The sequence below is a fragment of the Trachurus trachurus genome, assembly GCF_905171665.1.
Source record: "Trachurus trachurus genome assembly, chromosome: 7".
Classification (NCBI taxonomy): domain Eukaryota; kingdom Metazoa; phylum Chordata; class Actinopteri; order Carangiformes; family Carangidae; genus Trachurus; species Trachurus trachurus.
In genome coordinates this window covers 23311212-23433107 of record NC_139901.1, presented here as the reverse complement: position 1 = coordinate 23433107, position 121896 = coordinate 23311212, and the positions used below count along the sequence as shown (strand labels likewise).

Here is a 121896-nt window from a genome sequence, read left to right as displayed (position 1 = left end):
AAGGAATCCTTTGCTGGTTTTGATGTCTGTCCCCATAGATTCAGTGTTTACTTTTCCATGGTTTCAATAACATTAAATGAAGCAACATGAAATATTACATTTTATTTTACATTTATGAGATGAGTTACAGTGGCTATTTGTAAGTTTTGCTACTGCTACATAGCCACTGCATTAACAGTTCACTTACCAGTGCAGAGGAATCATTGTACGATCAGCATCAAACTTCATTCTTTTATTCACAATGAGCTGCCTCCAACTGTGGAAAACAACAACACCAATATTAACTGTCATATATCGACCATAAAGCAATAATATAGACTCGTTAATATGTTCAAACATGGATTGGACATTGACTAAACACACTTAATCTGGCAGCTCGTCATCCTTGGTTTGAACCCTTGAAACAACATCATGCTTGCATCTTGTGACCACTATCACAGTTGCCTCCAAGCAGTCAAGTGTGTCTCTGAGACCAAATACACAGATGCATTCCCACATTATAGAAAACTTTGTGCAACATGGCTGTACGATAAGACCTCTGCAGCACATTTTTTAAATACCCCCTCCCCAACAATTTATCAGTTAGTCCATATAGTGTCAAATCAGAACAAACATTACACACAGAGCCTTGACGTCTGTGAAGGCACCTTCCTCTGGAGTAAGGAAGGAACATATAAATGTTTCCCAGATAAGAGTGTGAAACTATTGACACACTTTGTCATCATTTGTACAAACTGAAAAGAGGTCATGTCAGTTGTTCATTTCAACACTTCTTGTGCAAATATAACCTTTAGACCTTGTGTGACTGGTTTTTGACTTCAGAAAACATACAATCGTCTAATCGAGAGATAATATTAGGTGTGTTTTTAACCTTTGTTGCGATACAGCCATGACAGGACATTGATAGTGTTTTTTTTAACCTTCATTATTGCTATATTTACAGTGAAACAACACAAGCTCTGCAGAGAGATACCTGTCTTCACCGATGCTTTAAATTGTGTACCTTTGGAAAGCAGTGGGTTACAGGATAACTTTAAGTCGTTTGTCTTTCTAACACGCTGTGTATCCTGTGCTTTGTACAGTTCCCTTTGTGGCATGCCATTCTGCATCATTTTATTCTGTGCCGAGTTTTTTTGGAAGATCAAAGTTGGCTCATTCTCTGCAAAGTCCTTTCAGATACACTTGCGATGAAAGGCTCAATAAAAAAACCTGACATTTAAATGAAATAAAGTAGATTTTATTAAACTGTCCTTTGAGAAAGGTCGGCACTTAAGTAACAACTGCCAACTTTAAATTGTCAAATGTGATAAGTCATGATTATATCCGCGAGAGAATATATTTGTAGCGCATGCTTACAAATATCAAATGAGTGAATTTACATTTCACTTAATGTTTTCTGTATTATAAAAAAAAATACTGACATAAGCAATCTGCATGGCAGGAGATAAGAACATGATAGGTGCTGGTCACGCCTGTTGACTGGTAGTCACTGCAAAATCACAGGATATTAAGGATTTATCTGTTCTATTGTCTACGTGCTTGTTTTGTGGGGGGGTTTTATATATGAATATAGGACCAACACTGTGTCCTACAGGAAACAGCGATGCCCAAACTTTCCCATTCAGTTAGACACTGAAAATAAATGCATGATGGCAAGGCCTTAAAAAATAAGTGTACCTACGGTACCTCAGATTGCTGTGGGTGTGCTGTCACATTATTGGGAGATATATGGGGAACCTGAGGTTGAATTTTCTCTCACCATATCCATCTTGATAAATAATTTGTTTACCAGTGAGTAGCCTATCTTTGCAGACAGAGGGGCCTCCAGACTTTACCTTTCACCTCATCTTGCCTACATGCTTGCAAGCTGACTCAGTTCAAGATTAAGAAATAAAATACATACCTCACAGGAGGCTGGGGTGTTAAATGTGTGTGTGTGGAGATGTGTGTGATTATCAGTGTGGCGCTAATAAACACTCACCGCCAGTTTATCCTTTCACCTGCATGTCTTCAAATAAAGGGGAGGCGGAGTCATGCTGGTACACACGATCGGCCTCAACTTGTAGACCTGTCTGCTGCGAGGAGGACAGAGCAGGCAGCAAGGGAGGGGTAGCTGGCTGCCGACATAACCACAATAATACAGACCAGTGAAGTAGCCTTATAGACTTATCAAATCATACAGATATCAGTCCTCCTCAAGACAGCTTCTTCTTCTTCTTTCTTTTTCTTTTTCTTTTAAACCAAATGCTACATGTCCATTTGTGGCGTTAAGGGAGAAATCGCATGTTTTTTTTAATGGCGTTTGGGAAGTCTCCGCCGCGCGCTCGGGCTAGAAGAGGAGACGTTACGGCGCGAGGCAGCTAACGTTAGCTCGTGAACAAGGTCAGTTTGAATGTTGTGTTGTGTCGCTGTTTTAACACCGGTATCATCGGGAAAGCCATCCTCGTCACCTTCGTTACCTCGGCTCATTCACAGAAATGAGCACCGGGCTCGGACGGGAGGGGAAATCGAGCTACATTTGTCACCATCATCCTCACCAGCAGCAGCAGCAACGTACACTCCTGACGTTAGCCTGTTGTAGGTTAGCCCCACCGGTTTGGAGGCTCTCATCTCGGGCAGGCTCACTCACTCTGCTCGCTCTTTTTTTTTTTTACTCGACTCTGGTGGTTTGTGAAGCAATGGAGCTAATGGACACAAACGTTTTTTTTCTATTAAGTGGAGCCTGTTTGAGTGAGCTGCAGTATTGTTGTGAGAGAGCTGGGTATTTGTGCGGTGGTGGTTTCTCCCCCAGCAGCAGCAGCAGCAGCAGCTACTCGGTGTTTCCGCCTATAATAAAACAGGTGCACCTCTGCGCTAGCGATGGGCAGATGCAGGTTAGCACTCGACTCAACGCAGCCTCTTGCGGTCTTTGTAATCTAATTTGCTCAAGATTTGAAGGAATAATAATATCCCCAATGTGGACTGTTAAATGATTTATCAAGGTTGATTGAACGTCGTGGGTGGCGATATCATTTTACATTTTAGGCCTCGTCGTTTACCGAGTCCAGCAGCAGCAGCAGCAGAAACGGGCCCGGTAGCTAACCTTTTTTCTTTTTTTTTACTTAGCTAATGCTGCTAACTGGTTAGCAGACTAGCTACTAGCTGCTGTAACACAGTTGTTACAGTCAATCCAGAAACATTTGGTTGTGTTAACGATCTCAGTCTATTATTGAACCACACGTCCTAAACGAAATGTGTTGTCATTAACCACAGACTCTTAATCGATGATGATGGTGATGGTTTAGCCCAACTTGATATTAGCGTGATTTTCCTTCCTAACGTGTTGTTTAACGATGCAGTAGTTTCCAGTTTTGCTTTAACCCGAATCACATGTGTGACAACTAACATAACATTCATTAGCAGTAGAAACTGTCAGTTTACATGAAATACGATAATAACAGTAGCCATTTCTTTTAGATATAAATGTCACTTGTTGTGAAGCTTCACAGGATAATCATATAGGTTATTTTACACTTGATAATCACTATTGCTTCAGATTTTATACTATATTTATGAATGGACTTGAAAGAAAAAAAAACACACACACAAAATGATTTGTTGACTTCTACACTGGGTTTTAAACATACACAGTTTCCTTTAGTGTGAAATGAGCTTGCTCTCAGGTCATTGTGCCAGGTTAGACATTTCACTCAGCCAAGGCCAGATTTTGTGTTTTCTCTCCCCACATATTTCATTACTTTGTTGAACAGTGCAGAAGGCAACAACACAAGGGAAACATCCAATTGCGGAGCAAGCTTGTCTTGTGGATATGTTTGTTATTCAGCTCATGCACTATCTGGAGGCTGCTGGATGTGGTACGTCAATTCAATTGGCCCTGAGTGCCACTGTGCATCAGAGCTCTAATTATTTTTGATGGTTTTCAAGTTTTAACTACTGTTGAACTGCAGACGGCGTGGATACTGTGGTTGTTAATGGTTTTGTCCCCCTAGTAGTGCGGGCCTCGGTGTCAAACGGGCAGATATCACCCACACTCAGGCCTCTGTCGTTCCACTTTTTACTGTATGGAAAGCAAGGGCCCTGTCATAGAAACTGTGTGGTTTTAGTACTTGTTAAGAGTATACACAGTTGGAAAATGAACAAGTTGTGTTACACACAACTCCCTGGTATATAACATAAAGAACATTTTATATGAGCCTTGATTCAACAACACTGGGGCTTTTGAAACTTTATTTTAGCAAGAGTGTCATTTAGCTTGGCCCCAGTTCTGTCGTAAAGATATTATCATGATCGTAATAATGAGTTACAATTATTCCCTCTTTGAGCATTGTGAAATGCCATTAAGGCAACTTGTGCTTTTTTGAAGAATGGACTTTGAATTTGTGCTTTGTGTACCATTTTACAGGCAGAGTGTTTGTTTGAAATGAAGCACCTTTGAGTTTTTTAAGGTCAGTCCTCTCAACAACAAGCGACATGGCTTTGTTTTACTATTTTGTTGAGCCACATTTTGACTGTCAGCTTTTTCCTGAAGTGACATATCTTTGTTTCTGTTAAGGTTTACTCATCCCAAATGCCTCCAATTATACACTTTTCATTTTATTATGGTTTGTTGCTCATTTGAACGGCGTGTTGAAACACTGCAAATCAGCATATTAAAACGTTTCATATTTCTTAATGAGTTGTTGTTTGAATTGGATTCTGAATTACTCACACACTGTGAAATGAGAACGTGATAGAATCTAGGCCACATTGTGAAGAGCTTACTTTGATGCTCAGTTGTTGTTTTTCTTCCTGTGTATGTGTGTATGTGGTGGGGGTGGGGGGGGGGGGCAACAGCCTGAGGTGAGTTGTAATACTCATATCTTTAATTAAATTAAGCTTGTGGGCAAAATCTATTTTCATGTTAATGCCTGTGTTTTACATATAAACACATATGGATAGATGAATCCAGCAATATGGTTTGTCTTTTACACTTGGCAGGCTCATTGTCGGCCATCCAGGATTCACCCTTAAAGTTATTCTTTTATGACTATGTTGAAGAGACCGCTCAGTGTTTTTCATTTACCTAGGATCTCCAGAGTCAAGGCTGCATGGGGGAGAAGGTCACGGGATGTATATGTCCTATTGAAAAGTACCGAGGTGACTCAGTACTTGAAGTTCCCAGATAAAAATGCGTGTCCCAACTTGGTTAATGGGTTAGGTGGGGTATGACTCATGTAACCAGTTTGTCTCCGCTTCTCACAGTTGTTACACAGTGCTTCCTCTTGGTGATATATCTTATTTTTGCTCTTTATTTGACACATCCAGTATTTCAAACTACAGTACATGCAGGATGGTGGAGGGTGCAGGATTCCTCTGGATGAGAACTGATGTATGCCACAGCTCTCCCAGCTGGCAGTCTAGTCATAACAGTCCACTTCTGTGCCAGAAACGCCACATCAGATACCTGCAGTAGATGCTAATGATCCACATTTGCACCAAAACTAGAGCACAATAGATTGCACAACATATAGTTGGTGTGGTTGTGACTGGAATGGTTTAGCCTACATGTTTATTAGTCAGTAAGAGGAGACAATCCACTGACACAATAGATTTTCCCAGCAAACAAACTGTTGCTGCCTTCGTGTTATAGGTTTTTGTCCAGTGATGAATCATACATCTTTAAATGCAAAAGCAGTGGGTTGGCCTGTGTCAATAGCAGTGCCTGAGCTGTATGCTACTATAGTGCTGCTGGGTGCACTGCTTACAATAACACGATCAGATGAATATTTTGGTGGTAAAGGACAAGGAGATGGTGTAATCAGAAGAAGATAGAGAGGTTAGGCTATGTTTTAGTGGCCTTGAACCTTTAAACATATTCCCACATGATTTAAGCTTTATTGGACATAGTTGCCACTCATGATGTCTGAAGTCAAGGGCTGAAAAGCCTGTCAGAAAATGTATTCCCTTCATTCTCATCCTTTGCCACATTGATATAGGAACCCATAATGTGGTGTCACAGTTTAAGGTCGTGAAAACCCAGAGAGAAGGTGCAAGTTTATGGATCAATTTTATTTATTTACTTACTTATTTTTGCCTTGACACCAGTCTGAACTACTGGATAGAAGTCTGCACTGAATTTGCTGGATTTTACAGCCAGTTCAAAACCTTTCTGCACCATTCAGCAGAGAGAATACAGACACTCATGTGGTTAATAAGCCACTGTTAGAAGGTTTTAAAGGTTTCAAAAGCAGTGGAAGTAAAAGTCTAAGACGAACGTTTCCCCCGTTTCTCTGTGACTTGACGTCATTTCCCTTGGGAACTGATTCAAGCCAGATGTTTGAATGCTATGTGACAGAGCAGCACTGACAGGGTTTTTGCATCGCAATGATAATTTCCTCTAATGTGATTCAGGTTTAAACAAAATGAATAATCGATTGTCTGATTAGTCTTTAAAGAGAGTAAAAGAGAGAAGCAGTGCAGATGAGTCAGAGAGTTAAACTGCCTTTTATAACGTTCATTAAATTTTATACCTTATCACAAAACAGTGATGCTGAGCATCTGTTGCTGCCTATATTTGGGATAAATGCAAGTATATTTTGATTGTGTGTTGCATCCTCTGATATCCTATGGTCCCATTGCAGCGAAACCCTCTTTTACGGGCCATTTCTTTTGCATTAGTCATCCGAATATTGCGGGGTTACTTCCAATGTCATAAAACTTGTTATACAGGAAAAGGTTTTGTGTATAATGACTGACAATGTGATGTGGATTCTAGACCAGAGGTTTGGCCGATGATTTAGATGTGATGCGCAAAGACCTTCTGTGATAAGTATCCTTGTGGCAATATTTTTCATTGTAAGAGTTGACGTCACAACCTTGTGCCAGTTGGGCATTAGGATTCCAGGCAATTGGCTGACCCTCCTCTGCCAGTTTGTGAGTGCTACAGGATTGGGGTTGGCTGGGTCAGCACAATGGAGGCTCTAATTCCAACCCTCAGGGCACCTAATTAAAACTTACAACCAAGACAAACAACCTTTGACACTTGTACATCTCATGAGAATGGCTATTACTCAAAATACCACGACAGAGAGGTGAAGATAAGAAGGATATTGTGGGTGGGGGGGGTCATTCTCATCAAGCAATGTTTACACTTTGAGAATTTAGAAAAATTGTTAAAATCACATTCCTTTGTCGTTTACCATGACATACGTCGTTTACCATGACATACGTATATACGGCATTCATTTTGGATAATTCATTCATTCCAAATATTACACAACACTGTAATTGACTCATTAATTACTCTCTGCGTAATAGACACTGAGCAGTTCACCATGTAGTGAGCATTGGATTTAAATTTCACCCATTAATTGTCACTATTATATTAAAAAAATGTGGTAACTACTAAAGTATGATTTGTACTATCAATATAGCTTGCATACAAACTATTTTGGTGGTAACAATCACTGAGTAGAAGTTGTTATGAGCAGGAACCTTGCCTTGGAAGCAGTTTTACTACTGTGTTTGTACTGACGTTTTTCTTTTGTCACTCTTTTTATTTTTATTCTGTCTCATATAGCGGGCTGATATGGCTGTCTAACAGGCTGCCAAAGATCTCTTCATGGCTCACAGAGGACAACAAAGAAAAACCACTGCATCTGTGAGCGTCGCCAACAACTAGGGAATCTGACCCACAAGCATATCATCAGACTGACTTCAGTGCATGTGGCCTCCTCAGTTGTTCATAGACATCTGTTGGGCAGCCCAAAGGCCTATTGCTATGCACTATAAAAGGAGAGACATGAGCTGTGGGGATGCTGGGAGGAGCAGGCTTCTTTCGTGCAGGACTATCCCTCTGGTAATAGGGCTCCTGGTGACCATGGCCCAGGGCACTGTGCCAGAACAGCAAGAGACAGTGGTGGAGATGATATCTGTGGAATTGGAGGCTTCCATGCAGTCATCTGTACTCTCTGAGCTCCAGGCTGCTGCATCTTCGGTTGGCGAAGGGCCGCCTACGGCCATCCCAGATTCCTCTACAAAGAATGGGGGAGTACACACTGGCATTCCTGACTCCTCTGCAATCGTGGGCCAGGTGTTCCAGTTGAAGGTTCCCCCAGGACCCGCCAATGCAAGCTGTAATGTCCATGTAAGTGCGCTGTGCATTAGGATTTGACATTAACAAGAATGACTCAATTTTCTAACAACAAGCCCATTGCACATCCCCTGTTGGAAATATATTCTGCTTGTGAATCCCTCAGAATCTAAAATGAATGTGTTAGAATTTACATGTAAATGTTTTTAACATCAAATTAATGGGGTCAGATTCAGAATTAATCAGTCAATTAGACTGGTATTTGTGTTTTTGGAAATTTATGAATAACAAAGTGATAGGGGAGGACTTTGTTGTTGTATTGATGGACTGAAGGTCGTTTTTGTATTTTTCATTTGGGTGGTGCTTTTTATTCATTTTAGCAGTAGCTTTAGGGTTTACATAAAAAGAAGTCAAATACTGTATATTTCTGCTTAATCTTGATGCTAATGCTGATTAAAAAGCAACTGGCTGAGTCAAATTTTGTTGCATTACAAGATTTAAAACATATTTTTATACAGAACTGAATGATAATGACATTGGAATATAAAATACAGTATTGTAGTCTAAGATATACTAAAGGTATTGGTGAATTAGGCGAAAGAATGCGTAGAGAACAGTTCAAACAACATTCACTACCTGTTTTTCCTGCAGAGACCACGGTGGCCACATGTATCAAAATATTTTTTCTATCATTGTAGACATAGATAATGTGATATAATCTTTAGTCCTTCAGTTCTGATCACTGTATCACTACTAATTGAAGCTGACTGTGGTGCAATTTGATCCAGTCAAACTTATGAATAAGCTGAGATGATTATTATTGGCCCAAGTGCTGATGCAGAATGATATCCTGTCATACAGTAATAACTCAAAATGAAGAGTGATGACTCACATAGTTGTTGTTATGAATAGAAACACACTCTGCTTCCTTTTCATATTTGGCTAGATTTGATAATCTGAATGGAGCTGGGAGGGTGATTGTGAAGGGGGGGGGGGGGGGGGGGGGGGTAGTGAAAGCAGTTCAGCTTTTACTTTACACATCTGAAAGTTTTCTATCCATCTGTGTTTTTCTTCCACTTCCCTTTTCACTGACAGCTGGTTCAACATGAAATAGAGAATATCTCTTAGATACAGATTTGCTTGTTTTTCTTATCTCAGTACACAATGTGAGCTTCTTCAGACTGTAATTTTAGTCATCACTTGCCTTATCAACTTGAGTTTTTTTTTTTATCTTAGAAATATTTTTATAGAATAAAACAATAATTGTGATTTGGTTTCTCATCCTGCAGCTCACTGAGATGGGAAAGGAGACTTTACCCTCCTGGTTATATTGGGACAAAGAAAGCTGCACTCTAAGAGGTTTGGCGCTGGATCAGGATAAAGGTGTGTATCATATCTTGGTGTCTGGAGAGGAGTTAATTGAGAAGACCGGCAGCCAATTGTTCCCCAGTACGGTCTTCTCTATCGAAGTGTACCCAGAAGAAAGAGCAGACAGTGAGCCGGCCCTGCTCACTCTACAATCCGACATTAGTGGCCTCCAGCCTTTCACCTGTGGCTCTGAGGAGCCCGTGACTGTCCTCACTGTCATCTTGGATGCTGACTTGACAAAGATGGTTTCCGAACAAAGGGCCAACTTACTGGGCATTATGAGAAAATTCTCACATGTGCCCCTGGAGCAAATGAGGGTGGTCCCTGTTGTTAACAATCGCTTATTTGACATGTCTGCTTTCATGGCTGGACCAGGGAATGCTAAGAAGGTGGTAGAAAATGGGGCCCTGCTGTCATGGAAACTTGGATGTGCCCTTGACCAAGGTAACATTCCTGACATTAGCAGTGTCCAGTCCTCAGCAAAGGACGGGACCATGTCAGCCAGGCTGGGGTACCCAGTGGTCGGCTGGCACATCGTGAACAAAAAGCCCCACGGTGTGAAACGGGTCAGACGGCAGTTGAACAACACGCCTACCCCGGTGCCCTCCCTGCTGCCTCCAACAACCCACCCAGAGCCACCTATACGAGTTGTTCCCACCCCAACCTCGCCCTCTATTGCCCCAGCAACGGACAGCTCTGCCACCCCTGTCCGAGGCCCCTTGCCTCTTCCTGTGAAGCCCACAATGAGGGTCAGAGATCAGATAGCCCACACACCTGTTTTCGGGCCTCCCCAACCCACAAGAGTACTAGGAACGACAAGCACCATTCCCATCCAGCCGACCATGACCAGGCCTACAATTGTGGAAGCCACCGCTATGCCGACGCCACCAAGCACCACAAAAAGACCCAGAACCTCTGCCACCAAGAAACCCAAGAAACCCAAATCTTCCACCCCAGCTCCCCGGGAACCCAAGTCCACCACACCTAAACCACCCAGACGCACCACTCCTCAGTCTTTGCCTCCAGACTCAAATCAAACCCCCGTGATTAATAACCCCATCGATCAGGTGAACGCATGGGTCGGCACATACTTTGAGGTTAAGATTCCTCCTGATACATTCTACGACAAGGAGGACGGTACTACTGATAATCTACGTTTGACTTTGAAGAAGACCCCCAAAGAAGCAGTGAATGAAACATCTTGGATCCAGTTCAACAGTACGATCCAACTTTTGTACGGCCTTGCAGAGGAGCAACACGCAGGGAAACATGAGTACTTCATGTTGGCCACTGATAAGGGCGGGAAGAGCATCATGGATGCTTTTGAGGTGCAAGTCAACCGTTGGTCTAATAATGACAAACCATCGGTTGTGTTTGCTGCTCGTTTCCATGGTGACCCCAAATCTTTAAGCAATGATGTCCACAAGAAGATTCTTTTGACCAAAAAGTTGGCTTACGCTCTTGGTGATCGCAACAGCAGCACGGTGACGCTGAGGAGCATCACGAGAGGCTCCATTGTGGTTGAATGGACCAATAACAGTCTCCAACAAAATCCCTGTCCCAAGGACCAGATCACAGTTCTCAGCACCAGGATCTCGGACCCCCAAGGGACACCGAAACTAGCCTTCATCAAAGCTATGGAGCCAGAATTCAAACCCATTAACATCTCCATCCGGGGCACAAATAAATGCCAGAGCTACACCTTTATCCCACCAGGAGAGGTGCCGCCGCCTGTTTTGCCCACAGCCACGCCCTCACCGGGGACGGGTCGTAGGAGCAGCGACGACGTTTACCTACACACCGTTATCCCTGCCGTTGTGGTAGCCGCCCTGCTGCTCATAGCTGGAATCATTGCGATGGTCTGCTATCGCAAGAAACGCAAGGGGAAGATGACCATCGAGGAACAGGCCACATTCATCAAGAAAGGAGTCCCCATAATATTTGCAGACGAGTTGGATGATTCCAAGTCGCCTCCATCCTCCAGCATCCCTCTCATCCTTCAGGAGGAAAAGCCCCCACTCCCCCCTCCGGAGTACCCCAACATGGCTGGCCCTCACAGTACCCTGCTTAACCAGGATCTTCTGGAGGAGTATTCTGTTTATCAAGATGATGATCCCAATGCCCCTCCTTACCAGCCCCCACCACCATTTACTGTCCCCATAGAGGGCAAAGGCTCCCGCCCCAAGAACATGACCTCGTACAGGTCTCCACCCCCCTATGTGCCTCCCTAACGCACACTGGAGCTTTCAGTTTGGAAAGCAGGTGCAATGTAGGGATGCTTGTTGAAAACTACTACAGGAGTAATTTTTCATGTGTTCAATGAAATGGCTTTGACTTTGTAGACGCAAGGCAACCATAACCATATATTTGACCACAATGGATAAAGACACTGTATCGTACAATTCTACTACTGGCACAGGGCAAATGGATGGGGGACAGTTTGTAATTTCCAACACTTTTTTTGTTGTCCTTCAGATCTGCTTATGACTTCTTGCATATTCTTTTTTTTTTGTCTGTTTTTGCCAAGAAGAGTCAGTTTTATCTTCAATGATGTACTATTTCTATTGTATAGAAAATAATAAAGAAGCAGGAAAGACTGAAGCCCACAGGGCCTTTGAGCAGATGTCACCATGACAACAGACTTGAGGCTCTCCCTCACAATGTTAATCTTTATGAGTTCTATATCACTCTTATCTGTCCTTTGGCTAGGTTTACTAAGATTTTGCACCTGTTATTTCTAGAGGGGAATGAAATACAAAAAGCCAAACTGAAAGCATGAAACACTTTATTTACACAGGAATCAGTTTGTATCTTAGACTTTGATCTTTCTTTGTTCTCTTCTTTGCTTTGCTCCCTCTCGACAATAACATGCAAACCTTGCACTTATGCAAATTCTTGTTAAACCTTGCACTATGTGTCTTGCACAGAATTGAACACAGTAAGTGGTAGTCCAATAAGGAGAAAACAATTCTTTTTGTATCCTTGAACTCACCACATGACTGAGATTCCTCTGGTACTTGATCACAAAGGACATTACACTGATCACGCCTGTTGTAGATGTAGCCTAATTAAGTTACAAAACAGATAATGACTTTTTTTTTTTTTTTTTCTTAATGTGTGCCACTGAACCTGCCTGTGAGATGACTGGGTTTTGCTGTTGCCAAGGTAATGTCTGTGGTCACAAGGCAGACCTTGTGGGGTTGCTACAACAGTAACGAAGGGGCCAGAGGAATGCTGTGGTCCACTGCAAGGCGAGAATAATGTTGGCAACACGGTCAATGAGGTGGATCCACTGTCTTATATTCAGTTGGTTTTATTGGTGTGTGGGGTGGGTGGGCTTAGAGTACTGTATCATCACTGCTCTGCCTGTAGGTGTTGCACTGTTATGTCTTGTGCATCACCTGTTGTCAGTTCAGATGAGGCATGGGGACAAGGGGATGTACATAATTGTGTGCCTGTGAAATTAAACAACTCCATAATGTTAGTGTTTTATCAGTAAAGCTAGTCGGGGAGAGGGGGCGGGGGGCGGGGGTCAAGAGTGGGAAATAATTTTATTTTTTAATTGTATGTCTAGATTTATGATCACAATCATAAAAAAAAAAGACTTTATAGTTTGTGAGGGTACAAAAGAACATTTACTTGCCTATCACAAAAAAATACTGCATTATCTCAATATGATGGGGAACAAAGAAACCACAACAATATGTGAATTATGTACATTTCATATCTGATATCACCATAAGAAAAAATGGATAAAAATCTAATGTTTTTACTGAGTTTTTGATACAGTCTTAAACTTGTTTTATGAAAATATATTAATAAAATGTAATACTATTTGTAAAGCCTCAAAGATTGTGTCTCATTGAGAAAGTGTACCTGGATTAAAAATGACTTTTCAGCAGAGATGGGTTATGTTTTTAGGTTTATTAAAGGGTTAATAAACACAGCTTTTCATGGAAATGAGAGAGCAATGTACAGTAATCTCAAAATCTGCTATTATACCACACAGTCTCATTAACATGGTTAAAAGCAGCCATGGGCTTTTTATAAATTGAGGTATAAAGTGCAAATTATGAGATATTTAAAGGTATTTCTGAACTCAGATAAGTGAAAATTGCACTCCTGCTGCTCCCTAGATTTGTTTTCCTATTAGATATATAAATCTACAGTGCATTACATTGTGGCAAAGGACCTGTGGCATTTTTGTTGCTTTATAGTATTTTATAATCTTGACAGAATTTCTAGGAGCAGGCTCCATTGGCTCTAATGGTTGGCTGGTTTTGGCTATAACATGAGCTATACACACTGTGTTGTAATAAACCAAATACATAGCAGGCTGCCCTCGAGAGACAGTGTGATATTTTAAGAGAATTGCTCCCTTTCTGTGCCATTTAGGTGGGCAGTTTTTTATTTTCTTTTTCTTTTTTTTTTGGCTCTGTGCTGGAGAAATATCAATATCAGTGACTAATATGTGCTCTTAAATTCTTTCAGTATAGAACTTCTGTTATGATGGCTTATTTGGGAGAGGTCAGAAACTGTTTGGTTGGTTGATTCCTCAGACAGTTGCACTTCTTCAGAACAAACTGCAACACACAACCTGATTCGTTTTTTTTTTTTTTTTACACAGTCCTGGAAGGAATTGCCTTCACTGTTGTAAACTTGGTGAAAAGTTACCGCAGGAATTAATCAAGGTACTGGATGTTCTCCCTTGAGTACCTTGTACCAGACAGTGTGTGTTGGTGTTAAATTACGCTTTAACTGCACACAAACCCACTGGTGGTCAGTTGACTGAGGCTCCACTACATGACTAAGTGGAAATGGAGATCTGTGTTATTTTCTGCTCTAACACCTTTAATTTCAAACAGATAATTTGCGTGTCTGCAGTGGATTTAGCTTCATGTTGTGTGTAAGCTGTAGTGCTGTAGTGACTGAATCTGCAAAACATGGTCAGTGCTTTAACTCTGTTATCATCATTTGCCCTGTCTTACCAGTCTTAGGTAACATACCACATAATTGGCAATTATGAGGTGGGTTATGTTGCAAATTGAGTGTAATAATCATTTATCAATTAGCCAACAATCATCGAAGTGTGGGCGACTGACTCAATTATAAGAGATATTAGTGACACTGGATAGTGTGATTAAACACAGCTTAGTGAGTTTAATAGAGTACAAACAGGGATGTGGGCACTTCGCCTCTTGTTGCATAAATAACAGGCATGATTTAATTTTTTTATTGACATGGTTGCACGCTGTGTGCAGTGCAAACAACATCACAATAATGGCAAAACAATGGCTGCAAACTGGAAAAATTTGCAACATAAATTAATTCAAACACGTAAAACTAGAACTTGGTAGTTGTTTAAATAATTAGTTGATAAACTAACTATTAACCTTCTATTTTTGGGAACAATTTGGTAACTTTTCAAGCAATTGCAACAGGCAATTTTTTTTAATCCTAATTAAATGTTGGTGAATTGAATATCCTCAGGTTATTGGCTGTTGGTCAGATAACGCAGCCAATGATGAAGTTGTGGCAGGAACAGTTGTTTTTAGACATTTTATTCACCATACAATCAATTGATGAATTGATGAAATAACTGACCAATTAACTGATTAAGAAAATGTTAATTGCAGGACTAAAATTAAACACAGACGGAAGGTGTTAATAGTTCTCTGGCAAGCACTTTTAATCACTTTTCATTCAAACCAAATGCAATCATCATCTCCCAGGCGGTTGTCATTAAAAGGTTGCTGACCGTGCAAATCTCTATATAAACCTGTATTTCTTGGGGATTGTGAAAACACTGTGATGTAGTTGCCAATATTAACAGGAGGAGGAGTAATCACCTCTGACAGTCTAAACACTCAGCCTGTGATGTAGCAACAGCCCATTACAGACAAGAGGTGTGTCTTCTGATGTGGCCGTTCAGCCGACTGACAGCAGCTCCGTGCAGCTGAGATTGGAGCTTAGTACAGTAAAGTACTTTAATGCTATCAAGGACAGTTGTGACTACAAACTGTAAACAATTGTAAGCTCTAAAAAGGGAATTTCAAAATATTATAGGATGCACTGCATGTGAGCACCTTTAAATCTTATTTCCTTTAATATCTCACCACATGTGATGAAGGAAATAAAGAGGTAATTTTCTATCACAGTACTGTACAAGCTACTGTAGTCTTCTCAGAGTGCATCCTGTATGTAGGGACCTGCTTTCTATTAATACTCTCCCTGAAGGTTCATCAGAGTAGTTTGAATCTACAAATGGACTTGAGCTAATCGATAGAAACAGCCAGTGGGAGGTAATGAGGGTGTAGCCTATCAAAATGTGAATTTGTGGCTATTTTATGCCACTCTCTCTATCTCTATCTCTCTCTCTCCATCAACCCCCCCTTTGTACTCATTAAAAATGTATCTGGCATGAAAGTTAATGTATGTAATGAAAAATGTATAACCTCATGAAGACCTATGGGAAGAACTGACCTTTAAGTTGTTGATGTTTCTCATGCACTGCACTCGAAGCTGCTGTTGTGTTTGCTTGGCAGCTCTGTGCACAAAACCACAGCAAAACCACATCCGTTCCCTGACGTTCATTTAAGACTAGACTGAAAATGAACACACACGTTTTGCTTAATAATTGTTTTGAAATTGCCCCACAGATTTCTACACGTTCACATTTTGTATTTACGCAGCATCTGCTGTTTCTTTGTTGTTTCAAAAACTGGCAGAACACTAATCGAAACCGGTGTTTTCTAAGCATGTTTATCATTTCTGGGGTCGTAACAAATTCTAATTAGGCCTGTAGCCATGCCAGTCCAAGCTGTCACTGCAAACAGGAGGGTAATTATTTCCACAGCGCTGTATCATTGACTCAAACTTCTTTTCTTGATTTAAAAAGGAGAAATTAATCAGTCTCTGAATGTGCCCTGGTGCTTGAGGAGGCGGTAAGGTGATCCGCTACTTAGCATTGGAAATAGCAGAGAGGGTATGATGGTGGGCAGCACAACATTATATATATATATATACAACTCTGTAATAGGTCTTATTAGATAAAAAAAAAGCCCAAGGTACATGGCACTCTGTTTCCCATTAGGCTGAAAGCACAACAATATATATCCTACATAATGCAGGATAATTGAATAATTGCCAGGTAACCAAGTGTACATCCTCTATTCTGTGTTTTTATTATATGCAATTCATAAAAATGTGTTGCATGATGATAAATATACTATTAGAGCATAAAGAAGTGTTCTATAATACAATAGAGCTGCATTTTAACCTACATGTTATTAACTTTATCAAATCATCGAAAGTGAATAAAAGCAGCAGTCACACGCACTTTCATTTACGCTAAACCTGACATTAGCCATGCAGCACTCACACATGTGTACTCTTTGTATGTAAAAACAGGAGCAAATATACATATATTTGTTATTATGGCATTTCTTAGCAAAAATATGTTGGTACTTATTAAAACTCCACAGTATGCACAGTATAATATATTATATTTATATACTATATTCATTTAATTAAAAAAAAAAGAACACCTTGGGGCTTTTCACTTCTCAATTTAAGGAACTGACTACTTTCTGCTAAAAAAATTAGTTTTCCTGCTAATTGCTAAGTAGCAAGCTGGAAAGCAACTTTCAATCAGGAACTGATAATTTGATCCACATTTGATTATCACAATGTCTCATCAGAGAGAAGAGCTGCAATGGTGAGTAGCAACACATTAATATGAATCTATTGAAATTATTTCATTCTGGGTGGTTTTTTATCATTTAAATGTGCACAGGTGGTGTAGAACACGCTGTGATCTCCACAAATGATAGATCCCAGTCTTTTCTCCATCACCTGTGCTCTATGATTGAACACATGCAGTAGAAAATGGTTACACAACACTAAACACAAGTACGGGAGTCATGTGATATTACATGACCTGCTCATATTATTCCACAAAGCACCAAGGTAGTTTCTATTGTCGATTGTCCTCTAAATAAGCCGCTTAGCAGGTGTTTGCTTAAAAAAGAAAAAAAAAGAGAGAAGGTAAAGAAATCAGCTGTGATGAGATGGTGGAAACAATAACAGTAAGACATTTCAGTAAAGACCCAATTTCCCTCCAGTAAATAGCACCACCTTCCTTCTCCGTCTCCATAAAAAAAGAAAAGGTAGGCTACAGTAAGATGTTTTTCTGCTGTGACTTTACAGATCTCATGTGCATGCTTCTCCAAGATGTTGTGGACGTGACCTCTGATAATATCACTGCAGTAAATATGCTTTTAATTCTACTGTCTGTACTTGTTTGTGCTTTTTATCGTTGTCTGTGGAGCATTTTCTGCTTTGATTATGTGTCACTTATTTTCAAAAGTGTAAATGTCAATGTTGGTCATTTAATGATCATGGTTCAGTGAGTATCAAGGGAGTTAATGCCACTGGATGTATGTGTTTCTATTCAGCTGCAGCACTGATGATCATCCTGATGAAGTCCTCACCTCTCCTCTGACTGCAGCTTGTCTTCCCACCAACAATGACTACAGCGCCATCTTGTGAGGGAATGAAGTGAGCTCATGTGAATGCCTTTTCCAATATACACTGACATAACGTGCTTGTTTGCCTTGAGCACTGAATAGGAAGTGTACACTCACAAGTACATTTTGTTGTCTTGTCGGCGGTGGTTGAACAGAGCTTACATTTTGGGGACAGGGTGGAGAGAAAGTGCTGCTCTGAGGCACGTCGGGGAGAGCGGAGAGAGAACCAGAGATGACTGCAGCATCAGTAGATGGCAGTAGCATCACACCAGGCAAAGGTGCTGATTAATAACCTGTGCATGAGATCATCATGCCTTTTGTAGACAAAGAACAAGTAGCCTCAAGCTGCTGGTGAGCAAACTGCAGTTTTTATTTATTAGACTCTACAAGTAAAGGCAACACGAATCCTACTGTTTGATTTAAATTCACGACCTACATGAGAATCTGTGAAGAAATCTGTTATAGGCCGGGAGCCAGGTCCACCCCTCAGGATGTTTTTTGCTACCTTTTTTTCACTATTATTTCTTGTTATCCCATACATTGGGCCATCACAAGTTGATAACCTCCACCCCCAGCAAGGGGCCGTTTGGCCCCAGGGGCCAAAAAACCCCCTTTTGGGGAAAAGCTTCTGGCGAAATGATGTAATGGCATATATTAGGGTACAGCAACTGCATACATGGTCAGATAACTCTGAAATTTTGCATGGTGTATCCTGACACATAGGGGAAACTATCAGAATAATATTCTGGGGCTTACTGCCTTTCTATTTTCAAATATCACCCTCAGTTTATCCCAAAAGACAAAAAAATGTGTTTCCGCCTGACAAATTGTCATCAAATGTGATCATTTTCAAGCATTTTATTATACATATCACTGCCTTAGATGGATATGAAAAACTTCCCACATTTGTAAGGCTCAATTTAAGCCCAAGATGACCTTTCTATCTAGAAGATTACACCTGCTATGACCAAAGTCTTCCAGTGTCCTACCTCAAAATCAGAGAAAACGGAACTTTCAGCATTAGCATTCCAAATGGGATTAAGCATGATTTCTTGCACATAAACTGTATCTTAAACAAGATTGGAGACTTTAGTTATAGGCTACTACTATACTATCTTAAGTTAATTACATGAAAAGTGAATAATGTTACACCCCCAGGTGGACCAGGGTATCAGGGTACAATATAAAAATAAATGCTAACCGATTTACACACACCAACACACTTACCAACCAACACACTTGAACCAAACAACTAGTCTATGGGCCAGACCAGATTTTGGTACCACTCAGGGGGGCAAAATCTAGTAACATTTTTTGAAAAGGTACATGTCCATAGATGATATTTTGGTATGATAACCCATCCTAAGTGGCAGCTTTATGACAGTTATCAACTCATAAAGTTATCAACCCCCTGCAATAAATAGGCCTCTAAACGCAGGGGGCATATCTTGTTTTGTGCTCATTTTCAGATCTTTAGTCATGTTATGAGGGCATGTTTGGTAGCATTTTAAAGTGTATAATCCTAGCTTTCATTTAGACCTAGTTTTGAGCCTATCTAAAAAAAATATAAAGGTCACATGGTCAAAGGTCAATCTATCTCAACAACTATTTTTCCACTATTTTCGCCTAAACTGTAGTCTTTTTTATAGCACTGTGAAATGTAGGAACAGCACTGACACAAATAACAAAAACTGAAATACTCACAGGACTGTAACAATTCAGGAAATGTATAATCTTCCCATAATTTCCTACTATAAGGGATGATTGTGGGTCTTAAAGTGGAACACGGGCCCAAGCGAGAATTGTCAATAACTGCTTATTCCTCTGTATTTCTCAAAGAGTTTTTAAGTTTTCTATATATCTTTGCCCCAATTATCATCATAATCATGATTATAGTCCAGAGTTAAGGCAACTTCTTCATCCTCCTCCACCCTGATTTGTGCATGTTTGCATATTTCTGCATCTACTCCTCCCAATATTTTGCACGTTCTGGCAGAAACGCCCATATTTGCATATTCATTAAGGCAAACACGCTAAATGGATTGCACGTGCAATTTTGACCGTTTGAGTGATGCAATCCTCGGTGCATCCGATTAGTAGATCAGCTTCAGCATGTGTTTGCGCGTGTAATCAAGTTTGCACGCACAAACATGTTTTTATACACACAAACCTTTAGTAGATCCGGCCCATAGTCAGAAGTTAGTGCTTATACAGTAGCTCTGTACACTGAACATAGGAGTGGTTAAGAGCTTTTCACAGTGATTGACCACAAGTCATTGACCATTGGGGGGGCACACAGGGTGGCCAATCAGATTTTAGGGGGGGCAGGTGCCCCTCCATGCCACCATGGCAGACCCGCCCCTGGGTGAGGCAGGGGAAGTCTGGAAGCCTACAGGTCTTTGTATGTGGTTGAAGGGTCTGACGACGCTGAGTCCAGGCCAAATTTACCCCCAGGGGACAGTAAAGTATATAGTATCTATCTTACTATCTATCAACCAGGAGTTGTTGAAGGTCAACCAGTGTGGTTGTGTTGGTTACTGTAGCATGTACAGCAACTCCCAAGCTGATCCCACAAGAGTTCAATAGGCTCTTTGCACAACTCCACTACTTCCTGAACTTAATGCTGCTCCTTCATTTCCTGTCTTACATTATTGGATTCATCCAGGTGTGTCTGACCATTGTGACTCCTCAGACACACCTGGATTAATCAGTTTGTCCAATAATGTAAGACAGGAAATGAAGGAGCAGCATTAAGTTCAGGAAGTAGTGGAGTTGTGCAAAGAGCCCATTGGGTTGAGGTCTGGACGCCAATCAGGTACCAGTCATACACCTGTGACTGACACACACATGGCATCACTTGGAGCTCAGTACAAGAGTGAATACCCACAGGAGGATATTGCAGGGGATTTTGGCGTTTTTGGGGGGCGCTACCCACTCATCCTGACATCCCAACTCTTCTTAAAGAATTAACCTCAACCTGCGTGCTTGAATTGAATTGAATTGAAAACTTTATTGAACAACGTTCACTTCAGTTATCAACACCTCCCTCACCTCAGGCTTTGTCCCTCCTTCAATGAAGCTGTTGTCACCCCCATCCTGAAGAAACCTGGCCTCAGTCCCAACATCATGAACAATTTCAATTTCAAACCCATCTCAGCTAACAACCTATTTGAACCATTTCAATTTGGATTCCATAGACAATACAGGCAGCTCTTAAATCACCAATGACATCCTCCTCGCCTCAGACTCCGACCACCTCACCATCCTCATCCTTCTCGACCTCACTGCAGCCTTCGACACCATCAGTCACTCCATCCTCCTCTCCAATCTTTCCTCCACCCTAAACATCACTGGAACTGCACTCTCTTGAATTCCTCCCCAGGTGTCCCAAGGTGTCCCCCAGAGTTCAGGGCTTGGTCCCCTCCTCTTCATCCTGTACTTGCTAACATCACCCATCGTCAAGGTCTCCAGTTTCACTGTTGCGCCAATGACATCCAGCTTTACATTTCTACAAAATCCATCACTACTACCAGCCACACCACTCTCATCTCCTGCCTCAATAATATTAAATCATGGATGCAACACAACTTTCTGAAACTTAACTATGACAAATCAGATATTCTTCATTGATCCCAAATCTCTCACTAAATCTACGGCCAACTTCACCCTTTCCATTGTCAACATCAAAACCTTCACTGGCTTCCTGTTTCTTAACATACTGTATACAGTTTAAAATCCTTCTTCTCACATTGAAAGCACTCCATAACCTGACCTCCTCGACCCCCACTCTCCTAACAGTGATACTCTTTCGATGCCAACCTCCTGTACTACCCCCCATGACCAAGTGTAGCCAATGTCAATCTGGCCCTCTGCGTTGTGTTTCTCGGTACAGACTGCCCCAGGTGGGGTTCGCATCCTGGTCTCCTGCACGGCAGGCAACGATGCAAACCGTTTTACCGAGAGCTCAATGAGCACTTGGCAGTTGGGTCTGTGGGAGGAAGCCGGAGTACCCGGAGAGAACCCACGCATGCACGGGGAGAACATTCAAACTCCACACAGAAGGGCCGCAGCTGGCCGGCGGGTTCGAACCCAGAACCCTCTTGCTGTGAGGCGACAGTGCTAACCACTGCACTACCGTGCCGCTATATAACTAATTTATCAATTATTATTTAAAGAGCTAGGACACTCAAACCTACAAAGCTACATACTTTGGACTGATGATGATGATGATTAGGGTAAAGATGTAAAGAGAGTGCACGAAAATGTGCAAACTGCAAACATGCACAAATCAGAGGGTGGAGGAGGATGAAGAAGTTGCCTTAACTCTGGACTATAATCATGATTATGATGATAATTGGGGCAAAGATATATAGAAAACTTAAAAACTCTTTGAGAAATACAGAGGAATAAGCAGTTATTGACAATTCTCGCTTGGGCCCGTGTTCCACTTTAAGACCCACAATCATCCCTTATAGTAGGAAATTATGGGAAGATTATACATTTCCTGAATTGTTACAGTCCTGTGAGTATTTCAGTTTTTGTTATTTGTGTCAGTGCTGTTCCTACATTTCACAGTGCTATAAAAAAGACTACAGTTTAGGCGAAAATAGTGGAAAAATAGTTGTTGAGATAGATTGACCTTTGACCATGTGACCTTTATATTTTTTTTAGATAGGCTCAAAACTAGGTCTAAATGAAAGCTAGGATTATACACTTTAAAATGCTACCAAACATGCCCTCATAACATGACTAAAGATCTGAAAATGAGCACAAAACAAGATATGCCCCCTGCGTTTAGAGGCCTATTTATTGCAGGGGGTTGATAACTTTATGAGTTGATAACTGTCATAAAGCTGCCACTTAGGATGGGTTATCATACCAAAATATCATCTATGGACATGTACCTTTTCAAAAAATGTTACTAGATTTTGCCCCCCTGAGTGGTACCAAAATCTGGTCTGGCCCATAGACTAGTTGTTTGGTTCAAGTGTGTTGGTTGGTAAGTGTGTTGGTGTGTGTAAATCGGTTAGCATTTATTTTTATATTGTACCCTGATACCCTGGTCCACCTGGGGGTGTAACATTATTCACTTTTCATGTAATTAACTTAAGATAGTATAGTAGTAGCCTATAACTAAAGTCTCCAATCTTGTTTAAGATACAGTTTATGTGCAAGAAATCATGCTTAATCCCATTTGGAATGCTAATGCTGAAAGTTCCGTTTTCTCTGATTTTGAGGTAGGACACTGGAAGACTTTGGTCATAGCAGGTGTAATCTTCTAGATAGAAAGGTCATCTTGGGCTTAAATTGAGCCTTACAAATGTGGGAAGTTTTTCATATCCATCTAAGGCAGTGATATGTATAATAAAATGCTTGAAAATGATCACATTTGATGACAATTTGTCAGGCGGAAACACATTTTTTTGTCTTTTGGGATAAACTGAGGGTGATATTTGAAAATAGAAAGGCAGTAAGCCCCAGAATATTATTCTGATAGTTTCCCCTATGTGTCAGGATACACCATGCAAAATTTCAGAGTTATCTGACCATGTATGCAGTTGCTGTACCCTAATATATGCCATTACATCATTTCGCCAGAAGCTTTTCCCCAAAAGGGGGTTTTTTGGCCCCTGGGGCCAAACGGCCCCTTGCTGGGGGTGGAGGTTATCAACTTGTGATGGCCCAATGTATGGGATAACAAGAAATAATAGTGAAAAAAAGGTAGCAAAAAACATCCTGAGGGGTGGACCTGGCTCCCGGCCTATTATGTTTGCTGTTTGTTAAAAGGGTGCATCAGCAAAGAAGTGATCCTCCTTTAAGTCCTGTTGATAATAAATGTGTCGGCCTTTTCTTAAGTCACACTCATAATTAGAAAGTGAGATAAGTTGGAACAGCTGTGAGACTCCATAATTCAGTCACAGATTTAGAAAGTGTAGACTAATTGCATTTTCCCTCTTATCTCATAAATTGGATCCATTCCAGAGCTGGGATGGAAATCTTTGTCTTAACCCATTTGCGTGTATGCTGTGGATTTTCAGAGGCGTGACAGAACTAAGAGGTTTGGGGGTAGTGGGTGTGGGAGGGGAGGGGAGGGGTGTTCATACTGTAACCAACTGGAGGAGACATGACAGATGCTGTCTTGTACTGGCTGCTCTCACTGGCGTTAATGGTGTGAGCATCATTTGGATGCAGAGGCTTGCTGCAAGAGGCCGAGGGCCGCGGCAGAGGACACTTGTCATGTGAGAGGTTATTAGAAACGTTTACATGTCTTTGCATGTGAGAGTTGAGAGAAAACAGCAGATCTGAGGTCAGGCTGGAGCTCCCCTCCTGCTCTGTTATGTCATGTTGAACCAACCTCGGCCTGACTTGCAAAGATCACAGCTAAATCAACATGTAGTTTTTTTCCCCCTCTTCTTCTCCTTTTTGCTCTAAATTATACACAACGCAGCAGCAGTATCACTGTCACTTCATGCATCATACAGCACTCTGTGGTGTGCGTGGAAGCTCTTTTCCCTCTGTCATTACTTGCAGGTCAGACAACACACAACATCTCAAAATAAAACATGGATATTGCGCAGTATGTGGTTGCTGCTGCACACCATTTCTACCTTTTTCCAGGCATTGTGTGATCTGCCACTCTCATGTTACCACAGGATGTTTGTGCAGAGCTTTGGTCTCTGCGTCCTCCACGCTCCCTGCTGGCCTGATGGCCAGATGGGTCAGTGGCTGCGTAGCCGGGGCTTGGCGGGCCCCTTCTGTTCACCGTGAGGGTCCACTCATGGGATTGAAACCCCGGAGACCAGATTTATAGAAGCTGGATCACAAGGTAGAGAGGTTGCAAGCTGAGCTGAGACATTCACGCACATGTGCATTCAGTGCACACACACACAATCCTGTACACAGGTAGGAGCCCACGTTTTTTACATGCGTGGCAGAGAGAGGTTGACGTGCACTTCATATTAAAGTCCTGTTGTAGAGAGATCTGTCAGAGGGCACGACATTTTACTGATTAGAGTGGAATTAACAAAAGAAAATGTGATTTTATTTAATAAGCTGGAAACAGACCTGATCTTTTATCATTTCAGACAAGCTGTTCAGGAGGGTTACATTACTGAAGTGAGATTTTTCTTGTCATGTCATGTGGAAATTTAGTCAAGTCATCTTCAACTGTTATTGCAGTCCATTAACTCCATTGTGAAGATACATAATTGATGCAGCCTTTGGGTAGAATTTAATCAAATGGAGAGTACTCCACACTCCACCGCCAACTGAAAAATGAGGCACACAATATTCAGTGATGTAGTTTGCGAGGTAAGACTATAATTCACGCCTTTGAATTGATTTATAATCATTTGACTGTACACTTCCTGCACAATGCCCAAAGCAAAACTCGTAGCTTTTAAGCTTTTAAAGGTGGACTCGTGTGAAGGATTTATGAGCCTGAATTAGGATCAGCGAGTAAAAGCATAACCCCAGACACCTGTTCCTGCTAATCTACTTCCAGACAAGCAAACGGAGAAGTGTGGCGTACAATTTATTCTCTGTACCTTTTGGGTTTTTCAATTTCATTTCATCTTTGTTTGATGTGGATTTCTATCACTCTTCCCCAACTATTCATTTCCATTCCAGTATTTTTTTGCCTCTCCCAGGCATTTACTTTTCTTTGAAATAACTGTGATCTGTGTGGGCTGAGGAAATGCATTGTTTATTCCATGCTCCTTGAAATCAAGGGTTTAGCTCTCTAGTTAAATTTCACAGCCAGCCAGCACTTATCTCTGTCAACTCCTGTTTAAGCCACACATGATCCGCCCTGGTTTAAACGCAGCTGGCTTTTGTTTGTGCCGTGAACCTGAGCTGCGAGTCAATGTAAAAAAAAAAAAAAAGTGTTACTTTACTGTATACAAGCTTGGAAAAAGTGAGCTGCATCTCGCACGCAGCCAACGCATAACAAATACGCAACATATTCTGGAGATGAATGCCAGCACTCTGTTATTTCCTTTCTCAGTGAGTGCATTTTCCTGACAGGGGAAATTGGGGAAAAGCAGCAGATTAGCGCACCTACTCAGCTGCGAATCCTGAAGAGCATTCGTCTCACTCAGCCATCTTAATAACACAACAGTCAATTAAATCCATGAACTCAGATATGTAATTTTCAAATAATCATTAACTGGGAGTGGTGGAGTGGGGGTGGAATTAGAAATTTGGATATCGAGGAGATGGCACGAAGGGGGAGGGGAGGGCGGAGAGAAAGGGAGGGTGACAGCATGAGAGGTATAACAGTCATTACAGTAGAGGCAAGAGACGTACTAAATCCCCCAGCCAAAGATGAGTGAAGATAAAGGAGGTGACTGAGCTAATTGTGTACTGTCAGAATCCATATCTCTAACGACTGTCAAGTGAGCAAATTTCAAATGTATTCTCTCCTCCCACCCAACTCCCCCCAGGAGTAAAAGTGGTGAGAGAGAAGAGGAATAAATACCAGGAGACACTAATGTGATGAGAATGATGCCTGGTCTCTTCCGCTGATTAAAAATGCAATAACGCTGTGACGTGCACACACACACACAAACGTTCACATGCACACACACAGTGCAGCCTAAGCAGGGGCAAGGAGTAGCTCTGTGGAGCCACAGATAAGAAATGGCACCCAGTGACCCCCAAACCAATTTATTCACTCAGAAAAATAGTATCTGTATCTTGTTCTGGGATCACTCATAGAAAAACAAACAGAAACTCAACAGCAGAGCTTCTTCACTAAAGTCACGCGTGATCTTCCTCCAGGTGGTAATTAGTGCCGTTGAGAAGATGTGGATTTTATGATTCATGTCTCACCACTGGCTATCTTACTGTACTGCTAATTATAAAAAAAAATCCTGGCGTCTCTGTGTGCATGTAACAGTAACAGGGCTGATCTGAGGATGGAGAACAGAGGAGATGCAGAGGAAGTGGGAAAACATGCTGGCAAACACAAAGCATCATAAGGAGGTTTTGAGAACAAGACACGGCGGGGAGAGAAAAATAAGAAGAGCGAAGAGTGTCTTTATCCACCTTGCGTTATATCAGGCCTCGGTTGGTCACTGACGGGAAGCAGATAAGGTTTCACTCTGGCTGGAGTTGGATAATTGGACATTTATGGAGAGATAGGAGAGCCCAGGGCCCAGGAGCCATGAAACAGAGCTAATCTAGACTCAGCATCAGTAAATTGTCTGTGAAAGAGTGCATCAGGAGTTCTGACAAGATAAAGAAGGCTTTCCTCAAAGGCGGAGCTGGACCAAAGTGACATGAAAACTCAGATACAAAAAGAGCCCGAGCCTTTGATGCTGGGACTTCTACATGTCACACGCGGCGCACACTGAAAATGTACATTTCACAGAGCAGTGGTGTCACCTTGTCATCCAAATTGGGTCACGCAGGCTTGTAATTCTTACACGGCGAGGACAGTTTTGACAACTTTCTAACGAGACAGCTCTTAAGAGTCAGAACTTTTAGCAAGCGTGCCACCTTGTACATTTTTAAAAACTCTGTTGTTCAACTTCACATGTCCCCACGCGTAATAATCTGTGACTGACAGTCCTCCAGAGTTTGAAACATTTAGGTCCTGGTGGAGTGTGCCTTGCTCTCAGTCCACCATGATTAGTTTTCTCCCTTTGATGTTTTTTCCCCACTCGATTCTCACAGGAAACTGCTGCCTACAAAACAGGTGTATGCCGAGCAGGTGGGCTCCTCACACTGGAGCCTTGAGAGTTAGGAGCCAGAGTAAACCATATCTCACACTATTCTAGGCAGGTAAAACTCATCCCTGAACGAGCCATGCTTAGATTTTTAAAGATCTCTTTAAGTTTTTGTTCTTGCTTTATATATATAGGTATCTAGAGCCAGAAATCCACTGCTTGTTTAATGTTTCTTTTCTTTTTGCTGAGCTGCAAATCTAAACTCTGTTCAGCCCCTACTGATTACTTGCACACAGACACTGACACAGGCAATTAATTTGGTGGGGGAGAGGCTAGTCTTAATTGGACATAAGTGGGATTTTTCTTGGCTGTGTGCAACAGAAAATGACAGACTGTGCGTATGAGAAGTAAAGACCATCTGGTCCCACAGGAGCCGAGAGAGATGCCAGACAAATGGAAAGAGAAACAACACAAAACCTACGTGGCTGAGGGTGTCTCTCTCTCTCTCTCCCTCACACACACACAAACAGAAAAGAGGAATCAGCAGCTCTCGGTCATATATCACCTGCTCATGTACTAGCCTGGAGGGAGATGCTTCCTGGGTGCAGAAACAGAAGTCTTTCATGCGTGGCCTATTCATGTTTTTATATAATAATCAATATTGAAAATAGGAACATTATGCTTGCAGGCAGGCATGGAAAAATAAAGAACGGTTGGCTTGTACTGTAAAAGGCTCGGTCATCAGCAGGACAAATTGATCTGACATGTTTTATTAGTCATGTGGGGGATTGGTGCTGAGACTTTAGAAGGAGCAACGGCGGCGAGAGAAAGAGAAACAACAGATGTGACAGAGAGAGCAAAGGGGAGCGGAGGAGTCAGAGAGTGGACATCCTCTCCTTTCGCACCGTCTCATCTCTGCGTGACAGCTCTGCTCAGCGAGCCCGCTAATGTCACGGGGTGAGACAGTAGACCAGCACATGGCATTTCCCTCAGTTTACACAAATCCATAAACAACTCAGTGATTAATAGTCACTTATTTAGATGTCAGTTTAAACTGGCCCCACTCCCTCCCTCCTGCTGCGATACACAAACATGCCCACTCGTACTGTACACACAAACACACTCACACATGCAATGTGCACAGAAATAACTATGATATGCTGTCCGCTTTAATTGTATAAAAGATAACAAAATGGTTTTATTACATGTTCATTATATAGCAGATTGATATCACAACATACTTGCATGATTGCTCTGATATTTATGTTTCCCCACACCATAATTAGGCATAATGTAACCCAGTACGAAAATATGTTTAACAAACATGCTTGGAGGTACAAGGGGAGGGAGTGGGTGCAGGGGAGGGGGTGAAGGGGTGACGGGGTCAATTCAACAACAGATTAAAGCTGTTTTCTGTCATTTAACAAAGCTTTGCTCTAACAAAGAAAACAAACTGCAGGTGGATGCTGAAGCTCATTATCATTTTCAGAATTTATTTCTCTCTTTTTTTTTGTTTACATCAAAACATAACAGACATACATTGGCACATGCAAAGTGAACACTTTGTGGTGCTTTTCGTTACCATCCAAATCCAATTGAACAAAGACTGGATATCTATTTTTGTACTCCAAACATGAAAATACTCTCAAATATTTACAAAGAAAATATACTTACAATGCCCATCACTCTAACATAATAATCATCATCTGGGACTGATTTGAGTTGATTTTGGTTAAAACAAAAATACTGTATGTGGCAGAGCTTGCTGTTCAAGGTCATTAAATCAAACTTCAAGAGAAAAGAGGCACAGAAGAAAATCACTTAGAAACAATACAAAACAGAAATCAGATAATGGGAACCCCAAGAGAATATGGCTTTAATGATATTTCAAAAGAAAACATCTTGAAAAGCAGATCCGTAGTCCCCCTTTTTTTTCTTTTTTTTTTTTGCGGCTCTCTTCTTTCGCAGCGACCCCCCTTTTTTAGCAGGCAAGTTGTTCTCTGTCACAGAGACGGGGGGGGCCACGACGTCACAAGCTTTTTAAAACCTACAGTCTGGTTCTGGCGGTCCAACCACACTGGCCTACAGCTGTGCTAGTTTCTGTCAGGACGCATGTATCATGTCTGGATGAAGGTTGGATGCTATCCACACAATCCTGGAGTGCATAGGTACTGCAGGTGGTGCTGGGATGCCTGCACGCTCACTCTCTCTCTCTTTCTCTTTCTCTTTCTCTCTCTCACACGTCTCTCTCTGTCTGTCTCTCTCTGTTCTGCTATCGCTCGCTTCCGCTTTTCAACCACAGATAAAGGACAAACAGCATTCATTTTCAAGCAGATCAGATCCTGAGGTTGTTGTAACTCACATACGTTTTCTTGGTTGCTTGACCTGAGAAAAGAGTGGGGGGAAGAAAAAACAGAAAATATTAACTTTCAGAAACAAAGAAAAAAAAAACAGCACATCTCTATAAATGGGTAAGCAGAGGCATACAAATACTACACTGCTCTGGGAAAGTCGTCCTTCTGTGCCGCGCATCTTTATCATCAGCTGTGTGCAATCAGCAGCAACATTTTCTGAGCCAGTGTATCATTTCGACTCACAATGCCCCCATGTGAAGCCTTAGATTCTATTTTCAGATGAGAACTAGTGATAAAAAACACAAACACCACACAAGTGGGCACCGAACAAATGCTACAGCACGCAATGTGATCCCAGTCTGGATTACCATGGAAACGTATCTGAAATGTGGCTGAGTGCCTGGGTGCTGTGTGTGTGTGTGTGTGTTGTGTGCTCTCTCATACTGTGTCTGTGTCGTTATGAGAACCAATTTGAGTTCCAAACCTTCGGAGTGAGGGCGTTTTTTGTGAACCGAGGTCATTCTGGCTTGTCATGACTTTTTTTTTTTTTTTTAAACAGCTTTTTACCCAGGCGGCAGGCAGGAATCAAGTCTAAAGCCGAGGTTAGTCTTTGGATTAGGCTGATATCTGGCCAGGATGTGGTGACAAATAATAAAAAAAATGTCTATATAGTCAGAGGACTAATAGAAAAGTACGAGTGTGTATATCTGTATGTACTTTATACTGTCTGTATCCTGGAGAAGGTGAATATACATTTCCTTCATCACAGACTTTGCTATAAATTCCCATTCTGCTACTTTAATGTTGCTATGCCGACCAACTCCCATGGGCTATGCAATTAAAGTCGCACCATTTCTTTACAGCAGCATTTTGTAGTCTTGGCCAGCAAGTATGATGAATAAAACATTAGTAAATGTACAACAGAGTCTTGCTGGTAACCATAAACAGTCTTCAGAAAGAGAAATCGTTTTGGAGAAACCGCTGTGGGTGTATTTATGTCTGTGTTTGGATGTTTACTTCTCTGGGATTAGCACATCTACCTATTTACCTTTGCTATCATCTACATTTTTAATCCTTTAACTTTTCTTATTTTGCCCTGCTGTTTGTGAGGTTGTGTTTCTCTGCCACAGCATTCACCGTTAATGAAATGAACTCCTTCTGAAAGCGTGATTGCATCCACATGTGCCTGTTTTGGTTAATTTATATCGGGAAAAATTGAAGAGGACAGCAACACGTTTCACTGTCTCTAAATAACAGGGGAATATGCTGCTGTCTGAGAGGTGCAATCATGAAGATATTACACTGTATCAATACCAATGGAAATCTGCAGAGCTCTTAATGCTCTTAATCCTATAAATCACTCCGAGTCATCTCATACAGAGCTGATGGGCCCTGAAAGGGAGGTATTTGGCGCTCTGATGGTTACAGAAATTGACGGACAGTCTCCAGGGATGGTCGAGGCACAGTTCAGGTTTCGGGGCGGTCATGCACATAAATTTGCCATTAATAAATGTCACTTCCACTGTCGCTAAAAAAGAAGGGCAAGGAGAGGAGAGAGAGTGTGCGCGGGGAGGAGAGACGAGGCGAGAAGACATTCATGTAGGAGAGACAGAAGGTGAGAGACACACAGAACAGATGACACGGTGCACTTTGGGGAGGGCCTCCCAGAGACCGCGTGCCCTGCTTGGGGACTTTTGATGTGCTGCTGCGACAGATGTTAAGGTTTCACCCAATATGCAGAATATGTATATATGCCCGATGAGCCACATGTGTGACTGGCAAGGAATGCGTTCCCCGGTCCCCTGATACACTTGCATCATCCCTCTGACTTACATGTGCGTAACTCACACATGCAGTCACACACACAGATACACACACTGAAAAACAGCACGTACACACACACACAGAGTGATGATGAACTCTCGCAGTTGTACACATACACACGTACACAAGCTCATTCGGCTCATGACAGATGAGCGTGACAACTGTTGGGTGTTTGGAGAAATTCCCAGGAAAATCTGTCATCTCATAGGCAGGATTCAAAGAGGGTTTGAGGGGCTGGCACACCTGTGGGTGCCATGATCACTCTATGTGATTAGAGGCGTTGCGGGAGACGAAGCCTTCGGAGCCTCTGATGTGTGATTTGCATGAGCCGTCAATCATCTCCGTCTTCATCCTGACTCCATAGCAACACCGGGCTAAAATGAAGCTTTGTGGTTTTTTTGCTCTCTAAAACCATTTTTAGAGTCGCTGTTGCTCACCTAAAAACAAACAGTACACCACCTTGCCACGGAGGAATGTAGGCTTCCCCCACTCACGCACTAATACCCAGTATTATCTTTGCTAACAGGATCATGCTTACTGTTTCTGATGAAGGGTGGTATGAGTAACACAGCTACAGAGACAGATTATCTCCCTCCATTCCCGGCGACAAAGCCCTGTTTCTTCAAATCTCCTCGCAGAGCAAGTCTCCGTCTTCACTCCTGCTCTCTGCCGTGCACTTGGGCTAAAGGTCCAGGCATTTATCGGGAAACAAGATAACTGGGTCTATTCTATAGGACATTATAGATACTTTTTATCCAGCAGCTACCCAATTAAATTGCTGGAATGAGAGTTTCTGGTGATGAAAGGAAACGTGTGAAAGATATGGGAGAGAATAGAGAGACATCTCAACGGCTCTGGAGATATATATGTCTATATATAGAGAGAGATCTTAACTCCTGGGTCTTTGTGGTCTAAATCATGAACTAATCTCCATAAGCTTTATTAACTCATTGAAAAACTAACTGGACATGGTGACTGTGCCTGCCAAAAGTCACAAATACTTGATGCTACCTTTCATATATTACCATAGACTAAACTTATGTGCAACCAAAAGTATATAAATGGCGTTCACATGGTGTTTTTACAATGAAATACTAAATTACTAACTTATGTTGTACAGATGCATACTGTACAGTAGCTACATCACATTACTACATTATAGTGATAAGTTATAGACCATTTAAACTGATCTAATAAATAGTTTATAACACACTATAATGTAGCTATAAGCAGAAGTGTTTATGACTGCAGTGGTCAACAAGTTTACTTCCCATAAATGTACTTCAGTGTGTAATCAGACAATGAATGATAATATACAGTAAGAAACAAAGCAGTGTAGTTAGGATTAAATACTGTATAGAAGGAGCATTAAAAGGAAACTGTTAGGACTTTATTCTACATTAAAATATAAATTCATTTTGACTAGAAGTCGTCTTTTTAGCCTTGCGATCTCATATAAACTTAAATGAGCATGGTTGATCGTGCGTATGTATGGAGCGACTCTGAGGCTTTGTGATTGTCTCACTGGGACACTTACTCATGGGGTCAGCAGCAGGGTTCTCACACAGCTCAGTCTTCGCCTCTCCATTGGGCCGTTCATTGGGCTTCTGGGACAGACGTGATGACATTGTGGCAGCTGTGACCACAGCCTTGAAGCTACGCTTCCTCTTCTGTACGTTCATCTCAGGGTGGAAGATAATGATGTACACCTTGGGCATGTAGAGCATGCCCAGTGCTACCGAGGCACTAAGGTTCATGGAAATGGTCAGGGTGGTCGTCTGAATGTACAGCTGGAAGGAAAGCACAGGGAGATAAGTAATGGTTTTAATACAGACCAGAAAAGCAGAAAACATCACATACAGTAAGTGGTCAGGTCCTTTGTTTGTGGTATGAGTTTCGATTTGACTCATTTGATCTCCGTGAGGCAGATAAATAAGTCAGGAGGCGAATTTAAACCTTCATGAAGAAAAATGAGGGACAATACGGCTTTAATGGCTAAACATCTGTGGCCAATGACAGAACAGTCACACTGCTGAGCACAGTGATGAGGCAAAACCTAATAATAACCATTGCCTGATAACAAGATAGAGCATCCAGCAAAAAAGTTCATTGTTTGACATTTTTTTCATTCATTCCCAGAGTGAACAAAAATCTGACACCGGGACCTACATCATTAGGGGATGTATTTGTTTGATGAAGTGTAGCACAAAACTTCCTGAAAAGAAGTGACACTTTTATTCAACGATCAAATTGTTGTTTTGATGACCTAACATTATTATCAGATACAGAATGAGGGTGGTCTGCATATTTGTGTGTGTTTAGCTGTGGGGAAAGGAGCAGCCGTACGCATGGCAACATAATCCAGCAGCATTTATTAAAGCCTGACCTGCAGCTACTCACTTAAATCAAAGATGGTTCAAAGTAAACATTTTAATGACAATAGGAGAAGCATCACTGTGTCTATATCAGAATGTACTCACAAAGCTGTTTTTTCTACCAACTAATCATTCAGACCCTCGACTACATGAGTATAAAATGACTGTGCTGTCCTATTAGATGTTTTATCTCCCCACTCATTCGTTCAACAGACCAATCTACAACTTCTCAGCTCCATATTCCTCCACTATCAGTGCCTCTAACAAGGCCCATGTTAATGGAAAACACAATAACAGACTAAGTACGGACTTAGAACACTGTATCTGCGGCGTACGGCAGGTCTGCATTTGTTTTTGTGCCACTCTTCTTGCAGTGAAGTGCAGCCGATGAAAGACACTCACCGTGTTAAGTGGTGAGATCATTCATAAGGCTGCCATTCATGCGAGCCGTACACTGCCACTTTCTCTTTCCGTGACATTCTGTTTCTGACGTTACAAAACACCTCTGTCACATTGTCAAACTGTAATTGTGAACTTACGTAACCCGGATCCCTACTATGATTTAGGTTAACATAAATTTTATATGGTGACCTCATGAAAAGGTAGTCATTTCACTTAGAGGTAGTGAAGTCAGTAATTCAGCCGACAGGAAAGAGCCTCTTGTTTCATTTAAGGGTCTTGGAGGAGAAAGAATCATTTCAAGAGAGGGACATTATTGTTTCAAGAGCACATCACCCAAGCCTCCTCGCTAATCTACAGCACTTGAAAGCATCAGATGTCACTTACATGCTGCCTTCCAGTCAGCCACTGGTAATGTGGATGGGGGGAGAGGATACAACTGTAAACACATTAACCACCACAGGGTAGTATCTGCAGAGCAGCAAAATGCTCAGCGATTCACTGAGAGGGAGAAATGTCACCATTTGCATACAGTTTTTCTTGGCAAATAGCACGACTAATGCTAATTTCTTTCATACAAGACCGGACTCATTTACATGCCAGTCATGCTTTTGTCTTTCAATCTCCACCAATCATTCAGACGCCTGATATCATCAACATGTCAATACACTCAACTGCCTCTGTCTCCCTTCATCGCCTCCCGTTTTCTCTGTGGAGGAGCATCAGAGGCAGTCATCTGGCTGGTGTGCCATGCATTAATAACTGTATGAATATCACAATGCTCTCAGCGCACGCTGTCCTGTGTCACTTGAAGCTGTGTGTGTGTGTGTGTGTGTGTGTGTGTGTGTGTGTGTGTGTGTGTGTGTGTGTGTGTGAGAACAGAAATGTTGCTGTTGCCTTCGGAGCTGTGAATTTGCAGCATTTATGATCAGATATTGGAACGAGTGATCAAAGCATTGCGAGAAGTACACATGGCGTCAGATATATAATCACCGGAGAATCTCCGCCCTGTGCTGTGTTTTCCATGTTTGGTAGTTGGTAACCTGTCTGGTATCCATAGCAACACTACAGAGTTTGGTACGAGCAACTACACACGACTGGAATAAGCTTTTAATGAGATTCTGATACCTTAGATGCTGCGTTGCTGACCCTATCAGAACTGATTTATTGACCACGCAGGAGAGTAGGCACACAATGAGCATTAGGCACTTGCTCACACTCATCACATACACACACATGCATGCATGCACACGCAAAAAACATGTGTAGGTATGTGGGATTTCACTCCCACTAATGCAGCTATGCGAGCACACAAACACACACACACCAAATCCGTTTTCTTACTGTCTCTAATCACCGAGACAGGGCTTTTCTTTGTGCCTCTCTATGAGCTTGACCCAAATTCGTAGCCCCTCTCACCCACCACTCGAATGTTTAGCTTGTCACAGAACATTCATAATTAATTCCTGTTGCTTTAACATAAATAAATACATGAAGTCATTTTCACAACCGCTTGGCAACTCCCTATTTATAGCCGCAGTAATGATTTATTAACGTCCTCATCAGGAATCAAACGCTTGATTTTGAATTTTACATCTCATTGACAAGTCAAATGCCAACATCCAGCCACAACAAATGACATGTCTTCTGTTTAGACAAAAGGCTGTTGAGGGTAATTTTCATAATTATACCCACCAGGGATATACTTACTGCAAAGGCAATTTAGTTGGGTATGGTTGAGTACTATAAATGCACACAGCGATGAGGACTTGATTCAGTAAGTGACAATTAGGATGCTCTCTGCCCCATTAGAGAATGCCTTCAATAATGGATCCAGAGGATTTGCAGTCTCCTCTCAACTACCTGGATGTCTCTTGTTCTTTTGGGTGGCCTACTTTCTCGCCCGGCTCATGTCATGAATAACTCTGTCTGGCTTTGTGCTGCAAAGCCCTGTTCCGTACTGGAGACACTGCTTTCTGTGCGGACGGTCTTCCCTCCATTTTGACTCAGCACACAGGAGGTCCCCGCTTGTGGCCTAACAGATTAAGAGGCTATAAAAAGACACCACAGTGTTTTGTTTCCACCTGTCTTTGTTTCCTTAATTGCTCTAAATAGGGCCTATATTTATCAAACATCTTAGAGGGGGGGGGGGGGGGATTCACTGCAGTGCTGCTGACTGAACAGACCTTGGACAAAACTTAGGAGATCTCCAGAGGGATCCAGAGACTCTGTTTTGATGAAAATCTAGCAACTGTTGTGGCTGAGTTAGTGGTGGTGGTGCAGGGGAGAACACATGCTGTGTCTGCAGAAATCAGTGTCCTCACAATGTTAACGCTTTTTTTTGGAACATGGGAAATTGAGTTTTGCAAGAGTGTCAGAGCCAACAGTTTCCACAGTCATAAATTAAACTTTGATCACTAAATACAAACTGTGGTCCCAGTATGACTCGGGCAAGGTTATGAAGATAAACATGGATTTGAAAAAACACTACAATATTATTCTTTATGGCATTAACATGTGTTTCTCCTCATCTGGATACAGGCAGCATTTTAATGAGACATATGTATACAGTACAAACTAAATAGCATATTAATAAAGGTGACATTATCAATTATCGATTATTTACAATCTGTCCCAAAAACCCTGCTCTTCATGTCCAATACTATTATCTTAATTTAATGAAATATACAGTGAAGTACAAAAAAACAAGATAAAGTGTCATCATAAAGTATTGAGCTATAACTGACTGTGAAGGCCTTAGAGTTTCATTCACATCGCTGTCTCAGTCATAAGAGTCAGTGACCCCTTGTGCCCTATGGATGGAGACATTGTCATCCTGCTTCTTCCACTTCTCCAGACTTTTCCTTTAACTTGTCACCAATCCATTTCTTTCTTTCTTTCTTTTTCTTTCTTTCTTTCTTTCTTTCTTTCTTTCTTTCTTTCTTTCTTTCTTTCTTTCTTTCTTTCTTTCTTTCCTTATTGTTTAATCATTTATGTATATTTGTGAGTCATCATATTATATCTTTCTAAACTTAAAGGGACAACTAGGAGTTTGTTGTTTTATAAAAAAAGTCTCATATTAATGTGGATGAATCTCCGCTACCCACACTTGTTAATGGCTCCATTTTCGATAAATATATCGTTTTGTCTCTATCGTTATTTTGTTATTATAATTAATGGTGGAAATGCTGGGCGAGCCGACCAGCGTTTCCTTACACTGCCCGGCGGGTCATGAGAATAACGCCGCCGTATCGCCGTTAATGGTCGGAACTACAGTGGTATCTGATCGTCTTTGAGCCTCTGACTGTAATTCTTGATGAATGAAAACGCCGGTCCAAGAATTTCACCATGCCTGCGGAGGCTCATGGTAAATGTAGTATGAAAACACTATGCTTTCCAAAACTCCTCGTTGTCCCTTTAACCTAAAACCTACAAAGAGCTGTAGTTACTCTTCGGCACTCCAGTTTTTGCCCGTGTCTTCACTTTAGACAACAAGTGAAAACACGTCATTGCAACTTTCACTTTGCAGCTCTGAGTGGTGTAAAACAAGGATGTTACACTTTCCTCTCCGCTTGATAAATACACTCAGGCGGGTGGTCATAGTATCTTTTTCATCTTGAGGGATGTTCAGTTTGTTCACCATGTATTTTTTAAAATAAAAACCACCGCAGCCAGCGGTGCACTTGACCAGCTCTAGTCTTTTTGCCTGAAGACTGCCTCTGGTATTATAATCTGCTCAAGGTTTCAAGCACAACACAAATTATAGGCAGGAGACTTTCACATTATTATAAAAAAGCTTCAACATTTCTGCCAAGCGTCGGGTCTAACTCCTGTCAAGTGCAATTGTTTGCAGAGAGACAGGGGGATTAGAAGTTTCAATTTTCATTTTTCCTGTTGAAAGACGGAATGAGAACATTTTTGCAAAATATAGTAAGTCATTACTAATGATACTTGACAGCACAGACCATCCTCAGGAAGTTCAAGACACATCTCACAAGAGACTAAGTGGTTTCCAGACATGTATTGAGGTTCAGTATGTCAAATGTATTAATTTATCATGTGAGATTTTTAGTATGGTATATGACTTTCCATGACCTGAAGTTCTCCTTAAAGTGTGGCCGAATCTTTGTGGGTGTTTTACTAGAAAGTTTCTGAGCCTCAGGGGACGTGTTTCATTATACCATCAACCCACTCTTCTGAACTGCAGGAAACGTCTCGTTTTGCGGTGAAAGATGTTACAGAATAAGAGAATTCTCATGTTCACTGACAGCCTCGCTTTACATTTAGAGACTGTGAACACCATTTTACACATTTCTATGATGTCTTGTTGTTCAAAAGTCTGTTTGAAGTGACTCGCAGGCCTGGAGTATGTTTCAGAAGTCGGTCGATCTCACGGGCAGGTGAAATTTGGATGCTGGTGACTCTCACAGTCATTAACTTGAGAGTGCTGAGTAGTTGACTGAGCACATGCAGGTGCACGGGAGGCGGAGGGGGATGGGGTGGAGCGCTCTGTGATCTTTTGTAACTGTTTTCGCATGGCTTCCCTCAACATGAGTTTGGATGGGCAAAACAGAGAGGGAGGGGGGGTCACAGGTGTGGAAAATAAGGGCATCTAAATGGTGTTGAGTTAAAGAAATGCCACGCAATGCAGTGACAACTTCTGCTGCTATTCTATGTAACAAAACAACATTAAGTCAAAGGCAGCTGGTTTTTTATTTTATCATTTTGGCACCTGACATAATATCATCTCTGTTTTCGTGACTCTTTTGATATTGGACAACCTGCGGTGCGAGAAATGACTCAAATCCGTGTGGGTGTTCAGCCACATCTGCACGCAACAACACCACAGGGCAAGGTCCTTTAAGTGAGGATGAAGCATTACTATTTTATTATTTATTAGTATTTAGCCTACTGGTTTATTCATGTGCAGATCTAAACACAAACATGAACAGTATCAATCTTATCCCTCACCTAATGACATTATTTTCACCATTTTTTACAGTTGCTGTTGTTTTAGTAAAGTATTCATGAAGGACTCGCATGAGCCAGTGAATACAGTCTTAGGAGGAACAGATGTGAGGAAGGCGTGTTGTAAACTTGAGCATAAGTAAGCTGAAATGATGGATGACATCGCTTCACTTCACCTTAACAACATACTCTGCTGCTTTCGCAGAGGATGTTATCAGGACATGCAAAGGCACTTCTCACCAGCAGTGGCTGGGGAGTGATGCAGAGATGCACCAGCAAAGACCATTACATCAGGATGGTGTGGTGTGAGCTGGAGGTGAGCGTGTAAGGCTGGAGCCGGCGCGAAGAAAGAGTTAACTGCATAAAGGGGAAAGATAAACACATTACTGCCTCGCTAGTCGCCGCGAGTAACATAATGAACTCCTAATCGCTGCTGAGGGTGTAATTCATCTATGAAATCAGCAGCAAATTGAGATGAGGAAAATCACTTTCTGATCCATCTCATGCGGTAGCTTAGCAGGAAGGATATTGAACGGTGCTCCTCTCAAAAGGTTAGGAGTAACACTTTCCTGTCAGCATCGATATTCTGTCAGTGGAAAACTTCCCCGCCGCTCTGTCTTGCACACATGGCCTGCCAAGCAGCACGCGCGAGCTCATGAGTCCGGCAGATGAATGCATCTGTATTCCCCCCAGTGCTGGCCAGATAAGCAATGACTAGCACAGAAGGTCAAAGTGTCATATTCTCAATCAACTCCAGTAGCACCCAATGTCAAATGCTTTGTTGAGTGGAGCGCAGCTGTCAGGAGATGGAATGTGTTGTATCAAACTTCTATTTACCCCCCCATTTCTTCCCGCCTTCCTCCCCCCCCTCCTCCTCCTCCTCCTCAAGCCCCTCATCCTCCTCTCCCTTCACCTCCTCAACCCGTTTGTCTCTTTCTCTCTCTAGAGTGAGGATCTACTTTATGCCATACTATATGTTGAGCCTTAAGGCAGGAGAGCTAAGATAATGGCATCTGGAGGTGCGGGCACCCCCACCCGTATCACTCCTCAGGCATTTCAGGATTCTTGGTGCTTAACATCAACTCTTCCTCCGCCCCTTGATGTGCCTATTTCTGTCTGTAGTGGTCAGAGTGTGGGTTTCCATGCACATCAAAAATCATGTGAAGATGAAATCAAAAGAAAATGGAGCAATGTTTTATACAGTTTCTTAATGTGTGTGTGAGTGAGTTTGTCTGTGTGCGTGTTGGTCTGCTCCCTTTGTTGTGCTGGTTGTGTTTTCATTTTGTGTTTGCACAAATATGCATGTGTGCATGTTTGGACAAGATAAAAACAAGGCCGAAGGTATGGAAGTGAAATTTGTGAGAGGAAAGAGGGAGAGAGAAAGAGAGGGAGGGAGGGAGAGGAAGAAATGACTCACCTTCTCTGCCGACTGGGCTGTGCCAAAGAAGATTGGGATGAAGGCCAGCCAGACTATGCATGTGGTGTACATAGTGAAGCCAATGGGCTTGGCCTCATTGAAGTCTTCTGGTACGTCCCTTGTCTTGATGGCGTAGATGGTGCAGGTCACCATCAGCAGGATGCTGTAGCCCAGCGAGCAGATTATCTGCAGGTCTGTGATGTCACACTTCAGCACGCCGCGGGCGAGCATGGGGTTAATGGTTTTCTGCTCATCGTAATCGACGATGGTGTTGGGCGGGTCCACGGCGAACCACACCAGCACGCCCAGCAGCTGCATGCAGATGAGACTGGAGGTGATGGCGATCTGCGACGTGGGGCTGATGAAACGCGGGGCCGTGACCGTCTGCTTGCCCTGCTCGAAGATCCGATAGATGCGGTTGGTCTTGGTGAGCAGAGCGGCGTAGCTGATGCACATGCCCAGGCCCAGGAAGATCCTCCTGAAGGCGCACACGGCCACGTCAGGCTTGGCGATCATGAGGAAAGTGATGATGTAACACAGAAAGATGCCCGTTAGCAGCACGTAGCTCAGCTCCCGGCCCGATGCCCGCACGATGGGTGTGTCATTGTAGCGAACGAAGGTCGCCATGACGAAGATGGTGGCGATGATGCCAAGCATGGCCAGGAAGACGGGGATTATGGCCCAGGGGGAGTGCCACTCCAGTTTGACGATGGGGATGGGTTGGCAGGCGGTTCTGTTGGGGTTGGGTCTCATGTTGTAGGCGCACAGTCTGCAGGAAGTCTCGTCGTACTGGTGCTGGTAGCCATCGCACAGCTCACAGTGCCAGCAGCATGGCATGCCCTTTACCCTCTTCTTCCTTTCTCCAGTTTTGCAGGGCAGACTGCACACAGAGATCGGCACCTCCTGCTCCCCATCTGGCCACTGAAGCTCCTCCAGCTGGGAAAGAGATGACACACAGTGCAGGAAGAGAAGGTTAGCAACACACAGATAAGCCAAATATAAGACACCATGTGCATAGTGAGGAATCTCACCTGCAAAAACGTGCAATGCAATCTGAGCAAATACTGTATGAAGATGAAGAAAAGAAAAAGAAAAAAGAAATCCAGCATGGTCATAAAAAAAAACAAAAAAAGCGATTAGTCTAATACAAGTGCAGCATCTTTCTTGCCAATTTCTTAGAGGGATTGCCTTTTCTAATACTTGAAAGTAATTGAAATCACCATGGCAACAGAGCTTACCTTTGTTCGGTGAAATAAAAATAAAGCAATGTGAAATGCAAAAGACATTATGTTTTAATACAGGAGTCAGTGAGGTATGAAATATGTGATGAGAGGGAAGGAGAATGGGATTTGGGATTGCAAAATGTCTCTTTTAGACTTTGCAGAGCTATTTCTATTTATGATATTGTCATCAAAATGAAAAGTGCAGTAGCTATACAGTGAAAAACTATCTGGGAATCTAATCCAAAAAACCCTTGAGTGTTGTGGTGCATTGAGCTCAAGCTATAGTTTCAATACAACTTGGCTTTAATTTTTTTTTTTTTTTTAGTGCTCTTACATATTTTGTTAGGCTGCTAAAAAAGCTTTCATATGACTCTGAGCTGATCTTTTGATTAACTATGAAAGTGTACTGATCCGTGGCTTTAAAAGCACCGAGCACAAGATTAAAGATGCACCAACATGCTAAAGGCAGATTCTCAGAAATGTACAGCAGCAGATGATCAACAAAAAGCAACTAAACTGTTCAACAAACAAAAAAGCAATAAAATATGTACATATGTTAACATAACAAAATATTTTTGTAATTAAGATAATGAGCTAAAAGAAATCGCAACGAAATGGTATGAAATCTTAATGAACAGGAATTTTCTTTTTTCTAATTTATGTTGCGTGCATTACACCTTAATGACAGGTGAATTAATTACTTAAGAGGAAAAGTTCAAATCTCTTTCTTTCTGAGAGTTAGCTGAATAAATGGATAGCTTAGCTAACACTGAAGAGGAAATGGCGTGCCTGGCTCTATCCATAGGTAACAAAACACCTGCATCTCTAAAACTTTATTCTAATTATTATGTTCTGCACTTGATGAAATTGATTAAAACAATCCCAATACAAAAAAACATTAAAAAGGGAGAGATAATTAATATCAAATGAGACGTTTGTGTAAATCTGTCCGATTCTTTAACACTGCAGACAGTGCCATGGTTTTATCAATACACAGCACAGTTACTGTAGGTTGTGGCCTAGAGAGGCAGGATAACAGCTGAACCACAGTCTGCTGACATGTCTATGAGGAAAATTAAAAACAAAAAAAATCAATAAAAACAGGTGTCTTTAAAAACACACTAATAATCGATATAACTACAAATGGAAACATAGAATATAAACATGGTATCCATAAACAACAACCAAGATCTAAGGGATTTTAGAGGGCAAGCACAAATACCATTACACAGAAGTGTAGTGAGTCCAGCTAAGAATACAAATAGTATAGCCTCTTCCCAATGTGCCAATTGCCAATAATTGCACATATAGAGCTGCAGCTTTTCAGCAAAGACACACACACAAAGACACACAAAGACACACACACGCACACCTGCAGTTTGTTTGTGCTGTGTGTACCTGTATGACAAATGCGTTGTTTCTGTGGTGTCTCGGCAGATTATCATCTGCCATTTATCTGGGGGCATGAAGGTGCCATTTGTTATTTGGACAATGAATGGTGCTCTCTGGAAAACCTCCCGATTACACTCAGTGTGGAAACAGTAATGAGACCAACAGCTCTGTTTCCATGGAGACCAGAAGCAAGATTTTTGACACCTTGGACTCGTACGGTTGCTATAGTTTTCATTTGGGTTTTTGCTACAGTTGTTAATTTTACAGTTAATTTGAGCTTTTGTGAGCCAGAACAACATTACATTGAACTTTTTTCTTTCTTTCTCTCAATGATTAGGATGATTATTCCAGGGTGACCTTTAAATTAGATTCCTCTTTATGTGTCAGTGAAGAATGTAATACCTATTACATTGGGATATAATTGTACTGTAATAGCATTTTATTTGTAATCACACTTAAAACAGAATGAAACACAAATCCCCTGCAACGGACTTTGTTCCACCTGTGCTATCAAATCCATCCAGTTGTGTTTAATTCTTGTGATCCAGAGAGACATTATGCAAATGTAAACTCATCTTTATGTAAATGTCATGTTTTTTTGTTACATAGAAATACATAGAGGTTTTAGCTCAGGTTTCATCCTATCATTCAGTATGGGTAATTTCAAGTCAGGTGTGCCTTTACCACTAACATTAGACTGTTTTTTTTCTCCATGTGAATTAAAGTGATTTAAAGATTCCATGAAATGGAAAATGCCTCATCTATGGCGTTTTCCCATGAGTTCTTCTAGCTTTTTATGTGTCAGAAATGTTAAAGAAATTGCATCTGCACATGGTTTTACATTAAAAGGTTCTGTTTTCTTGTAAACTGGCAAGAGCTGTACACTTGATAGATCGTATACTCTGGGGTTTACCTTAAATTCCTGTAGATGAAATATGATCATGGACTTTGAGTCTCATCGTGTACAGTAAAAGCTGTGTGAAAGCTGCTGAGCACCAGGAGTAACATGGGAGGTGTCTATTTAGTTGTCAGTTCCTTACAACATCAACATCTTCAGCAGCTCTCTGCTGCCAAAGACTGAACATATACAGACTGACACTTGGGTTAAAAACATGTTCTTTCTCTTCCTCCCACTCTCCTGCACCGTCTGTCCTCCAACCTATGCAGCGGTAGAAGAGTGATCTCCAAGAGTGAACATCTCTGTTTCCTTTCGTTTTCTTCTGAGATCAAGTCGCTATTGATGTTTGAGTCCTGCCCAAAACATCCTTTTACAGGCAGAAACATATCAAACCTTGTAATAGCATCCAAAATGTGACAGACTAAAATTACCATCTTTCATCCCCCTTCACAGTCTGATTTTAAATTCTTCTGTTGGATTAATTGTGTGTGTTTTTTTCTCCTCTTAAAAGCAGCTGGTGGGACACTGATTACCTTTAAGCAAATCATGTTTCAAGTACAACAATAAAAACCTCTTTTATTAAATAAAGTCTAAGTGTTTTTCTGTATGAATAAAGAATATGTTAAACTATTAGATTACATTAGTAGGCAACACGTCAACTAAAATGAGTGGGTGAACAAGTTTCTACAGTGATTGTTTGAGGAACATATTCCAGCTGTAGAATTTTGGAAGATTTATCTGCAGTGTAAAGAGTAACACTTTCCTTTTTCTTGCTAAATTGCACAAACAGATTCATCTTCTGCACCTAAAATACATCAATTAGACTGAAAGTAAAACACGTCTGCACCTGAGCTCTCTCCATATTTGAGATGCAAATAATGTGTAACCCCCTTGTCACATAAGAGATTTCAATCTTGCTGAATGTGAAGATGCTTTTTGGATATTCAGCATACAAACAATATTTATAATTGGGTGTCTGTCGTCTGTGTGTGTGTGTGTGTTTTGAGTATCAAGCTGTCATACCCTGAGCTGGAGGTTCTCCACCCACTGTCCCACCATCTTATACTCTGGAGTGGAGGAATTGGTCATCTGAAACTGGAACAGGTCGTAGCGCCCTGGAGCATCGCCATTCTTGTTGAACACAACAGAGGTGCCGGCGCTGCCTGCACAGAGCGAGAGGGAGAAAAAGCAGCAGGAAGGACGGTGGAATAGAAAAGTGTTAAGACACTGGTGTGACAGGGTACAGCGCCTCTTCTAGTAGGAGAAAAACATGAACTTTTAACCCTTTGCCTCTAACTAGGTTGTGCCCTACAAGAAACACACAGAGGACCACAGTGTGTGTGTGTGTCTTGCTCCTCCAAACACCGTGACCTATATCGTGAACCTTCATGATAATTAGGAACGGGGAGGTGAGTTTCCCCACTGACCAATAAAGCCCTTCCTCACCTGCTTCCTATGCATCATCATGGCTGCGCGGGTGGCCACTGGAGGGACAGATTTTCACATTCAAAACACGGCTAGTCATGTGGGCTCTCAGCTGCACTCTAATATCGGGGAATTGACCGCTGTTTGAAATGAGCGCACACCTCCTCAGGTTAAAAGTAATGCCTTTTCTCTCTCACAGTGGACAACAACGGGAGATGTAAGGAGGATAAACAGGTCAGCCAAAGCATCATACGGTCCCCATCTGCTCTCGGTGTGCAGCAGCCCGTCTCAAGCCGAGCCCAGAAGATTTCACTAATTAGCTCAGAGAGGGCGGCAGACACCTGAAACATCGAGTGTGTGAAAATGAGTTTTTCAAATGCGCAATTGCACAAGCTCTCAAGCCTGTCAACGGCGTGGGCACGTCGTCACTTAATAATATCATGCTCATGAATGCGCAGAGTGTGTGTGCGAAGGTGGTGTGTTACTGCAGATGTCACTCAACATGAGATCGACCTCGCAGCAAGAGAATGCTGAATGGCGTTAATAGGAACAATGGTCGCACCTTGTTTTATACATGAGGTCTGCATTGTTGATGAGGTCATCTCCACCGCCCCACAATGCCGGCACCGAACGAACGGCTGCATTTTACAAGTCTATTCACCTTGGCACTGCACTCAGTAGTTCATGAGCACAAATGGATATACCATTTTTGAAATGGGACGGGGGGAGTCTGACGACACTTGGCATGGGAATTAAGTACTTTAATAGCTCTGGCTATAAAAAGGGTAGAGAAAGCACCGGGAGCATATGTCCCAAACACTTTTGGGAGCGTGTTGTCTTTTGTATCTAGCACAGAACTCATGGCTTTTCGATGGAAGGCCGCTGCACCTTTTCCTTAGTGTTCACCCAGAAGGGAATTTCATCTCCCTCCAGTTTTTCTTTTTCAAGGACATTTGTCATTGAACATTATACAAAAGTTTCAAGGCAAGGGACTCTTGTAAAACGAGAAAAGCAGAGGTAGCAACTTGTTTCAGGCCAGAGAATAACGACCATTTCAATAAAACACTGCGGACAAGCAGCCAAATTTCCCCTTTTTTGCCTTTGTGTGACACGATTGTGCATTACAAGTGTCCGTTAATAAGACTTAAAGTCTCCATTTCCATGTTGATGCAGAGCCACAAATCCCTCGTTATCTGTGGTTATGCAAAGTGACAGCGCACATATTCCACATTATGCTGAAATAGCACCACTGGAGCCGTTTGACCCATCTGTCTATTCATTTAAAAGTGGAACACTAATTCATCAGTATCCATGTGTCGACACAGAAAATTTAACTGGACGGGTCCTCAGTATGAATTTAACTGCACTTGTGAAGCTCATAGTGAAATCTCTGTCAATCTGAAAACCAAACTATAAAGTCGGTGGGTGGCCGTCATCGTCCTGTCACTTCTGTTTTCACCAGACAGACGCCAGACTCGTTGACACAGCGTATAAAGATGTTGACAACATATTGACTCCTGTGAGCAATAGCTGTGACAGGGTTACCATTCTTATTCCACGCCCCAGCAAAAATATACAGCTCGCACAAACACAAAGTCATTCAGTAAAGTGACATGACTGATTGGGCACTTGGCGCTCTTCAGCTTTAGAGCAAATAATTAAGTTGTGTTTGTGTGTGTGCCGATAAATACAGTAAATTCCTTCCTATTTTCTATTGCCTGTTATTTTCTAGGGAACAAAATGGTCTGCATGGACTTCTTAGTGAGAGCACTGTCTAAGATGAAAGATTTATGCATTTGCATGTGGCTCTAAACTAAGACATGACAAAAGTGCAGTGCTGCTGTGCTTTGCTGTGCTGTGCTGTGCTGAACAGTGTGGGTGGACTGGGGATCCACTGCTGTGTTTCTCTCGCATCATTATTCTCTCCTTTTTTTCCCCCTTCCTCTCACTCCTCAGCGCTGTGACTCCGGCGCAGTGGGGAGATCAACAAAAGGATGCTTGCACTCCTTCACTCTCAAACATACATTAGCAGTGGCACATACACAGGATAATGTGCGTGGTTCCAGTCTGAATGCAATAAGGGGCAGTGAGATATGCCTGACGGAGCCACAGCAGAACAACCTTCACACGCCAGTAAAAAGGTTTCAGAATATAATAGCAAGACAGGAAGGGGCGGAGAGGGGTAGAGATGGTGGAGATCTTAATTTCAGCTTTCAGTAAAATGTTTGTCTGAGGCAACACATTCAGAAAAATCAGCACAAGCCCAGATGGTTATTGAAACTGAACAGCAGATTCTCAATCCCATGAATCTGCACTTAGTTTAGGTCTCCTTCAATTTGAATCGCACTGCTCAGGGAATTTCATATTTTCTGTTTCTTTAGTTCCACCTTAAGGGCCGGGGGCTTCTCGCCTACTGGAACCCTGCAATGCTGCCACAGCCACAGTTGTAGACAGAGACAGGCAATACACTTGCTTTAGCTCCCAGACATAAGTTTGCTTACACACATTTTGCATGTAAATAACTATAAACTGCAGTTGTTGCAATGATAACACTGAACTGGCAATAATAAATGATGACATGTATTGTGCATCATTAATAAATAGACTTTTAATGGATTTAAAGGATTATTTTAGAGCACGATGTCCAATGTCTAGTGATATTCTTTTTTTTGGAGGAGGCAACAAATCCCATTGAAAAAGACTAAAGCAAAAGAATGAAAATGCCAATAAACTAGATAGATACTAGATAACATGTTCATTTACAATACTGTTGTACATTTTTAGCCAGTCCCTTATACAGTGGCTTTCCACACTCTATGCACCAAATGTGTATTAATCCGCAAGTGAAAATAGTCCTCAGTGATGCACTATTTTTACCTGCTTGAGTAACACTTGTTTGTTTTAGCAAAAAACAAAAACACACAAATTACATTAGATAGATGAAGAGTTTTGTCTTAATTGAGAACAAATGGAAGCCACAGAAAGTCAGGGGAGTGAGACCAAGCATTTGGTCTTTTTGCTGGATTGTAGCCTTATTCTACATGTTAAATGGGGAGAAATTTCACCAGCTGGCTTCAGACCTTTGAATCTCTGCCCACATGCAATTACAAAAACAAACAACAAGGCAATCAGAGCTTTGTAGGCAGGATTAAGAATGGGGATGATGGGATGAAGCACTCTAGAATAAAACTGATTCATATATGGTAAGTCTATAAACACTGCAAAACAAGTCTGGCTTGTATTTTTGTGTCTTCATTTATTTATTATTTTTTTTCTGTGTGGAGCCAAACAGCCCTCAGCCCTTCATCAGCTTTGACTTTTTGAAGAGAGAGAAGAGGTAAGCCACAAGGTCAATCCATCCATCCCTTTGCTTCCCATGTTCAAACCATTCAAGTGTGTCTCTTGAAGTAGGGCGATTTAAGTGTCCTGCTTTTTCAATAAGAACCTTTTAATGCTTCACTGTGTGATTCAACCCTTTAGTATTAAGTTAAGTAATTTTGATTAAAGTTATCGTTATACAACTTCAATGTCGTGCCCTCACGAATACTTCGTATTTCTATGCTGGGATCTGAAATGTATAAATCTAGGCACCAAAAAAAGGGGCATTGTGAGACAAATACATATACACATAATGCAAACACCGGCATTCAATGAAAAAAATAAAAGAAAGGGAATAAAGGGAAAAGATTATAGCTCAGAGCATGTTATACTAAGATAAGTTTAACTAACAAAGAAAAGAAAAATAGGGGAAAAAAGGCGATCCCCTCTGAAGAAGAAAGGCTGAGCTCTGAACTCTAATCCATTTTATGACACTGATCTCGCTCCCCTGCTCATAATGACGAGGTAGAGGCAAATCCAAACATTATGAAGAATATATGTATCCTTATATACTGAAGCAGAAAGCTACAAAATCTAGCGAATAGTCACAAAATTCAATCATCACGCAGCTGTTATCAAAGCGTCCATTTTGCCTGATGTTGAGGGGGCCACATGCTGATTGGATTGGGCGACACAAAGTAGTAATTTGGTCTGATTATCAGACAAGAAATTTAATTGTTCAAATTCCTCCTGTTCTATCCCTTTGAAATAATAATAGCGCTAGAGAAAGAGGTTCAAGAAGAACAGCATGACTTGATCTCTGCTGCCACAGTTTGCTCGCCGAATAATAGATTTGTTTAATTAAAAAAAGAAAGAAAGAAAAGTTAAAATGTTTTGTATAAAAGGCTTTTTTGGAAATATCAGCAGGCAGCCTGTGGTTTGTGTTGTTTGGTTAATTCCTTCATTTAACCCCTGATCCCTTTTGACCATGAGAAGTATGGTTTTATTAGACAGCAGTTTATATTAAGTATGAAATTTAGTGTGGGAAATGTGCACTTCAATGAGCCAATTAAAAAAGACCAGGCTATGAAAAGAAACATTATTAAATATACTTATCCCAGTTAAGTACTGTACATATGAGTATACTTTCCCCACATATTCAATAAAAATACATCAGAGAGGAGTGTTATTTTCATGAAAAAGAAACTCACTGAGCTGGGTCCACCTCTTAAAGTAGGCCAGTTTTCTGAGGAGATTACGCTGATTCTTTATTTTAAACAGCTGAATCTTATCTAGAACATTTTGTGAAGAAACAATGTACTTCAGACGAGCCTCTAATGATCACGGACTGACATACATGCCAGCACATTTGTAATGACAAAGGATTTTCTTGTTTTAAACTCATCTCCCATTTGGCTCTCTTCCCCCACTCACTCCCACATTTCAGAGCATTTTTGTCATTAATACGGTAGCTATTTGGCATTAATTGTTTATTATCTTGCACATCTTTTTCTGCACAGGGCTGAATTATGTAGAGGTTCAAGGAGTGGTAGACCCATAATATATCACACACTGGCTCAAAATATTCCACAGATCTAGAAAGTGTTGTGATGCTTTTAACTGCGAATGAAAATATTAATGCAAATTCAAACTGGAGCCTGCCCCAAGCAGCTGCATGTGATGCATAAAACAGAGGGAATAGTACAGTATGCATTTATTTCCTCTACATTATTACTTTCTTATGGTCTGAAACTAAGATAACTCTGAACTACATTTTGTCTTGACACTGGAAACTCATGAGGACACCGACACGCATTACCTTTGAGGAAAATACATAGACTAGTGGTTAAAGGTGTACCTGTAGTGTGATATTGTGGTGCCCCTCAATTACAAAGCTACAAGACGTGTTTGCTTGTTTCACCGGCAGTTTATCCACTTAACACTGTTAGCTGTAGCCAACACCAAAACCACAAACCTATCTAGTTCCACAGTATAGTCTCTCCACACAACTAACTGACTTCAACAACTCACACTTCAGACAAACTCCCACTCCCCAACCAGCAGGGACAACAACAGCCTGCCTAACCTCCAGTAACCTTCAGCCAGTGACAAGTACATAGCCTCACACAAATGAGTTGCTTTGTTCCAGTTCACTCTCTACCTCATCCACTATATAGTGGTTCACTATTTAGTACACTCACTATAAGTATATCCTCATTATAGTCCCCTATAGTGAGTCTGCTGTTCAAGTGTAGTGAGAGTTACACTTATAGTATAAATAGTGTACAAATGATGGTCACTAACTAAGCACTATGCTGTAGTGTACACCATCATGCACTGCACTCAAGCTAAAATATGGAAAACCAGTGTGGAGAAAATTGCCCGAGAAGTGTCCGAAAGTGTTTTTCCATTTTACTGATTAGCTAACTGTATATTGAACTCCCTGGATAGTGAGCAGAGGAGAACTGGATGAGTGAGTGATCTTTCTTCCTGAGTTTCAGACACAATCACTGCCATTGGTGGCTGTGATAACTGAGAGGCTTCATTGTCTTTAAGCATAACACATTCACTGACACTCAGTAAATGCAATCATCATTCGTTTCTACTTTGACTGAACTTAACACAGTGGCCCTAAAATATTTATATAATAGAAGAAAAAAAAAACAGTTACATTAACATGTCAACCAGTTTTTGCTTTGAGATGCTTTTGGTTAGATGAGCACATTGTTGCCACTGTGTAAATATGTAGTTGAAGCATGTGGGTCATTATCTTAGCTGAGCATACAGTAAAGACAGGAAACATCTACCCTTGTTCAAACAAAATGTTTAAGGTGTTGATTACCTGGCTTTAGGGAGGCTTTCAGTCTAAGCTCAGCTAACAAGCTACTAGGCAGCCATCTTCTCACGTGACTCTAGGCAGGATAAAACACTGTTCCTTGAAATAATGCACTTGGATGTGCAAGTATGCTCATTTGAGCTCGTATTCTGTAGGAGGAAATGTGATATCACTGAAAATAAATCATTGTTTCACTGTATCTCATGTGCATGCATCATGTGCATTGAGAAGTGGTTCATCCTGTGAGGATTTCTCAAATGTATAGGGTGCTCCATTATTCTGTATTTCCCTTTTAGAGCTGGAAACATAGGTGTTCAACAAAACAAAACAACAGAACAGAGTATATCTGCAGTGATGAGTAACCAATAATCTAATTTTAACTGACTTACTGTATAGGATATAAAATATCTTTTCAGATTCAAGTAACTAACTCTGGAGTTTGCTTTTCTGACCCACACATTCTGTAGGCATCTGTTGTGTAGATTGTGTAGATGTCTGTAATGTGACACTCACCGTTGAAGCTGCTGTTACGTATGTACTTCAGCAGCGTCTTTCCATCTGCGGACTCCATTTGTGGACAAACGCCAAGATGATCAGGACATAAGTCCCTGTGCATATTGTGGAGAGCGTGGGCCATGGCATACACCGCGTCAATCACAAACTGTACCTTCCCTTCTTGCTCGTACTTGGAGTTTATCCCAATGCGCTCCTGGCCTGAGGGAAGAAAAAGGGAAGAGGACGACTAGCAGCCAAATGCACCATGAGCCATTAGACATTACATTCTCTCAGCGCTCCCTGTCATCTGCAGCTTCATTTTTATTCCTCCATTTACCGTTTGCTGCCAGTCGCTTCAGTTTTGATTTTGAAGGCATTACACCTAAAGGGGAAAATGTGTCGAAGGAAATAAGAGGACACATTTAATTCCCAAGTGGGAAATATCAAGCTGAGCTGTGAGACAAAGCGTTGGTGACAAATACGGCAGATTCAGACTGACTTGCTGTGGTGTATTATAAAAGTAATTGGCTGCTAAGAATGGACATCATTTGCCCCATCCGCAAGATGATGAAGATCACCATGAACTTTAGTAGCATACATCTCATACATCTCTACAGTGGCTTCATGCTCTTTATGTCCTCCTCCCAGTGTACTGCCCTTTTGCTATGGGCTGCTGCAAAGGTTTTTGCCTCATGCTGCTGATACACCGCTTGAATACATAATGCACAACCTCAACTGGATTTTTGTTTTCGTTACAAAGTGAATAAGCTGTTTTATACCCCTGGTAGATAAAGGCTGCATTTCAATGAATAAATGAAAATGATACCAGCAAAAATACTACTATTACTTTTACTAATAATAATCATCATCATGATCATGATCATAATCACCATCATCATAATTATAACATTTGTGCTCTTGGATAATAAAAATGCATCATCAAGAAAATAACGGCAAATACTAAGAGACAATTTGCACTTCAGTGAGAGCTGATCATACTTCCTGTGGAGAGCTCAGTGGAGGAGCAGATGATGTTAATAGGACACATATAAGGATGTGGGAGACTTGCATAGACTGAGGGAGGTCAATAGCAATCTGAGTTGACATTTCATCCCTTTTCTCAGAACTTAACATACATTTCAGCCCACACATAACCTTTTTGCTTTTTCGGAGCTCTGCATAGGGTGCTCAATGGACAGTCTGTGAATGTAAAAGCCTCCTGCTAATATCTAACATTCACAAATAGCAGCTTAGCTTGAGGTATACAAAAAAAGGAGAGTATAGTGACAGCTATTTTCAGGCGACATAAAAGAAAAAGATAAAAGACATTTATAGTTATTTTATAGAGGGTTTGTGCCACTCGCTAAGTGGACGAGCGTCTTCTGTCTTTGACGCATGACAGACGACGCCAAACAGGAGATTATAAAGGAAACAAAATCCCTCAGCAAACAGTAATTTGTGTCAGTGCTATTACCATCATCACGTATGCAAGCGAGATTAATACGGCATCCCACATCACAGGCATCCTCCACGTAGATAATACATGCAGCGCAGTGCCTGTCACAGAGCTGGCAGGCAGAGTTTAGGTAATAGATGCATGCATCACTGTTAGAAACAACACTATCATTAATGCTACCACAAAGATGGTAATAAAGCAGAATGAGGGCATGAAGAGTATTTATGTGGCTTTTTGTCAATTTCTCCCCATAATTTCCAACCTAAATGAAATGTACTCAGATGGGAGACATGACTGCGCTGAGCTGTCAAGGTGACTGAGTTAAGAGGGAATTGTGGGAATATGGGATTTAAGAGTAAAAGGACATAGCCACTGGAGCAGCCGGTGTATAACTGTAGTATGACTAAGACCACGAGCTGCATTATTATTCTAATTATAAACTCTGCCTGTCATGCACCCGCTGGGTAGAAACACCTGGTGTTGGACTTTCTGGCTGCGCCGCAGACTAGAGGGGCTGAATTAAAAGCCCAACAGTCTATCTGCGGCTTCTAATGCGAACCAAAGGTCAAGTACGCATCGACCTGATATAGGAGGGTGATTTTATAAATCATTTTTTAATGTCTTACAGAAATGATCCTAATTAGTTTGTGTCAAAACTTGTGTACCTGTGCATTTACGGCTCGAGTCCTCCCTCTTTGAGGCGCTGAGGAGCCTGCAGTCAAAGTTTTCTTCCCAAAACTCAGCAAACCACACGTTCCTGCGATTGTTCTCGAGGGTGAGGGCATTAAAGTATTCATCAAACCCTGGGAACAGAGGAAAGAAGAGAATGGCTCAGTTCCGGACCAATTATCAACCAATTCAAACCTGGAGGAAATGAAGCGAAGCTGTGTGGTGCGGTGGTGGCTGCTAGGTGTTGGAAGCACACCAGCAAGCACTACTTCATCAAAATTTGACCACGGTGGTTCCTCTTCCTCTCAAGCCCCATGGACCTTTAATCACTTCTTTCATCTAGGAAATTCCATTAATTAAAAAACAGGATGCATAATAAATAACGCAGGGATTGTAAGTGGTGCCACAGCCTGTTGCCTCCGGCTGTGAGGTCCTGCAGGTGCTGAACAGGTTTTCCTCACTTCATAAAATCCATTACAGCAGAAGTGGATTGAAGGCATGATGTATTAACTTATTACTAATTTCAACAGGGCTTAGGTGCCTGTATGAATCATTAGCTGGAGGAAGGATAACTTGCTGCGACAAAGCAGAGAGGAAGCCTGTATAGCTGGATTTTGTTCTCTTGTTTGTGCAACTCTACCACCCAATGTGGGTCAGGAAGCTGAGCTGAAACTAAACCTCACAGCGAGAGTCACGGTGCATGTTCTTTTTTTTTTTTCTTTAACACACAATTTTCCGTCTGGAAAATAACAAATCTCACATTATAAAAGTCTCTCTGTCTGCGTCTCCACTGTCTGTTATCCAGTCATATCAGCTGAGTCGTGGGTAGAGGTGATAATGGATAATCAGGGCTGAATGACTCAGCTGATTTCAATTCAAAAGACCATCAATGATGCATGGTGGATTAATAATATGAGTGTACATTTGTCCTGACTAGACCTTAGCTAATTAAGAAAAGCTTCATAAACCTCAGGCTTTCAAATTTCCTTGATTGTAATGATTAGTAGTTATTAGGACTGTGACACTGGACAAGAACTTTAAATAAATGGTACATTCTGACTATATTCTATTTCTGTGGTGAATTTGTACACGTCCTGGCAAATGCAGCAGGATAATTAGCAGTATAATTTCCTCGTTTACTTCCTTTTTTCTTGTGGGTGGACGTTTTCAGACTGCAGCTTCACAGGGAAATATACCCCTACGCTCATAAAAACAGGTGGTGACATGATTTCTTTTGGCGTTTACTGACAAGAAATGTTAAAAAGATCAAAAAAAAGCATAAAATCTTCATATTAAAATGAAAGGCAGTTAAATGCAGGTTTTTGTGTTCATTTCAATAATGATATTGAAACTAATTACACCACTTTCTCCAGCAGTGAGATGGGAGACTTGTCTCTTTGGGCAAGTAAAACCACACTGATCAATATGTGATGTCTGCAAGAGGTGAAGCCATTACGTTCACTGGTTGAACGTTTAATAATAAAATAGCCAATTTATTCAAACTGATTTTAGTCTGGTCATGTACAACCCACGGCCAAATGTAACAACAAGGTCATATTTTATCTCTGAGGACTGTCCAAAGTCATTCTCAGAAATGTAGGAAACTGCCAACTTAAGCTGAAATGTGACGAATGGAGATGAAGCAGGTTTGAGAAAAGGTAAATAATATCACCTCTCTTAAAATGCACTGATGAACTTCATTGAACTTCACACATTTTTGTATAGCATGCCTGTGTACACTGTCTTTTGGCATTTGTATTGATTTGCATTTATATGGGCTTGTGAGTAAGTCAATGACACATGGAAATGTCTCCACGTGTTGTTGAAACTGAGCTTATTCATTCTTTATATTAACAAAGGTTGAAATTACCATGTTTAGTGTGAATGGGGTTGTTCAAAGAAATGAACCCACTAAGACTTGTTGTCACCCGACTCTGCAGTTCCTCTCCTCTCTGAGGAGCCTTTTAGCATCTGTGTTTTGGTTTTATGGCCTGCTTTGTTACCATTTTGATTCACTCTCATCTACAGACCAATCAGACAGTTTATTAACTGTTGAACAAATATTCATCATCACTACACCACACAGTGCTTCTCTCCCCTAAGCATAATAGCACACACATTTATTAAGAACACCTTGCAAAAAGAAGTGTGTGATATTGCAATTATGGGGAACATGAAATGCAGGCGCCAGAACACCTGCAACATTTCTACATTTACCATAATCTCTTATGGGAGACATAAAGACAGTGATTACTGGACATAAATCTGCCTGGTTGCTGTTGATCAGTTTCTACTGGATGTACGTATAAATGGTAACTGCTTGTAAACAAGACCACTTTATCAATTTTACAAGGTGATAATATGACAGTGTTGTGTTTGCTGTCCCCAACTGGTTGTAAAAACAGTTACTGTAAGTTTTTCATCGATTTCATAATTCATGAACTCTATGCTGCTCTGTAAATAAGCACATAGACAAACAAACAAACAAATAAACATGGCAGAATAAAAAACTAAAACAGGCAATTAATCACAATAAAACAATAAAACAGTGAAATAGTGCCACAGCATGTCTCTCTGTGTGTTCTCCAGTATGTTTCTACCTTTAATGGAGGAGCGTTTGGGCAGTATAGTCACTGCTCCCACCGCTACGTCTTCAAGCTGGTGGATGGGACTGCTCTTGGACCCCCAGCTGTCAGATCCAATCCAGAGGAAATGACCCACCTGATTGGCCCGCTTGGTGGCATTGAGAACTCCCCTGCAAGGACACCCATGTGTGAATTAGAACAGAGTACAAGAGGCGTTTGCAATCTAATATCTATTACAAAAAGGCACAGCTGGCTTTAAGGAGCTGTTTGGGCATTTCAGCCCTGTCATGTACAGTTTTTCAACTAGTCTTCTCATTGAAGGTGAGAAAGAACAGAGGGAAACTGCTGTTTTTGAGCTGTATTGAGCTCCATGTTTGGTTTTTTGTTGAGCAAATATTTTATTTTCTTCTATAACTTGAAGATAACTGTGATAAGTATAGGCCGTTACACTCATCTCTTCCTTTTACCTTACCTCCTTCTATCACATTCTGAAGTTACAGGTAGTAAATGTTTGATTCTGTGTTTCTTTACACAAACATTTCCCAAGGGGCATTGTAAATGAAACAATATCTCTGTTGCTTTGTTGCCATCTGTATTCCCACTTCTCCTCTAAGGCATGCTTGTGTTTGTGTACTTGAGGTGTGTTTGTGTAGCAGACATCCTGTGCGCATGGTAAATCTGTGCCTCCAGCCTGTCTTCAGGAGCCGCTACTAAGAGATTAAAGACCTGAACATGGCAAGTCATCAAGACGCCAGAGCGACATGGATAGAGCCAGAATGTGCCGCGCTCCTCACCGTATGTCTTCCTCGCTGGCAAAAATGACGACTGCCCGCGAGTGCTGCGTTTCCAGCAGTTGTTGGATGGCTTTGTCATAATCCTCCAGCTTGGGGTTGTGGGGAATTTTCAAAGACTGGGCGATGCAGATTCCACCTTTTAATGGGAGAGGAGTAAGAAACGATAAGGCCTCTGGGATGATCTCACCCATTCATTCATTCTCACTCACAACCGCTCGCACACGCGCATTCACACACAAAAGCCCGAGGTCACAATAGCTGCCTTTTTTTTCTATGGAAATCTCACCCGTATGGAAACGGAAAACACATCTAAACACAATAGTGAGATTTTGATGATGCTGTCATGCTTGCTATAGTGTCTAAATGATGCTCTCACAGCGTATATATACTGTACATTTACATTTTGGCAATGATATGCAAACCACAGCAGCATGCAATATAACACCCAAACTGCGCCCTCCGACTGAGCAACGGCATCATTTCACAGAGAGTTATAAACATATCTGCTATAACAAATCCAATAATCCGCGCCAACAGGGACATAAAGCTACAGATTTCATATTAAGTATTTGGGAAAATCCAACTGCTTCCCATTGACTTTTCATTCAAAGCTATTATCAAACATCTCTTGTTGGACCCTGAACCAATCAGATAGCACAGCAGGCAATAACAAACAAAGAGGATATTAATATTGACAATAAATCATTCTCAGACAGGTCACCACTAATGAGTTTTTACAGGATGAAGGGTACTGATTGCTTCCGTGCACTGCTAAATTGTAGCTAGATACTGTATTTGGCTCAGTATATTATTGCAATTGGCTTTTGACAGATTGCAAGGTATTGTTATCTTCAGGGTTTTATTCAACAGCTCATTATCAGGTAGGAAGGCAAAATTACATCTTTCTCGAAAACAAAAAGTGTAATAAAAGAGTTTTTGCTTCGCTCTGGTATGATTATTATAGGTGTGAAGGACAAGCTAACCTTTCAAGTACTTCAGATAAACAGATAATACGATCACCTGTGCAAGAGAACATACTAACTAATGTAGGTCTAGGCTGAGGCAGCGGCCTGAGTCAACAGTAAGGCTCAACACAAACCAATTAAAATTTCTCCCACTCAAGCATTTTAATAGCCTACCCAATAACCTTTGAATTTCCCTGAGTAGACAGAGAAATGGAAGGAATCTCCTAATTGCCAGTCTCCTCAGGCTCATTACTTTGATATAAACAGCTTTTAGCTGGCAGATCACACATCTCCAGTCATGGTTTACTGTGGCATTTCTAAAGGCAGACGATAGCAAAATGACAACTGCTGAACCTCCTCTTAGCTATCCGTATTTCTAATACCAGCAGGCAGAATTAGGAATATTGTTTTGATGTGAGAAAACAGTCTGGGATGGTTGACGTTATCCTCGCTAAGTGGACTACACATGAAAAAAAAAAGAAAAACACAGAGATCCCGCCAATGGCCTTGTTTCTCAAGGGTTTGTGGTATCCTGTTAAAGTGAGATGGGCTTGGTGTCATTTGTGCTGAGCAGCCAGTGTTGCACGTCTCCAAGGAACGGCACTTAAGCTCCGCTTCAGTACAGAGATTTAGGTTGATTTCAGCCAGAAAATCCTACAGTCCAATCCTACACTGCACTTCAAGATTTCTGTTTTTAGAAAACCAGAGCTGTTTAACATCTGATTCTGCCACATTAGCAGCAGCTTTCAGCGCCAGGGGGCCAGTAAGTCTGCAGGTACAGTACTGTAGTATCACACAGACACACACTCTCGCTCCAGAGAGGAAGGAAATGATGAACTCATATTATGCCGAGAACTGAAGTCTCATGAAAATACATTAACTCTATTACAACAAAACCCCTTCAGGCTTGTGTGAGGACTTATGATCGTCTTGAACAGAAATATTATAGGTCAACACAGTCAATAATACAGATGGAGACCACAGGAGCCACTGATGAAGATAAGAAGCATTTGGCGCAAATCCCATCTTCAGAGAGAGAGACAGAGAGCACCAGAGCTGAACGTGCTGCGAGCTTTAGGACTGCCCTAAAGGATGCAGATCGCTCGTTGTGCAGTGGTATAGGCTAAATTATTGAATGCCTGCAGAATACCTCATCTGTCAGTCCGTCAGATGGCCAGTCAGTCTTTTTGTTGGGGAGGCAGGTGTGATGGAAATACAAGTGCTGTATCTGTGTGCTGTGCTGTGGGTCGGACTGCCTTCACCTGTCACTGGAAGGTGTTGGGGCGGACTGGAGAGAGTCCTCGAAAAAGAAACTGTGGGTTAAAAGAGGAGCCGCGTGTCTGTTTTGGCTGGCGGAGACGTGACGTGATGCGAGACAGATAAATGTCAGGCTGTGTGGGAAAAGACTGTGTGTTTTATTCCAACTTGTTGAAGTCTCATCCAAGAAATAGGATTGTGTGGTGATGCTGTACTGTCGAGCTGTCACTTAGGACCAGTGAAGAGTGAGGATGACATGTGTGCTTTTTAAAATTTCTGCTTAAGTGAGATGTGCTTGCTCTGTGACACTGAATTCTTTAGCTGGACCTCATTCATTTACCTATGATCCCACAACATTACATCAAAAATATACACACGGTGAACCCCTATAGCCTCTGCTCCGCATTTGATTAATATATCAAAGACAGTTTAATGATTGTGACGGCTAAATTCATCAGGTCTTGGAAGTTCTCCACTTATCTGTCGGAGTGCCACAGGTCATGCCCTGCATTAACTGCTTCAATTATTCATCCTCGGTGCCCTCGCTTCTAAAAATGCACTTCAGGGCGAAGAATCCAGCTTTGCCATTTTGCTTAGTGAAATACAAATCCCTTTAAATTAGAGCCTCTTGATGGATTTGACCCCCCACCTGCCATACTCAACACCCTCCAAACACAAACCTCCAGGGGATCCATAATGCTGCAATTATATTTATCACCTCGACAGCCAAAAGGCCGACCTGCTCCCTCCCGTCTCCCTGCCTGAGCATGTGGGAGCACATCAAAATGGGCTGACATGCAGCTGACATTCATATTCGGCGTCTGTGTGCCCTTGCGTATCCTACACGCCCTTCCTCACCGCTGCTCTGGGATTTAACAATGTTGAGGGGTCATGTACAAATATCATGGTCTATTTTATGGGTTTTTTCAGATGCATTAGGCTGTGTCCATCTCCATAGTCTGTTCCTACTGCTAAATACTAGCGCTATCCTTTGCTGGCAGATATTTTCTTTCCCCCCCTCGGTGCTCAGACTTGATCTAAGGACGCATGGTGTTGGCAACTTGCTGCAATCAATTCCACAGTGATATTTTGTGGGAGGTTTTTCCTCAAATGCATGGCTTTTTTATCAAATGGGAAAACTGAACTCCATCACTCTGGCTGGAGTCCAGACAGACACAGAAAAATACAAACAAGATTAATCTCTGCCAGCTTCACCTGCAGCCAGGATGAAGGTGCACAATGGAACAGTGCCTATACAGGAGAGGGAAAGCACAGAGCTAAAAAGAAAAAACAGAAAAGGAAAAAAAAGATCAATACGGGCCGACCATCACTCTGGTCTCAGCTTGGGGTAATGGGCAGCCATATTGCATTAGTCCACTAGATGGTTCTCCTTGAAGTGTTGGAGCGAGAATCCTACTAATGCATCTGACATTTCACTGCAACCGAACCGAGCAGCCACAAAAAACGTCTCAAGGTCCCATTGATCAACTTGCAGGGATGCTGCAACAAAATCCACCCAACAATGTTGTGTTTTGCTCCGCAATTTAGCAATTCCATGAACAAAATCCCATAACACACTTACAGCATTTTTCCGGATATTCCCTCTCCTATTCACTAAGATGTTCTTCAATTCAATCCATTCCCGTCAGCTCTGCACAACCGCTTCCTCCGAGTGAATTCTGTGAATGTATAGCTGTGCTATTACATAATTATTGTGTGTATTAAAGATAAGATGCCTTGGGTAAAGGAGGCTTCTTCTTTTTTTGAAAAGAAATAATTCCCCATTTGTATATGAATACAAAATATTGCAAGTGACTGCAGCTCAGAAGCAACAGGATGAGTCAACCACAACAATGGCTTATGATTTCATACTCCTTGTGTAGCAGTTCAGGAGTCATAATAATATCAGTGTGTTTACTGCTTTTTGCAAAGGGGAAAAGGAGAAATATATCTGAGAGAAGCAGCTGGAAGAGGCTGCATTTATCACATGATATAAGATGAAGTGAAACTTCCAAAATAAGCCTTAAAGCTTTTTCTCGTGTGCTCTTACACAGACTTCGTGCTCTCTCTCGCTCTGTCTCTCTTTATGTCGATGCAAATTATGCAGCCACAAACAGCTTCTTAAAGCTTTAATGAGTGATCACATTGGACACGAATGCACACAGATGAAAAATGCATGCTGAACTTTCTGATCGGTGCCTGTGGGATGTCATTAGCTTTGCTCATTTTAGAGGTTTCCACACATTAGTCTGTTAGAAGAGACTGGGATCTGCAGATTTACAGGAAATGGATTGGGATTGAAAGAGGTGAAGGTGGCAAAATACTCCGTCCTGGTATCATGAGTTGCTTGCGCAGATGTGCTATCACGGGTAATGGAGGGTAATTTTTCAGGCCAAGGTAACATTTGTCCTCAAGTGATTCGTTCAAAAAGATGGAAAAGGAATTGGACAGGTTTTGGACACAGGGCCATTACCAACTGTTCTGCATTAAAAACCTTCTTCCAATCATCCAACATGATTGCAGTGATCCTTGTCCTGTCTCTACAGACTTAAACACTGCACAATAGGCCACATGATTTGACAAAGATAGCTTAGCCATTGTACTGTCTCCTCCTGGCTACAGAAATGACTGCTGATTCACAATACATGTACCACAAAATGCCAACAACAGCATCTATGTGGAAAAAGCAGGTGAGTCAAGCGTGTACACAATTTCCAGTCCAGTTGAAGGCAAAATCACAACACCTAGTCTGACTGCAAACCTCTGTTACACTGTAAGTTCTCTCCAAGACACTCACCCTAACCCCAGCAAGGGCAAATGTAAACATAACAGCGTGATTGTTAGGCCTGAAAGACTTTTAAAAAAAAAGAAAAGAAACGGCACTAATGTTACATCACAGTAGCCAGGAAACATGACTAATTCTAATAGCTTACTTTCTAGACCAGTCAGAGTTCAGCTCTCTCTGTGTAATCATGTGGTTTCATAGACAAATGCCCTAAGATGTTCACCAGAGAAGGCAGGCTTCTCTTCTAAAAAGACAAAATATCTAAAACCCTGCTGCTTCATACACATAACTGGACCAGAGTGGTTTGAACTGACCATAAAGCTGACTGTCATCATTAACATCCTCAGAGCCTGGCACTCTCACTAGCAGGGATAAAAAATGAGGTTGAGTGAAACAGAAAAAGGCAGAGCATAAAACAAAACTCTCCCAAATGACCAGTTGCCAGGCCACTCTCTCTCTCTCTTTCCTCTGTGTTGGCCAAAGACACATTAGAAAAAAATCTGACAATTGCTTTACTGAGTTCGTAAGCTGAGATGGTTATATCTTAAAAAAAAAGAAAAAAAAAGAAGAGTGACATGGGTAAAGGCATTGCTCATTACATGGCATATTCTCTAAAAGCTGTTTCGCTGTCTATGTTTCCAGTAACACTCCACAACTCACTGGGGAACAGAAGCAGAAGTTGCCAAACAGATCAATAATTCATCCACCGAAAACAGATTTTACAATGAACTGGAAAACTGAACCATCTCTGGATCTAAACCAAAAGCGCACAATTTAAACGCGACAAATACACTGAAAAAAAAGAAAAGAAAAAAGATACACTGCAAAAACTCAAAATCTTACCAAGAATATTTGTCTTATTTCTAGTCAAAACAAATCTCATTATACTTAAAATAAGACCCATCACATTAAAAAGTAGCTTGTTTTTAGACTCATTTTACTTCTTTCAAGCAAATCTGATAAAAAAAAAAAAAATCTGATAGTGGAGCAAGTTTTTCTTCCTTATTACAAGCACAAAAAACCTGCTTTCACTGGCAGATTTCTTTACTTATTACAAGTAAAAATTTGTTTGTAACAACTAGACATTTTGACAAGAAATAAGACAAATATTCTTGGAAAGATTTTGAGTTTTTACAGTGTAATGTTAATTTTATGTGATGCCTATAACTGATCACCTTTCCTTACCTGCTTCTTTGGAGAGTTGCGTGAAGGCCTCTACTCCTTTCTCCCCATAGCTGCCCTCTGAGGCGATGGTGGAGACGTAAGACCAGCCCAGCGCCTGGATAATGTCCACCATGGCCTGGGCCTGGAACGAGTCTGGAGGAACCACCCGCGAGAAGAAGTCATAGCGTCTGTCGTCACTCAACTCCGGGGCTGTTGACGCATAGCTGATCTGCGGGATCTTGAAGGAGAAGAGATGGGGGGTCGGAGAGAGAGAGGGAAGGAACGTTTTACTCATTTGCCGGTGGTACTCTGGTGGCAGCATCATATTTGGCTTCTCTGGTGACAGTTCTGACAAATCACATTTTTAAATGACCATGTCTGACATGACTTAATATCCACTGCACATTGCATTAGATTTGCTCTCTGCTATTTCATTTGACAGTTAAATGTATGCATCATACGCCCTCAATGCAACATATGATAGATTTAATTTAATTCAATTTATTTATTTAAGAAAGAAGGGACACAGATATGACAATCACAGTGATTACCCGGGTGAACTATTTTTGAAGGCTTTGGGAAATACACTTTCTTGCTCCAAAAAAGATAAGAAAATTGATAACTCTAATGTCTGTTTGCTATATACTGTGCAAAGCTACCTCCAGCTGCTTGTCAGCATCAAGTCGAGCTGGTTAGAAGCCTGGGGGACATAGCTAGCTTAACTCTGTCTAAAGGGCAAAGAAAATCAGCCTACTCAGGTCTTTAAACTCATTGATTCACAGTTTGTGTTGTCTAATCCATACAAAAAGCTGTAAATGAAAGTTTAAAGTTGAAATCAATTCACATTTGTACATAAGGTTATGTCCCAAACTATCTCTTGGTCAGTGATTCCCTCTGCAAAAAACAGTAAGTAAGGAGGTCAATAAGTAAGTTAGGTTTTAGTATAGCACTGAGGGGGGAAAAAATTAAATTACTCACAATAGTACAGTAAGGTTACTGAAGATAAGACCATACAAGTCTTGTGTATAAGGAACAGAAAAACACAAAATTACAAAGTCTACACCACACAAGGAGGAGAGAGAAAAGCCGGTTTGAATAAACAGGACTTTAGCTGCCTCCTAGAGGCATCAACAAGGCCCCAGTGGAGCACCAAGGACAATCTGTAAGCCATGGGTGGAGGAAAATAAGTGACCCTGGCTTCTAGTGATTTTAAGGATGGAGAAGGTCAGAAATATACACAGGTGCATTGCCTGACCATGTAGAGCACTGAGCGCCACAACAAGCACCTTCAATGAATCCTATAAGCTTGCTGGGAAGTGGATGTGAAGAGGACATAATAGGTGTAGTGTGGGGAAGCAGTTTTTCCTTGACATTACTTTCCAGCAGCAGTGCTGTTGTCTCTGGTGTCCATGAGGATGCAACACTGGACTGTATTCATGCGAGTTGGAATTGCTTCATATTAAATCCCATTTGAATTATTATAAGTGGAATTATTCATGTTTGTCATCCATGTCTTAATTTACAGGTTTTGACACTGATCCGTAGGAATTATTATCAAAAATTGTAATGCCCATTTGCCTCCCTGCACTATGGTCTTCACACTTTAACACTTGGCACAGTTAGGAAACATGCAATCAGTGTTTTTTATTTATTTATTTTTACTCCCGTTTGTACAGGCGCTTGGGCATAAAAACCCACTAAAATTCCTCATCAGCATCAAAGATGACTACTTTGGTGACTACTTAATTGGCTTTACTAACCTCATCTCCTCCATGATAACCATCCTCTGCTTTCTTCCCTTACAACCAATTTAACAGACTTGTTGAAGGTTGAAATACAGTTGAACTATCATGTAAGGTTAAGCTTGTAAGTAACTGACTTAACTTACTGGACAAGTAAATGAGGTGAAGTAGCCTGTGGAGCCACTAGCTCTGCTACGACGCATCTCATCACTGCAGCTAATCAACTGACTCCCTGCCTATGTTGTAGCCAGCACATAGAGCCGGCATCTAAAAGCAACCAAAAAAAAACAAAACATTACATTTGAGCCTTTTGGGGGAAATGTTTGCTAGAGCTAACTAACCCCTTCTCTTAGTTAAATAAGATAAGATAAATAAGGTAAAGTGGTCAGATTGTACTGTACAGCCACATATAGACAAAGAGGTAATGCCATGAAAATAAATAATAGCTGCTGGATAGATATGAGATGAGATGAATGACTATGAATGATATGTACATTGTAATAGGCTATATATATATATATTTTTTTTTTTTTACATTTATTAGTCTTGAGAAGCAGAAACGTCTATTAAATGACACAATATGCTGCCAAGACTGTAAATTTAGGCTACTACTGTACCATGTTGACAACTTACTGCTAACGTTTTCCTCTGCTCCACTACCACTCACCGGTCGGTTCACAGTCACAATTTCCTGTTGTTGGCTTGTCACGCACTGCCCTGCTCCCTGAAGCTATAAAGTATCTACGCCACCATGGTCCTCTACATTTGAAGAATGAGCAAAGTGTTCGGGAAGATTTAGTTGATGACTTCAAGGGAGTGTGAGGAACAGCCTTCAGTAGACTGCTGAAATTAATAATCGTGTGAAACTTTATTGGATGTGTGCCTCTGCTGTGTGACTGTATAGTGGAAACACAGGAGAAGAGCTGCGGGACCTGGTCAACAGTATTGCAGTAGAGCTGTGGCTGCAGGGGATTACTAAGGGAAGGTGACAAGGAAGTTTTGAAAATATGATAGAAAAGTGTGTGTAATCATCTGTGGCTGTGGTTGTGATACAGTATATTATAGTATATTTTTCTTCAATTGATAAAAAGACAGGCCCATGGCCCTGAGCAAAGGTCATATTATTTCTGTAGCTAGAGTTTCCACTGACGAAAAGCACACAATAAGGCTGTGCTATCTGAAGCAGCAATGACCTCGTTTTCATCTGTTATTAGTTCCTGTTAACAATTATGCACAACAGACAAACAGTTTATCAGTCTTATTGAAGTAAAATGAAAGTATTGTCATCATTAATACCATCAGTAAAAAAGGTAAGGGATGCCGATATTTAGCTAACTGATATATAAAGGGAAGTGTATATGGAACAAATAGTGTGGGGCCCAGGATAGCACCCAGGGGTACACCACTGCAAAGAGCATCCGTCTGAGACATGTGGGAACCAAGCGACACAGAAAAACTTCATCTGAGAGATAGAAGGAGAACCAGTCCAGTGGGCTCTCAGACAGACACCCTCCCATTCGCTGCCTGAGTCTTTCAATCAGGACACTGTGTTCTACTGTTTAAAAAGCTGTGGTCGGATTCAGCAGCACCAAAACGGAGCATTAACCCAGATCAGAAGATATTGGAAAAGCAATATGTTGTGAGCTGACAGTGAGCTCTTTGGCAACAACTTTCTTAAAAAAAACTTTTGAATTAAAAGTAGGGTAGTTTATATATAAGCCAGTAATTGTAGTAAATGAATGGGTCCAGTTGTTTTGTTTTTTTTTCATTAAAAAGAAGCTGAGCAACTGTGTGTTTAATATAAACTAGGACACAACCAGAATGTAGGAAACTACCTGTGAGATCAAGCATAGACCAACAGAACCAACCACATTTTCAAGCATGAACACATAAATCATATGGACCTGGAGGAAGGTTTCATACAGCCACCAGATCAAATCCACATTTTGAATTTTGTACAAATCGCTCAGAGGCTCATGCTTTCCCCTTTGGGAAGAACCAGCCTCATTTTTTTTTCTCACAGTTTCCACCCTTTGTGGAAAGCTACACTAAATATCTGATGGTTGTAATGTTGTGCTTAACATACAGAGATGAGAGTGGTATCAACTTCCCATCTTAAGAACAGAAGCACAGATATGTCCCAAAGCCTCATACTGTCCCTTTACAGTAATATCAACAATAATATATATTACACATGTTTGCAATAATTTCATTTTTTCCAGTTAAAAAAACCTAGAAGTTAAAACTAGAATTTAGGTTTCTTTTAAATGCATGGATTTTAGTAACAGTGCAGGAGTGAAAACATATCTGAGACAACATAAGTGTATCAGCAATACTTTGTACATACTATTTGACAACTTTCACATCAACCTTCCTATCATTCACACCACCTTTGTTCCAATGATAAGTTGAAAGTCTGAAAACACAAGCACTTTCTTCTCAACATATCACTAATGAGTTACTGCAAAACAGTCTTCACAGCATTTTCTTTATGACCCTGAAGGCCACAGTATGCAACTTTGCTTGTTAAGTTAAACCCTGTATCTACACTTTATATATTTTTCAAAACAAAACAGAACAAAACAAAAAGCCTCAAAGTTCACTTACTTACTGGCTTTTCAGGAGCTTTTAATTCCCTCTCACAATCCCTCTTGACTTTCAAGTCCTTGAACAAAGACCAATGCACTTAAGTCACACACAGCGACGACTGAGCTGTCTGAGCAAATTCCATCCACTGAAGAAGACCATTAGATCCAGAAAGACGACTAGGTAGACCCTCAGTAGACCTTCACTCAATTCTGAATGGTGGTTGTAGTTTCATGAACACATACTTCTATACTATGTTCCATTCATTAGAAAAACACATACTAATCAATTAATTCATTATTAATCATCATCATCAACAACAACGCATAATATCAGTTCATCAGTGGTGACATAGGTAACTCAAAGTATCTCATAAAGATGTGCAGTGGAGTAAATCAAACAAGCTCTTTAGAAAGGTGCAAGATAATCGTTTTTTGTAACGTTCAGTAAATTCCTGTATAAATGGCCTGCAGGTGTTCTTCTTACCTCCAAACCTTTACATTGTTCATATTCTTAGCAAAGCTATGCAGCAGGTCTCTAGGAATATGTTGATCTGCCAGTCTAAAATATCTCAGCAACTATTGAATGGATTGCCACCACTTACATTTTCTTCTAGACTCATCATTGAGTCATAATTTTAAATCTGGTTTATCACCAACTATTTACTCGTACCTACCTTGTGTTTAGTGCAGAATAATTGGCTGAAAACAAAACTGTTCCCAAATACAGACTCAGAGAGCCAGCTACATGGCTGTAGACAACAGTGTTTTCAGAGCCAAGTGTGAAGTGAATTGTAGAGATGGTGTTATTATTCACAAAGTAAATAGCAAAATGTGCCTAAAAGCAAATTCACCCTGCATTGCACAGAATACCTCAGAATCCAGAGATGTATTTGCCCACATATTTCAAACCTCTATGTTATTTGGACTGCATCCTCCGATCGTGGTATTGTAAGATGCCATATCATAAAAAAATCTCCACATAAGCTCCAGATATCCAGATTCTTGCAAGAAACTAAAGAGGATATCAGTGGATTCTTGGGATTTTGGCACAGTGCTGGATAGTCGAATATGTCACTAATATGCATCCGCCCAAGCTGAAAATGTGCTGGAAAATCTGCAGCTTTATATCATAAACTGTTTCATAAACACCGAGATGAGAGGAATAAGGAGAGAGACTGGAGGGAAATAACGCCAAGAACAGTCTCTGGTGAATTCTTAGTTCAGACACTGAGCTGAATAAAACCTCCGACAGAAGCCTGTTGCTAACTCACAACTAACATCTGTACCACGAGCAGAGTAAATTAGCTGAGTGCAGGCACAAAATCACAGACTGCAAAAGTACATCTTCAAAAAGCTAGTAGTCTATAAGGTAAAATCATTTTTATTAAAGAAATACAGCACTAGTTTGTTGACATTGCTGCCTCATGACGTCCTAAACATCTCATCAGCGACCCCGTTTGAGGTTTTGAAACTGCAATCACATCTGGTGGCAAGTCGGGGATCAAAACGCTTATACCGTCCTTCAGACAGGCGGATGCACATGCAGGGATGTACATCATTTTCTCTTGAACTCAGTTGCAGCAGCTCCTCAAACAGTCTAATCTAAGCGCTGTATGAATGCCATCAATTTCGGTTAGCGTGATCAAAAAAACGGCCGGACACATGGGAAACACGGGAATGAGGACACTGCGGCTTGCTGATGGGATTGCTTCAACTGACAGAGTGTGAGTTATAGCTTTGACCCACAACTCAAAGGGGGTCAACTGCACAAAGCTGACAAATTGTGGAGCAGAGTAGAAGGTCAAGCTCAAGACGAATCAATATGTTTGAAGTTGCCAAAAAAAGAAAAGAAAAGAAAAAAAAAAACCCCAACCAAATAAATAAATAAATAAATAAATAAAATGCCAACTCAAAAATCAGTGACGCAATTAAACAAATCTTCACAGGTGGCGACGTAGCAGCGATGTCACATGTTAAATCGCTTCATTTCTGTCTAGACTGAGCGTACTGGGTCAAAGAGGGGAGTACAGCAAAGTAATGGAAAAGCAACAACCATAGCGATTTGCATTTAAAAAGACTCTTTCCAAAAAGCATTTGATAGAGGATCTATCTTTAACAGAGCTGCTGTAGTAATACTACCGAGTCAAAAGGTGTTATGGGTTTGAATCACGTCCCGTCTCCGCCCCAGCTGGAATAGAAAGCTGCTTGAACATTTGTCTCTCTGCAGCTTTTTTGCTGGAGGGAAACATTTAAGATGGCAATGTCTTTTTACTTTGTCCCATGGCTTGCCTTGTACCCTGTTGATATAATTTCTCAGTTTCCTTATTCCCCAGGAATCTACCTCTACTTGCAGTACAAACATCCACGTTTCCAGCCTGTGCTTTTCTTAATTACCACTTTGACCTCCAGCTAACAAAAGTGCTCGATCAAAACCTTGATTAAGAAAATGCAGAGGATTAAACCTGGATCCGGTATCTGGATTAAGGTACAAGCAGTCGCTGGCTAACTGATACTGATTACATCTATCTAACATCTTTGTGTTTTGTTTTTTCTCTCTCTGGCAAATAAAGACCCACAAATGAAGTTGAATGCAGGTTAGTAATTTAACCTCCTGCATGAAAGCAGCAAATTAAATTAAACTCCCCTTAACTTTACAACGTCTTTCCCAATAGATTAAAAGCAACAAAGTTTAACTTTTCCACTTTCTTCACAGCTGCATGATTGATTCCCATAACTGTATCAATTAAATTTAGCTCTTGTTACAACAAATTGCAGCAGATTTGACTGTCTTCAGTGCAGCTGATAACACAGAGATAATAAGGCAGAGAGAATGGATGTTTTTTATCAACGTTTTTTGAATTATTTTCTGTAAATAATTAGATTGGAATGAGTGAGAGATTATTTCCTCTTAATCCTTCCTCATTAGGAATTGGTCCTTTTCACACTCGCACTTGATTCTGCTCGTAAATCTCCTTATTTCCCGAGGAGGTTTGAGGGCTGTTCGACATGAAACATGGCGTCACTCGCGACAACATGATCTATGCTTTGGCCGCGGCAAGGTGAAAGGGTGATTGCGATGCCTGCGAGCTGTCTGCATCGACAACGACTACAATAACCACCGAGCAATCATGAGCGACTGAATTCAGGCCAAGAAAGAATGAATAACGATGCCACCTTTCAGTATCACTATTACCCAGAGCCGATGTCTGGCACCTGTCATCTACAGTATAGATCAAAGTTAGGATTGCTGAGGGTAATCGCCTGGCTTGCTCGTGAATGTATCTGGGCTGACAGGATCGATGGAAGGAAAACACAGAGGTCTGTTATAGGGGACACTGTTTTATTGATTTACCACCACAAAGTGCTACGGCCGCCCTGAGTAAAAAATCTGTTGCTGAAGTCTGAAGAAGGTTAAGAAAAACGTAGACATGGGGTGGGGAGGTGGTAGTTAGGGGCGAGGAGGATGGTAATCTGCTTACTGACATTAAATGAGAGTTTCAACCTGGGTGTTTAAGAGGAGAGGTGACTAAGCGGGGTTGTGTAAAGGTTAGACACATTCACAGTAAGTGGGAATGCCAGGCGAAGTTAATTACAGCGCCTTGGCCTTTCCGTAGCATTTTCACATACATAAGCCCACAAGCACCAGGGGCAGCCCAAAAGAAAGGTGAGAAACCGTGATGTTTGTGCTTAAACTATCCGGCGCCGCTGGTGAGAAGGTGATGATGCTGACGAACCGAGAGCGGCTCACGCAGACGCGGCCGCTCTCTCTGCTCTTTGTTTTCTCTCGTGCAGTGGATGCAAAAAGCTTTTTTTTTTAAAGAAAAATGGGCAGCATATGGCACGGCGCGAATCTCAGTCGGAGTAATGGCAACCATCTATCCTTGCCATCTGAGAGGAGGGAAGTCTGCAGATATGAAAAGACAGGCTGTCTCCACAGAAAACAGAGGGATATAACAGTCCATGGGCTCTTAAACAAAAACTTAGACCACAAATAAAAGCCATCTTTCAAGCGCAGAGCCTTTCCCTAAGAAAAGGCAGCACCGAGAAGACTCCATCAATGTCAAAAAATTCGGCACAGGGGACCAGAGGGTTGTCCAGACTGGCTTTGGTATCAATTAATCCAAGAGCAGCTCTCAGAAACACATAGCTGCAAACGAGCTGTGACTGTGAGAAATGTTTCCCATGAATGACTTCAGCTGGAGCGAGGGCAGCCAGGCAGTTCCTGTTGCAGGAATCCCTGCGCCTCTATTTGCTGCATGATTAGCTTCTAAGTATATCTTGACATCAGTCAGCTCCACTCCACTGTTTGCGACGATCTCCACGGCGACGGCGGAAATGACAGCGGGTTCTGACAGACCCGACTCTAACCCCCATGTCGACTCTGGACGGACACCAATGCGCAGATTGTCCTCGTGACACACGCACAATGACACGCGCACGCACATAAACTGTAAATATGATCCCATGAACCGGCCACACAGCCAATTTGAAAGCAATACAAGAACTACACACAACCCGCCCATGATGGAATAAATATTTCCCCACAAATAAAGAAAAAAAAAGCATCCTTCATCCCTCAAAGATTTATTTGTAGCCCCTGTGCCCCGTGTTGTAAAACTGCACCGGTCGATATTGTACAAACAAAATAATATAGTACAATAAACAGGCCTATAAAGATATTGAGCAGTTATCAAGTTTTACATCTTTCCTGTTAAATCAAAGCTCTGCAGATCAGTGGCGGTGGTGTTGGGGGTTCAGCCAGCCATTGGTTTGTATTCAGACAGCAGTGCCATTTGTTAGCAGGGCAGAGGTAATGACTGTGTCCATACATGCAACCTCAGGCTGGGCTTTGGTAATCTCTCTTCACCAGAGCACAGCACTGCCAGCACAGCTGAGGAAGCAGGGAGGAAGGGTGGGGGAAACCGACAGCTTTCCCTCCCTCTCTCTGTCACTCTCTCCCCCCTTCTCTTCCTGCCCATCTGTGTCTCTCACTCTCACTCAAACTCTCCTTTTGTGAAGGCTGCGTTTCATCACTGTGCCCTCACACAACCTGTGACTTTCAGCCTCGCTCCCCCCCCCTTTGTTCTCCGCCCCTCTGTGTGTTTCAGCCCCGTTGGAGAAAGACGAGCGAGTCTCGTCTTCCTGTGTGTCTCTCCCTCCCTCCCTGTCATCTGTCTGCATGCAGACACGCCCACACAGATGATCAACAGACACTTCCTGCCCACAGAGGTCCTCGGGCTGCCAGTTTCCCCCCAAGTCGAGACAATCTGCCCTCAGTCATTTGCTTGAATGCCAGCCAACTTTCCCCTCCTTGTTGTCATTAAGCCGCCCCCACCCCCACCCATCTCTGTATTTTCCATTTTCACACTCTCTCCTCAAAATCAAACATGTCTTTAATCGACAGTGTACCTGCAAAGTGTCCACTGCCAGTGTAAAATGTTCACACTGAATATATGCAAAAATGTTGTCATCGAATTTCCCCTGAAGTGTGATATTACATTACATTATTTCCATGCTTGCGTTTAGGGAACTTGGAGCATTTGGTCGAACCTGCATTATTGATTATTTTAAACCACATGTGAGGCGAGTAAACTGTGAACACACACCAATGACTGCCTTGTATCGCCTAATAAAACTGATATTTGGCAAATGTGTTTGCTAACAGCTGCATTAGCATTCATTTGGAGTCATGTTTCATGGCCACCTCAAGAATTTAAGTCCAATGCTCAGGCTTTAAACATCTGGTTCTTCAGTAGCTCGACACCCTGCTCTAACTAAGACAAGAGGACAGATATGGATCGTGTTTTTTTGTTTTTCCTTCTAAGAAAAGCTGCAGAGGGAAAAAAAAATGCTAAAAATGCTATGCTGATCAGAGCTGTTACAGTGAAGCAATGTGGTAAAGTTCACTAATTAAAAGACCGTGAAAGTAAAAGCAGAGGGGAACTGCAGGGCTGAGTCAGAGCTCCCTGTTCATAACTAGGAGCTGTCACTTTCCACATACACTTTCCTTTGAGCCGTTGTTAAAATGAAATATTGATTGCAGTGAAACATTGTGGTCACTGTTGAATTAAAGAATGAAGAATTAAAAGACTTGGCTGCACCGGACGATTTCAGGAAAACGATAATCTCTCACTAACCGAGCGCTTTACTTGATGATAAGATGTAACAACAATCTCTGGAAATTAGAAATGAATCGACACATTTTGAAAGAAGACTACTGTAGATACTTCTTTCTAATTCCCTCTCCGCCAAGTGCCTACTTCCTCACCAAGGCCAGCCTCGCTCGCATCACACTCCTACTATATCCCTCCTCCATTTTTCAGAGCCTGTGACTCCGGGAGGACTTTACCTGAATAGTTTATCCAGTCTGGATGTTTACAGTGTTTTTGCAGCTTTTTTTGCTGCAGGAATCACAAACACCACCCTTTTAGACTTGCCCACACCGCTGAACTAGCCGTGGTGTTACATGACAGAAAGTTAGGCTTTCATAATCCTTTATCTAACACGACCTTCCACCGTCTCCTTCTTTCCGCCCACTTCACTTTTTTCCCAGTCGATTCCCTCACCCTCCGTCTCTCCCGCTCGCTCCATGCCAGTCCCCTGGGCAGCTCCAGCGCTCGGTGCCGGGCCTGTGCTCTTGCATGGCTGCCCTGCCAGAGTGTATTTTAAGACAACCAGCATGTTTCTCCATGGGTATAGAGGCTAGGTATGACTCACAAATCAGATATTTGACCAGGAGAGCCACACAGTAGAGTAGAGCTGAGGCGTGGGAGGAAAGTGTGGATGGCTCACAAAGGGAACCTGACCGACCTCCATCTTTCCATCTGGTAAACAGACTGCTATTCCAACTCTATTGGTATTTCAAAGAAATAATCGTTTCCCGACACCTAATAGGCCTCGAAGCCTCATTGGAGGAGAGACTGTAGGCTTAACTTCCACAGTATGTTGAACCCTGTAAAGGTGCTGCGAATACATGTCACTGTTGGAGCCTACTGACTTAAAGATCATATCTTTCAAGTTAGCGTGCCACTCAAGGTTTTTTGTGCTGCCACTCATGAGAATTATCATGTACAGATCCAGTATCTCTTCAAGTCATTTTGTAAAGCTCCTTTTGACTTTCTCTGCGCACAAAGCGAGGCCCTGCAGAGAACAATGCGGCTCAGCACAACGGCCTTGATCATCGTGGCTGTGCTGCGTGCTCTCTCCAGGTGCGACAGAAACCCAACGCCGGGTAAGAATAAAACACTGCCTGTAGTTTTTATGACTGAGTGTTATCAAATGTATTCCCTTCATATCCACAGGGTCTCACATTACAGATGGCTGTATTGATTTTTCCCTGACTGCAAAGTGCACTGGACGCAGCTTTGTTATCTCTATATACCGTGTTCTTAACGGCCTGGATGATAACTTTATTTTTTTCTCTGAGAAATATGGAAGATCAATAAACCCATACTGAAACCTCTGTGTCGTTATGTGTGGAAAAACAAGGATGTTGTTTCATGACATACTTCTGAATACAAATGTACATTATATGTTTGTGATGCAGGAATCGTTGGTGTGTGCAACATCTTTACACCTCGGCTCTGCCTCATTGCTCTGTCCATTCCCAATATGGTTCTGACATATTATTCATCAAAGAACGAGCGTAGGTACATGTCTTTTTTTTCTTTTTTCTTCCACCTGCACCTGGAGCATGCAGGGTCTGACACATTCATTGTCAGTCGTGCACCTGCAACACTCTGACCTGCATCCCAATGATTCTCTCTGTACTATCGTCCCATCTCTCCCCGTATAGCTCGCTCTTCAGACTCGACAGAGCATCATCTCCGGGCCCATTTCTCCCCTAATAGCGCAGACAAATGCGGGTGAGCCTCCTCAATCTTATCTTTTCTCTCTGCCTGCTCCTCACAAAGAATTTTTTAGCGAGGCCATGTAATTACGCTCTGATCACAGCACTGGAAAATATCATAGATATCCTATTCCTTCTGTTAGTGTCTCTGAGCCCCTACTTGGTGCAATGCACTAGAGATATATGTACTGGAAAGATGCACCGGTTTAGGACAGTACAGAGCGTTTTAATGGGAAGTTCTCTGCTCGCTTGGCGCTGCCTGCAGTGCTACCTTGAAATTCTCCCTGGCTGGAGATTATCGTTTTTTTTTTTTTATCAGCAACACCTGCATTCCCATTACACACCAAATCCACAGTCAGCTAGTGTAGATCTGTGTGTCACAGAAGTTGCAAATGTGAACAAGAGTATGCATATATACAGTATGCAGATGTCTGACATACTCAGATAGCTAGAACTGCTGTGATGCCGCTTTGTTTTCGCAGATCACGCTGCACATTGTGGCGACTGTACTGTAATGATTTTCACGTATGCAATTGTCGTGTGATTTATGCAAAGCTGATACTCCTGTTTTACAGGAAATCTGCAGAATGAGCTGCTTAAACTGCCTTTCACAGTGTGATATTCACAGCCGTTGACCAGGGCTTTATATAACTGACATAACAACAAACACACATTTAAATATATAAAAAGGCAATAAAAATCCAGAGACACATTCCCGGGAAGAGTATAGTTAAAGCGAAATGGAAAAGCAAATGAAGGAATAAATGAATAAACAAATACAGAAACAGATAAAACGTTCAAAATATAGCACCATAAAAGTAAAAGTAGAAAAAAAGCTAAAATCCAAGAATAAAGCTGATAATAAAAATATAAATAAATAAAAACAATAAAAGTGATTTAAAAGAAAACAATGAGCTTGGTATGAAAAAAGAGTCTTCAAGGTAAGCCATTTCACAGTCTGCTGAGGGGCTTTATTGCGCCGAGTTTAGCTGCACAGACAGACCTGAGACTCTAACCTGCCCTCACATTAACCATCTATGGCCTGAAGCTTTTCATTGGTTGAGCTTGTTGGTGGAAGTACATATCAGCAGCCTGGGAGGCTCAGTTCAGGGCAGTAAAGTCCCTTCCCTCTGTAGTCTCAGAGTCTTGATGGCAAAACCTTTCCTCTTCTGTCTAGACAGGGGGACAGAGTACGATCCGCCGGAGGATCTCAGCGCGATACATGAGGAAATAAAAAGGACTTTGATCAAAATATTAACTTCAAATCTTGTAGCCAATGGGATGATGCTGAAATTAAGGATGGGATGGCTTCTTAATGATTAAAATTCTCACTTGTGCATTTTTAATGGTTTGGATGTTTGAGGCGACAGAACAGAGAGAGAAAATGTGAGGAAAATGAGATGTTCAATGGCCCTTATTAGTTTTGCTAATTGTTGTTTTATTGTTGTGTTTTTTTTTTAAACTAATATGGCTGTGGATAACAGTGCCAGTCTGTCACCTGCCACCTCTTTGGTTGCGACTGAAATGTCTCAACAACTATTTGATTTTGATTATGTTTTTTAATTCATGGTTTCCAGAGGATTGATCCTGCTTGGGAAACATTTTCTATGGAAGTCTATGATGCATCATAATTACTTTAGTGATCCCCTGATTCGAGGTTCATGTGATTTTGGTAACAGTTAATGGATGTATTGCCGGGAAATGTGGTACCATTAGGATGAATTACAGTCACTTTGGGGTGTGACGACTTCCTCTAGCATCATCATCAGGTCAAAACATTACTGTCATGCGTCCAGGACATATGATGTTCCCATCAGCCTCAGACACTTGTTTGGTGTCAATGAGCAAATTAGCAAATTAGAGAGACAAAATTATGAACATAGCTTACCATTATACATTATACTAATGTCATCATCTTAGCATGATGACATTAACGACAGTGACACTGCAGCCTCTCAGCGCAGCTAGCAAAGCTCTGAACTAATAGTCTTGTTAGATACTTTAGAGGCTTTACTTAAATTTAACCTTACTAACCACATTTGACTAATGACATTTAGGATCATTACTTTCTTTATTTAACATCCCAGTGGCTTTGCAGGTTTCAGCCTATTCACTGCAAATTAGGGTCACACAGCTAATTGTACATAATGGACTATGTGTTATTTTCTACCATTATACATAGGCTATCTGTTGTTTTTCATTCATCCCTGTATATTAGGAGATTTGTCTCCACTCTCCAGGCTTCACACTTGTAGGCATCCGATTGTGGTCATGTGCCGATACAGTCCTTTCACTTTGACAGAAAGTAGCCACTTTTACTATTAGTATTAGCAAAAGTTGGAATAATAGCAAATAATTATGAGTATTAGTCACCATGACTGATGTGCTCTTAAGCAGTGAGGTACAAGTTTTTGCTTCCAACTGCCCATTATGCACAGTTTATTTCATACATAAAACACTGTTTCACCCTGTCTCTGTTTGTGTTAAACAATGATTTCACTGTTTGAGTTTTGACCGGTGCTGTTTTAATCACATCGTCTTAATGCGCACACTTCTTCTGCAGTAGTTTAATGGCATCCGACTGGAAAAAAATGGTGCTGCCAGCTGTTTATCTCATGAACCCAAATCCTAATATTCAAATAACCATCTCAGAGGACAAAATGAATGAACACATTTTTCTTTTTGCATTCCTTTTGGATGGGAATCCGCCCACACTGATAGGTGGCTGGTAAAACCTTGAGGTAAAGCTTTTTAAAATCTCTGTGCGTCTACCGTCTTCCCACCCTGCGGCTCACACTGATGAGAATGATCCTGTGTCCAAGTCGTGACCTGGCCAGCCACGGGCGCTCTCCGCTTTGCTTTGTGCTGCTGGTGTGGTACATCACTGAGGGCATCTGACCTGCTAGTCCTGTCAGACACACGCTGGCTCCACCACACAGCCAGAACAATGGGCAATTGTCCACCCAGTGAACACAAGATGCTTTAGCCAGCGCTGTACTCAATAATCTGCCAAGTCCGGACGAACTGGACACAGTCTTTTGGATAGAGCTATTCCGTGTAAACAGACTCCCATTCTCACCGAGATCATGATTCATCAGAGAAAAGTGTCTCGACTAATGGGCCGAGAAGATTTATGTGGAATGTGTTTTTGTGTCACGCACATTTCACATAACTTCCACTCGCAGCGAGACAAAGTGTCAGAAGGCTGCACACTGACATGTATTTCAGAGCCAGAATCAGAGATGCGCAACAGACGCCAGATCAGACAATTACCCCCAGACAAGTTAACCAGCCGAAACAGGATGGGGCCCAGTTGAATACAATGCAACTGTCACACACCACCACTGAAGGGTTATCTTTATTTTCAACAATAGCACTAATATGCATCTTCTTGAAAAAGCTCATGAGGATCTCATGTCTGATAATATCACAACCTGTCAAATGAGCTGAAGTAACACAAACATAACATCTTAAATATATATATATATTTAGAAAGTCTGAAACTGAGGCACTTAAATTTCCTGGTTCATTGATCCTCGAGAATAATCAAGAAAATATGAAATGTGCTGATCTATTTAAATAGTTCACGGAGACTTTAAATCCACAGTTTGTGTGTTTCAAGAACTTTGGGAAGTGTTTCAGACAGTAATCCAAATACATAAAACATAAAAAAAAAGAAATGATGACAGGGTTGAGGGAAGAAAAAATTCCTCTGGAGCAGTATTGAGGTTGCATCCACGCAGACTTGAATTGAGGCAAGATAGTGTTACGCAAACTGCATACTGCATGTTCTAAAAGGAAAACGTTAACATAATCACTGTAGGGGTGAACCAGTGCATGAAAACACATCAAAGTCCTGTGGTAAACTAGGCTGTTCCAAGCCACTGATGCTATGGCCAGCAGAGTGAGTGGTTTTAAGTGCTTTGCATTTATTTAGTTCTTGACTTAATGTTCATTAGAAAACATTCAAAACCATATGTGTGGATGGGTTCTCCAAATAAATAAATAAAAAAAACTCAGATGTGTTTCCAACTGTGCACAGGAACTGGAAAATTGGGTGAGCACAGAGAGCGTAGGATTATTGCAACCCTAAAACACACACACACACACATGTATTTTTGTCACTTACGAGGACATTGCATTGATGTACTTCATACCCGGAGGCTTTAGTCTAACCTTGACCGTAACCACATGTCTAACCTCAACCCTTAACCCAGTCTCTATACCTAAGCCTTAACCACAAAACAAGTCTTAAGGTTAACCCTTCGTGGACCATGGCCCCAGAGGACAGACGAGCGATTAATGCAAGCAAGGACACACTCACATGGACATCAAACCCAAGTATCCTAGTCCTCCACATTAATCAACGCAGTCTATTGTTTGTGCCAGCTCTCCAGAGCAACCACACACACACACTCAACGTTTTTGAGATCAGGTGTCACAGTTGACATAATCACTGGAGCTGCTCTGCCACTTCAACAGAAACAATTGTTGTTTTGCTAAAAAAAAAAAAAAAAAAATTCCTGGACAGATTACCTTGATTTATCTGAACCTGCCTAACTACAGCTCTTAGCTGTCAAATAATACCTCCAACTAATGGAAGTGTTTCATTGGGACTGTGCAAATGAAATGCAAAAACAAACCTTTAGTCCTCCTGAATTTGATATGTATTTAGCATTTTTCCACTGGCAGGAGGCGCATGTTTTTCAAAACCAAACGCCTACACAACTCTCCTGGCAAATATCACATCAGATTGGCCTTTGACCTCCAGGTAGAGAAGAGCTGAAAGCTCTATGCATAATCTACTGTTGAATGACATGTTATTGATCTGCTTGGCCTCACCGTGAGCCACATGCGAGTGCTCCAACACTGATAAGGCAGTTAAAAAACACTACATTCAGTCATTGATAGCTCTTGTCCAGTAGTCAATTGTCATTTAAGCAACCTTATTTGAAAGGAGAGCGCTTCGTTAATTTGCAGAATGTCAATGGTGATTGAGGTCTTCCCCCAAATCAATGTAACTGTCACATGCAGCCGTTTCAGAGAGCACTTGAAATCCGGTGGGATTTGCATCTGAAAACAGTAATCCTGTCAACTGATTTTTTATGTATGCTCTGGCTGCTGCAGCACAGTATACTTTTCAAGCTCAAAAGAACAGAGGCACACAAACATGCTCAAACACTGCTCATACCCCACTGCACATCCAGCCAGAGAAACACACACACACACACACACACATACACAAAGTCAGAGAAAATGAAATTGAATCTAATGAAACGACAGTTCTGTTATTTCATTTTCACAGGTAAAATCAACAGGTATTTTAGCATAACTACCCGAGGTCCATGCTGCACTCAAAATAATTTAGTTTCCGTATAAAGGTGAACATTACGTGGGCTGATAGAATGGTTATATATTACTATCCGCTGTTAGCAACTGTTGTGATGCACCCTCGGGCCCCGCTCTAATAACACAACTGAAGGACAAGGAATGAATCCTGATGACAGTTTATTATATATCCTGTGAGAGAGCACGCTGGACCCTGACATCCCTCAGATACAAACAGCAACCACGCACACAAAAGTAGTGAAAGGCACGCAACCAAAGGTGAATTCAACACGTTTTCCTTTCACATATTAACACTTTAAGCATTTCAGACATTTTATCAGACCATCAAAGCTACCAGGCTACTTTTGTTGGTTTTGTTACAGATTAAACGACCCAGAAAAAATATGAGGTTGTTAAAACTAGCTCCAGTTCAAACAGCTAACACAGTAAATTTGTAAAAATAATTACACAGTGACGCATGAGTAATAATAACGCAATGATATTAAACAAGTTTGTATTCATTATCGTCACAAGTTTTATTAGTTTGAAACCAATTTATACTCTAGGTACAGTTCAACTACACTTTGCTCTATCTTTTTGTGTTTTGGATAGTTGTGTTGTGTTACTACTTTCAATAATGTGACATGTCTGCAACCAGAAATTCTACATCTTCGCAAATGCAGTGAAGGTCAAAAAAAAAAAAGTTTCTAGTCAAATCAACTCCAACATCTCTTTCAGAAACAATGTCAAAACCGAGCACATGAAACTAAATACAACTATATTTGCATGGCTTCATACGAATGTGTTTTCTCTTCGCTCTCTTGCAGCTCAAGCTGCCGTGCGCCGAGTCTCTGTCTATTTCTTGCTGTTCTTCAGTGGCATGCCTGTCTACATTACAGCCCTCACATGGGCATGCAGTCTCAACACAGCCTCGTGCCTCCAGCCTCCAGGGACAGAAAGACAGCCATGTGAGCAATTCACCTCCTGTCCCTTTAAAGTTGGCAGCATACTGAACTAAGTTTATTGTGTATTGTTCCATCGGTCTCTTTGAACGTATGTGTTTTTGTTGCCATTATCTGTGTGATTAAGACAATGCTGCATGAGCATGATGACAATGCCAGTCTGACTGTTTGCTTTGCTGGTAACACTTTATTTTAAGGGGTCCTTGTTCCTGTGTATCTACCTAATTAATTACAGTGTAATTACCTATGTAACCGTATGTAATAACATGTACTTACATTGTAAATACATAGTGTATTTTGGTGTACTTACAGGTCCTTGTTACACTTGTAATAAGAAATGCCAAAGTGGCCTCTCTCTTTGCACAAGCATTTCTTATTACAAGTGTAACAAGGACCTGTAAGTACACCAAAATACACTATGTATTTACAATGTAAGTACATGTTATTACATACGGTTACATAGGTAATTACACTGTAATTAATTAGGTAGATACACAGGAACAAGGACCCCTTAAAATAAAGTGTTACCGCTTTGCTTTTGGTGGATTCTGTGACATTTCTTCGTATAATGCCACCAAGAGGCTGATCAAAATCTAATTTTCAAAACACTTTAGTTTATGACCAAAAACTGATGAATACACTATTCAAATCCCCATTAGATTTGTAAATGTTGCCTATCGAGCCTTGATAGTTTTGGCCATATTTGGCCATATTTTTAAACATCCGCCATGACTCATGGGAAGTAAGATTGAAGTTACATTATTAAGAGTTTGTATGATTATGGCTAGGGCTGAACGATTTGAGAAGTTAATCTAATTGCAATTGTGATTAAATATGTGATTACTTTTTAATGTCCTTATCATCTGTGTAATAAAACACACAGAAGCAATAACTGTTCTATGACATGACCACCACAAATTTGATTCATTAAACAAAAACTGGTCTTTCCTGGAAGATTTGTTAAACCTACAGGCTTGTTACTAAGCATGTATTAATTATCATGGCAACATAACGAAGCACCAACAAATAAGCCTGATGTTAACGTTGATATAAAACTCAGTAACCAGTCACACAAGCCGTGTTCGCCCTGTGCGATCGTCTGGGAAGTAGACTGCCCCGTGAGGTAGAAACAACACCAAGGCAGCTTCTGCACACCTGAGGCTGTGCAGTGTCTTCTTTTTTTTTAAAGTGAATTGTTCCACAGCCGACGTTCTGCTCCTCTCTTACATTAAAGTTTCCGTAGTGCTACGTTCAGCCGAGCCTGAGGCCAATACACAACAACAGGTAAAAGTGTGACGCTGTTGCCTCGTTTCACCGACAGCTGCACTCTCCCTTGCGTGACACGTAACTAGAGCATAAGCGCAGCCTGTGCGATTACAAAATCAGGTTGTCATATCGTGATATAACTGCAAATGCCATTAATTATTAAGCCCGAATTATGACTGTTCATTTTTGTATTTAAGCATAGAGCTATAAATATTATCATTTATTATTATTATTATTATTATTATTATTAATCTTTATTGCAGACACAACAAGCGGTCCATATCAACAACAACAGACATGTTAAAAACAGATTTAAGAAGGAGAGAGAGAAAAAAGACATACACAAAGACAGAGAATCAATTCTCCACATAATTCATAAGCAGGCTATCCCACCAGTGTTTTCTAAGCCTGGAGAAATATTATATATTATATATATTATTATTATTGAGCTACTCCATTTTAAACTGTAAATGTGGCTTATGACATACAGCACATACTGTTGCTGTGTAAAGATATAAAGATGCTTTAAGTGTTTGTTTACATCTCCACTGAAAACATATTTCATATAATTCCAACTGGATTTTACTACATTGTCATCTTCATACGTTTCTACACAGATGCCTGCCACAGGAGGAAGTACAAGTGATGATTAATACATAAATAAACATAGCTGCGTAGCTACATTTGAGTGTGTTATAAACTATTTATAAAATGTTTATGTACTTCTCATGGATTCTAAACTCCTGGGACTGTAAGTAAAGTGCTGCCCTTGTTTCCTTCAATTTGTTCCATTTTCCTTAAATTGCAACATCTTTTATGTGTTAAGAGGGAATACTTCCTGACAAGTAGATCCACAGGATTAGACTGAATTGCAGTAAGATTTCTAAGGTGTCACGTATTTCCAGAGAAGGGAAAGTGACACCCATCAGCTCTAAAAACAGCCTTTTGATAAATTCACTTAACTCGTTTGCAATGAACTGTCAGACAAAAAACCTAGTTTTCTTATTGATCTATAAAAAACATTTTGTGTGTGAGTTTTCTATAGCAAAAACAGACTTAGATGTTATTTAGTCATAAAGCCTATAAGTCTGCTATGGTTGAGTGACTTTGTAATTCAGGCTCCATAATGTTGCACGGATCACAGATCACGACAATGAGCCTTGTGATAATGCATTTTAACTGGATGGTTTCCTGCTGAAGCAACTGGGACATTTTTTTCCTTTTGGTAGGATGAGTGAGAGGCCGACCAGCAGACAGCAGAGACATCCTCATGATTCTCCACTCATCCCCGTAAGAGGATCGGACGTAATGGGGTTTCCTCTTCTCTGGCTCCTTCTGCTCTCCAGATAAACTGCAGAAAAGTTCCTGCAAAGTCTTAGGGGTGCTATTCTCCTCATATTTTACAGCCATCCTGACAATAAGTTATGAAGAAACACCTGTGTGACCTCGGTGAGAGCGAGACTACAGTAAGCTTTAAGGCAGGTGCCCTCTTCCCTCCTCCAGTGTGGTGATAGAAAATGGGGTAAAAAAACCCGACTGCCACGATCATCAAGCAAAGACATCAAACCTCCATCTATACATGAAGGATGACACTGCATTAAATATTCTGAATCAATATTTATCAGCCATAAGTGGAATCATTACGCAGAAACAAACTATAATATATCTAGAAACAAATGAGGAATGGAATAACAGTGTATTACCCTTGTTTTCATTGAGAAACATTTATTCATATAGCATGCTATTATGTAGCTGAATAATAAAGTGCACCATCCCCCCAGGCCTTTGGGAATAGCTAAGACCTTAATATCAGGCGTGCATGGTTTCTCATATTCTCCCCGTGGCAGGCTGCTGACCTAATGACCTCATGTCAGCACCAATGACAACTTGTCTGACACAGGGATATTTTATTCATTTTATTAATATTGCATCAGTTGTTCACACTGCATCGTGTTTATGTGTGTGTGAATATATACCTGCTCCACTGAACATGAGCCCGGCACCACTTCTTCATAACACCATTTTTCCCAAGAGGGCAAAAGGGTGGAAAATTTGAAGAATTGGGCGGCGAGGCCACATTTCTGTCTGGTTATCAGTTTAATTATTGCCTTTGCAGGCCTGAATCTAAAGCCGCGGCGCGAGGGCACATTTTCCCGAAGTAGAGTTTGTGCTCTGTAAACATTCACCAGTCCTAGAATTTCATTATGCAAACCTAATTTAAATGCAAAAACAATATCTGTTTTTAATTTATTCATCCAATTCCAATATCAAATCTACAGTATGTATCGCTTATCACCTCACAGTATCAGCTGTTTTCAGTCCTGGAGCTCAAACTCAAGAGCACCACTGTTATTCCGTGGTCCTACCACATAATTTCAGGTAAACGTATCCAATTCTGGCGCGACCTTTAGCTCAGTGGGTAGAGTAGGCGCCCCATATACAGAGGTTACTATAGTTTTCGCCACAGTGGCCCTTTGCTGCATGTCATTACCCCTCTCTGCCTCCCCATTTCCTTTCACTCTACTGCTGTCCTCTCAATCTAAAGCCTAAATGTCCCAAAATATATGAATATATATTATATATATAAAGATATGCAATTCTGACAACTATGCTCTCATGGTTTTTTTTCACAAATTCAGGTGAGACAAAACAGCTGCTGGCCATGAATTGATCTTGCCTTGTTCACTTCTCGCAGAGTTCAATCTGATTGAACTGTGACCTGCGAACCAACGTGATTCCCCGATGTCCAGCCAATTTGAAAACGCAGGTGGGATTGACCCCTCCTTAAGGAAGTATCGATTGCTTGTATCCTTGTTTGTATAACTGCATGCTGGCTTACTGCAGAAGAAGAGGCCTCATGCTGTGAGGCTGGCATAGACGGATACACTACAGTGTAAAGTAACTGATAATGGAGGTGTAAATTTCGCAAATTGTGGAATGCTACTGTTAGCCTGTTAGCCATGCTAACACCTGCTGCTTTCGCTTGTAACCCTGCCCATGTTGATTTCCTGTCCCACCTGCTTTTTGCCACAGTGTGTGAGTGAATTCCCCCATGCAAATTTGGATTCGACCGGGCCATAAGTCAGCGTCCGATTAAATGGCTGGAATGAAAACCTGCAGGGCTCTCATTGCCAGGGACTAGAGCGATAATCACTAGATTCACTACAAAAATCTGCATAAATGCGTCAGTGTAACTGATGACTCAATAACCCTTTAAAGCCTGTCAGGCAATTTTGTGAATAGCGTGGTATTAGACCATGACAGAGACACATTTTAAGTGCTTACACGTTTTTAACTATTTTGAGAGTTGACCTCTTTTGGAGCATTTTGGGTTTGAAGCCCTAAAAGAAATGATACCTGCCTATTTGGTGTTCGGCATGAAAACAATGACAAACACTGTTCCCAGTTCTTGATTTCACTCAGGCAATCAACCACAAACTGTCTCTCTGAGCCACTCATGTACTCTACTGTTATATTATATTCACTGGGTTTATGTGGTATGTTTATGTAACATTATTACTGATGCATCACTGTGTAATATATTATGTATGATCAAAAACACAGCTGGTGCGCTCACACCCTCATTTTAACTGGAGCAACATCAGTTATGGTCAAAATATTTCTCCTGTTCTACTGCTAACAAACAGAATCATCATCATAATAATTAAATTCTGTCCATAATGTAAAAACACCAGCTTTATTATCTGCCTTTTCAATGAGAAGATTGATGTGTTATTAACAAAGAGCCTGAAACATGGTTTTGAGAGATAACTGTCTTATCCTTGTTTTAGATTCCTGTCATAAAGTTATAATGCTGTGAGTGGAGCCTTTGTGTCACACCATGAATAAAAGCCAATTAGCAGGTGATGGAGAAAAAACTACAAGAGCCAGGACCACTGGTGTGGATCATGAAATATCTATGAGCGAATTGTGTTTTCATTCCTTCAGCAGCGGTAATGGAGCTCTTTGTCTCCATGCTGCGTGTGTGTGTGTGTGTGTGTGTGCGTGCCCAGCGACTCATATGCTGCACACTTGACATATCAACCGTGTCTCCTGAGATAGGGGCTGAATACAGTGCTAGAGATGTGACTAATTAACCTGCTCTGCTTCATGCATCTATGTACAAATGGAACGCGTGTTTGGAAAAGCAGACATATTTAACCTCTGACATTTGGTGTCATTTTCAGAGCTTGTTATGTAACCCCCCCCACACACACACACACATACACAACCACAGCCTTCATATTCTTTCAGTGTCCGTCTTTACCACTGTCAGCTGAATGGATCACACTGCAAGGCTTCAATCTACCTCAAATCAATCACAGAGATGATTCTGTGAAAAAGGAGAGATAAAAAGCCGACCGGAGCCTGTCAGGGCTACGAGCGCCGAGGATGTCAATGCCTCACTTAGACAGCTAGTCTGAAGGGGCTGCTTCCCTAGACAGGAGGACAAGACGAAGTTCACCTGCATTCAATACAAAGTTTTGCATTGGTCTTCAGGAGGAGAGACGCGACAGAGAATAGCGAGCCGTCCTCCCTGGTGTAAATGTCATCTGGATAAAAATCAATTTCATGATTCATTCAAGAGGCCAGGACTTACAAAATGGACAAAGTTGCCCTGTCTTTTTAACTAGAGACTCGTCTTCCCTGAGAATGGCTGGATGCAGACGGTAAGGATTGGATGATTTTTCAAGGGTGCACAACATCATAGCTCCTGGTAACAATCCAAAAGTTTGGCTGATTGATTTTTTTTTTCTCCTGTGGCATTGTTGCTTCTCATTTCCAACACAGCATGAAAGGCAGCGAAATAAAAACATCTTAGCAGCAAATCGGCCTCACCATGGCAACAGTATTGATCAACCCTCCTGGGTCCTCAGAAAAATCTATCCCTCATGTCAATTTCCCAGCATTAACAGTTCAGCAGCTACTCATGTCCTGAATAGACAGCCATGATATTTAGCGTCTGGCAATAAAATCTACAATCACTTTTTAACGTCCCTGATGATTCATTTATCACAGGGGTGAAACATAAAATGACCTGATTAGATTCACAAAGAACAAAGCGAGAAGTAGGCTAGGAGGACAACTCAGGGAGAGGTTATTGTTTGCAGGCTTGAAGTAGAAAGATTTAACTTCAAAGTCTATTAGATTGTTCAGTCCAATAATCAACGACAATCTTTGTCAGCAAAGACAAGAAATTGAAAGCTGTGTGGTGCCTAAATGATACTGCGTTCTCTTTGATATAAGAAAAAGAAAAACTGCTTTGCCTCTTTAATCATATCTGAACAGGTGTTCTCTCCAGCTCTTGACGCTTTTGACTGAAACCGTTTGATTCGTGATGGATTACAGTTGAAAATAATCTCCGAAACTTGAAACTGCTTCCCCCACGCTAATCAAATGCTGTAAAACTAATGAGAGTAAATGAGCTGGGAGCTCTCACTTCTGGTATGTATTGATTGTACGGTATCATGTGGCTTCACATTTAATTAATCATCGTTATTACCGATCCCATCATGGCTACTGATAACAGATGGGGGCAGGGGGAGCGTGCTGAAGGGCAAACGGGTTCGGAGGAAGGCCGCGTATCTTCTCTCAGGTGTGCAGGTTTGACTGTGGTGATTAAATCCACCTTTCTGACATCACTTTGGGGAAATGAGAAGAAATGCAGAGTGACGGACGGAGCTGCATGACAACTACTGTCAGGTTCCTCAAGCTTGATTAGCCACAACGCTTGAGCTGGAGTGGAGCGTCGTGGGCTACACCTACACTCCCACAGCTTGACACTTATAGACGTGCTGGTACACCTGCTGTGACACGGAAAAGGGAGAAGGGATTATGAAATCATCATCTCTCTTTCTCACTCTCCCCCCTTTTAAACCCCAAATGCAAACATGCATGTTTGGGGGGGGAAAAAAGGGGGAAGATTTACAATTCTCACATTCTTCAACAAAATACAGTGTTTGTGAGGGCGCTTCAAAGCACAACTGGAGGGCTTTACTTAACTTGGTATGATGAAAATTTAATCTGTTAACTCAGCCTGCAAAGAGTGAGTAGGCCCAGCCACGCTGAAGGTTGCGGTGAGGACAGTTGGTCTAATTGTCCGGCCAGTGGAGCCGCAAAACTCTAGAGAATGAACGGCTGCTGTGAAAAAAAGTGTGTAAGTGTGTGTGTGTGTGTGTGTGTGTGTGTGTGTGTGTGTGTGTGTGTGTGTGTGTGTGAAAAGAAAGAGAAAGGGAGGCAGGTGGGGGCTAAAAGCATGTTAAGCATTTTTATGGTCTTCCAGTTGCGGTTAAACAGCTACTTACAGCCAGGCCCATGGTTTGTCTAATTGAACTGGAACAACACACAAAACGACAAGACGGTGAGTTACAACCTGCAACCACAAATCATTAGCACCAACGTCGCCACGGCTCAGGTGAACCTCCCTGCATGGGGTTAAAGCCACTCTCCTCGCACCACTACATAACTCTGCACATTTGCAAAACAAGCATCCGCCACGGTATTTTCCAAGTAATTAGCTATTTTGCTATGGAGATGTGTATTAAATAATTAATCTGCTGTATTGGTGCCCTGCTGCGTTCCCCACTCCACTGCAGCACCAGCAGTGGGCCAACTCCATTAGCTGAGTCTCAGCCAACAGGAACAGAGATGTGTTCCCATAAACCCAAGCTAACTCATTTTTGAAATTAGGGGTGCAAATTCATTTCATTTACTCGCAGCTATTGAGCTCAATTAGGACACACGGAGTCTGAAACAGGCTCATTTTCATTTAGAAGGGGGCACCCTGTAGAAATGACCTGCAAAAGGAAGCCAAGCCAAGCATTTAAATCAAAGCTTTCAGGTTCAAAACAATTCATAAAAAGAAAAAAGAAAAAAAGAAATGCTTGCGGTCTTTCCCTGTGCAAGAGGCTCATATGATCATGTGTAATCACATGAAGCAGGCCTGTTATTCTCAGGAGGGGGTTGTTGAGTTTGGGTGTGATTGTGTCAGGCTGTCAGTGCCCACTCATCCAGACTCCGGAGTGAGACTGGAACAGACGGGAGCTGTTCTTTCAGCACCACCGGGGACAAGCAACAGCACTCTCAGCTGTCTCATCCACACAGTGTATTGGAGGGGAAAACCACCCAAACTCTCTCTGCACCCCCCCACCCCCACCCCCACCTCCACCCCCCCTCTTCCTTTTGTTCCCATATTTCAACAAAGAGGGAAGTCCAATGGATTAGAAATTGAGAAAAGGCAAACAGTTGGATGTTACCCGCATTGAAATCAGCAGATGTTTTCTCAGTAGCAAAATCTTTCCCCCTCAGGAGATTTAGGTTGTTTTAGTTGTTTACCACTTATGGCATTCACTTTCATCTGCTTCCCTGGTGGGTGGGTAACAGTGAGGAGGCGCATCACTTTCACTCTTCCCTAAAAAGCTCATTACAGTGATAATAATTTCAAAAAAAAAAAAAAATCTTTAAGACAAGACTGTTTTCACACACACAAAACGTTTCACACGCTCGGGAGACTTGCCTGAAAGAGGCGTAGGATGTTGGCAACCATGATCGATACTGAACTCGCCGAGGCTCCGATGACTCCCACCACTTTTTCAGGCTTGACAAACACCGGTGGCTCCCCGTTAGTGCACCTCACGTCGGACGTGTCCTTCGTGATCAGGGCTTGGACGAAAGTTAAAGACTGCTCCAGCGCGTAGGTATCCCTCGAACAAGTGTCCAGCACCCGGGCGCCTAGTGTGATGTTGGGTAGTAGTTGCTCGTCCATGTTTATCTGGTCCAGAGCGTACATCATGGCCTCGAGCCGCTGGATGCCGTTCTCCTTCTTGAGGTCCCCGCACGGCGTGCCGTCGGCCCCTCTGGCGTGCACCGGGAAGAGTCCGCCGAGGGTCAGATGTCCCTCAGTCCGGATTGAATGGGGCGCGTAAGTCTCCTGAGGCAGCGCGAAATCTACCACAGTCCTCATGAGCCACAGCACTCTCCAGACGGAGCTCAGCCTCACGCACGCCTCAGGACGAGCCATGGTCAACTTTTTTTTTTTTTTTATAAGGGAAGGATGGAGTGCGCAAATCCACCGACGATGGAACCAGACTCAGGGAAAGCAGAGAGAGAGAAACAGAGAAGTTTTGTTAACGCGGATCCATCCTGCAGGTCACCAAGGAGGAGATTCAACAAGCTGAAGGGCTGGAGAACCGAGACGCTGCTGTGGATGATGATGATGGTGATGATGGCTCAGACCAACTGCGCCCATCGCTTTGCTGCCGGGGAGTGAGCGGTGCAGCTTGTTGAATAGTAGTGGTGGTGGTGGTGGTGGTGGTGAAGCAGTGAGCCCCTCACGGTAATCCAGTCCCCCCCGCGGAAAGAGAGCCTACATCCATTAGTCAGGAGATATCAGTGAAAAAGAACAGAAGCACGCGCGGCGCAGACGAACTGGCCTAATTTTGTCCATTTATGCTCAAAATCCAAAGCGCGAGCGGAAACACAAAGAAGTCGCTGCTGATAACTGACATATCTTCACAACCTGAAGCGGCACATTTTCTAACCGAGTAAAGATGAATTTGATGAATTTCAGGAATTATCTCTGGGAGGAAAAAAAAAAAAAAGAGCGAGAGAGAGAGAGAGAAAAAAAACCAACAGCCTACTTAAATGTTAGAACCGGCAGAAGTGGGAGACATTTCTTCTCGCTCAGACCAACTCCACGGGAGAGCAGGGACGGCTCGCTCGGCTGTGGTGTTAGTCTCCCAGAGGTGCATATCAGCTCCAGTTAAAGACATGGAAAAAAAAAGAGATAGAAATGAAGAAAGAAGGAAGAAGAAGAAGAAGAAGGAGGAGGAAAAAAAGGCGTCTAGTCTGCGCTGTGATGTGTCTTCAGTGAGCAGAGAGGACTGAAGGAAATCCAGCTAATTAAAGTCCAGGCTCTTTCTGTCTCCCGCAACCGGTCGCATTTATACAAAATGAATGAGTCACAGCGAGGGATTCACTGTGTGCGCCGAGTTTCAGCCCCCTTTCCTAGCGAGACGTCATTCAGCAGGCTGGAGGATGGAAAAAAAAAAAAAAAAAAAAAAAAGTAGCATCACTTCATGGCAGGAAGTTGCTGCTCAGTGTCTTCAGACATCAGCTCAGCGAGGAGGTAAACAAGACCAACAACAAATGCTCTCATTGACTTAATAGTAAGGCAATTGTTCCTCTGAGTGCCTCTCTCTTCCGCGCGCCGCATTTCAGCATTCATAATCTGCCCCCCCCCCCCTCCTCCTCGTCCTCTTCCACCTCCTCCTCTTTTATCCCCCCACCTCCCTTCGAACACACACACACACACACACACACACACAGAGAAACAGAGAGAGAGAGAAAGAAAGTCTGACAATTTTTTTTTTTTTAGCGTTTTCTTTTGATGCTGAAGGTGGCAGGCATGAAACGGATATCTGTGGCATTATGAAAAACACGGCAGAGCGGCAGGTATATGTGGAGGGCTTCACTAAAAAGTGCCTTTCCTGAAATAGTTTTGGATTCATTACTGATGCACCTTTTAAAAGCGGAAGAGAGAGAGAGATACAGGCAGAGAGAGAGAGAGAGAGAGAGAGAGAGAGAGAGCAGACACGTTTGGAGGGGTCCAGGCTGGTCTCCCAGGCAACCCTCCTTTAGAAGACACTCCTGATTCATCCTGTGCATCCCGAGCGCCCGCGCGTGCACACACACACACACACACACACTGGCATGCAGACCAACCAGTGATAATTAAACCACACCTTCCAGGAGGAGACCCTCACATGTTCTTAACAAAACACTATCATCACCAAACTATTTAACCGTGCAGATGGTGCTTTTACAAACAAGGGAGATTATGATAATTTGCTCTCTTCTTTTTTTTTTTTTTTTTTTGGAGAAAGCATCAGCCTGGGACTCACTTGGCAATATATGGCATTAATTAGGCTGCGAAAAGGGAGTTTCTGTGTTCAGCGTGATTCAAAGTCAAAGTCAACCTCACATTCAGATAAATTCATTGTCAGGCTCGTCGCTCTGCTCATTCTGTGAGTTACAGTGTGGGGAAAAGGTGCCCACTGAGCACTTTGTAGATAGGCTACATAATTCATGCATAAGCCTTCATTTAAACTGACCACTATTAGACCAGCCACCAAATACATCCGACAATAGCGACCACTGCTGCTGCTGCTGCTGGTGTGGTTCCTGAAACATTACAGCAGCACCCTGGGAAACAGGGAACAGTAAATGGATTATAGGATAAGTCAGTTAAGGTGCTTGATCATTGAGCAATAAACAGCCTCTGAGAGTTGCTTTATCGAGAAAATGATTATGAGGCATAGAATCCCATTTTATGAACATGTTCATTCCATTCGTTTCTGTTCAATTAAAAGATTAGAAAAGGCAATGTAGCTCTCATTGAAACATGCCCTATTGACATTACAGGCTTGGATGGACAAATTTCTAATTAATTAAGTTGAATAGAGATTAATTCAAGCCTAATCCTGCCATGTAGTGTGTTTATCTCCATTAGCCGCACTGATTGCGTGAATGTCTTTCAACAGACAAATTGTGCATTTCCAACTCGTCAGGACGACAATAATTTGGTTCTGGGTGCAAACACTGCACACTAGGGCCAAAATTCATGAGATGCACCAAAAATATATTTAAGGCGACTGTGTGGGAACTGCTGGGAAGAGACTGCTGAGGAGAGAAATGAGGGATGTGAGAGAGGAGGGAGGCAGATGGCCTCCTCCAGTGTGAGCACACTGAGACAGGCAGGCAGCCCTGGAAAAAAAATGCAGCAATAGCCCCTACAAATGACACCCAGAGAGACTGGTGTCGCAACGCACAACACTAATTCCAGTGCCCGGACTGCGCGGTGAGCGCCTGACTCCCACTTACACTGTCAACGGAAAGGTTACTTTTGAAAAATGGGGCCCTCACCGTGATTTAATTCACTGACTAACCCCTAGAAGAGGGCCCTCTCCCCCGGGGTAGCTGTGTGATTTAGACTGAGATTACACTTCGGTTTGGATCTTCTCTCTTTCTCCTTCCTCACATGTACACACACACACACACACACACACACACACACACACACACACACACACACACACACACACACACACACACACACACACACACACACACACACACACACACACACACACACACACACACACACACACACACACACACACACACACACACACACACACACACACACACACACACACACACACACATCCACACACACACACACACACACACACACACATCCACACACACACATCCACACACACACACTTGGATAAATTCCCTTTCAATCTCATCATGAACGGCAGGTATAGCAACAAGTAAAGAGCAGTGAGAGTGTATCCTGGAAGAGGTTTTTTTTTGTTCAATATGTAGCTGACCAAACAAACAAACACAGCCATAGTCAACACATGCCAGGGGAGCGCTACATTTCAGTGCATCCCACTAGATAAATTATGGGCTCAGATGAGAAACCAGCGCTTTTGTTTCAAGCCTTCAATAACATGTCTGCTGGATGCAGTCTTCCTCAAGTCAATTACAGGGCTGGCACCGTGTGCTCCTTTAAAGAACGACAAATCAAACAACAATAAAAAGTGCACCTTCAGGACAAGAGGCAATAAGGTTTCCTTTTGGCCTGACACTAGGCACAATGGGGTCTGTCTGTCACATTAATTAACCTGGAAACCGCTTTAATTCCCAGACTCAAATGAAAGGGCCATCGCATCCACAGGAAAGAAATAACCCCAGAAGAGGAGGTAATTGCATGTCGAGGTGATTTGTTCGAAAGCACACAGGCCACCAGCCTGTTTGGAGTCATGCATATTCTGTGAGGGGTGAGGTGTTAATGTTAGATCAATGTAGGGGCAATGTTAGATTAGCAACATGAAGGTCACAGAGCTGCTGGGCCCCCATGCCTCATTTTGTGCCATCTGCTTTGGAATAATAAAAATCAGGCTACCTATGCTTTTCTTTATCAGTGTAAGCAGAATCAGTGCTTCTGTGAGGAGGTGGTGGAAAAAAAACAGAAAGAAAACACAACGTATTGTAATTCTACAGGCGCGCTGCATGAGAAGACAAATTCTTACCTCTTCTGCTGTTTATGCCAAAGACAAAGCAGGTGCACTGCAGCTAGGACGATAGACTCTCCACGCTCTCAATTATGACTGTAATCCATCTGTCATACCTGCTCCCTTCTAATTATGTCTCTGTAAAGCTGCTGCTGTGAGCTCAGAACCCATTCACACTCTGAAATGTGAAAGATAGACAGATAATGCACAAGTGACCACTGGAATACATATATCTGCAGTGGGTAGCGTGGTAACAAGAGCTTTTTTTTCTCCCCGGGCTGTCTTTTAAACTTGCGGGTTATATGACAACGAGTCGGCTTCACCGGTTACACAGAGATGTGGGCTCAGAGACCAGTTAAATTTAAAAGTGAGAGAAGAGAAGAAAAAAAAGAGGGAGCCATGAGAACAGATGTGAAGAGTACCTGCTTCTGATTGGGAGCCAGCCTGGTAGCGATAATGATCAGAGGGATTATATGTGGCAGTAATGGACACAAAGGTGCTGACCTCCCACCCACACAGTCCTGCAATCTTCCAGCGGCCCTATTAGTGGGTGACTGGGCCTTTGTTTTGATGGCTAACCACATGGTCCGCTGGGTTTACGTGATAAGTGGGTGCAGCTGTGTTAGTTAGCCAGGAGGACTTCAGCCACAAATTTGATTGTAATAGCAAATGCCTCTCGCCTTGTGTCTGTTAATTAAGCGACCTTCTGAGCCACTCTGCACCTCCGTGATTTATTTTATCACGAGCGTCTTCACGGTGCATTGTGATGGACGAGATTTCATCCACAAGTCTCTGAGAATGACTCATAACAATCCCTCTCCCTGCGTGCGTGTTTGTGTGTGGGTGGGGGTGATGTGACATGCCAGTGTGAGAATAGAAAGACAGGTGCAAGATGGCCCGACTATACCTTTTAATAACTGTTTATCTGCCAAAAGAAAAAAGTAGCTGCTGTTATAAATGAATTATATTTCCTGCAGGATACAATCGTAGTTATTAGTTATTGTACAAAAGGAACAAATGTTTGAGCTAAATTAAGATTTAAAAACCAATATTAAGTTCTCCCTGAATATAAACACAGCATTGCAGAAAATAATGATGAAATACTTTCGGGGAAACTTAAAAATTCAATGCTAAAACAACTGATCAACAGTACTACTGCTCCTACAGCTTTGAGAGGACCCAGATAAAATATATATCAAATTGTGCGGCTCGACTGGGATCAGTGTGGTGTTGCTTTTCTATAACCTACAGAAAATTATTATTTTTTGTGACGTAAGTTACGAAAAACTGTGAACTGTGGAAAAACTTCCCATAGAGAACAAACGAAAGGAGGTTTTATTGGACTTTTTCAAACATCGACTGCTTCAGCAGACTTTCACTTTCACCAATTGACTCAATTTGAACTTCAAAATGTAGACGCATGTCTGGCCTATTGATGTGGTTTCAATAGGTTTTTATAGCTTTTATCAATCACTGTTTATATAGATAATAGATAATAGATAATAGATTATAACAGGTGTGTGTTGCACGGAATGTTCAGACTAGAGTGGGTGACATCATCGGCTGGACTGCAGAGGTCGACTGCAGCATTAGTGTGAAACTCGTCTCTTTACACGCTGCTCCCGGCCACAAATTACACTCTACACACAAGATTTCTTCTAAACTGATCATCTCTCCCACAGTGGGCCTCATTTATCAAGAGTGCGTAGGATCTGGTGTCATACCTGGTGTAGAAATCAGCGTACGACAGGTCTTACATGTAATTTATGAAGAATGGTGTGTATATTGCCGATTTCGGTGTAAAACTGGGGGGGCAGCTGAAAACAAAATTTCAATAGCGCACCCTAGTATATTTATGCTTTAGTGGTCATGTGATTACTACCAGAGGCCTGTCAAGTATCAGACAACCAGTATCCCTAAAGAGCTCATCGATTAAAATGTTCTCTCCTTCGTTTGGTCCGTACAAAAACACCAACTGTTCAGCTTAGTTTTATGTGTTTTGCTGTTGCTTACCCTTGGTGCAGTAAACTTTCTGGTGTCTCCTCATCAGCATGAGGCTGCGGTGGAGCGAGGCGAGCACAGACTCCAGTACTCTTTGCTTATTGAGAGCGGTGTCGAGCAGCAGGAGAGCAGGTAGGCAAATTGGTATTGGTATTTGTGGTCTCTGTAGGATCAACACTGAAAGGGACAAAAAGCCTTAATTTAGTTTGCAGTTGTTGAGCATTGATGCAGGCATCGACCCTCTTTCATCTAACTTTCAGCAACACCACAAAAAAGCTGCATTCCCCCAAAAATATTGAAGTATTCCTTTAATAAAATCATATGTAATAACAATCACTTCCTAGATGCGTGAATCAACATACTGACAGCTGTCTAAATGAGCAGCACTTGAGTAACTCTGGTCAGCTGCTGCACAACATCAAAATAAACATAACTCATCTCTTATTATAGCTACTGTTTGTGCCCCTCAAGTAAAGTGATGAATCATACTGCGTAGTTTCATGTTTCTTAATGTGATGATTAACGTATCACCACACACACACATCCTCCTGATTAAAGAGAAACACTGCCATCTTCACCTGGAATTCGCTGTTAATTGTATTTGTTTTTTTTTTTGTCAATGACAAACCATACAGACAAGATTTTGAATGAGATAAAACCAGCTCTTGAACATCAGGACATTTCCTTTAGTAGATTATTTGCAGCTCAGCTTGTTTGGATCTACAATTACCATTTTTATTCCACAATGGCCGATCCTTGTTTTGAATTGATTTCTGCCTCGCCCCGTGGTAAAGGCTGTCCAGCAGTAAAGACATTTGGAAAAAAGAACAGACTGCGGTTCCAAACGAATCGTGGTACAAAAGGAGAGCTACACATCCAATCTCAACAAAACCACAAGCCTCCTTCCTCTCTCTTCCTTTCTTCCTCTCCTCTCTTCTCAGTCAGCCGAGGCTTTTCAAAACTCAAAAACAAGCGCAGGTGCCAAATGTCAGCATGTTTAAAATGGACTAATTTGGCCAAATTAAAACCATCTTCATGTTAATGAAGACGCTGATACTGAGACACTGCGCATAAGGCGCTGCAGGTGGACATCATAACCTTATCATCCCTTTCACTTTGGAAGGCGAGCTTTCCAGTTTGTTACTCATTTCAATTTATGTTTTTGGCAGCTGGTCACATACCACCACCACCACCACCACCACACTGAGTCTGCTGGCATCTGATGTGATTTGCAATTCATCAGCCTCACTTCAAAACTATTTCATTTTTCTAAAGTGCTTATTGTATTATTGCATCACAAATCAGCTTCTTCCTACATTTTTCAGATGAATTTTTATTGTTGTCGATGTTGTGTGTCTGGATTATTCCCGGGCTTCTTGAATTAACTGCGGTATACTGTTTGTGTTGCACATAACATATTTTCTTCATCTTACACAGCTCATTAGCATATGGAGCTGCCAGCGAGGACTGTGGTGGAGGGCAGGCCTACTTATTTCTGTTAAGTGCCCCTGCAGTCTTTACCAGACTTTGAAAAGCATATACACAAAAGGTACACACACACACACATATATACACAGGCACCCTTTTTGAACAAGAATTTGCTTAGCCCGGCTGCTGTGCAATTCATCATGCACATGAATTAATCTCTCTCACTCATTAGGTGGAAAGCTGTTACAAATTACTGCACATAGCTATCACATAAGGTGGAACAATAAATCACTATGGTGATGTAGAAAAGCCCTCCACTTGAATCGACACTCATGGCCACTGCCTCCATACGCCGCTCTGCTCATCACCTCCTCTAGCTGAAGGCCGTATATACAATTAAAAGAGGTTCAAGTTAAACCGCTCCCCAGTTTGACCATGTGCGAGCCTGAGGAGCGCAGAGTCTGACAATAATCCCCTGGGTTTATCTGTTCAGTGAGCTCAGTGCTTCCACGGTCCCCCAGTATCCCTGCTGTCTCTCAGCTTTGGTCTGTCTCCCTTTAGACTCCCCAAGGCCCAGTGGGTCCCACAGGAGCATTGTGGCTGGAATTAAGGGTCACAAAAGCCACCTTTTCCCCAAGGGCTCACCGCTGTCAGCACACTGGGTGCCTTTCGGAGTCCATTCCCCAGCTGATCTCTCGCGGAGAGAGATTCAAGGAAGAGGAAATGCATATTTGTGTGTGCATACACAAAGCTGCCTACTGGGTCACAATAACCGGAGCTTTCTTTGGATGCACTATGCAGATGAAAGAAGCCGCGGTCAAGTCCGGGAGCCTGTCCCCGAGTGACATCTCCTGCTGAGAAATCATGGCTCAAAGTGAAAGAACAGTCACAGGGAGCACAGTGTGTTTACAGAGTTTGGAGGGAGGAGTGATTGTGTATTGTAGCATTTAATGGGTGCCCGACAGTGTCGAGTGAAAGCCAGCTCTGTCGACACACAGGGCAGAGTACAATACAGACAGAGCAGAATGGGAGTTCTTATGGTTGCTCGGGGATTGAATAAAGCCCAGTTCATTTGCTACATATCACGTTTTGTTACATGGCCCCCGACAATTCCTCATATTTCATCCGTGGAGGTAGCAATGGGCGTTTTATATCCTTCCTATTTCCTCCACCTTTCAGCTCACTTTAAGCTCCTCCATGTCATGAGGTTTTTTTTTTTCCTTTGGAATTTCTCCCTTTCTGCTTTCAAGCTGAAAATCAAATCTATAAATCAAAGGCAATGGGAGAAAGACACGGGAACTGAAGGACATTTAAATCCTTTCAGAGTTCCCAAAGCTTCTAGAGAGCGAAATAAACAGGAAATTAAAATGGAGCTAGAAACGGTAGCAATCCTTCTTTTCAGGGGATTGAAACCAGGTGCACTTCTTAATGCTTCCTCCTGCTTTATATTCTGTTCTGTCGGGAACGGATCCTCCTCTCCCCTATTAATTTCCCTTGAAAAAGAAAGAGAATTACAGTCTTTGAGAAATGCTAAAAAATGCCAAAAATTTTCATGACAGATTCTTTTTGTCAAATTGTTTTTGAGTTTTTTTGTTGTCTCCTGAGTCAGCGAAAGCGGCCGTCATGCTTAATGTGCAAAAAAAAAAGGAAAAAAAAAAAGCCTTCTGCTGTCAAGGTGCTCTTCGACTGTCTTTCATCAGGCTGAACGTAGCTCACCAGCCTGTGTGTTTTACACAAGTGTTTCTGTGGATCAAAGTTGCCTCGCTGGCCTTCACATTGAACTCAATTTGCATAAAAGTACACGATTAGATGAGGCCCAACCAACACTGAGAAAACACGTTTGGTCACACTTGACGGGCACTGACCACATTCATAATAAATGAGTGAGTGACCACATTTCACCACAAACTAAACTTTGGTTACTAGAGTTTGCAGGATCAGAGTTTGAGTGTTGGAGGCTCTGAACAGCTGGATGAGGACGATGCAGCTTTGTTTTGAGCTACATGCTCATGCTAGCATGCTAACAACAGGGTCCGACGTTAAGGTTTTTTCGTACTTGCCCTGTCGGGCAAGTACTTTTCAAATCTACTTGCCCCATCTAAATTCTTACTTGCCCTGCCTAGGTTTTTTTTTTCTGGTTGTGTGGTGCATACTTTCGCTCATGACTTATATCTTACTAAAATCCTTCCTGTTGACTATACACAACACTACACAACACTTCTTTCTTCAGAAAGCAGTATTTATTATTATCTATAGTTGCATTTAAATGGCAATCATTGCAGACATGTAAAATTAACTGCTATTTCACATTATTTGACCAGTAGCAGTTACACCCTCCATGCCCTATCTGAACAGGTGAGCCACCTGTTTAATGCCCGATCACAGTTGAAATCTTGAACTGAAGGGCCTTTTAATGGCTAAAACATTAACCTGGACAACATTTTAACAGATAGCTGGCTCCTCCAATCAGATTTTATTCTTTTCATTGCATTCACATGCTGCAGTGGACAATTTAGCTTCAGTATTAATGCAGTATCTAAAAATATATATATATATATATATTAGAAAAGACCAATTTAAAAAATAATTTTGAATATGAAAATGTTCATGTCCATCTATATGCTCTCAATACTTGGTTGGGGCCATTTGACTTGAACTACTGGAAATAGCCTAGACTTTTCCATGTTACTCTAGTTTATTGAGTTGCCCCTGTAAAACTCAAGGATGTGGGACATTGAAACAACAGTGACAGGCAAACAGCCAATCATGTGTGTCAAACTCAATTTAGTTCAGGGGTAACAAACAGCACTATTTGATCTCAAGTAGGCCTAACCAGTAAAACAATATCATGATAGCCTATACATATATTTTAAAATTTCTATTTTTCCTCTGTTTTAGTACATTATTAAGATGTTTACAGTTAATGAACTATCCTTTTACAAAACATATTATGAACCACCTGAAATTTCTTGATAAAAATATGTGCAATTTAAAATTTTCACACTTGCTGAGGGCCGGATTGGACCCACTGTTGGGCCGGTTTTGGCCCGCGGGCCGCATGTTTCACACCCCTGGTTGTAGCGCCGTCTCCACGTGTGTTTATTGAGAACAGGATTATAACCTAAAAAGGACCCGTTAGCTCGTCGGTATGGTAACTAAACGGTGCGTCTGCCCCGAGTCTGAAACAGCGGCGGCGTTAATGAAGCAGCGTCAGGCCGCTCACCGTCAGTGAAATGCTCGGTGAAATCGCCGATTACGGCGAGCCGCGAGCGACGTACCTATCTCACCTGGTAGAGCACCCGCTGCAGCGACCCAGTTCGATCCCACCTGACAGTGCCTTTGCTCCGCGTCAACCCCCCCTCTCCCCCCGTCTCTCTCCAGCTGTCCTTTCAAAATAAATGCATAAAAAGTCCGAAAATAAAAAATAATAAAATCTGAGTCGGTGCTTGCCCGACCGGGCAAGTCCGCGCAGGTTCTACCTGCCCGCCGGTAATTTTTACTTGCCCCGGGCAATCGGGCAACCGTTATTGTCGAACCCTGAACAAGCTCACGGTTGCTATGCTAACATGCTGATGTAAAGTTTATGCCAATCATCTTAGTTTAGTGTGTTTGCTTACATAATTAATTATCACTAAACCACAAAATACAGTTGAGGTTGAGGGGAAGGCTGTTGGTTTTTGCATGCATTTCATCATAAACCAGTCAAAAATCTGAACAAATAATGGCACCAGAAGAAAAGTTAAAAGGAATCAGTGTTATTACAATTCTCATAGGCTACAAAGGGGAACATGAATTTATGAACAAACTTTGATGGCAACCCATCCTGTAGTTGTTGAGAAATCTCGCTGAGACCCACCAAAGTCGGCCTTGTGGAGGTGCCAGCAGTAAAGTCAGGGGATCACCAGAGTAAGTAGGTTAAATCCTCTGTGGATCATGTGCGCTTTTACAAAATTTCATGGCAATCCATCCCAAGGATGTTGAGATATTTCAGTTTGGACTAAAGTAGTAGGGCAGCCAACAGACCCTGCCAGCCCTACAGCTGCTGCTATTGTGGCTATAAAAAAAGAAGAAGATCCCTTTAAACACATTAATAATCAGGAAAAATGGAGCTCAATCAAAGAAAAATAGATTAAAAAAAGGTCTAATTGTCTTCGGACTTTATAGTCTCATCCAAGTGTCTGGGTCCATTGAGTCTTTGTAGACAAATCAAAGGAGATGATGTTTTTCCTCTCAGACAGCCAGGCATTCAGCAGAATACACAGAGACATTTAGTTGAAAGCTGACAATGACAAATTCAGATGAAATACATGACTCGCACTCCTACATCTGTGTAGAAAATGAGAGGCTATCACAGGCAAACATTATGAGTCATGTAATTCTTCACAGCCTCTCTGCAGAATTTTAATTAAAGCAAAGCCTAATGCCTACACATACATCACACCGTCTGTGATCACCTAAGTAATACTATTGATTAACATCCTATAGATCTTTTCACGCGGCGTCAAAACTGGTGTTTGATATCGAGCATTAATTTCAGGCAACATTTCTTAATCAAAAAAGGGGCCAGGAGCTCAACACTGTGCAAACACAAATAGATCCTCTGCTTGTGGTGCATAGATCAATATTTTTTCTTCATTGTTTTGACTTGGATGTGTGAACGGGAAATCTGAAGCACAAAACATAATCGCATCAAAATGACAGCCGTGTGAAAAATGATATGTCTGCTTCTTTCCTTCAAAAAAAAAAAAAGAGAGGGGGAAAAAAAAACTTCTATACAATAAATTGCACACCATCAAACTGAGGTTATAAATCAAGGCACTCTGAGGCAGAGGCAGGAATGAGAGGCATGCTTTCCTTTTAAGTGGAAGCTTACAATTGAACCTCAGGCACTAGAGTCCATAAATCGCAGCATCAATTATTAACCCAAATCTGTTTTAATGTGCCAAAAGAAACCCCAATGGGCAAGCTAATGTAACTAGCAGGAAACGAGGAGAACAGATAAAATGACCATAGTGGCCAGAGTCTGCCCCCTTTTTACGTCTGAGCATGCCTAGAGTGCAGGAAAGCATCAAGCGCCAGCCCATCCCGTCAGACTTCAGGGCCCATCAGGAGCCATATTAGCAGCTGAATAATAGAGAATTCCATTCATTTAAGTGTGGAAATACGCTAGAAGATTGGGCCTTGAGGACATAATTGATGAAGGCCTCAAAGCGGCAACGTCCCCTGTCCGCTCTCAGGATGCTTTTAGAAAAACATGCGTGTCGAAGATCACAAGGTGATACAGGAGATTATGAGAGTGCACTGAGAGCAAACAGTAAACCATTAGGAGACGACCTCAGCAATCACAACGTAGCTGCAGGGATGCGGGTATATCACCATCGCAGGCTGAGACCAGAAAGCAAATAGAAATTCAGTCCCTTCAGGGTCAGTAATTTCCTGCACAGTTCGTTTTTATTCCTTTTTTTTGCACTAGATGTTTTTTAGCGTTTTATTAAATTGTTCAAGATCACACTTGCACGCCGTATCGCTGAATGCAAAAACATCTTCAGGACACTCTTGGCATGAAAGCTGCAGTGAGGAGAATTTCTGTAAACATCATTATCTCTTGATTTCACAATCACAAACGGAGGAAGCGTTCATGAAAAGAAACAGGTTAGTGAAGGACGTTCAAGCTTTGAATCGAACAAAATGCAACAAAACTGCATCCTGGAATATGTTTTCTCCCTTTTCCATTTAAAGGAAAAGAAAATGTCTAAATCAAGTTGAGGCTGTGATGACATTTTCCTCGCTTCCACTATTTATTATTTAATTATTCATCATGCTTTCTGCGGAGGGGGTGAAAAAAAAGGCATACTGATACAGGAGTAAGTCCTAATTTTAAAAAGACGATGCTTGCCAGCATACAGCTGCAACCCAGTTGCCTCCACTCTGTGTACATGATGCAAAACCTGTAACTGTTTTTGATTTTCACACATTAAAACATTGCTTGGGGCGAAATCCACCACTACAGCACATCTAGCCAGTCAGTCGGTGCTTGTTGTTCTTATTTATTTAGGCAATCGGCTTAATTTCCATTCGGTGAACACTAGGGAGGCTCTCCAAGACGTTCTCAGATCTTTTCCTTCATCTGAGAAAGGGAGAAGAAGTGGAGTGTGCGAGATGAAACCTGAAGCTGTCTTATTAGTGCTTAACTCTTCTGCTTAGGCCTCCTGACTGACAGGGGAAAAAAGGAAAAAAAAAGAAAAGTGTTCATGCAGTCTGTGCCATAAACAGTGGCAGTGATAAATATCTGCTGTCACTTCCAACATGACTCACTTGTCTGAGTCTCAGCTTTACTGCACACAAAGGAGGATGGAGCAAAGCAACCATACACTGCTGCAAAATCTTTATCAGATTACAGATAATAGATGCACTCTATAAAATAGCTTATATTACCAGAGAGTGAGTTGAGCAGTGGAACACAGTTCAGCCCCAAATGGTGAATAATGAGCATAATTTTATTTTTTAAAAGAAGCACACAGGCACTGATACAGGTAAAAAGCCATATAAGCCCTCATTACTCTCAGAGAGCTTGGCCCCTTCCTGTCATTTCATGCATCGGCTTCAGCTGCTTGTCTTCCATGTGGCCTCTCCAGACCACCAGCAGTCACCACAGGGCTGCCTGTCTGTTAGTTAAGGTGAGGTTTTTGGCTTCATTAGGTGGAGAGTGTCAGTCCTGCGCCAGAATCGACTTAGGAGACTTAAGATGCAGGAGAAAACGATGGGCCCCGAGCAGAAAACCATATACCTACAACACGGACATTATATTTTCTGTGAGGCGAGTGGCATCTCAGCAGCGGAGGAGGAATTATTAATAATACAGAAACACTGCATCACATAGAAAATGTCAATCACAGTAAGAAGTAAAAAAAAAAAAGTATTTTTAGCAAAGCAGAAGACGCCATAAGGCAGAGACATCTTTCTTTATGCTGTTTTCTGTTACATCATTGGATCAATATTAGAATGGATGTGTCAAACTTGATGTGTTAAAGCATTTTAATACTGTAGCTGAGTCTAATTTGGACTATTTTATAAACTGTTATCTAAGCTTTAACTCACCAGAAGATTTCTATGTAAATTCTTAATCTGGTAAGTAACCAGTAGCTGAATCTGTCAAAGAGTGAAAGCATAATCTATATATTTAGGTACAAGTGCTATTTATTATTAAACTTGAGTGTGTGTACTTTCCTCACTGCATTTCAATCACAGACGCAAGATAAGGTAAAGGGAGATTTTTTCAAGCCAGTAATGGACTGAAAATATAATTTTATTTCGATAAACCTAGAAATAGTTGGTGATTTCATCTAAATAGTTTATAATCCTAAAAAAAATAAAACATAATCTGTATCCATGGTTTTATATGAGACCCTCACCTGTTGCTGTTATTCAGTTTTAATTATACATTTCCTCTCCCCGTGTTCATGAAGCTTCCCTCCCACAGTCTAAACACATGCAAATCAGGGGGATTAATGACTCTAAATTACCCATAGGTGTAAGTGTGACTTATTAAGTGAATCAGTGATTGCTGTGTGATAAACCAACTGTCTGTCCAGGTTGTTTTCCTGCCTTTATCCCACTGTATGCACTGACAGGTTCCTCAGACTCCTGAATACGAATGAGAAGACTGTACATTCAGTTTCTTTTTGATGCAGCAGCAGCAGCAGCAGCAGCAAAATAAAATAAAAACAGGATCTCTGTTATTACAAAGATTGGAAATCTTGGAGCTTTTTAATCACATTCCTTTAGTTAACAATCATTTAGCAGAAAGATATGCTCACATCCAAAAGAAGCAAGAATTTCAGGAGCTATATAGGGGTCTCGGATGTCTTTTTTCAGCTTTGTTAATCGCTTATTAATTAGTGCTGTATAGATCATTAGCGAGCCAAGAACAAAAATAAGTAGCTGGCTGCACGAAGCCCCTCTGGCTGGTGCACATCACACTCGCTTTATCATTTAAGCTTGCATTTAAATTCACTTGGAAGACCCGTCCAATGGAACATGTGACCACTTCTAGAGAAAGAGCTGCATAACCCCTAAATTAATTTATTCATATTTACAAGTCCAGCTTTGATAGATTATAACACTGAGATATATCTTTAGACATCTGAGGATTTTATAAAGTGAGAAAGCCATGAACAGCATTTATGAATGATCCTGTTTTCAAACCAACAATCATGGCTGCAGAAGTAGCTACAGCTCTGTATGACAAGATGTCAGATGAGATTTTTTTTTTAAAATGAAAAAACAAAAAGAGTCCAGGCATGTGTCTTTTTCTTGGAAACCCAGCGATATGAAGGATTAGCTGGTGCTCTTTGGCAAAATAAGAAATAGAATTATAATCAATGTGACTTAATTAAATCTTGTTTACTTGCAGCCCGCGAGCATGATTTATCTATATTTTGTTTCAAAGACGACACAGTGAGTTTTTTTTTTTCTCCCCATGGGATATGTCAGCTAAAGTTTACCTCTGAGTAATTCAGATTGACTCCCTCTCATAAATGCCAGACACACCGGGATTGAAGTGGAACTGGCAGCCCTTTAGAGTCCCTCCATTTTTATTTCCCAGAACAGTGGCAACATGCAGAGAACATATGCTGCCAAGGAGCCTTTGCAACAACAACAACAAGAAAATCTTACGGATCCTGCGAGTTGCATTCAGACGCTCGCTTTATTCAAAATGCACCAAGTGGGAGTGGAAACAGCATAACAGTCCTATAATCTTGCAGCTTTTAAAAAGCTAATGTGAGCACGCTCTCCCGTATGCAATAAGCCACTTTGTTTGTTGAAAACTCGCCAAGTGGCAAAAAAGCAGCTGCTATCTCTGCAGTCTCAAGGGGCTAGTTAATTTTAGAAAGATAATCTTCTGCAATATGCTGAGGGATTAAGACGTTAAAAAGTCCCAGCATGGGAAGACGATAAGGCTGTATAGTCATGGACTGTGAGAAGCATCCGGTGCATTTTAGGAATAGAGAAGCATGTTACTTATCATGCTAATCAGCATGCAGCTCAGGAAAAGCAAACACCAGTTGTTCAATGACATGACTATGTAATTTGCCACTACCCCTCTGTCTGTGAACCACAAATGATGATCGTGATGACGGCAGTTCATCTTTGGTCATTAGCATTGTCTCCCACGGCTGTATTGCAGTAGTTTCTCAAGAGATTACCTGCAGCAGAGGAATGCCACACTGAAGCAAAGAAAGTACTGTCTGTGGCTTAATCAATGTCATTTGCATATGCAGGATAAAACTAATCCTCATCAGAGGGAGGTTCTCCACCTTAGGCAATTTCTTGTCCTTTCCGAGCAATCCTTCTCCTATTAAATGATCCCTCGACGATATTCACCTTGCCAGAGAGAACAAAGCATGCTACCGCGCTGTGTGTGCAGTGGGAGGGAATTCTACAGGGATGTTTGGACGCGGTATGAAAGTGTGATGTGATGCAGAGAATAAAGACCCGGGGAAGCCTGTGCCAAGCGTTGGGGTGAGCGTATAACGGACCTGCTGTAATGCTGTTTGGCTCTGGAAGTCAACCAAACAGCAAGTTCCAGGTGAATAACAATGTGTGGATTTGCAGGAATCAGGTTCAAAGTCTGAGGGGAGCACAGCAAGCTTTTTTGCTTTGCCATCCGCTTGCTTCTTGGGCTGCAGCCAAGGTTTTTAAAACACTCAGTCAGGGGTAACAGCCGGGGTTCCCCTGCTGTTCCTTTGCTGCACTTGAACGCAACACATAGCATACAGGGCAGGGAAATGCAACTAATGTACCCAAGGCAAACCTGAGGATGGAGAAGCCATTCCTCTGTTGGAGGGATTTGTGTCACATTAGAGGGATGCTGAGCAGAAACGGACAGGGTTTCAAAAGATCCCTTAAGGCACTGTATTGTGGAGACAACCTCTTCCCTTCTCACCGGCTCCTTTCTGTAGAAGATAAGCAAATATACACTGGCAGACAAATGTGACATTTTCCTGGTGCAGGAGCTGCTTAAGAGGACGCTTCATAGGTGGGCAAGGCAGATAAGACGACAGCCGGGATTGGAGGGACTGGAAAACCAGCGTGAAACGGAGATGACATAAAACAGCGAGAGTGGGATTTTGCGCAGCCTTTCATTTTCAAATACCCCAAATGTAAAGATCCACCAAGAGGTTGAGGTTTAAGGCAGGGGTAAACCCACCTGCACTTAGACCAGTTCCCCTCTTCATGCATGTGTCTTTATGGTAATGTCTAACCCCCGGGTGCTGTTTGGCTGCCTTTCCTGACTGAGGCTCACGAGAGTCTCACCCTGTTTATAGCCTATCAAATGGATTACAGACTCATTATCAACGGCGCCGTGTGGCCGTGGAGGCCTGTCTTTTAACACCACATTTCTACTGTGTCAGCCGCAACACCAAATTCCACGGCAGGAGAGTTCGGCGGTGTGTGTGATGCTGTGTTTTGTGTTTGTGTGAGTGTGTACCCGTGTGTGTATAGACAGTGTAGAGAGTTAAAATGGCTAGACCAAAAGGCATGGCTGATCCTGTTTTATACGGTGTCTCATTCCTGAAGTTGGAGCAAAACGATGCCACTGAGTTTACCAAACGACTTACATTTCATGACCATGGCAGGGCTTTAACTTTCAATACACAGCAGCAGTATATTCACCAGAATATAAAAATAAATGGCTATTACTACTTTCGTTTTCTGCTCAGTTTTTTTTCCCCCTTTTACGGCCCTGACTGCAGCATTATGCTGAACTGAGATAAGCATACCGGCTGCAGAGAGCCACGGTGAGGAATGTTGGGAGTGATGTAATGTGATGTGAAGCTCTGTGAAGGTCTGGGGCTCTGCGACGCCATGCATGAGACAGTTTAACATCACTACCCATTCTTGAATTTACCTGCAAAAGGTGACGAGAGAAGAAACTAGTGTTATTCGGCTTGGAAATGACAGCACTGGCCAGAGTCTCTCTAAATCAGATTGATGATCCATTTTCCCTGCCCCGGGGCCACGGTAATGTAGGGGCCTGGGATCCACCGAGGCTGCACAGAGACAGATGGGACCTTGTCTGCTGTGACCTTGCTGAGCTAATATTTCTCCCAGGCCTTGTCTGTTGCCTCATCATTAAAGGTGCCATGGCTATCAACATTGAGGGAATACTTCAAAGACACTGTTTACTTGGACAGGACAGATTCCGTGCGAAGAAAAATCACAGCAGCAGAGTAACAAGGCAAAGAGGGATTGTTTGGCAAATGGTGAAAATGTGTGCGTCTATGTGTGTGTGTGTGTGTGTTTTTCTTTGGAAGTCGTGCAGGCTGTGCATATATTCTGCTTAGTGAAAAGATAAAGTAACTTATGAAGTCTAGACCCTGTCGCTTTGTACTTCAATTAATCTGTTAATATGCAGCTATTGTGACAATCAGTTAATTGTTTCAGCAAATTTCCAAATAAAATTGCCAAAACTCTCACTGGATTTCACGAGTTTATCAAGAATATAATGATGAAGTTAATCCTGACTGGAGATAATTTTAACTTGCTGCTCAAACTGCTTAAAAATTCTCACAAGAGCGGGATTTGTCTAAGCCTGTCAGATTAAAGACGTTCTCTTACAAAAGTAAACATCCTTTCATGAGGCCTTTAGAGGTTTTATTTTCCAGTTTTGTTTGTGTTTGTAACATCTTTCAAATTATTCTCATTGCATAATTTTTTGTTTGTGGAGCAATGACTCTTCATATGAAACTGCCTGCCATGAAGGGACGACTGGGCGGGCTCCAAAGTTATCACATTTTAACACAGTGGTTTAAAGGGATAGTTCACCCAAAATTCAAATTTCACTCATTATCTACTCATGTCGACTAAGGGTTGGGAGAAGTTTCAGAGTCGTCCGTGCCTTACAGCGGGGCTCGGCGCAGCACTGCTGTCCATATGACGGTTGCGAACAGAGCTCACTTTTCTTCGTCCAAAAAGACACACCAAAAAACATCCAAATACCTCCATACTGTAATGTCCCTCTTGTATTGAAGTCCCAACATGAGAAATTGTTCCGAAAAAATTACGTAAGTATATGTTTTAAGTAGGGCTGCCCCCAAATAGTCGACCAAGCACTGGTCGACCAAAAAATCATTAGCCGACCAAAATTTCATTGGTCGATTGGTCGCAGGAAAAAAAACAAAAACATTTAGAGCCGTGTCTTGTCAAAATTAAGCCAACATCAATGACTGAACTGTATATGAAAGGTTATGGGGCTTTTATTTTGAAGGGCCAGATACAGGAAGTCGTGACGTGACAATTTTTTTTTTTTTTTTTTTTACACGGCACGGCAGTCTCTCTCGTATCACCGCTGTCACCATTAGCGGTGCTGTCTGAGCCCCGGTCCCGTCCCACAGCGCTCACCGGCGGCCAGTCTCAGTGTCACGGAGCGGATCCATGATAGTCCCCGCTGCAGTCAGAGACCCGCACCCATAGACATATGTCTATGCCCGCACCGCTCCACGCCGCGGACCCCCACCCACCAGTCACAGCCTGAGCTCAGTAACTTTTTACCCTCCTCATCTAGCTACTGTGTTTATTGGTGATAAACGGGCATTCTGCCGGTAATAACGGTGAAACCCGACCGGCTTGTTGTTGAATCTCGGACCCAACACGGCCGGAGTCACGAGCATTAATTAATTAATTCTCAACCTGACCGCGGGCAAAAAAAAAAAAAAAAAAAAAAAAAATTATTTAAAAAAATGTTTTTTCCCCCTCAAGGTGGGGGGTCGATTAGTCGACTAATCTCCATAAGTGACGACTACTGGTCGACCAACAAAATCTTTGGTCGGGGGCAGCCCTAGTTTTAAGCTTGTTTGTAGCGGAAGCTCCCAGTGTTGCTCTGCCGGAATCTCGCGTGATTTGCGGAGCCGAGAACTGGGTGTCAATGCAAATCGCGCAAGATTTGGACGGACCAGGAAGAGCAGTGCTGTGCTCTGTAACTCAGAGAAGGCACGGAGGACTCTGAAACTTCTCCCAGCCCTTAGTCAACATGAGGGTGAGTAGATAATGAGTGAAATTTTAATTTTGGGTGAACTATCCCTTTAAAAGCTTTTGCAAAGATGTGTTAAGAATGCTCGATTGATTTATTGATTGATTGATTAACAGGCCACCTCTAAATTTGTCTTCGGCCTCTCCATTATGATTGTAGATAAAAAAAAATACAGGCTACAATCCATATAAGAAAAACACACTATGAAAACATAAAACATGTTCAATGTACAGTGGTGCAAATGAGCAGGTAGCAGCAGATGGGTTGAATGAGTAAATACCAGCGAGCACTTTTTATAAGATTTCATATAAGATAACAAGATGAGCAACACATGTTCCCAGGTGCAGTCGCTTCATGTTGAATGTCTATATATCACAGGTAATAGAATACTTCTTATAAATGCTCTGGCTGGCCCCTGGGGGCCCCGAACCAGCAGCTAGATGGAAACAGTTTAAACTCTGAGTCCAGTGGGTGTGAAGTAATATGTGTTTACCCTTCCTGTGTACTGCACTGTCAAATATATAGCAAAATTGTTTTTGTGACTTGCCACTAGCCTTCCATAGCCATGTTGACAATTTTAGAGAGCATGTCTGCACTTAAGTCAAGTTGCTGTAACCTGGCTGAATGATGAGATGTTTTCCACCAGGCTCCTGTGTGCTGTGTCAAACATGCGTTACAAAAACACAGCTCTTTAGCTTCCAACACCTCCCTGACCCACATATGGGCCCATTTAAGGTTCTGAATGGGTTCTGATGGAGTACACGCTTAAAGCAGAAGTGAGTGATATATTTGTGTTAATATAAGTCTTAAATAGTTATATCTTCCGACAGCAATCACTTACATAGAGTGTTTGGACTGAAACACGGGTCTCTCAGTCCCTCTGCTCTGAGCTGAAGAGAAAACATTTATCGTATCCTACAGTTTTTATCCAATGAGGAGAGAGAACGGCATGCAGGGCTGTGTGTGCAGCCAAGGAACGCCGTGAATGTGGTGACGTAGCAACGAGGACTGTTATGGTGCGTTCAAGGAAACTCGTATTTTTCCGACCGTGAAGTGGTACCAGTTCGATCTGGTACGAGTTCACCGGTCGGAAGTTACGAGTGGCCGTTATAGTGACTTTCACCGGTAAAACAGGTCGGAAAAACACGAGTGGGTTGCCTGGAACGCTACAAAGTCGTAAGTTGTGACTTGAAGCTGTAATTTACGATTTCAAAAGCCTGCCTGGAACGCAGCATTAGCGAAAACGACCGGATCACTCACTTCTGCTTTAAGTTTTGTAAATACAGAAAAACTGCACATCGTTCGACCACTAACTCATTTGAATTCAAATATTCAGTTCATTCTGCAATAATCATAAGCACATAAAAATAATTTATCAATAACCATGAGAATTGGACACCAGCACAACATGGCTCGCATTTATTTATACCTTTAAGAAGCTCCTGAACTCTGATTTCCCATCTGTTCCTCCATTATTTATAATTTAAGTCCATAAGGGTCGACAGATCACAAAAATCAAAACATTTTTTTTTCATTAAAGTGTTCTCAGTTATAAATATCCTCAACAAAATCCTCTACAGACTATTGAGCGACTGTTGATCTGAACCAGCTCTCCCTCACTTTCCATTTAGTTTTCTCTGCCCTGCTGCAATTGGGCTTGCGTCATTGTTTTTGTTCACTTGTGAGCTAAAAGAATGGCGGCCTCCCAGTAAAGATCTAGTCCGATTTCAAGGTCAGGAAAAGACAGTGAGTCATCGTGCATAAGACGTGATGACTTGTTCTCCCCATGTTCCCTCTGTTACAAGAAGCCTGTTTGAAAACATTCAAATATACAGAACATGAGTCAAGAGTTAAGATACTGAAATAAATGCAAATAGTACAAAATAATATAAAAAGCAAATTGAAATAATATTTTACAGTAGCCTACAATAAAAAAAAAGCTTCTTTCCACAGCTTCTCTAAATGTAGTTGGGTGTTTCTGCTGACCAATCAGAGCGAAGTGAGGGGGTGAGGCTCTTCTCTGACCTAAGCAACAAACTGGGGAAAGAGCTGTAGGCAACAGGCTGCTTATCAAACATGACATTTTCAAAGGCAAGGACCAAAAAACAACACAAAAAAAAACATGTTGCCTCATGACAGACAGACAGCTGATTTGCAACAGGAAGGTTTAAAGAGGAACTACGCAAGTCTGGTCGCTTTACCGCTGTTTTGCTAACCCTCAGCCTGGCCATGTGCATTCGTTGTTAACGAAGCCGCCGAAAAAGCAATCCATGGAGCGGTGGATAGCATTATAAAACATACACAATGTTAGGACGTGTATATTTGTGTAGTGTTAAATGTCACAAACAAAAGATTGCAGGTTACGGAGCACGTTTGTGTCACGGTGCGCAGAGACGAGAGCTGGGACACCGGGGCGACGGCCAAGTACGACACTGATGTTGCAAGGTTGAGCCATCAGACGCCAGGTAACAAGTTACAAGTCATGTCTTATTTAAAGTCCCACTCCCGCGACCCTTTTCGGTCATTTTAAAACCAGCTCATTAGCAATGCACATTAGCAATGCACCTCTGGGGGGTGGGCGGAGACTGCGCTGCTCTGCACCCGCCCAGCCACCCCCTCGCACCCCACCCCCCGCTTGCTGACAGCTGGACATTGTACAATTACAGATTCAGCGCGTTTAGCGTAAAACTCTACACTGGGATTCGATCCCAGACTGGAACATAGGGTTGGGCGGTATGACGGTATTATACCGTGTGACGGTATAAAGTGTCTACCGGTAGAGATTTTGCAATACCGTTTATACCGGAGAAAGAGCAGATGTCTGCGGCATCTCTCTGAGTCACTGTAGTTACACCGCCTCTACACACGGGGGAGCCGGCACTGCAGCAGACTGCTTGGCGTGGTTGCATCGGCACGACGAAGAAGAAACAGCTTTACCGTTACCGGAGGCTTACCGGAGTGATAACAACAACCATGGTGGAGGCAGAGAGTGAAAGCAGAAGTGGGAGCATAATACATCCATGAGTGGGAGTCACGAGGAAACGGAGGCAGCCCGACCCGCCCAACAAGACGAAAAAGTGAAAAGTGAAAGTAATTCACTCCAGCCGTAATTTTTTTCAATCGATCAGCTGTGTTTACCGTTTCATGTGTCATAGTTCTGATGTTTAGACAGATGAATTAGACCTCTAACACATCCTAAAGTTTGACTTGTCAGAGTTTTTCAGAAGAGGAGTAAGTCAGGTTATAAGCAATGCTAATTTCTGTTAGCCCGTCTATGGTGTTTTACATTATACGTTAGCATTAAGCTAGCGGGCTTTTTATGCTTAGTTGTGACACTGGCTGTGTGTGTTTTAAACGTTATTTCAAACTATGTAGGTTTGATTGAACATCTTTGATGCTTAAATATATATTGCCGCTTAACATATTGCTTTACTCCTCTTTCTATGTGCCATTTTTACTGTAGGACAGGCTAGCCTAGGACACTGTTTATTATGGTCACTTCCGTCCCTCCCACCCACCGTTTTTCCGTCAGTTGTTGACATTTGAGCCCATACTACCATAGACTGTAAAGGTTACTTACCTGCTCTAAAGTAACTTTTTTGATTTTCCCGGTTTGACCTGTTTGAACAGCCGTAGACAGCACAGACCGTAGGCATTTTTGTAAAATGCAAATTTGTGATGTTGTGATTTCTTTTTATATAATTGCACTAACTGGAGCAAGACTGGTCTGGCATTTTTCCTGTTTGTTTTTTAAATGTTTTAATAGAAATCCAAGTTAAAAAATAAAAGAGGAAAATGATCAAATGCGACAGTATGGTTATTTTAAGCACTTGAATTTACAGGGGGGAAAAAACATACCGTGATATATACCGTTACCGTGATATGAAATTACTCATACCGTGATATAAGATTTTGCTCATACCGCCCAACCCTACTGGAACATAGTCCTTGTTCACAATGCAAGCTGCTCTACCAGGTGAGCTATACCTGTTATATCTTGATAGCTACACCGAGCTGTGAACCCTTTACCTCTGAGCCAGATGCAGAGCGGGGCGGGAGCTTGTAGCCCTAGTGCCCTCCCCTGGAGCTGTGACACGTCAGCTCCAGTCTCCCTGAAACTGCCAGTTTGCGTCTGCCATTGGTTCACAGCAATTTGAAGGCAGAAAAACTCAGAAATGCAATTTTGCACTTCCTTTTCTGCTGATATGTGCTCTAACACAAGAAAAATGCCACAGGAACATGTGAAAAGCACGAAAAACACGATTTTCATGGGAGTGGGTCTTTAAAGCAGAAGTAAGCGATTCGGTCGTTTTGGTTAACTTCTTGTCAGCCGATGGAGTTAGCAGTCCCCGCCCTCGTCCCTACGTCACCACATTCACGCGCATCCCATGGCTGCACACACAGAGAGGACCGCCCCTTTATGCCATCTGCCATCCGCCCCCCCCCCCCCCCCGAAGGACGATGAGTCCCTGCCTCCGTGTAGGTACTCAGAGAGGCTACAAAAAACTGGGTGGGGCTTGATGTTTACTCTGTGCTGGTTTACTCAGAGCATGATGTGACGCCAATAGAAAGCACAAAAATAAGCAGCATTTTCAAAACTACAAGATAAGCTTAAGTAGAAAGCGTCTATACGGCCGGAAAAACAACAATAACAAGTGCAGTAAAAGTAAACAAGATGTATGATAATTGGACAGAGACTATGAGATTATGCGATGATCGAAACTGCTGCATAATGATTACTTCACCTCAAGAGTTTTCTTAACTTGTAAAATCAATCTTTTTTTCAGCTTTGTATGATTTCAAGCCTCTGAATACGTCCAGTGACATTTGGAATATATTGCGATGCCGGAGTCACACCAGGAAATATGGTCTAGGAAGCAATCCAGTGGGTCGCTGTTACTCAAAGCCAGCCAGTAAGAGAGAGAGAGGGAGAGAAAGATAAGGAAATAATCAGAACAGAGAGGCGAGGACTAACTTCTTCAGCCAGAATGCACTGACAGATGGGCTCCAACTTTTATTCTTTGGTATCCCTCCTGTCTTACTTTATCCAAAATAACCAACACTGTCTCTGCGTGTATGTGCTGGCTTATGGAAGCAATTTAGTCTTTTATAACCTTTATACAACTTTAGCGCTTAGTATACAATAAAGCAAAAGAACACCCCTGAAGCCCGAAACTCCCTTATCTCCAGTTTCTTATCTATCATTAGCTTTGGCCTTGTGATGAGTGCTGGGGGTTTGGCAGGAGGGGTGGAGGGGGGGATAATCTATTGAAATATGGTTTCATTTTGGATAGACTTTATCAGCAAAGCTATTTAAATTCTGATAATGAAGAATGCACTGTAAATCCCCCAAGTGCCCTTGTACCACAACATACACACAGCACAACAACACGCGGTGGGTGGTAATCATTGTGTAATCACTCAAACAACAGCGCACATCTAGGCCTCTGAGCACTGCAGCCACTCCCACTGCAGCCCAGCCCCTCATATTTGCTTGCATTTGTTGTGGGATCTAAGCAATAAGTAAAGCCTCCTCGCGGCCTCGGAGCCAGATTGAATTGCAAAAACATGTTGCACCTGGTGCAGCAAGAACGAGAGAGCCGAAGCAGCAACATTGTCTGCATTCGCTATCCGATGGCTGCAACCTTATTGAAAATCTGATAATGATATTTGGTGAGCTTAATGGTTGCCCTCTGCAGGCTATAATCAGTCTCACTCAATCCCGTTTTCGTACCCGCCGCTCTCCCCCTCTACAACCCCACCCCCGCCCCTCTCTTTTTCATCTTCTGCCTCACTTTCACAGCGTGCGGCTGACAGAGAAGCATGATCTACGGCTGCTTCTCTCAGTTTTAAAACTCCCGGCGCCACATCCATTTTTCCCTTGCCTTTGTTTTCCAGTCGAATTAGCATTAGCGATTCAGAGTCCTGCTCAAGGACCCTTCAGCAGGGAGCGATGCTAATTTGACAGAGGCTCGAATCTACGCCTCATAATTAAAGGAAGGGGTCCTTGCTCATTACACTACACCCCCCGCTACTTTATAGTAAATGTAGGATGCCGATACGTGGCACATGTTCAGAGCTTTCCTCTAACATGAAATGCATAATGACCCAATTTGCCCACAGGGATCATTAAAGTTTCATCTTATGTGTTGTAATGGAGTCATACAGACTTTAGTGAAGGCCTACATCTAAAGCTCTATCTGCCGCTGTGGCTGACATTTTATTAGGAGTTCCTCCAGAAGCCCGAACAATACATAACTTCCTCTGAAATACCTAGAGGCTTTCAAACCACATTGGCATTTTCATTGTAACACATTTGCAATAATTAACAGAGCTAACTTTTTTATTGTGATTAATAATAGAGTAGAAGATAGCATTATTGAGCTACACATTCAATTGCTCTCATTAAACTGACTTTCCTGAATTCACCAACTCAGACTACTAAGCGGGACCGTGGAAAGGTCAATGTGATCATTATGTAATTTAGCTGGAGAACAATTATGAAATGGTCTAATAAGAGTGATTTCTAATGAGCGGTGTGAGAGTGACACCTCCTTCTCAGTGGAGCTAATCTGTCTAATTGTCAAAATGAAGATCCATTTCAGAGCTTCCATGTGAACCTAATGTAGCCGAACGGCTTCTTCTTCCTGCAGCCGACGTAAAAACTGTACTTCAGTTTTAGCATATAGTGCTGAGAAGCTAAAACATCTTTTTCAGTTGAATATATTTGCATTTTCTTTATTTCTTGAAAAGGCTTGGGCAATGAGACAAAGAGAGATATATAGTTGAGTACTGAAAGTAATCTTAAATTGTATATTTATGTGTCACACCTGTGTGGCAGGTAATACCAACAGGAAGGAGTGTCTAGTCTTTTTTCTTGTATTTGTCATTAATGTCTTGTAATCCCATATGGGATGGGCCACGGTGGTGGCATGGCACAAAAAAAAAAAAAATTCATATAGTTGTACTGTAGCTACTTGAATATTTCTATTTTACACAATTTGATGCTCATACTCTCCTACGTAAACACATCTTTAAACATATGCCATATGGATCTTCTAAAATGCAATTCATTTTTAAAGATTAAACCAGTGGTTCCCACTTCCCAGCATTAGTAAACATAAAATCTGCATACCAGAGCCTTACTTTTTCCTCCTCTCTGCCCCATTAATCATCTCACAACCTCCCCAGATTTATCTTATGACCCTTCAGAGGCAACCACTGGATTAAACTACCTAACTGTACGTAAAGTAATTAAAAAAATGGCTCCAGTCCGACTGGCCACAACAGTGAAATGCTACTTTCAGGTTGATGCATTGGTATAAGCAAAGTAATAACGTGATATACAATTATAAATCAGCTGCAGAGGCCACTTCTCTGCACACTGAGGATAATAATACTTTTTAAATGCAGGACTTTTACATGTAAAGGTGCATTTTCCTATAGCTGTATAAAAAGATATGAGCACGGCTTCCTCTGCTATAGACTCACATAAGATGCTCTTTTTCAGACATCCTTTCAGAAAATAAGCCATTCACTTCCTCGTGTACAGCACAAAGTGGAGTTTAAAAGTAGCCTATATTTTGAAAGTTTTGGCACCTCATTGGCTTCGCTACAAATTCAATCCAAATACAGTCTTTTCCCTCCTGTGCAGGCAAATACCTTTGAGGTGTGGGGGGGGGCAAAGTTAGAAATGGTTCCAGGAGACCAACTCTCCATTTTGCTAGCTCCAGCACTCAATAGCTCCATGATTAAAGCCAGTCTATTTTATTGATTGAAAAGGAAGGAGAGAAAACCTAGAAACCTTTCTACTCTTCAGTCGTCGCTTTTCCATCTGTAAAAGTGGTGGAAAAAGCCTCCCTTGACCATGTCCAGGCAATCTGGTTTGAGCGGCCCCTCTGCTGTTGCACTCAGTGACTCCGGCTATGCTCTGTTACCTCATCTCATCAGCTGGGAAAGTATTTGTGCTTGTAGCTCCAGAGAAGGCGGCCACGAGTTAAATTGAGTTACCTGTTCAGAGATGGTTTCATTTTCCATGGATGGCCCCGGAGATCCTTGATGGAACTGCTAACTGCTCATCACCCCTCATGTCCCCCTGTGTCTGTCTGAGCAGGGCGCGGTGACACGCAAACAGCGACGACGCGGCTCAGGTGGCACAGACAGCTGGCTGCAGGATCCATCACACTGTCTCAACTGGCCTGTGCAGTCGCCGTAAACCTGCTCTGATGTTTCTAGCTTCCACCTCTGTGAAACAACATTGTGCCTTGTAGCAACCAAAAACGTAATAACAGCCAATAACGTAATCATTTTGACCATTTTAAATGTAATAAAGCCAATAATGTAATAACATTTTTGAGCCAATAACGTAATTACTTTTTGCCAATAATGTAATAAGTTATTACATTATTGGCCTAGTTTAAAAAAACAAACATTTAAAATGTAATAACTGGCGCCGATAATGTAATGTAATAAATACATAAATATGACTGCATTTCTTGAAAATAAAAGGGTTTTTTGCAGTTTTGTGCAGTTTGCTAATCAAAAATAGGTATAGTGGATGACATAGTCGTCATATTTATTCATCCAAGATATGTACTATCTTTCACCTCTCTCTCTCTCTCTCTCACTTCTACCATGCTTAATGATATGTTTGCAAACGGAGTAAGCATTGTAGGCTATCAACAACCTCCAAAACATAACCAAACTTGTGTATTGAATGGTGCTTGCCAGCCAGTTTATGTTTCAGTCATGTATAACTTCCTGCCTCAGACAAACCATTGGAAATAGGTAATGTGAAATGTGATAATCCCAGCACGGCTCGGAGGAGCAATGGCGATGGCGATGGTACAAGTGAGAGAGAGAGAGAGAGGTGAAAGATAGTGTATATCTTGGATGAATAAATATGACGACTATGTCATCCACTTACCTATTTTTGATTAGCAAACTGCACAAAAACTGTAAAAAAGCCTTTTATTTCCAAGAACTGCAGTCATATTTATGTATCATTACATTATCGGCACCAGTTATTACCAACTTTTACCAGCAAAAAGTTATTACGTTATTGGCTCAAAAGTTTTATTACATTATTGGCACATTATTACATTATTGGCTTTATTAGGCTATATTTAAAATGGCCAAAATTATTACGTTATTGGCTGTTATTACGTTTTTGGTTGCTACATGCCTCTCTACTTTTTCCCTATTCATGCACAGATCCTTAACTAATACAAACTACTTCCTGACATATTTGCTGCTTCTGCATGCACACAGGAGGACATGCACACACGCAATCAGGCATTTCAGAAGATATATGGGCAATTAGATGTCCTCATAGTGATAAGATAGTGATTAATTTTATGGCTGTGGTTTATATGAGAGC

At 41.8% G+C, this 121896-nt stretch overlaps 2 protein-coding genes across 2 annotated transcripts; one reads left to right on the top strand and one right to left on the bottom strand.

Annotated features, from left to right (window-relative positions):
• Window positions 1–2088: 2088 nt before the first annotated feature.
• On the top strand, window positions 2089–13275 carry LOC310988505 (dystroglycan 1-like). Its single transcript, XM_083975141.1, has 3 exons — window positions 2089–2382; window positions 7559–8125; window positions 9361–13275. Exons 2-3 carry the CDS (start codon window positions 7703–7705, stop codon window positions 11668–11670), a joined length of 2733 nt encoding a protein of 910 aa, XP_083831267.1. The 5' UTR covers window positions 2089–2382; window positions 7559–7702; the 3' UTR covers window positions 11671–13275.
• Window positions 13276–29973: 16698 nt separating this feature from the next.
• On the bottom strand, window positions 29974–91992 carry LOC310989268 (metabotropic glutamate receptor 7-like; the record flags this gene model as incomplete). Its single annotated transcript, XM_083976267.1, has 10 exons — window positions 29974–30023; window positions 33354–33606; window positions 40976–41911; window positions 45512–45647; window positions 52577–52781; window positions 54684–54821; window positions 57288–57442; window positions 58067–58202; window positions 64259–64466; window positions 91474–91992. 10 exons carry the CDS (start codon window positions 91990–91992, stop codon window positions 29974–29976), a joined length of 2736 nt encoding a protein of 911 aa, XP_083832393.1.
• Between the last annotated feature and the right edge of the window lie 29904 nt (window positions 91993–121896).

Excerpts from the sequence above, each read along its gene's own strand:
- LOC310988505 (XM_083975141.1), top strand. The coding sequence starts at position 7,703 with ATGTGGCCTCCTCAGTTGTTCATAGACATCTGTTGGGCAGCCCAAAGG. Across the intron at positions 8,126-9,360 it reads ATGCAAGCTGTAATGTCCAT|CTCACTGAGATGGGAAAGGA; the intron begins GTAAGTGCGCTG and ends CTCATCCTGCAG.